Source organism: Rhizophagus irregularis, chromosome 2, assembly GCF_026210795.1.
Source record: "Rhizophagus irregularis chromosome 2, complete sequence".
Classification (NCBI taxonomy): Eukaryota; Fungi; Glomeromycota; class Glomeromycetes; order Glomerales; family Glomeraceae; genus Rhizophagus; species Rhizophagus irregularis.
This window is the reverse complement of record NC_089430.1, coordinates 4,184,514-4,328,692: the sequence shown is the minus strand read 5'-3', so window position 1 is coordinate 4,328,692 and position 144,179 is coordinate 4,184,514. Positions and strand designations below refer to the sequence as shown.

Here is a 144,179-nt window from a genome sequence, read left to right as displayed (position 1 = left end):
AAAAAACCTGATGCTATTTATACTAGTAGAGCATTTACATTCAGTAATTTGTCAAAACCTATTAATTCATCTTTTATTGCTACTACATATCTTAATGAAGAAGATAATGAAGGTATTACATTTTACTATATTATATTTTTTAAATTTTATTAAATAATTAAAACTTATTTAATTTGATAGGTTGTCAAGATTCTCAATTAATTAACTTAGAAGTTCCTAGCACATCAAGGTTAGAAGGTAAATATAATCTATTATATATTCGTGATATTATTTTTATGATGTAAAATTAAAACTAATTCACCAATGTTTTATTTTAAACTTTAAATAACAGATGGTGATAGTATTAACTAAATAATTTTCACTGTAAATTATTTCTAAAGAATCAATATATATATGTATATTTATTTATTTATTTATTTTATAGTTTAAACTACATTTTTATCATATGATTTTACATAAACTACATTTGAATACGTTCAAATTTTAATAAAAAAATGGAATATTAGCGATTATTGGGATAAGCTACATAATTTTTTTTATTTCAGTAGTGAAGGAAAGGACTGTACTTTTGTGATTGATATACTAGCGTTATGTTAAATTATAAAAGTATAATTTTTTTAGAATAACGAAAAAATAGAAAATTATTAAACTTTATAAACTCATTCATAGTTATGATCAGGTATATTAAAATATTATAACAGGTTAATTTTTTTTATTATTAACTTCGTCTTTTGTTTTCGTGAATGATGTTTGATTCATGATCATTTTATTTTAAAAAAATATTATAACTTGACATATTAATTGAATTTTTTTATGTAATTATTATTTATTTTTAAAACTATCTATTAGCTTTGAACAAATGAATAAAATTTACTTTTATCTTTTTATCTTCAAAATAATCAGTGATATGGATAGTTCGGTCAGTTAACATTTATTTTAAAAGCGGTTTTATTTATAACTCAGATCGGTTCTCCCAACATTTCTTTTTTTCGATAGCAATTTTGAACTTAAGAGTTAATTTTGATTTTTATCATTCTTGATCTTAGAATAAATTTAGCACAGAAGAATTCGATACTTTATACTTATTTCTATTATTAATTTTAGATATGATTCAGAAAAAGGAAAGAAGTCTTTGGCAGATTACAAGCATGGCTAAAGCACATATCTTTTATAAATTAAACATAATTATATACACATATTAATAAATTAAACAGAAAAATATTTTAACTAACGTTTCTTTTCTTTTCTTTTAATTTTCTTTTTGTAGGTATCGACTTGTTTGGTATTTATACAAACGCTTTAAACCATAATTTTTTTTTATAGTCGTGATAGTTGTAAATGTTTCTAACTATAATCATGCACGTAATAAAATTTACAACGACTAAAAAAATTATTGTGTGATGCAATTAATATAATATGCAAATTGTTCTTCATACCTGCAATTTAATTTTATATTTTCACATTATATTATTGAATTTATTGAATAAACATCTTTTAATTCGTAGCATATTTGTAAATCATATTTACTAGTGAAGGCCTAATCTTTCAAGATACTGTATCTAAATAATGTTATTTTATATGACAATTGTTAAAATCTTTGTTTTTTCATTAAAGTTTTCATCATCATAAATCATTTTCTATATTCTTTATTTATTTTAACTTAGTAAATGACATTTATTGAATAATTATCTAGTTATGGACTTATGGTAAACGTTTCAATCTCTTCGATCAAATAAGTTCTATTAGTGTGTAAATTATTTTCATAAGCATTGTCGCTATTATTAAGGTGTAAAGTTTGATTGGTCATACATAATGAACCCCATCCAAAATTAAATCCAGCGCGATTAATAATTATAGATTTAGAATAATCTATTACCCGACTTATTTTCATATTTTGTGTGTCTTCTCCATGTTCAAATGAGAAAATAAAGTTATCTGATGAACTATACCATAGATATCCAAATTCAACAAAATAACCATCTCCTATTGAATTAAATCCTATAGAGCTATACCCTCCAAAAATCTTGTTTGAATTTTGAACCTTAATTAAAACTAAACTTGCTACTCGTCCATTACAATAATCTTTAAATGTTTCATTATTAATTCCATCACGACTACCACGATAAATAAGGTCGAACTTATAAACTGGATCATTTATAGTACGTGTATACATGATATCCTTTTTATCAATCCAATTAAATATAATATTTGCAAGATTTGGTTTGATAATGCTTGATTTAATTTTTGTTAGTAAACCTTTTCTAGGTGATAAATTCTTTGGTAAAGTATCTTTATAATAAAATTCTTCAATTTCATCATAAATATCATTAGGAATAATGGCTTTATAAGGTCGAACTTTATCAAAAAAATCTGCTCGCGAAATTTTAACAAATTGAATAAGTGGAATAAATTGATTTAAAGTTTTCTTCAACGCTTGATAATTTTCTTCATTCCACTTTGCCTTATTACTTTCAAGACCGGGGGTTTGTTCAATGCCCCATTTAATTAAATAATCCCAAATGATAATTTCTTCAATAGATAAGTCGTCCCTTTGGAGCAAGCAAAAAAGAATTTCCTTTTTTATTAAAGGAAAAATTTCTGAAGACATAAATGGTAGTGGATCTTTGCAGATAAATTCAAGACAATAATCTCTTAATTTCTTACAATTTTCAAGATTAAATACAGAATGAAGAATGAGATCAACATTTTCATAAATCCAGCTATTTAGTTTTTCGATCAAATAATCTTGAACATATTCGAATAACTCTTCAAGAAGTAATTCATCAGATGCAACTAATAAACCAAGAATGTCTTCACCTGATTGATTAGTCAGATCAAGTTCACCAGTATAAATATATCTAATTAATATTTTAAAATATGTTAATAAATTAAAAATAACATTATATAAAATAAAAAAATTTATGTATCAATCTTTCTTACTTTAAAATCATTTCAAAAACGATTGGAGTAACATTTGGTTTATTAAATATAATCATATTATTTTCTCTTGTTATCCAATTAACGGAAAGTGCAGTTTTGAAATAAGGTGAACGAGCACGTAAAACAATTGAGTGTGCACGAAATTCTTTTGTATTGTTTTCACCAACTTGAATAATAACATTGTAATCATCTGCATCATTTAATATTAAGGAAAAATCCTTTGAAAGATTATGATGAAAAGTTGTTGTCATATTTTTTCCTTTCGGATTTTTTTTTTTTAAAAAAAAAATTAAAACAACGCGTTAATAATTTTCTTGTTCAAAAATTCAATTTATAAGGAATAATCACGAGTTTGATATAATGCTATATTTGTATGTCGATCACTTAAAATTAACCAGTGTTAAAATGACAAATTTACAAGTTAAATCATGTGATCTATATAGTATCATTGCCGAAATTAATCGTAAATCAGCCTGAAATGATTTCACAAAAGAATTTGTAAGCAGCGAAAAATTTATTCTAGAATTAGTTGGTTTCACAGGCTTATTCACGTGATAAACTTAGTAGTACAATGCATCTTACATATGGGAATGCTCATTCACTTCCTTTTCGGTTCTAGGTAATCCCAAGGTAATTAAAATTAAGAGCGTCAAATTAAATATATAAAAATAGAATATGTGAAGACATATTAGTTAAAAAAATTGTGAATGACCATACTAATTTGCCATCATTCTTATTTCGAACGGAGGTGTGCTTATACTAAATTTTTTTTTATAGTTTTTTTTATAGTTTCTTTCAGAGAGTTTAGAAATAAATCCAGTTTGATTTTAAATTGTTAAACAGTTTTCAGAACTGATTCAGACCGCTATTTCTTTATCCTAATTATATACACTTTATAGAAATATAAAATTTAAACATTCTATACTGTAAAGTCATTAAATAATGTGATTTTATTAGTATTTATAATTACTAATCTTAATGGCTTCATTTATCCAAAAATAACAAAATAATTTATCATAAAATAATCCTTTACTAATCTTTTTGTATACGAAAAAAGATTTAAAATAGAAGTAATGAACTAAATTAAAAATAATGAAAAGTATTCTGTATATATCATTAAATTGTGAAAATTTTCACTTTATATATTGATATATTGTGTTAACAATACAGAAAAAAATTAAAATTTTTTTTAGATTTATTTTTTACAATCAATTTTGTTTAATATTAAAATTACATACCATACATCATATGATCATAAATCATGTGCTTTGCATTCTACAATTCTTTATATCATATACGTTGTTACATTGTATAAATTATGTTGTATAAACAAACTACATGCCTCTTAAATAATAATAAAAAAACCTATAATAATAAAACAGGTTCTAAAAGGCTAAAAAATGTTGTTTAACAGGTTTAAAACTAATCAAATATCAATTTTCGACTTTGTAAGGGCTTAGCATATATAATAAGGCTATGCTTAGAAATTCTTTCTGGATATTATAACTTTGATTTTGTGGCTGTAGCAATTTTTTTGGCTTTGACATAAATATGTGGCAAAATTCTGTACATCACTAAATTAAACAATCAAAATTTTATTATAAATAAGTCTGTAATTCATAAATTTCATTGTTAAATTCCCCTTATGTTCTCTCAAAAATATTTACTTAGGAATTTTAAATCATTAAAGAAAACAATATATATAATATCATTAATAAATAATATGATAATTTTAACAGATTGAATGCAAAATTTGGTCAAGCTGTATATTCTAAAAAAAATTTACAATATAATTAATTTTTAAACATCCCTTTGAATTTTATTATATTACAATAAACACTATATAGTTAATTATTGGTTTACAATAATCATCAATACCAATAATATAGTATCACTTCAATACAATATTGAACAATATTATATACTTTCTTTTATATAGCAATAAAATATTTAAAGAATGACTACCAATGCTACTCAATAACCCTTCAAATTTTAGTCATACACAAATTAAAATCTTTAATAAACATTATCAAAGTACTGTTGAGAATATTATACCATCACTTACTTTATGTACAGATTCTTCACTTGGAAATTCTTAAGGCTTTAGAACTTATAGTACAAAATAAATTCAGCAACTGTCCAACAAGGATCAATACATTCATATAAAGTTATTAAATATAAGACCAGCTAACTTACAAATTTATTTATTGAATGACTATAATTAAAATATTGAACAGATATTGTCAAAGCAAACTTTTAGATCATATTGAGCATAGTATTCTTTAAAGTCTACTCCATCTATTGTCTCCAACTTAGTCTAATAGCAGATTAATCAAGTTATTCATAGCTAGTCTAAATGTTCAAATAGCTTGATTATTATATGAGTTTAATTTTTTGGATGTCCAAACATAGATGACTATCACTTTGCTATAAGGACACTGCTTCAACTGTTGGAAAAAAAAAACAGAAATAGGATAATTAAACAATTTAAAAACGAGAATAGTTTACCAAATTCAAATTACAAATTTATGATTACTAAAAAGTATAATGACGTTATAAACTTTTTCTTGAGTTTATCACTTTTTACCAAAGGAATATTCATAAGCATATGAGGATAGTTCCATAATATACTGTAGGTCCAGCTAACAATACCAGATTTATTTTAAAATGTAACAGTTTTCAATTATTCATAAGATTTTTTTGAAAATTCAACCTTTGTTCTAAAAATATTGAAAACTGTTATGATTATAAAATAACCAATTTGTTTTAGTTATGGCTTGTGGATAAAGGAAAATTTTTACATAGGCAGATTTGTTACATAATAAGCAAAAATAAGTTATTTTTTACTTAGTAATAAATGTAGAACATTTAAACCAAATCATGCAGCAGTAAATGGATAACCAGGAGTATATTTTGAAGAGGTAATATTAGCACACTGCATAGTACCATTTATGTTTCTTACAATCAATTTAAGTATTTTTGGCAAATATTACAGTGGGAATTCCCCTTAAAACTCACTTCTTTCTCACTTTTTCCCTTTCCTATTATTACTATTTTCTTTATCATTATGCACTTCTCACCTCAGATGATATCCCTATTGCTTTTATTGATACTTCATCTCAAAAACTCTTACGATCTCAACCTTTTCCATCACGTGATGACTGCATTAAGGATTATTACATTCCTTAGAGACTTTATTTTTATTTTATTTCAGAATGATGCTAATAGTAATACTAATAGTAATGCTAATGGAAATGTTACATTGTTACTGCTTGCAATGGACTAGGTTCCTGCTTAATAAATCATCTTGCTGAATTTGAAATAAGTTATGATGCATTCCACTGCACCATCTGCAATCTTCCACTTTCATTAAGAAATGTCATAATTTCAGAAGAAATCATCTCCCTTTTGAAATGGCTCCTTATTATTTGGTAACTCAAAAGCATTTTTGGACATTTAAACATTTGCATACACTTTGAATCTTGTATAACAAAATAGGGGTACAGTGTGTATCCACATGTATCCTAAAATGAAGTTAAAAAAAATTTAATTTTTTGCATATCTAGGATTGGTTTCTCAAGCACCAAGAGGTCATTACAATATAATTAAACAAAGAAAATAGAAAAAAAATCAACCTGTTTAATTTCATAAATTAAACAAAGAATGGGAAAATTTTTATGAATTAATTTAACTGAAAATAGTTTTCCTTTAGTGATGGAAGTTTATAAAGATGAGTCAAAATTGGGAATGCAAAATTTATTATGGATGATTGAAATTTTAGCAAGATAATGACCCAAAGCACATTTCTTCCTGATGGTTCATTGCGGATTAGTGAAATAATTTATAAATGTAATGACCGTTGGCATGTTCATAATGTAAAGCTTTCATACCTAAGTAACATGAATTTTGAAGTTTGTCACAATTATACTTATAATATTCTTTCTAAAAAATTATCAATAATCTCAACAATCATCTCATCATCAACAATCACCTTTTTCCTCTATATCCATTTTCTCACCATTCTCATCGGGAGCTACCTTTTCGCCATCATCATAATTATTTTTTTATGCTCATTGAATATTTTATAAATAATATATGATTAATTAAATCAAATAAAACACAGCTTGAATCAGAATTCAATTTATAACCTCCAATTCTATTAGCAATAGTCAAGATTACATCTGATATAATTCAAATGCATGATAATATTTTAATAGGATAAATTCAACTCAAAGTCAACAAATAACCTTTAGTAATATTATCTGCTTCAAAGTTAGGGAATAATAGAGGTAGAACTTAATTATAATGCATCTTCATTCATGAATTTTATTTTATTCTGCAATATTTTTTGCCCATAATGATATTGATGATTCTTTATGACCTATTTTAATTATTGTTGGTGCATCTTTAATTGAAAGAATAAATATTGTGACATCCATATATAATATATAGTTGAAATGTGTTCATCTTAACATAAAGTAGTAATTGAAATTATTGGAGATGCATTCAATGAACTTTCATGCTAGTATTTATAGTCCTTGAAAGGATGCTCCAATACAAATTATTGATCTATTCTTGTTGCTAATTTGTTAAAAAGTAGACAGTTTATTTATTTTAGCAATAAGATGTGATAATGAACATAGACACTATATTAGATAAATTATCTTAAAAAATATATTAATTTTGATCCAAATAACAAACATATTAGATGTTTAGCTCATATTATCAATTTAGCAGCTAAAAAAGCACTTGAAAATCTTTATGAATTTAATAATGATTTTTTAATGAAGACAGTATAAAAGTTGGATTTAGTAACCTTGAATTGTTGAATGTAACCAATTCTTTCAGTTACATATCAAAGTTTACACACCTCACAATTGAAATCAATGGCCCATTTTTATGCATTAAAGAATTGTAGAATGACTAAAATCTGTTATTTAGAAAGTGAGAAAATTGTTGCAGGAGTAATAAAAGTGTTTCTTGAATAGGCCACCTAAAGACATGTTATTCATACTGCCAGAGTATTTTCAATTAATTAATTTATTAATTCATTATTTTTTCAAATTATACATATTACATTGCATAATTTCAACTTCATATTTGAAATAATGCAAGTTTTAAGATAAAGCAAAGTTATCAAACTCAATACTTGTATTAAGAAGCTTTACCATTTCATTTATTAAGTGGAAATTAATTTATTTATCAATATTTTATATTTTTTTACAACAAAAAGTTTTAAAATTAATAATTTTCCAAATTTCAATCAAAAGCAGCATCAACACAGCCATATTTTATTTAAATTTAAAAGAAATATGGTAAAGTGAAATACATCTGTATTTATTGTATATATTGAATATATATTAATAGACCAGTTTTATAGAATCAAGTAACAACACAATATTAAAAAATTCTAATCATAATTTATTTGGGATGGCTCTTAAGAGCTGATTCACAAATAATTTCTAAGCTTGAAGTACTCCTCACTAGTTAAAAAAGTCTCAAAACCTGTCTTTTGGGTATAGAAAAAAAGTTGAACGATGATAACAAAAAAAATAATACAATAGATCCAGATTATATAAAGGTAATAAAAGATAAATATTATTTAATGTAAAACTGAAATACTAACCTCGTTTGATTAGGAGCTCGTTAAAAGGGTCGTAAAAATATTATTTGAAAAATCCATATATCCTTCACAAGACGAATACAGATTCAATTCAATGATAACCTATATCTGAAATCTTCTATTAAAATAACATCAATAATATTTATTGGAAATGTTTTCTATTGTATTACATATTTATTATTATATACTATTTTTACCTTAATTTAAAATAATTATATTTCAATAACTACAATTTCTGCATAATGTTTTTTTACTTTATATAAAATAAAACATATAGAATCAACAAATTATATACTGTATTCCATAAAACAGGTTTGCACATTGTGCAAGAAAAATTGTAGATGAATTACTTGCAAATGTATTACCTTTCTTTATTAGAACAGGAGATTCATTTTTGAGAAAAAAGGAATACCAACTTAATACCATTGTTCAAAATTTTAGTCTTCCACAAATATTTTATATATGGAAACATCTACATGAAATACTAAAAAAAATGATAATAATGATCCACTTTCTAGTAATCATTCTTTTTATACTTATCACCATTATACTATAGATTACAATTATTACATGAAATAATTTCATTAATTATATTACTTTACAAAATTATTTTAGATAATCATAATAATTAGTACTACATATTAGTATACTTACTAACTTACATATTTGTTAGAACTAAGAATCTGCAAATCAGAGCAAGGAGCCAGTTCTTGCAAGGATGCCATTATTATAAATTATGTATCCCTTGGATTTGGAAACTTTTTAGTTTGTAAAATTGAGGATTTTCTCTACAATATGATAGATTCAGTTTGTGATTCCTATAGCCATTATCATGTATTATAAGAATGTATTGTATTATATTAACTTCAGAACTGGACTGAATTTTGAACTCCTCAAGGTTAAATTTAGTTTTAATTATTTCCCAAAAATATTTATCCTTATTGTAAATTATTTGTGAAAGATAAAGATTTTTTTTCATTTCATATCTTGTAAGTAGTCTTTGTTTGAAGTGATAACATGTTTTTTTACAATTTTATTATTTTGATCTTTTCAAAAGACCTTTCCATAATATTATTGCAAATCAAATTAGTGAAAATTACAATATGAAAGTAATTCCATACAAATTTGGTCATTTTACATACTTGTTCACCTTATTTCAAAAAGTACTATTTTTTCTAATTGGATTATAAATGATTATACTTAATAAATTGAATGTTACTACAATGTTTTTTGATAATATTAACAAGATTTATGAATTTTGATCTGGTTAGTAGTTTAATTTAATTGTTTTATATTTCAATAATATATCACAATTGTTACATGTATAAAATTTACCATTTTGGAAAAATAAAAGATCTTTTATGGTGAATATGCATCTAATAAAGGTATTTTAAAAATATTGGTTTTAGATATTCAACATTTTTTTTTTTTTTTAAAACAAAGGACAATATTTATTATAAAAGAAAAATATACAAAATTGAACTAATCTAGTTTAAATACAAGATCGAATAAAAACTAATAAAAAAAATGGTAACTTAAGAATATATGTTCAAAAGAACTATCTACCGTCATGCCTGCCCAAATACTTTCACATGCATAAGCACCCTACCGGTATTTATACATCCTTTGGTGACTAGATCAAAAATATTTTTCTAAAAAAAAAAACACACTATAAAACAAAAAGAAAATTATTCTAAAACCTAAAAAAATTTAGTATATCCTAAATTAATTTACGTAAAACATCTAAAATTTCCGCTAAGACCTTTGATCGTAATGTTTTACAGGACTTATCTTTCTTCTGCTTTTTATGCTTCTCAGATTTTGCCTCTTGTAGTTTCTTTTTAGAATTCTTAGAATTCTGCTTACTTTTATCAGTCTGTCGACTTCCTGAAGTTCATTGCCGGTCCTTGTTGGTATTATTACCAAATGACCTTGTTCGTTGCAATGAAGAATTATGTCGATTCCAAGACAGGTGCAATTGCTCCCAATCAAATTGATTATCTAATGCTGTACGCATATCAACCCACTTTTCAAAATAACTAATAAGTTTACGATTCCCCCTTGCAGTCTGTATAATTTTAAAGCTTTTCAAACCCTTAATCACAGAAAGGAATGAATGTAGGCAATGGTCTTTCCATAAGGCTGCTATCATCATCGATTCTGGAATTTTTTGAATCGTAGCTTGGAACTTCTCACGTTGTTTTCTTTCTTTGAGTGTACACCTTGCTGGAAACCATCGAACTGGTATCCCCCTAAATCTGTAGTTCAAACAGGATCATCATTACCTTTGAACTGGGTAAGACGCAAAGAATTTAATTCTATCTTCAAATGAACTGTTTGGTATTTCTTTTGTTGTTTCATTTGTAATGAGATAGTATTCCCCCAAAATGTTAACTTTTGCAGAATTTCTTCTGGCGTCCAGGATACTGGGATATCATAAACCAAAATGTCTCTGACTTGTAATGTACCATCATCACCTGGTTTATGACCTGTAATAACTTGCTGAATTATATTTTTATTTGACTTCTTTTTTTTATTCGAAGATTTTGTCAAATTAGATAAATTATTATCTGGTTGTTGTAATAGCTGCGGCTGAGGCATTGTAACATCCAGATTAGATACTGGTTCTACTGGTGTAACGTCCATATCAAAAAGTTGATCAATATGTGATTGAGATCCAGAGGCATCCGCAATCGACCGATTTATATTAACATCTTGATCATCACCTATTTGATCATCATCATCAACAGTATTTCGCATATAATCATCTGATTCATCATTTGTTAATGGATCAGAATCAGAATCAACAGTTTGGTGTTTTTTCTTTTTATTCTTTTTAGCCTTTCTTTTTTTAGACTTATCCTCATGTTTTCTCACAACATTTATTATTTGCTTTCTTTCAGCATATCTCTGTTGTACCCCATTATATACTGCGTTAAAACCATGAGAAGCAGAATACATAGCAACATGTAAAAAAAATGAGAAACTTTGAGGAGTCATTTGGTAACGAGAGGCTCTATTCTCCCAACTGAGTATGTCTTCATTTGTTAATCCAAAATTTGCTTTTAAAATATTATTTTGAACTTCTGTTGAACGTCCCTTAAAAAACGAAGCACTAAGACTTTCACAATATTGTATATATTGGAAATATGTAGTTTTTAAAAACCTATTTTCATCACCCATAATAAGCATAAGAAACTTATTTTCGGCTATTTGTATTTTTCTTGTATCTTCCATTTTAATAAAAAACTGAGTAAAATAAAATTAAAATTTTACTGCGGAATTGTTATGTTTTTTAATTTTTGAAGGAAGTGTTCAATGTTTTAGATATTCATTATTAATTGCTTGTCTATTACAATAATATTTAATTTAAGCATTAAGCCAAACAAAAAGAGAAAAAGGACGCGTGCACAATATGACCAAAATGGTACGATCACTGAAATGCATTTAGGAATGATCAGCGATAAGGATAAGGATCATCTGGAAAAACATTTTGCCGATAGGTCACATGACATTACTTTTTATGACGTACCTGCATATTGGAGTGATGGAGAGATCTTTACACTATTAAATGATAATGTTGGATTTGTGGAGTATATGAAAACCAAAAGATGTTATAAGTACAAGACCGTTAGAGTAACGTTACGCTTTAGCAATGCTTATGAGAAAATTTATAAAGAGGGTGGCGTGAACGTGTCATTAACAAGGAAGAATCATATTTTTTTTTGAGGATGTTTGATTCAAAGTTGTTGTATGTGCAGATTAAAGATAAATTTCATTGGCAAGCAAGTAAACAACTCGGTGAGGATATTCAACAAGATGATTGTTCAATTATAAAGGATTACGTTAAAATTTACCACGCTTTTTTTGAAAAAGTGATCAGAGTCAATGGAATGAGATTTTTAATTTTATATTTTCATAGAGAATCAGATTTGATGATAGAAATTAACGCGTCAATTGAGATACATGATATTGGATGTGGATTATGGATAAAAAAACTGAATGATTACATTGACAAATCAGGAAATTTGCAAGAACTGGTTAAAAGGAATGATTTTCAGAATACAGCCTCAAGTTCAAGTGGCACTTTGATAGGACAACAACAACTAAGTAGACACGTCAATTCTTTGAAGCCACAAAAACAATGGAGGTAATTTAATGAAATTTGGGAAAAAAAATATGAAAAGGTAAAAAACATAATAAAATAGCAAAAATTACTAAAGAAATTTTTTCAGAATGTATTTAGATTAGGTATTTTAGCTTGGAATTTAGTATAGTATTGGATTTTTACGTGAATAGCATGCTGGTTACGTTAGTCTATACTTTAGATTTTCTTTGCTAAAACCCCTATTTTTTTAATTACACTGTTACCATAATATAACAACATAAATTTTATGCTTTAACAGTGTAGTTTACTAGTTTTGTGATTACTGTATAGTAATTATTATAGTCATAATACATTTACAACATTATAATAATATTGTAAATTACATTATACCATTACTTTTATAAATATTTAATAATTCGTATAAAAATTAAAAATAAAAAAATAAATCTAACATTACTTGTCTAAAGTTTTTATAAGGAGAGGTGTAGTTTTGTTTTCGAAACTAGCTTCAATGTATTTTTTTTGTTTATTTTACTATTAGTCAATGTAATATATTACGATTGCTAATAAAATGATTTAAATACGTTTATAAAAAAAATAAAAAAAAATAATTTAAGCATTAAATAATCTCTCAAATGTATGGTTATCAGCATTTTATTTCATCATATGCTGATCATATATGTAAACTCAAAATAGAAGAAATGTTTTAATCATTTATTTATTAATTATATTTTAATTTATATAAAATATGTACATCAGAGTTTATTTTTATGTGGTCACTAGAGATGGCAATGGTCATGGTTATTAACCGGTCATGACCAGTTATGACTGTGACTGATATCAGTTGGTCAAAAGCTTCTGACCAACCGTTTAACTGACCAGTTTAACCAACTGGTTTGACTGACCATTTGACTGACTGTTTAACCAACTGTTTAACCAACCATTAACTGACCATTTAATCATTTAACACTTTTTTTTACGAACTTAATCAATAAAAAAGTTGTTATACCATTTTCTTTAGTGGATTTAATCAAAAAAAATACTTTAACATTTTTTCTTAATTAAATTCATTAAAAAAATGGTTAAACAGTCAGTTAAACGGACAGTCAAATGGTTGGTTAAATGGTCAGAAAAACGGTCAGCCAAAATAGTCAGTCGGTCAAAGGCCCTTAACCGGTTATGACCAACTGATAACTGACTGTGACCGACCATTGCCATCCCTAGTTGTCACCATTGATTATTGTCATAATCCCAATCATCTATATCCAAACTGCTTTAAAAGTAGTTCCAAATCCCCTTTTGCTAATTATTAAACAATCTTCAAATTCATCATTTTCAATCAACTTTATGATATGGATCGTATTTTTAGTTTTTAATTGTGCTTTTTGAATAAATTCATCAACATCATGATTTCCACTTGTTTAATTTTTGAAATTTTGTTGAAATCTTTTAGAATACATAACTGACAATAATCATAACTAGTATTAAGTTGCTTACATTCATTACATAAACCATTTTCTATATAACATTCTTTTAATTCTTTGTCTGTTGTTAATTTATTGACGAATTGAAGACATACTAAGCTTTAAGAAATCTATCATATTCAATGTATTCTAGAATATTTATCCAAAGAGAGAATTTAGGAATTTGGAATTGTTTTAAAGTAATTGAAATACAAATCTTTTCCGCATACTTATATAGATTGATATCATATTATAAAATAAAATTGATTTCATTAACAATACGTCACGTATCATATATTTTAATTTAACTTATTTGTAATATTTCATAAAAGATAATTTTAGTAGTTTAATAAAATTAATCAATTTATAAACTAAAAATAATTTGTGAAAGAATTATTAATACAAGAAGTACAAGAAGTGAAAAAAGCATTAATAAATATTATTATTTAAATATATTTTAAAATTTTTAATTTAATAATATATTAAATTTAGTTAGTAATATGTAGAATTGGGTAAAAAGTTAACAAACTTTTGACTAATTATGTAAAATTTATACCTTTATATTAAATTGTAAAGGAGGTATTTTCATCTTGGTAAAAAGGAGCAAAATTATTTGTAACCTTACCAGTCAGCGGTCATATCATTTCTTTTATTTATAAATAATTATACAGTCAACTCTCTATAAATGCACCCCCCTTGGGACCAGGTATAAGGGTTAGAGGTCTGTATTGACCACTATTTTACAACCTGGCCCAGCCCGCACTTGGAAATTAACATAAAGTGCCTGGCCTAGTCTGGCCTGGACTTAAAATATTAAAAACCTGGCCCAGACCGGACCTGGACTTTTATTATATCATTTTGTTATAAAACAAAAAAATCGGCCAACTTAATTTTGGCCAGTTTAATTTCAACCGAAATTAAGACGATTTTGGCCAGAATTACGAAAATCTGGGTTCAACAAAAATTCATGTGCCAGCCCGGACCCAGCCCAGGTGAATTTTGAAGAAAGTTTGCCGGCCCAAACCTGGATCTGGGTCTGGGCTGGTTAGGGTTTCTGGGTTCCGGGTTCTTGGTCCCGTTTACAGACCTCTAATAAGAGTGCATTTAAAAAGGATGTGCATTTATAGAATATATATAAATCTGTATGATATTAATCTAAAATTAAGGTAATACAAAAATTTTATAAGTAAACTATAAAATTTTTTTATAAAGGGTACATTTACGGAAAATATATATATAAAAACCGTGCATTTAGCATTAAGGCTCAAGTTGGGACTAGATAAAAGGTGCATTTATAGAGGGTGTGCATTTATAGAGGGTGCATTTATAGAGAGTTAACTGTAATTAAAACAGTTCTAAATAACATATTATGGACCAATAATTGAACAATATATCTTTCAATAACATTTGTAAATAGCTTAAAATCCATCTAAAAGGAATCTTATTCATCATATAACGATAATATGTTGTATAAATTTAGAGAATCCTCCTCAATATTTGAAAATTATTATATGGAATCCATTTAATAATAATAACATTTGGCTCAAGTAATTCCATTTGACAATTTTTTATTAAATTACTAATATCATTATTTTCAGATGTTCAATTTGAAAAATTATATTTAAATAATATTAAACATAATATTAATAAATCATAATATAATGTAGCAATTCTCACAAATTCCTCTTGTTATAATTGGTAAATCAAATTCGATTGGTTGTTGGTAGAATGGGAAGTCAGTAAAATGATGCTGGTTAATTTCATGTCAGTGAAAGAAAATACCATGTCATAGTTAGAATAATACTACAAACAAGAAATAATGTAGGCATTTACTAGTTTTTCTTCTATACAGTATAATATATATCTTCAATCATATGCTTGAAAATAATACATATATTTTAATTAATTTCAAATTTTTCTTTATAATCCAACATTGCTCAAAAATTTATTAAAATTAAATTTTCAAATTTTTCTGTAAAGAAATTAATTCCTTTAACTCGTTTGAAATAATAAAATTGATTGAAAATTATGACGTACTTGTGACAACTGATTAAAAAATCAGAATACAAATTTGGGAATTGGAGATATTGATAATGATTAAAGTTATAAATTTACTTTTTCGCATCTCTAAGGACATTATTGATTGAAGGAATTATGGAAAATGCTACATAATTAAATAGAAGTGAGCGTTTGAATAAAATTCCATTTTTATACAACTCATAAAATTCCAAATATTCTAATAGAAACTTTACGATGATTAACTTAACAAACATGAATGAGTATAACAGTCGGATGTAAGTTGACAAGGACCCAGAAGTATATATATAGGGGTCAGGTGATGAAAAAAATTTTTTACTATGAGCTGTACACATTTTTTCAGGGCCGGAATTATGATAAAGTCAGTCGGTTACTATAATAGGAAATAAAATTCTGACCGGCATTATCAAAAATTATCTAAAAAAGGAAAGATTTTCATGATTTTTTAGTTCAAAATACGCAAACTCAAGCCTGAGCCTTTTATATATTTCTGGGTCCTAGTTGACAAGCCATTTTTTATTATAAAAATAAATAATAGTGTTTAAAAAATGTAATTTTTTGCGAAAATTAAGTATCGATGATCATTGATGCACCTCATGCCGTGTAACCATACTAATTACAAATAAATAACCAGACGCCCCTTTTTTTTCTTTTTTTCTTTTAAAAAAACATGACATTAATTTTTCATTCCAGTCTTTCAAAGGACCTTTCCTTAATATTAAATGACGCTGACGACTATGATGTTATTATTCAAGTTGGTGATAACCAAAACACAAAAGAATTTCGTGCACATTCTGTTATCTTACGTGCTCGTTCTCCCTATTTCAAAGGTGCTCTTTCAGCAAATTGGATTACAAAGAAAAATAATATGATGATGTTTAATAAACCAAACGTTACTCCAATTGTTTTCGAAATGATTTTAAAGTAAGAATAATTCTAATAATTTTATAATTCTTTATTCATTTATTTCGTAATTTCTGTATTTATTTAACAATATATTGTTTTAAGGTATATTTACATTGGTGAAATTAATTTAACTAAACAATCGGGTGAAAATATTCTTGAATTGCTAGTTGCAGCTGATGAGTTACTTTTTGAAGAATTATTCGATCATGTTCAAAATTATTTAATTGAAAAACAAGCCAAATGGGTTCATGAAAATTTTGTATTTGTTCTTAATACTGTACTTAAATTTCCTAGTTGCAAGAAATTGCAAGATTATTGTCTTGATTCTACCTGCGAATATCCACTACAATTTTTTTCTTCAAAAAATTTCCCCTCAATAAATAAGGAAATACTTCTTGGCTTAATTAAAAGAAACGACTTACGAATTGAAGAAGTTATCATTTGGGATTATTTAATCAAATGGGGTATTGAACAAACCCCCGGTCTTGAAAGTAATAGGGCAAAGTGGAATGAGGAAAATTATAAAGCGTTAAAGAAAACCTTAAATCAATTTATCCCTCTCATTCGATTTGTGGAAATTTCTCGTGCAGATTTTTTTGATAAAGTTCGTCCTTACAAAGCTATTATTCCTAAACATATTTTTGAGGAAATTGAAGAATTTTATTATAAAGATACCTTACCAAAAACTACAATTTTACCACCTAGAACTGGTCTTCCAGATAAAAAAGAAAGCTTTAAATCAAATATTATCAAACCAGAACTTGCAAATATAATCGCCAATTGGATGGATAACAAAGATGCTAAGTTTACTCACACCATTAAGAATCCATTATATAAATTCAAACTTATTTATTGTGGTAGCCGTGATGGAATTAACAATAATTCATTTAAAAATAAATGTAATGGTCGAGTACCAAGCTTAGTTTTAATTGAAGATAAAAAATCAAACATGATTTTTGGAGGATATAGTTCTATCGGATTTAGCTCATTAGGAGATCAATATTTATCTGAAAATAACGTACGTTATTACTATTCATCAGATAATTTTATTTTTTCATTTGAAAACAGTGAAGATGTACAAAATATGAAAATAGGACGTGTAATTAATAGTTATAAAGCCATTTTGGAAATGGGAGATAGTGTTGGGTTTAATTTTGGTTGGGGTACTTTTGCTATGATTAATCAAACTTTCCAGGTTAATAAACGGGATAATTATGAAAGTATTTCAAATGAAGAACATATAACTGGTACTATTAAAGAGATAGAAGCATTTGTTGCCACTAGTCACTAGTCTTTCCTTTTAATTATATTACATATGTTAAACAAAATTATAAATAAATAAATTATAAAGTTATCAGTCACAAGTCTAATATTGTAATTATGATAATAATTGAAATATCATATAGATTAGTCGAAAATGTGGCTGTTTCTTAAAATGTGATATATTTGATAGAGATATAATTTGTATAAAATAAGTATGATTTACTCTTTATTGATTTCTTAATAAAATGTGTATACTTTCTAACAAGATTAATTCTCGAATTTTATTAAATTTTGAAGTTTAAATTTATTAAAAATTGTAAAATCACTGGCTAACTTTTTAAATTGCATAACTTTTTAAGAAAAAATTTTGATTGCATTTTTTGTTAAATAATAAATTTTATTTATTGCTGTTTTCAATTTGGTGCAATTATAGTGTAACATCCCTAAAAATAATCAATTTTTAAAAATTTGTGAATACTCGTGATTTTTTCAAATAATCATCTAGAAAAGGGTTGTTTGCCTATGATTACCGGGGAAATCATGAAAAATTCCCAATTATTTGAGTAGTTTACTTATAAAAAACTGTTATTGTTACAACAAAGCTAAAAAAACTTGCGTATAAGTGAACTACTCGAAAAATTGAGATTTTTCTATAATTTCCACTGGTATTCACAGGTTATCAACTATTTTTTAAATGATTTTTTAGAAAAATCATGGGTATTCACAAAATTTTGATAATCATATTTTTATAGGAGTGCTAGCTGTGATCGCACTAAATTAAAAACAGCAATAATTCGAATCAGAAATAGGTTGGCAAAAATCAATTATGCTTTACGGTATCCGGTCCGATGATCTTTCTGAGGGCTATACTAATTTTCGCCCCAGGTTCCCATTGGGTACGATGTGAAATTAGCTCGGATTCTATGTAATGACGGCAGAAGACATAGGTCCGGATGATTACAAATGATTACAAATCAAAAAATTCCAGATGTTAATCAATCAGACCCAGTTCACCAGCCAGAATCAATGGAACTAGGGACGAAAATTAGTATAGCGCTTTTAGAGTATTGGTTAGCACAGTCATGTGAATTTGAATCCCAAATCATCGGATTATCCACACGAATTTTTTTTTTGCTATTCACTTTATAATGAGAGTTATTGAAAAAAATTTTTTTTACTAATTTAAATACTTAATGAGATAATGGTTGTAGTAGATTTTATAATAAGCGATCAAAATCACAGGACTCAGCACAGTTAACTCAGTCCGATGGTAGCAAAGTCCGATAATTCAGTCTGCATCAAATTAACATGACTGTGCTAAAAATTGACATGACTGGACTCAGAAAGATCAATCTATTATTTAAAGTATTGATGTATTTTAGAAAATATCCACAAGATTGTTTACAATTTACCATTAAAATTCAGTTTGTTTTTTTTTTTAAACTTTCTGTTGCATGAATCTTCATTAATTTACAAAAGGTTACACACTATATTTCGTATAAAATTATTTGTTAATATAACTTCAAGAAATAATAGTAATTGTATTATTTAGATTGATATTGGAAATTTCTGAAAGATTTTCTTCATATTAACGTTGATCATGATGCGAAATCATAAATCATTGGTGTCACTACATGCTGTGTAACTTTCCTAATTGCTAAATAAATAACCAACCAAAAAAATATTCATTTAACGCCACTTTATTTTTATTTTTTCTCTTAAAAAAAATGAAATTGGTTTTTCATTCCAATCTTTCAAAGAATCTTTCCTTAATATTAAATGATGCTGACGACTATAATGTTATTATTCAAGTTGGTGAAAACCAAAACACAAAAGAATTTCATGCACATTCTGTTATCTTACGTGCTCGTTCTCCCTATTTCAAAAATGCTCTTTCCGCTAATAGGGCTGCAAAGAAAAACAACATGATCATGTTTAATAAACCAATCGTTACTCCAATTGTTTTTGAAATGATTTTAAAGTAAGAATAATTTATTTTATTATACTATAATTGTTACTAATTTAGTAATAATTTATTATATATTTTTTAAGGTATATTTACACTGGTGAAATCGATTTTGCTAAGCAATCAGGTGAAAATATTCTTGGATTGCTAATTGCAGTTGATGAGTTACTTCTTGAAAAATTATTCGATCATATTCAAGATTATTTAATTGAAAAACATAATAGCTGGATTGGTAAAAATTTTATGCTTGTTCTTAACGCTGTGTTTAAATTTTCTAATTGCAAGAGAAGGGAACTTTGAATCAAACATTATCAAACCAGAACTTGCGAATATAATCGCTAATTGGATCGATAACAAAGATGCTAAGTTTACTCGCACCATTAGTGATCCGTTATATAAATTTAAACTTATTTATCGTGGTAGTCGTGATGGAATTAACAATAAATCATTTAGAGGTAAATGCAATGGTCGAGTAGCGAGTTTAGTTTTAATTGAAGAAAAAAAATCAAACATGATTTTTGGAGGATATAGTTCTATCGGATTTAGCTCATTAGGAGATCAATATTTATCTGAAAATAACGCACGTCATTATTATTCATCAGATAATTTTATTTTTTCATTTGAAAACAGTGAAGATGTACAGAATATGAAAATAGGACGTGTAATAAATAGCAATAAAGCCATTTTGGAAATGGGAGATAGTGTTGGATTTAATTTTGGTTGGGGTTCGTTTTGTATGGATAAGAAAGTTTTCTATATTAACAAACGGAATTATTATGAAAGTATTTCAAATGAAGAACATATAACTGGTACTATTAAAGAGGTAGAAGCATTTGTTGTCACTAATAACTAATCTTGAAATTTAATTTTGGCATATAATAGTAATTAAATATCAAAAATTTTAAAGGTTAAATTAGACATTTTATAATGAGATATTCATAAGAGGAATACTTAACAGTATTAAACATCCCTCAGAAATAAAAAAATCTTTAAGAATAATAGAATTTGGCCATGAAAATCGTTTTAGAAAAAAACTAACAAAGAATCAATAATCATATCATTTATAATATACGCAAATTAATCAAAATGTTTGATTTCAAAAATCATACCATTCATCAATGACTTTATAATATATTAAATTCCTTAAGTTGCAGCGCTTCTTCCCTTGATACTAAGACAATATATAATTAAAATTATATCAATAATTGTATGCATTATATAAAGAAATATAATATATACTTACTATCAAAATCTTTAGGGTAAATTATTGAATTTATTATAGTTTATAAAAAATCGAATTATGCCCAAAAAAAGACTAAGTGATTTTTTGCTTATTACCATCAGAGCAAAATTAGATTAGTTCCGGAGACTCATGTCCTTTTATATTTATGATGATTAAAGAGACATAACTAATTTAAACTTTTTTTAATTATTTTTATCTACAGGTTCGTAATGAATCAAAAAACGTATGATGATTATTTTTTTCACAGTAATACAGGACATTTTCCCGATAACTTTGACCAGCATTACAGCAAAATACAAAATATACGGGACACTTGAGAAATTTGATTGTCTGGTTGTCGGGTTGTCTGGTTGTCGGGTTGTCGGGTTGTCGGGTTGTCGGGTTGTCGGGTTGTCGGGTAGCCGGGTTACTCGGCAGTAGGTAAAGTAATTAATTGTTACATGTTATATACTATTATACTATATTTATTTATATAATACGATTATATAATCTGATATACTCATGTCACGGGTTTATTTATACTTTTCTAATAAATAACCTACTGCCGAGTAACCCGGCTACCTGACAACCCGACAATCGTATTTCGAATTTTGCTGTAAAACTAATGTAGGCCAATGGTGTCGAGCAAACGTCCTGTCGGGAAAATGGATGTCAGGATTTTGTCGACATCGTACTTGTATTAGTATTAACAACTATAAAAACATGGAATAGATCAGGTGTAAATGAATTATATGTCATGATTCAATTCAAAATTATTTAATCAGATTGCTCTAAACATAACAGTTATACAGACCTTTTTTAATTATATAGATGATAACTATTAAGTCATATATAAAAAGTTTCTCACACAATGTATTCAAAAAATACATACATATTAGTCATGAAATATATGTTTCATTTGGATATTTCTGTTTATATATGAATAAAACGTTAATTTATCTTATATTTTTTTTTATTTTATATTCAATTTATTAATTTCTAAATAGATCAAAATTTTATAACCTTTGTAATCTCTCATTAACCTTAATATCAAGTACTACGATTATTTAGTTGAAGATAATCACAATTTTAAATTTAGATTAAACACAGTTTTTACTATCAAATTTATTTCTCAATATTTTTTGATTTAATTACTTTCTATCATATGAAATCGTCATTTTTTTATTGACTAATTTGCAAAAATTTCTCATAAAAATATATTTGTACAAAATTGTATATTAAAAATAATAATAAGATTTCTGAAATAGGATTAATTTTCTGCGGCAAATAGTTTTTTCGTGATTATTGTATGATTTTAATTTAGAAATAGTATTTTTTTTTTTTAGCTGACGATACATGAGTTCCTTTTTTTTTAAAAAAAATAGCAACGCACTTTATTGAATTATCTGGATCCAAAAAGGATCATAATTACATAGAAAGTACCTAGAGCGAAGAAAGATAAACTTTCTACACCCTATAACTAAGTAATCGTATCAAAAATTCTAATTTAAAGTCTAACTAATTGTGTTTGACTAAAATTTAATATTGTTTTTTTCTTAAACTACGCTACTATGCTACACAAAAACTAAAACTAATTACACCAGACGCCATCTAACTCTATATATACAGTACAAAAAAAAAAAAATGAAAAAAAGGCTAATCCCTAAAAACCGCAGAAACGTTATGGGCGGATCCCACTTGAAAAAAAAGGTCTCGACCTAAGCCAGCCCTAATTGACATTCACTAAATCTAAAAAGACACCCTAAACCAAAACTACAGTTTACCGTTTAAAGCAAAGCTAGACTAGTACCCTGAAAAAAACCAAGAAATGTCCCCCAAACCAAAAATTATTTACACGAAAAAACTACACGATAAAATAAAAAAAAATTTCTCTCCAAAATGACGTCAAACCTTAAGTGATAAGATTGCGAAATCACCTGATTATTGTTTGGTTGCGCCATTTACGTCACCTTAATCTGATTGGTGCCGAAGATCATCCAAAATTACCTTTTGTGATTTCGAGCACGTGTAAAATTTTGTACTGCGCCACGGCAACGAAAAAATTCCCATTCATATGAACATGATGCCAATTACAATGCGAATAAATAAACTAATGCTGTGTGACCTTCCTAATGGCTAATGGCTTAATAAATAACCGACAATAATTTATCCGTACGCCATTTTTTCTTATTTTTCCTTTAAAAAAATGAAATTAGTATCTCATTCCAATCTTTCAAAGGACTTTTCCTTAATAATAAATGGTGCTGATGACTACGATGTTATTATCCAAGTTGGTGAAAACCAAAACACAAAAGAATTTCGTGCACATTCTGTTATTTTACGTGCTCGTTCTCCCTATTTTAAAGCTGCGCTTTCAGCCAATTGGATTACAAGGAAAAATAATATGATTATGTTTAATAAACCAAACATTACTCCAATTGTTTTTAAGATGATTTTAAAGTAAGATTTAAGAATGATTTATAATAGTCATTAATTTAGTAATAATTTATTTATAATAATATATTTTTTAAGGTATATTTACACTGGTGAAATTGATTTGGCTAAGCAATCGGGTGAAAACATTCTTGGATTGCTAATTTCAGCTGATGAATTACTTCTTGAAGAATTATTCGATTATGTTCAAGATTATTTAATTGAAAAACAAACCGAATGGATTCATGAAAATTTTGTATTTGTTCTTAATACTGTACTTAAATCTCCTAGTTGCGAGAAATTGCGAGATTATTGTCTTAACTCTATCTGCAAACATCCAACACAATTATTTTCTTCAAATTCTTTCCCCTCAATAAATAGGGAAATACTTCGTTGCTTGCTTAAAAGTGACGACTTACAAATTGAAGAAATTATCATTTGGGATAATTTAGTTAAATGGGGTATTGAACAAACTCCTGGTCTTGAAAGTGATAGAGCAGAGTGGAACAATGAGAATTATAAAGCGTTAAAGAAAACCTTAAATCAATTTATTCCTCTCATTCGATTTGTGGAAATTTTTCGTGCAGATTTTTTTGATAAAGTCCGTCCCTATAAAGCTATTATTCCTAATCATATTTTTGAGGAAATTGAAGAATTTTATTATAAGGACACCATACCAATATTTACAATTTCAACACCTAGAACTGGTCTTTTAAATAGAAAAGGGAACTTTAGATCAAATATTATCAGACCAAAGCTTGCAAATATAATCGTCAATTGGATTGATAAAAAAAATGCTATGTCTACTCGCACTGGAAATGATCCGTCATACAAGTTTAACCTTGCTTATTATGGTAGTCGTGATGGAATTGACAATGATACATTTAAAAATAAATGCAATGGTCAAGTGGCGAGTTTAATTTTAATTAAAGAATATAAATCAACCAAAATTTTTGGTGGTTATAGTTCCATTGGGTTTAATTCATTAGGAAAGAATTATTTTGATGAAAATGGTTACCGATTTTATAATTCATCAGATAATTTTATTTTTTCATTTGAAAACAGTGAAGATATACAAAATATGAAAATAGGTCGTGTAATAAACAAATCTAGAGCCATGATGGAATATTTCTGTAATGGGTTTAATTTTGGTGGTGGTTCATTTCGTATGGTTAATAATATGTTTCTTCTTAATAATTGCAATAGGTATGAAAAGATTTTGAATGATGAATATGTCGGTACTATTAAAGAGGTAGAAGTATTTGTTGTTACTAAAGAATAGTACCGTATTCCTCCGAAAATAAGCAAAATATTTTTGTTATAACATTGCTTATTTTCGGATAGTTCGATTTTTTAAAAATGATAACATGATTCCTGTAATTGCTGATCTTTTAACATGAAGACGATCAATTGTTTAATTTCAGTTGGTTATAGTTAATATTTTTACATTTACCGTAATGTGTATGTTACGATAGTGACATGACTGACACAATGTAATGTAATAAAAAATTTTAAATAATAAATATATGTTCAAATAGTCACAGAAAATATATTTTTATTAATGAATTATATCAAACAATTGCCCAAGTTTTAACGCAAAACTAGTTAATATTCAAGGTTGTTGCTTATTTTCGGGTATAAATTATTTTAGGAGTTGCTTATTTTCGGGGTTGCTTATTTCGGAGAATACGGTATTTCTTTTTAAATTATATTAAGTATGTCAAATAAAATTTTATAATAATAAAGGAATTATGAAGTTATCTATCACAAGTCTGATATTGTAATTATATTCAGCAAAAAAAATAAAAAAACAATAATTGTAATATCATATGGATTCAGTTGTCAAGAAAAACACAGAAATTGTAGTGTTTTTTTTTTTAGAAAATTAGATTATATTATGGTTTTTAAGTTGTAATTTTCTCAAAAATATATTAGTAACAACCCGTTGTTTTCGCACCAAGATCAATGAACCTAAAATGATATAGTAAATAAATTGTGCGCAAAATAATTCTACAATTCTTTAAATGATCGACACTCATGATACGAATCTAATAATCTAATCCATAGTACAAGGTTTACTTAAACCATAAAATTATCAAATAAGATACAAATCCTTTATTATTAAAAATGTAGTTTTTTTGAATAAAATTTAACTCCCAATTGAAAATATACATTAGCCCAAAAATCATCTATATCTATATCTATCTATATTAATATAATAAAAAAATACATGTCGATCTTCTAACGTTTAGATTAGCCTGTATAATCATCTTTGAATTGTGTAATGCATGATTCATCTGCGCCTAACAGTACTACTAATTATATACTAGCAGTTACCCGTTGCTTCGCACTGGGACTAATGAGTATGTTTAAATAGGCCGAGAACAATTTGGTATTATAATGTAATACTAAGTAAATTAAAAATGGTTACAGTTTTTTGATTAGTAGAATGATATAAATTATATTTAGAATGATATAACTATAGTGCATTAGAGTAATTAGTAAATATCTGACATGAATACTTATGAAAAGAGTACATAGTTATAATAAGTATTTGTAATCAATAAATGGGCTAATTAATTTTTTTTAATTTCAGTAATAAAATAGTAATTATTAGCAATTTGTATTAATGCTATAATTTACTGATTAATATTTTAACCATAATAATATAGATCAAATATTTCAGGAGCAGACAGACCACCCATTACACAATTCAAATTATTTATACAAAATAATCTAAATGTTACAGAATTTTTTTAATTATATAGATGAACAGTATTTATGTATTTATGATATTAATTTAACTTACTTTAATATGTGCTATATAATGAAAAAATTAATATATAATATATGATATATCATATGAAACAGAGATCAAAAATATATTTTATATTATTATGTGTGTCTACTAATTTTATTACAGATTACAAATAAAATTGTAAAATCATACGAAATTATAATATTATAAATAATTTTAATTTTATAATAGCTTTTTTAAAATATTTTTTTTTTTTGGTAATTTGATAATAAAGCTACGATAATTTCAAATGATTAACATTCATAGTACGATTTAATGATTTATTATAAAATAAAATGATCGGCATTCATAGTACTAATGATATGGTAATGATCGGTATTCACGATATTGATTTACCGATCCAAAAATTTAAACAGATAATAAATCAATAATACAGATAAATAAACATTATATCATTATACAATTTTATAATTTTTTGTATGACTAATCTAAATATGACCCATTTTTTTTTAAATAATAGATAAAAGGGTTTAAAATTTGAATGCACCTGCACCCACTCACGTGACATGATTTTAAAATTTTATTGGTGATAATCAATCTATTTTTTATTTTTTACTTTGTTTAGGAACGTTTTTTAATTACTCTTTTTTTGTAGGAATACCCTGAAGACGAAATGGACCCCTAAAAATAAAAGGTGTTTTTTTCAATTTTTTTTCCCATTCATTTCGTTCAAGAACAACGTTCCTAACATTCTTTCGTAATTTTTTTTTTATAGGAACACTCCCTGGAGAGACTCTTAAAGACAAAAGGTAAAATTTTTTTTCATTTATATTTGTTAATTTCGTTTAAGAACATTCCTAACATTCTTCAATAATTTTTTTTTATAGGAACACCTCCTGGTGACTCTTGGAGGTGAAAGATAAGTTTCCTTTTTTCGTCTCTTTTAATAATTCCATTTAAGAATGTTTCTAATGTTCAAGGAAAATCCTTTTATATACCGAACCTCTAAGTTTTTTCAGGGAAAGTTCGATATATAAAAGAAAATCACGTGATTAATATCCCAATTTCGGCCAGAATTAAGATGTCTTGGCATCAATTAATTTAGGCAAAAATTAAGTGGTTCTAATTCTGGCCGAAATTAATTAATTTCAGGCGAAATTGGCAAATCATGTGACTGAGTTCGGTATTACCGAACTACTATATGCCGAACTTTTACCCAAACCGTGGGTTCGGTATATCGAGATTTGACTGTACCTAAAGTAATCCCTTTATGAATATCTCAATATAAAATACCAAATTCAATTTTTTTTGAATTTTTTTAAAATTTAATTCCATTAAATTCCGAAAATAAATATTATATATTGAGTCTCTTTAATATTTCAGTATTGTTGCAACAACATGTGAAAAAAAAATCGCGAAACGCCTAAAATTTCATTTTTAAATTAAAGTCTGAATTTATTAAAAATGTGTTATTCGGCAAATTTCTTATTAGATTATAAGAAGTACTAATATTTGCATTGAATAAAAATTTCATTTACGTAGAAGAATTATAAGGTTTAAGATAATGTATGTATTGCTAAAATCTGAAATGATTTTAGATAGAAAAAGAAAATTATTTGATATTTATTATGAATATAGCATATTTTATAACAACAAAACAAATATAAACTTTTAGCTTGAGCCAAACTTTTCAATTTTTCTCTTTCTCCTTTTCTTTTTTGTTTTTTTTCAAAAAAAAAAGAAAAAAAAATTTTTTTTTTATATTACGACTATTGAAAAAAAAATTGAATAAAGTTTTTTATCTTTTCATTCAATCCATAATTCAAATTTTTTTTTAAAAAAAAAGTTTCTTATGCAGAGTATTTTTTTACAAGAAAAATAAGTCAGAGGTTAACCGAATTGTGGAAGAAATATATTTAAAAATACAATATACTATAAATCCTATTGACGCTTCGGATCGAGTTCTTGTTGCAATAATTAAAGCATTAATATCATTAAATAATGACCCATCAAGCCCAAGACAATTGGCGGCATGTATACAAAAATATGGTTTTACGCAGTTAGGGTAAAGTAAATTAAATATTAATTTTTTTTTTTTAATTATTAAATTATATTAATAAAAAATATTTCTTAATTAGTGGTCAAACTCCTTATGCGACAGTATCAGGTCATATATCGACACATTTTTCTCGTGTTCGTAATCAAGTAGTTCCAAATCCAATCATAGTAAAACAACCTCATCCAACAATCGCAAAGAGATCACTATATTATTTCCTTGATCCTGATAATATTTTAAGAGAGTTACTTAAAGAATATTTTTCAATTGATGAAAATTTACAAACTCAGATAACATCATCTTCACCGGTTAAAAGCGAGTCTGATGTTTCAATAATAAATGGGAATCAATATTGTGCTGAAACTCCTCCTTCAACTCCATCTTCGATGAAAGATATCGAAGAGGATGACGATGATGTAATAAATAAACCTATTAGTGATAGCGATAATGCGGAAACGAGGTTTGTTGAATGACATATCCTAAATTTAGGAGGAGATTAATCGACTCTTACATCTTAAAAAGAAAAATAATAATTATATCATTAATATTATCAAACGTTTTAATTTTATTCATATTAATTGCAATGTAAGAAAGGACAATTTTTGTTTTATAAATATTGTAGTGTATTTTTTTTTTTCAAATTAACAATAGCAATTTCAAGCCAACCATCAAAAACATTTTTCTTTCTTCATAGTTTTAAATAGAAGACTGTCTTATACCGTATTTGCCCAAAAATAAGCAATCACCAAACATGGCCCGCATTATAACAAATTTTGGCCCACATTATCAAAACTTGGCCGCAAAACTTGTTGCTTATTTTTGGGCAAATACGGTATATATATCTCGTAAATAGTTAATAGTTAGTAAATAATAAAAATATCGTGAATGATTTTTTTTCTTGAAGGAAAAAAAAAGAGAGAAAAAAAACGAAAATAAAATTAAACAGAAGAAAAATAACATTATTTTCGTTGGTTTATGTTATATTAATGAATTCTTTTTACGAAAAAAAAAGTCTTTTTTCTCTTATTTTGCTTGATTTTCGCACTGAAAGAATTTTCCGATTAAAACTTGTTCAGAGAAAAAAAAAACATGGTACCCTGACTTTTTTTGCGAGATCCGATCATAATTTAAATAACATAAATATGATATCATCTAATAAAAAATTGTTTACATATTGCGAAATATGTCAAACCGTCAAATATTATCATGATCCTTTTTACCTTTTATTCACAAATTCATACACGTGTTTATTTTTAATTCTTTTGGACAAAAAAATTAAATCCTCTTCGTTGATTTCATATTATGGTTTTCCTAATGTAATGCCGTAATATACCTAGTAAATTTATTAATTATGAGGCGTAGTATTATATTTTAAAATTAGTATATAAATTTTTAGTATTTTAAAATTGTATGACGTTATAAATGTAACGTTCGAGACGATTGCCAAGTCAAGTGATTGGGATGTCAGGTGATTTGAACTGTAGATCATTTTAGAAATCTATAATTAGGAAATTTATATTTAAGGAAATGGTATTGAAGATCAAAAACGAAGAAAAATTCAAAATTTCAAAGAATATGAAAGATACTATTTATGAATTCATATAAATAGACATAAATATTGACGTTGTGGAAATTCAGGTTACGAATTTAGGAATTTATTTTGTCAAAAATTTAATTATTATTTAGTATTGTTAAACCAAGCATATTATTGTATTTATTTATATTAATAAAGTATTAATTTATTAAGCCTAAGGTGGCAACGTGATTTATCACGGGCTTAGGTCTTAATGATTTCTCACGTACGTACAAAGATATAAATATAGAATGTATCTAAATTTACTGTGTTTCAATTTAAAAAGTCACAAACTTTCCATATTAAGTTTAGTATATCTAATTTAAGAACGTGCATGACTATCATTTGTGAGGCTGCGACTATGAAAATTTTTTTGAAAAAAAAAAACCTCATATCAATTTTCATTCATGCTCAAGTTTTCGTAATAAATATTTAATAAAAGAAAAAAATAAGATTACTCTATGATATTACCATTCTTTATAAAAATAATATGAAATTTTTTTAATGATGACAATGAAATCAAATGAAAGCCTCAAAATTTCTTGGGAATTCTTTATTTTATTACAATATTTTAACTGACTTAGGAAAAATATGATGAAATTTAATATTTGAAAATCTCATGACAATGTAAAATTGAGATTTATTAAAAATCATACTATTAATCATACTGTTAAAAGAAAAAAAAAAAGAGAGAAATTAAAAATAATCAAGAATCTATTAAAAAATTTTAAAGTATCTATGAATTTTCCCTTTTTTATATAATTTAAAAAAAGAAAATTTTTTTTCAGTAGATTGAAGATCTCGAATAGCATAGTATGAGAAGAAAAATATTTTTATCAAATTTAGTTAGATCATAATAACAATGATATGTCCATTTAAAGGAAGTTTATAATTCAAAACGATGAAGAATATACAACTACAAATAAAATATTTCGAATTTCAAAAATTATATAAATCCTTAGCTTTTTCCTTCGAAAAATCTTCAGTTCGATTCGAAAAAAACTAGAAGTCGAAACAAAAAAAAAATAAAATAAAATAAAAACAAAAATAAAGTTAAAGAAGTCTAAAATTCAATTATGAAGTTCACGACTCTTGCTTGTTTGGCAATCTTGGGGATTTCGACCTTGAATGAAGGTGATTATTATTAACTTGATTATAAAGAAAATAAAATTTTTTCTAAATTTTTTCTAATTCAATTTATAATATATGTATAGTCAATGCTGCTCCTATTGCCGAGATCGGAATAAATAATAAACGCGACACAACACCTTCATATGATTATAAAGACAAAAAGGACAAAAAAGATGATTATTATGGTGGCAAAGATGATGAATACTATGGCGGAAAAGATGATGATTACTATGGCGGCAAAGACGACAAATATGATGATGACAAAAAGAAATCCTACTACAGACGATCTGCCTTAGCCTCCCGGGGTAACAAAGATGATGATTACTACGGCGGCAAAGATGATGATTACTATGGCGGCAAAGATGATGATTACTACGGCGGAAAAGACGATAAATATGATGATGACAAAAAGAAATCATACTACAGACGATCTGCCTTAGCCTCCCCGGGTGACAAAGATGATGATTACTATGGCGGCAAAGATGATGATTACTATGGCGGCAAGGATGATGATTACTACGGCGGCAAAGACGATAAATATGATGATGACAAAAAGAAATCATACTACAGACGATCTGCCTTAGCCTCCCCGGGTGACAAAGATGATGATTACTATGGCGGCAAGGATGATGATTACTATGGCAGCAAAGATGATGATTACTATGGTGGCAAAGACGATAAATATGATGATGACAAAAAGAAATCATACTACAAACGATCTGCCTTAGCTTCCCCGGGTGACAAAGATGACGATTATTATGGTGGCAAAGATGATGATTACTATGGCGGCAAAGACGATGACTACTATGGCGGTAAAGACGATAAATATGATGATGACAAAAAGAAATCCAGCTACAAACGATCTGCCTCCCCAGGCGACAAAGATGATGATTACTATGGTGGCAAAGATGATGATTACTACGGTAGCAAAGACGATGACTACTATGGTGGCAAAGACGATAAATATGATGATGACAAAAAGAAATCCAGCTACAGACGATCTGCCTTAGCCTCCCCGGGCGACAAAGATGACGATTATTATGGTGGCAAAGATGATGATTACTATGGCGGCAAAGACGATGACTACTATGGCGGTAAAGACGATAAATATGATGATGACAAAAAGAAATCCAGCTACAAACGATCTGCCTCCCCAGGCGACAAAGATGATGATTACTATGGTGGCAAAGATGATGATTACTACGGTAGCAAAGACGATGACTACTATGGTGGCAAAGACGATAAATATGATGATGACAAAAAGAAATCCAGCTACAAACGATCTGCCTTAGCCTCCCCGGGCGACAAAGATGACGATTATTATGGTGGCAAAGATGATGATTACTATGGCGGCAAAGACGATGATTATTATGGCGGCAAAGACGATAAATATGATGATGACAAAAAGAAATCCAGCTACAAACGATCTGCCTCCCCAGGCGACAAAGATGATGATTACTATGGCGGCAAAGACGATGATTACTATGGCGGAAAAGATGATAAATATGATGATGACAAAAAGAAATCCTATTATTAAAATGTTTTTTGAATAGGTTTTGCATAATATTAATTTAGTTTCCTTTCCAGAATTTTAATTTTAAATTATTTGTAAAAAAACGATTTTATTTGAAAAAAATGTGAATAGTTTATTTTTTATTTGTAAATTTTTTTAAATTTTTTGAATAGTTTTCCTTCCCCTTCCCACCCCACCAACTCTTATTCGATAATGAATTTACCTAGTTATCAAAAACTTTCAACGTTACATGATTTTTTAATTCTTCATTTGTGAAATAATATTATAATTAATAAAACTAAATATTCCAGGCTAATTTTTAAGATTCTTCTCGTCTATTTTTCGTGTCAAAATTTCTGTGCCATTTTATCATGTACAGTATATGACATTACGATTACCTCGATTATCTCTAAAGAATATTACATACTGAAACGATTAACAAGTGGTCAAATTTTTTTCAATGTACTAGATTTAAATCTATGATCGTAAATATTTATTAATATAGACTTTTGAGCGCCAACCATTCCAAATCAAACGAACATTTGATTCCAAAAATTTCGTAATTTATATAAATTCAAAGAAGATACGTGATTGGGCGGCAAATACAATTATGTGATGTCTCCAAAAGGATTAAAACAATATTATTTCCGATTAAAAATTTTAAATATGTTTTATTTTATCAATTACATCCAATTGAAGACTGTTCGGTTGTAAAAATATGTGCTGCAGCGATAATAAGTTGTGTAATTTACGTGACCGTAATATAATAAGTTAAATTTTTAATCAATAAATTATCTAATTTGAATTATTAAATTTAAAGTAAACTTTAGCGTCTTTAGTTATTAATTTAATATGTTAACAATCACCATCGATTTATATTACTGCGGTGCTGAAATAATTTCTTTTTTATCCTTTTTTTGTATCCTCCTTTTTCTTATTTTAATTTTTTATTATTGTTAAACACCAATAAATACTGGTCAAATCAATATAACGAAATACGTACTAGTACATAATACAAAACTACATTATGACAAAATTTACGTTAACTAAAAGTTGCTTAGAAAACCTACTATCTAGACTAACTTTATTTCTATGTACAGTATGCCGCCGTACGAAAGATCGGCCATCTTCTACTCGTAGAAATAGATCAATTTATAGTATAATAAACGAAGAAATAGTATCTTCTGCTAGACCAACAAGTAATAAAAGAAAACTAGTAGTTTGTAATTGTCCTGATTGTGATGGCAACTTGGTGGATTCTCGCACAAAAGAAGTTCACGATTCCAGAATCACCAAGATCCGGCTGTACCACCCGTCATGCTAGTAAAGCATCTTATTACTAATCAACTAAAACTAGATTTAACCACCTTAAAAACTAAGTACTCCTAATATCCATAGACACAAGTCACGCAACCCACAAAGTAGTCATCAATGCGATCTGCAATAGTGTCGTGAGTTCGGAGTTCGGCTAAATTTCCTCCCGATGATCATACCGCAGAAAATGATTTATATCGGCTAAATTTATGCCGATCCTTTTTTTTTATAACCGTGGAATTCTTTTGAAACAAACTTACTCTTAACAAAATTTATGAGTTTTAACAATGAAAATCAATTAGTATCTAAATTTGATAAATTAAATATTTCTGATAAAGATCTAAATTCATCAAAAATTAATCATGAAAATTGTTATGACCCAGATAATGACAAATTTTGGTGTAAAGAATGTGTTCGTTGCATAATTGAAGGATGGACCAGTGGAAATGATGATATTGATAATTTTATCAAGGATACGATTTATGATGTACGTTATGGGGAACATACTGGTAATTGTAAATATTGTCCAATATTTCTTGAATGGGTTTCCATTTGATTGATTTAAAGATACGAAACAAATAGGTGAAGGTGGATTTGCAAAAGTGTATTCTGTAACTTGGATTGATGGTATGGCAAAATATATTAAACAAGATGATGGAAATTGGATAAAAGAAGAACCTAAATCCATAAAAGTTGCTTTGAAACTACTAAATGAATCACAGAATATGTCAGCTGATTTTTTAAATGAGGTAATTTTTCCGATTGGATTTGATATTTTTAAATGTATCAGTTTTTCTCAACATAATTATTAAAATTTATCTAATTTATTTTAATTTGAATAATAGCTTGAAACACATTGAAAATTAAATTGTTTACAAAGTAATTCTTTAAAGTTTTATGGAATAACTAAAGATCCAGAAACTGAAGAAATTATGATGGTCTTGCAATATGCAAAAAATGGAAATTTGAGAAATGTTCTTTCAAATAATTTTAACAAAATTTTATGGAATGAGAAAATTAATTATTTACGTATGCTAACATTGGACCTTAAAAATTTACATGAATTTGGATATTTTCATAGAAATTTTCATAGTGGAAATATATTAAATAGTGGTGGAGCTTCTTATATATCAGATTTTGGATTATCTGGACCATCAAATAAACAAAATTAGATAAGATATATGGTGTGTTACCGTATATTGCTCCAGAAGTTTTAAATGGAGAACCATATACATTATCTTCTGACATTTATAGTATTGGTGTTATTATGGCTGAATTATCAACTGGAAAACCGCCTTTTTATAAAAGAAATCATGATAATAGCTTAGCATTAAAAATATGTAATGGACTCAAACCAGAATTTGAAAAAGGAGCATTTTCAGAAGACAGTGAAGGTATTAAATTTTTAAAAATAATTAAGATAAATGACTAATTTTACTTAGGGAATTGCTAACCGTCGCCTGGGCTGGGTTTTTTTTAAATATGTCACGTGATGTACAATATATAGTAAATCGGCTGATGGCTGATTTTTTTAACTTTTGATCGGTTAAACTTAAAATTTTATTGCGAAGATATTTTTTAAAAAGTTTTTTGCAAACACATTTATTCAAAATAATCTTATTTAATGAAATTTTATTTTATTTGCAAATATTAAAATTTAAGTCACACATTTACGATTTTAAAAAAAAAATCACCGTATTTATTTTTAATGAAGCAATACAAATAAAAAAAACAATAACAATGATAACAATAAATAAAAAAGATAAGTAAATTATAATGATCAAGGAGAAAGATGCTAATAAAAAAAATGAAACAACAATGGAATAATGGAAAGTAATAGAAAATGAAAAAGGGTAATGAGAAGTAATAGGAAACAAAAAGGAGAAATAGGACATGATGAGAGATGAAAAGGAGTGATGGGAGGTAAAAAGGAGTGATGGAAGACGAAAAGAAGTGATGCGAGAATGAAGAGGAGGGAGAGGAGTGATGGGAGACGAAAAGAAGTGATGAGAAGATGAAGAGGAGTGATGGGAAGATGAAGAGGAATAATGTGAGACGATAAGGAGTGATGAGAGACGAAAAGAAGTGATGGGAGACGAAAAGAAGTGATGGAAGACGAAAAGGAGCGAAAAGAAGTGATAGGAAGATGAAGAGGAGTTGATGGAAGACGAAAAGGAGTGATGAGAGACAAAAGGAAATGATGGGAAGTAAACAGGAGAGAAAAAAAGATAATAGAAAATGAAAAGTTTTAATAGAAAATAATGGGAGACGAAAGGAGAAGTAATACAAGAAATAAAAAAATGATTATGATAGGAGATTGGGTAATGATAGGAAACCAAGTAAAAAATAAAACCATAAAGTAAAAAAAAAATTGAAGTTAGTAAGGAACGAAATATAAGATAGAAACGAAATAAAAAATAAATAAATAAAAAATAAAAAAAACATACCTTTATTAATTGTAGAACCGAAAGAACTAATATATCTAAAAAAAAATGAAATAAAATTATTGAAAACCGAAATATGAAACAGAAACAAAAAGAAACGAAACGTAAAGTGAAAAACAACTGAACCTTAATTGCAGAACCGGAAGGACTAAAGGACCTAAAAATAATGAAATAGTGTAGTAAGAAAGTGCAAGCAGAATGTAAGTTAGAAATAAAAATAAAAGAAAAGAAAAATACCTCGCGATCATGTGGCCAATCTGGCCAATCAAAAATATTAAATCTGTCACGTGATCGAGGACACAGGCGACAATCACCCAGGCGACATCGCGGTTAGCAATTTCCTTTTATTTATTATAATAGGTTGTCATGATTCAAAACTAAAGGGTGAGTGCTTATCTATTTTTATGATGTTAAATAAACTAATAATTTTTTAAATAATAGATGATGATGATGTTGATAACTAATTCAAAATTTTATACCTAAATATTGTTTTTTATTTATTTATGGTAAGAAATGATGATTTTTTTATAAATGTATTATATATGTAATATTATAAATGAAAAATTTATTTTATGACTTCATAATTACTATTTTTATTCCTTACTTTGGTTCTATTGTTCTAGTTATTCTAGTTTCTATTTCTACGAGTCATGTTTAAAATAATAAAATATCTAAGAAATATCTTTTAAGATAATTTTCAGAGAGAATTGACATAACAATAGTTTTATTGCAGACTTATTAAGAACAAAAAAATTAGATTTATTTTATTTTATCAAATATTCTTTGAACGTTCGATTACCAAATGCAACTAAGAATTAAGTACATCTGATGTTTTTGCACAGTAATGATTTTATACAATAAATATATTTCATTATCAAAGAATTATAAATTATATGGTATTTTTCTGTACTGTAACTCATTTATTCAAGAAGTCACGTTTAATATAAGTAAAAACTGAACACGCTTTTTTTTATATTTTCGTTTTTGTTAGTTGCATTATGATGAAAATTTTTTAAAAGACTGGAACGATAATTGAAGACCTTTTTTAGATATAAAAATAAATTGGATTGTATTTTAAATTTCTGTAACATTTAAAAATCCATATGACAAGCTTTTTTTCCTGTATAATGTTAAAAGTTTATTATAGTGGTATTGTTCTCTTTTAATTATAGAAATCGTTAAACCCCCGAAGAAAGAAAAATTTCTAAAATAATAACAAATTAAAGTATCTGTAATACTGCACTGTATAAGTTTATTTCAAAAAGGTTAGTGTAAAAGTGGTATGACTTTAGTACGTAATTTGATGGGTTTACATCATTTATTTTTTTTTCTCTTTTTCTAATGAAATTTGTAAAAACTTATTATTTTGTATCCCATTTTGTTAAAATAAACAGGGATAAAATACATACTTGTTATTCCATGGGTATCAATGAATAACTGAAATATTCACCGATGCCTTGGGGGCCCCCGAAGGGCGAAGGGAGGGGAGCATTGGTGTATATGGAGTAGAGGTCAGCATTGACCACTATTTTACAACCCGGCCCGGCCCGCACTTGGAAATTAACATAAAGTGCCCGGCCCGGACCGGACCCGGACTTTTATTATATTATTTTGTTGTAAAAACAAAAAAAATTGGCCAACTTAATTTTGGCCAGTTTAATTTCGGCCGGAATTAAGACGATTTTGGCCAGAATTACGAAAATCCGGGTTTAACGAAAATTCATGTGCCGGCCCGGACCCGGCCCAGGTGAATTTTGAAGAAAATTTGCCGGCTTAAACCCGGAGCCGGGTCCGGGCCGGGTTAGGGTTTCCGGGTTCCGTGTCCCGTTTGCAGACCTCTAATATGGAGTATTTATTAGATACCGGAATAACAGGTTTAGCTCATTGTGTATGGCGTATACACCGATGGATTTTATACTTTTTTATACTTTTTATATACCGGTGGAATAATTTACAAAAAAATCCATCGGTGTATACATAGTACCGATGGGATAATATATAAGTTTATTTCGTGTGATAGTTAAAATTATTTTTATTCAACATACATTCATTATTTATTAATTTATTCAAGAGTAAAAATTTCCATTCTATAGCTTTTTAATTATGTGAAACATATTTAATTCTTGAGAAATTTTAGTAAAAATAAAGAAGCTTTATACATGTAGTATTGCGAATAATAATTTACGTAAAAATGTATAAAATTATTGTATATTATTAATACATAAAATATTTTATGTTGTCAAGTGAAGGTTTATTATTTTTCTAAATTATTTAAATACTCGCCTTTTCTAATTTTTAATTTATTATAAAAATTAAGTAATACACAGTAGATATTATTTACTTTTTACTATAATACTAGGAAACGGTAACCGTTGATGCATCCAAAGCGTCATAAATCACATGCTCATAAATTTAAACTATAAACTATAAAATGTAAGAAATCAACAACACAACGATCAAAAATTCAGTGTTATTTATGAAATCAATTGTTTTATTTTTTTATTTTTTATTTATTTTTATTTTCAATTAAAAAACATAAAAAACGTGTAAAAATTATAAGAAATTAAAAAATTTATTTGTTATTTTTTGAATGCCCTATAAAAAAAGAAAATTCGGAATTTGTCCTGAAAAGTATGGAAAATGTCCGGAAATTTCCGTGCGTCCGGAAAACATTCGGAAATGGTCATGTTTTGGAACATTTAATTTTAAATCAGGGGACATAAACAAAAAGTGTTATATACGTAAACAAATTTAAGGTACACCTGATCCTAAGACTTTATTGGTCATACACGTGTGCGGACAGACAACACATGCATGGTTTGGAGTAGAATAATGGAAGTGTCCTACGCATACGCTTCGGACAATAAGAATTTTAACTATTTTATTTCAAAATTCGACTTTTTTTATGATATTGTTACATGAGATCAGACTCAGAATTTGTTACTATTTTACGTATTTATAAAGAAAATTCTTTTATAATAATTTTTAGCATCAAAAGATTAAATAATATTTTATTGTTAGTGATAGTGTTATTGGATATTCAAAAAATGATTTGATAAATTTGCAAAAATATTTACTGTAAAATGATATTAAAAATTAGAAAATTTGTATTGTAAAAAAGTATAAAGTATATCATATATCATTTTGAAAATAAAATAAGGATTAAATTTTACTATAGAGAGAGCTTTTAATTAATATAAAAAGAAACTATTATGAGTAAAAACCTAAAGTAATTCTGTTTCCTTGTCATTTATGAAATTGTAATGTACTTGCATTACGCCTTCATATATGTTAATTTAAAGAAAATTATGTACTAAAAGAAAAGGTCGTAAAAAATTTTTGAAGAATTTTAAAAAACGATCTTTTGAATTTATTTTGCACTTGCAAGTTATCGTTGTTTATTTTAGTTAATTTAGAAAATATTAATACATTATTAGCTTATAATATAACATCCTGTATTTATAGATAAAAGCTGTGATTCTTTCTAATACAGAATTAGTTTTAATTATTATTATAGTGATTATATTATACTTTTAGTATATCCATATTTAAATTAGAAACTGAAAGTTATTTATTAGTACGTTGAGATCTAAAAAAAAATACTGCTCTTATTTTAACATCATGTAAAAGTTTTAATTGATGGTAATATGCTAAGCTAATAGGGAATGAAAAGAAATGTGAATATTTTGGTTGGGATGACATTATTGAAAAAATGATGAAATGTTAAATTGTATATCGTGAAGTACTAATTGATAAAATGAAAAAAATGACAATAATTGGAAATTATCAATGTATTTTATTATTGTGATTTTTCGTATTAAAAAATTTTAGGTCATATGACTTGATTGCTCATTTTTAGGCAATTCGTGAAGTCACATGTTGAATTTGCTTATTTATATTAATAAAAACCTTGTGTAGAGCTATTATAAAAATTTTGACTTTTCTTATTACCTATATATATTGCTTGGTGTCCTGGTTGCAGCTAGTAATTTATAATAAAAAATATATATATAAAAATAATGAAAATATAAATTATTTAGTTATCACTATTTCCGTCTATTAATAAAAATTAGTAATAAAACATTAATAATACGTTTTTTATTTTACATCATGAAATTAATATCATAAATATACTAGTGGATTATATTTACCTTTTAACTTTGATGTGTTAGGAATCTCAAGGTCAATTAATTGAGAATCTTGACAACCTATTATAATAAATAAAATTAGTTATTATCTTAATTATTTATAAAAATTAAATAATAATACAAAATGCAGTACCTTTATTATCTTCTTCATTAAGATATGTAGTAGTAATAAAAGATGAATTAATGGGTTTTGACAAATTTTTAAATGTAAATGCTCTACTAGTATAAATGGCATCAGGCTTCTTTTCATATGAGGTTGAAATATTTGGTATTTCTTTATCAGCTTCTTCAAATATAGCTTTAACTTCTTCTCCTTTATATCCATATTTTTCATTATCTTTATGACCATTCAAACAATCTAATATTTTATATAATTCATTGGCTGTTGGCCTTTGATTTGGATTAGCATTCATACATCTATGAGCTAATTTCTTATAAATTTCGGGAGTTCCTTTTCCAAATTCTGGTCTGAGTCCATTACATATTTTTAATGCTAAACTAATGTCATGTTTTCTTTTATGAAAAGGAGGTTTTCCAGATGATAATTCAGTCATAACTACACCAAAACTATAAATGTCAGAAGATAATGTATATGGTTCTCTATTTAAAACTTCTGGAGCAATATATGGCAATACACCATATATTTTATTATCTAAGTTTTGTTCATTTAATTGTCCGGATAATCCAAAATCTGATATATAAGAAGCTCCACTAATATTTAATATATTTCCACTATGAAAATCTCTATGAAAATATCCTAATTCATGTAAATTTTTAAGATCCATTGCTGAAAAGTATAAATATCTAATTTTGGTGACCCATAAAATTTTGTTAAAATCACTTGAAAGAACATTTCTCAAATTTCCATCTTTTGCATATTCCATAACCATCATAAATTCTTCAGTTTCTGGATCTTTAGTTATTCCATAAAATTTTAAAGAATTATTTTGTAAACAATTTAATTTCCAATGTGTTTTAAGCTATTATACAAATTAAAATAAATTAAATTAATCTTAATAATAGTTATTAAAATTATAAATAAGTACATATGATAAAAAAAATACCTCGTTTAAAAAATCAGCTGACATATTCTTTGATCCATTTAGCCTTTTCAAAGCAACTTGCATGGATTTAGGTTTTATTTTTATCCAATTTTCATCATCTTGTTTAGTGTATTTTGCTATACCATCAATCCAAGTTGCAGAATACACTTTTGCAAATCCACCTTCACCTATTTGTTTCATATCTTTAAATTTATCAAATGGAACCCATTCAAGAAATGATGGATAACACTCTCCACCTACATTATAAATCGTATCCTTGATAAAATTATCAATATCATCATTTCCACTAGTCCATCCTTCAATTATGCAACGAGGAACACATTCTTTACACCAAAACTTTTTATCATCTAGGTCATAACAATTTTCATGATCAATTTTTGATGAATTTGGATCTTTGTCGGAAATATTTAATTCATTAAATTCAGATACTACATTATTTTTAATATTAACACTCATTTTTGAATTTTATAAGCATGTTTCAAATTTATGAAAAAGAATTTACGTTCGCAAAAAAAAAAATGGCGTTTTATATTTAACTAAATTTGGATATTCAATAAAGATAAAAAAGGAATTATTTCGTCATTGTAGGATCGACAATTTTAATATAGATCATCACAGCGAATTTTAATAACTAAACGGCCTAAACGCTATAAAGAGTTTGTTTTACATTTTATTATTATTCTATAATTAAAAATTTTATTTTTCTTGTTAATTTTATTGATAAATGAAATATAACCTTTTAAAAGTCTATCAATTAAAAAATTATATTATGCGATAATTTACTCATTGTTTAACTTAGTTAACAAAATTTTGTGAAACATTTTCATTAAACTAGTAAATGGAGTAAACAGTATCCGAACCAGTGAAAACTACTAATACATTTTGGGGAATCATTTTTGCAAATTAATTATCCCTTAAATGGGTTTTGGGCTAATTTACCCAGCTTTTATATTTATAAACATATTGTAGAATTTTTTTTTAAATATAAATTAATGAAAAATGTATATATATATTTATACTTTCTTAAACTCGATGAGAGAAAAAAGGTGAAAGAGAAGCTTTTTCTTTTTTTCAAAAAATATCAACTGATGTAGTACTTTTTTTATTAAAAATAATTGAAAAATAGATTATAGCATAACTAAGGACGAAAAAAGGAATAAGGTAAGAGCTGTGGGTTATAATAAGGGTTAGGGATTAGGATACATTAGTGAAATTTACTAATAATGTTATTTTCCTAAGACCTGGATTTGACTTTGGATCCAGTATGGAAGGGTGTGGGTGGGAATAACGTTAGTAAGATATTTACTTTTTTTTCTTATAGTAGTATCTTTCTAGACGCGAATTTTGACTTTGAACATTAACAGTGCGTGTGGGAATTATGGCTTTGGAACGTTAGTAATACCTTTACTAATATTCCTTTTTTTTCTTGTAGGTATCTTTCTGGATGCAGATTTGACTTTAGACTTGACTATTATACATTAGCAGAATTTGCAGTTAAATTTTGTTATAATGGTCTCAATTTGTAATTTTTATTTATTAAAGTGAAAATCAGAAAAATCTAAAATCTAAGAAATATACTAATGTTTCTTTTTTTAGTTTTGTAGGTTCTAGCTTCTCTAAAGAATACTTTTGATGGTAAGTTGGTTTTTTTGAGAGAAGCTTCTCCATTTACCCACAAAAATGTATTCATACTTCTTTTTATTTTGTTGCAGGTATTAGTTTCTCCAGAAGGTGCTTTCAATGGTAAATTACCTTTTTTGAAAATGGAGTTCATCACTAGTGCTTTAAGAAATGTACTAATGTTTCTTTTATTTTTTGTTGAGCTTTGATTTTTAGGTGATGGTGGGTGGTAATCAGGCCAATAGGAATTTCTGTTTAAAAAAGAGGGGGGGGGGGGGGGGGGGGGGGGGGAAGGGGTTAAAAATAATTTATAAATTTTTTTTAAAATTTTTTTTTACTATTGAATTTTGAAAATATGAGGAAGGAAAAAGTAAAAAAAAGAAATCTAAAAATTAGATTTCCATGGTTGGGGAATATTATATAAAAACATTTTTTTTAATATGTATAGTATGAAACCAAATTTTTGGGGGGAGGAAGAGGGATTTAAAAAAATTGATAAAATTTTGTGTCTATTTAAATTTAAAAATTTTGGGGATTTTGTTAAACAGTACATTTTTATAGGGTTTGGATACGATTCTTGGATAATGGATGAGTTTTGAATTGATTCAAAACTTTTTTTCTATAACTGATGTGACTTAAAAATTTCATGTATTTTTATTGTTTTTATAATTAATATAAATTTGTACTATTAAATAAACTGAATAAAATAATATCAATAATGATATTAATAACAAAACATCTTGATTTTGCAATAAACATTGTATTGTTGTAACGTTGGTATTACATCAAAGGGTCTGATGTTCAATGTATTTTTATGGTGAACATCTAGAGGTTAACATCACTTCCGTAACTTGCTGATGGTTGTATTTTTGATATTGTCGTGATTTTACAGTCCTTTATAAAGATTTTAATTAAGTATAAAATTTAAATCTTTTTAATAAAAAGAATGAATTTTTAAATATTTATGACTATTGTTAAGGTTATATTTTATTTTTATTTTATTGAAATATAACTATGTGAGTGAAAAATGAGTTGTTTATTAATGAAATGGATTTTTTTCGTCTATTTTATTTGAAAAACTAAGTTTTGAGAGCGTAGATTTTAACTTAACATATTATATATATTATTACAACACAATTTTGGGCAATAAAATTATGAAAATCTTTTTGTTAAGGCTTGTTAACGCAAAGTAATCAAATCCGCCGATATGAAGTGTCTCTACGGTATATTTTTCAACATCATCATACAAAGAAGAATTGATTATTTATTTTTAAATCAGAAAATAAAAATTTATTTATTTATTATTTTACATTACAATTTACGTGACTATAGCAAATTGCAGACCAAGTAATTTTTGTTTTTTTATTATCATTTGTAAAAGGCATAAAATCCTTCGCTTCGTATTGGACAATAAACATTATTTAGCTTATTCCAATAATTGTGAATATTCTATTGATTTTATTAAGAATTTGGTCAATATTTCCTTTAAATGTTTCTTATTTAAAACCTACTAGTATCAATTTATTGTGAATGCAGGAATGAATGTAACCAAATACTTGGTTTTGTCCGATTATTAGTTCGGAGTTCTTAAGATTCGTCTCACCCAACAGATCTTCTTTAATCTGCTTGGCAGTTGTTTCTCGTAGTAAATGATCTTTGTTTCGAAAGTAGACCTCAAAAGAATTTTTGCTGAGTCTTCATTCAGTAAGATACGCACGTTACGATGCATGCATGACCTATGGACCAGATGCTCTTCTTCTCCACACCCACAGAGCAGGACGTAGCACAATTCATTGATAAATTCCTAAAGATACTAATCTTCAATCTATCCCTCATTTGATATGGCTTTCCTACTTGTTCTTGTTCTTTGTCTACATTTTCGATGAGTATGTCAAGTTCTATACCTAAAGAATTGTACGAAACCTGTATTGTTGCTGTAGAATTTTTTTAAAGAAAAATTTGTATTAAATTTTGGTATTGCACCATTCGGAACAGGGCTTCACCCATAATCAACGTTAGCGGTGTTAAAAGAATATTGAATCATAGATATGATTAACATTTACCGCGGTATTTGAGTTTAATAAAATATTTCTGTAATCCCTTTTCTGGCATACTAGGTTAAAGACTAAAGGAACGTGAGGAAATAAAATGTGAAACTGAAAAACGCAATTAGTTTTTACAAGCTAGAGACGCAAATAGTATTGTGTAAATCCAAAGCAAACCGTAAGCTTTCATACATAATAATGCACATAATATTTTTGTAGGCGGTATACACGGAGAATTAACAAGTACCAGGTACTCTTCTTTTTTCTTTTCTTTTTTTTTGTGTCTTTGTTCATCACATTATTTATGTTTGGTTGATTAAGTTACTAATACATTAAAAAAAAAATCTTTTTTTATTTAATTTCTTTACAAGAAAAAATTTGCTTTTTCGTTCAGATAGGTGATGCGGTACTGCGGTTAACACCGAATTTTCGTATTTTTTTAATTTCTTTTACTAAAAAAATTTTTTTTGTCTTTTCAGATCCAGTTCAGCGTCACGGTACTATGGTAAGCGCCAAAATTCATTTCTTTTCGATCTGTAAATTATTTTATATAATTTCTTTTACTAATTATTTTTTTTCGTCTTTTTTAGGTCCAGTCGTCCAGAATGGGTTCAGTGAGGCGCTGTGGTACTATGGTAAGCGCTGAATTTTTTTTTTGCATCGTTAATTTCTTTCACTAGAAATTTTTTTTGCCTTTCTAGGTTCAGATAGAGTTTGCGAGCTGTTGCATTACAATGTAAGAATTAAATATTGTATTTTTTTTTCGGTTTGTTATTTTTTTTTTATTTAATTTCTTTTACTAAAAAATTTTTTTATCGTCAAAAAATACAGTGTGGTCTTTATTAAAAATGTTTATATAGAAAAGACGCATAAAGTTAAGTAGTCTGGTTCTATTCAAACTAAAACTATTTAAAATTGGATTGACAAAAAAAAAATCCTTTACTAGTGATTCTTACTGAAAAGAAGATTCTTTTATATAAATTTGACTTTATTTTTAATGGTAGTTGTGATGGATTTGAAATTAATTCATTTAAGAATAAATTTTAAGGTCAAGTAGCTAGTTTAATGATCAATTATCTGACAAAGTCTTTAATGGTTATAGTTGAAAATAATGTTTCAATTGACGTACTTGATTTTCGATGGTATAAATCATCTGGTAACTTTATCATCTCATTTGAAAATAATGAAATTATATTAGTACCAGTTTTAATTTTGGTTAGGATTCATTATATATTGGAAGTTCGAAATTTTATGTATTTAAAATTGTTATGACGATTATGAAACATTTTATTGTAACTACAAATCAAAATATGGGGCGGATTTGATTCACTCGATGATAGACAATTATATGAAGCTTCCATTAAATTATCTCATGCTTTGTAAGTTATTTATAAATTTCATAAATAAATTTTATAAAAATTACAAATTTCAATTATTTTAATATATTTTTTTCAAAATTCTAATGCTATTTATCCAAAGTACTAAAATGATGATATTTTTTTATTTTATCCCATGTTTACTTATGATTTTCATAAATTTTAACATACAGCATGTAGTGAGGCATAGCGAACATGCTCATATCACCTTGCCGATCATTTTCCGATCACATAATTCCGGATTTTAAAAACTTGTTGAAAAGTCACAAATAATTTTAAAATAATGTGGCAAAAAAATAATGGAAATCCAAGCTAAGTACTAAATTGTCATATAATTTTAATTACGTGATTATTAGTATAATTTTTTTATATTGCTATAACACATTTTTCGTATGTGATAATTCAGTCATTTTTGCGGATCATCAGACAAAAATTGATGAATATTCATGGGCGAAACTTGAAACTTTGCACAAATATTCAAATATTCTCTGTCTTATATACAATATATATTAAAAATAAAACAGTGATACAATCCATTAAACATATTTTTTATTAGTAAGGTATTTAACGAATAATTTTGCAAAATGAATAAATAAATATAAAATAAACCAGTGCCACAAAATTAAATAAATACCACGAAATTACATAAATTAATGCCACGAAATTAAGTAAATTGATGCCATGAAACTAAATAAATCGCAAAATTTAATAAATAATACCATAAAACATATGCTAACAATTCATAAAAATTTTAAAACAATAATAAAAGTTAAAAAGTTGCTACTAAGAAAAGTCACTCAATAACAATCCAATTCTAATAAAATTTAATATAAAACAAATTATAACCAAATTTAAGTCTTTTTTGCAAATTTTGAGCATATATTATTATGTAAAAATTTCCAATAATGGCATTTATATTATGTGATATATTTGAATAAATGATCGACAAATGATTGGCAAATGATCGGTAAAATTGTGATAAAATAGGAATGTACGCTATGCTCATGTGATTGTCATTAAATATAAAAAATCATTGATCCTATATAATAAAATAGAATTTCGGTGCTTAAATTTCTTGAGAACTTTTCAACTCGAAGCCCTTGCCGGTTTTAAGAATGCATTAAACTAATTTAAATTATTCATTGAATTTTTTAACGTCCCAATCAAGTTATTAGTTTATTGTCCTACCAAAATTAGCAGGTACCCAGTGCATCATGTGATACACAATTCAAATGAAAGGTCACACGATTTGGCTAGATTTACGTAGAGAAAGAAAATATTTCCTTTTAAGCATCTTCTGTGTATAATAATAAACATACAAAGGCGTTTCGGCGAAACGCCGTTTCATTTGTCCTATAAACATAAATATTTGAATATACGGTTGTCCCGACTATTAACTTTTTATCCTTTATTTGCAAAATGAAAACTCAAAGCGTTAAATTTTATTTTCTAAACGTAAAATTGAACATATCTCTCTGTACAATTTTTATGTTTCATTTTGTTCTTGCTGATAATAACACTATCGAATATAACAAATACTATTGGCTTATTGATGCCTTCATTGCTTGTGATGAATTGTTCCTTGTGTTCTTTTTTCTTAAATCGGATATTAGAAACAATATTTCGACACATTGGTTTTTACATGGAACAACTGTATTTATTGATTGTGTTAAAACGCAACAGATCTAGGCCTAGGTTTGGCTTCAATTTATAGAGGTGTAATGTCCTTTATTTTATGGATGATTTCATCGGTTATAACTAAATATTCAGGAGTAGGGAATGAAATTTCGCACATACAATTGAATATTTTATCAATCACAGCGATTGTTTTGAATCTTTCTAGACAATATGTTGCAGGTCTTGGTGGCATCTATTTCTTTTTAGGTCTCATTAAAGTTATTATCAATTTTTTTTGAATTGATTGATATAATTCCGATTGGTTTTCATTTCCAAATCATATTTACTATTTGTGAAGGGGCTTTACTTTATCGTAATAATTCAGTTTCAACTTTAAATACTATCATATTGGTAGTGTGCGTTTTTCAAAGCTTTTTTTTTATTGCGAATCTTTTCACAAATTTCACATATGAAAAAATCAAATGGAAAATTAATTTCACATTTTCTTGGGTTGGTTCCTTTTTGTTTAGTATTCCCATACTATGTTATATTTTTGATACTATAACGGTTATTATTTGTATGATTGTTATACAACTTATTCCTTTTTTAACAACCTTAATAGTTCTAGGCATTTTAGCACATATATTTTCATGTATGAATTCCGGGCAGAATTTTTTATGGATTTCATATTTTATCATTTCCTTCATTTTTGCTATTTACACTTGTCCTTATTTATTCAAATATATGCTTATTTGGATTAAAATTACAGAATTATACATACCATTTGATTGCATAGAAGTTGGTCTTTTTTCCATCTGCTTCAAGCATTCTTCATATCAGTAGAGGTTGAATAATTTTTTTCTAGTCAGGTAGGAAATCAGGCTTACTCTTTCCGAAACTCCATCTGTCTATGAATAGAATTCCGATAAAAGAAAATATATTAAATAAACTCACGTTTTCTAATATGTTAAACCGATAAGAATTAGACTAGTAAAACAGTAAAACTTGGCAGTTAATTATTCTGTTAACTAACCTGACCTAAAAGATCAATGTCACTGCTTATTATAAAGTTAAAATAATTATGTATAATATGTATAATGTCGTAATGGCTTTGTCTTAAAAATATAATTTATTAAAAAATAGAGAATATTTTTGTAGGCTTTAAAGTAAAGTCAACAATATAATTAAATACAATCAGCTATTGTAGGACCCCGAGCTATATAAATATAGAGGTAAGGTGCAGAAAAAAAAATTACTATTAGCTCTACGCATTTATTCAGGGCCGGAATTATGATAATTCCAGTCAGCGTCTAAAAAAGGAAATAAATTCCGGCCCGGCATTATCTAAAAAAGGAAAAATCTACGCAATCCTTTATCCTACCTATTTATGTATAGCTCGGGGTCCTGCTATTGTAATGAGTATAAAAATAAAAATTTTACTAATTTTATATATTGAAAATGGTTTTATATACTTATATTATTATTTTGATAATTCATATCTAATAATTGGAAAAATTATTTTCGTATAATATAACGAAGTAACTAATGACTATACATTTTTATGCGTTTATCTAAATCTACATATATCTTATGTATTCTATGTATTTACTAAATTACTAATTACTTTATTTCCCCAAAATTTAATATCGTTAATACCTAACCTAAATACCCCCTCTTTGCTATTTTCTACCATATTATGTTATAATAGTTTTGATTTTTTTTTTGTTGTTTTTTATTTCCTAGTTTTCCCCCATCACTATTATCTTCCCTATTCTTTTTCCTTTTTAGCTCTTTGTAATTCCCATTTGTCTTTCTAACTCATTACATCTCTTGCTTGTTCCATATTTGTTGAAGTTTTCTTATGTAAACATCGAATATTTCCTTTAGGTAGTTCCTTTGATTTTCAGTTTACATGTTCGCCACCATTTCTCGTTGATTAAACCTCTTGTTGCTTCTCTGAGTATATTTTCATTTTGCATCACTGGCGATTCTAATGTTGCTGTATCAAACAATCTTCCTTTAAATAGCATTGTATCTTCGTTGTTATTAACGTTATTTTGACTGACACTTCAACACTTTGTCAACGCTATCTTCAAACATTTTATATTCTGTATCATTGCATCATTTTTACTACACATCCATATATGCTGAACAACGCGAACACTTGTTGTCAAGTATACGTCTGTATACCCCATACTTTACGTTTCCATAAGACTACATATGTCGGTAAAATCTTCAAAAAATTTTTAATCTGAAGCACCTCACTCCTGCATCTTCTCCGTTCGTAACGTTCTTGGATGTCGTAACTTCATTGTTAATTAATTCAAATGATGCATTCCAATCTATTGTAACATTACTTCCTATCGAATCTAAAAAACAATCTTTAACATAATCTAATAACATAAGATCAATTTTAGTACTATTATTTCTTTGAACCATGTTCTAAAAGCTCCTTCTATCGGAATATAATTCCACCTCAAATTATATTTGTCATCCAATATGTTATTCACGTTAATCTCTACTTCCATAATTGTTTGTTTATAACTCATTAATTCTCTTTTATCACTGGCACCTTGATTTCATGCATCGTTTTTTGCAAATCCCTTTTGTCATCCTTAACTAACATATTTATATTCTTTAATTCTAAAATTGTATTTATGAAATTAAAATATATATATAATTTGTTATCTAACTCTCTACGTACACTTCCTATTTTACTATATTCATATAACCATTCGATAATTCCTAGATCTATATACTTTTCCAAACCACCTTTTGTAATGAATTTATTATCATAAAATCTATTGCGAGGTATCCATTCTAATACTTTATAATGACCAATTGCTGATAGTTGGGTTTCTTGAATATATTTGTCAATATTATCATTGCCACTAATCAAATTTTTATAATTTTGTTGAAAATGTTTTGGATTACAGATTAATCGATTAATTAATTAAGACTGTTAATCGATTAAAATTATCAACCATAATTCTGGTCAAATTATCTAATGCGGCACAGAGCTGTGAATTTTGGTCACGTGTTCTCCGAACATGGACGAATTTGTATTAATTTTTTAATGATAATAATAATAAATAAGACTTTCCTATAACTAAATGTATGATCAAAAACAATTTGGTGCAATCTGCGGTCAAAAAAAAAAAAAAATTTTTTAATATTTTTAATATTAATCGATTATTAATCGGTTAAGGTTTTTTTGGTCGGTTCCAACCTCTAGTTTTACACCATTTATAATCAGTGGTATTCTTCACAAACCCATAAGTCATTCATAGTTCAATAGATAAACTTAGAAACCTTTATTAAATGATTAATAAAAATGTTGCTACTCAAACAGCAGAAAAGCTGAATGTTACCTTGGAAAGAATTTTTTTTTTCGATTTTACGCGTGTTATGAGGCCGCAGTGGCTTAATTGATTATTTAATATCAAGTTTTTATAGATATAGTTAGTTTTTTTATATTATTGCTCTTGTAGTTAGACATTTATAGATTTATTTTACATTTACTGTTTGATCAAAGTCTATTGGGCACAACAAATTGTTCATTGTACAAGTTGATCAAACGTCCCATTGGAATTTTACGTTAATAATAAATATCCTCAGGATTGGGGAGGGAGAAGGGTAAGTTTTTTTGGAGTTGGTGAGGCAGTAACAAAAATTGTATTGCACCCGTAACCTCAAAACTTTAACGTACAGTACAGTACAGTAATACACAATCGACAAAATCGACAAAAATAATACTCTACGACGCTACGTCAAATTAATTCCCATAAAATTTATTATGTATTTGCATGATATATAATCAAATACATAATTTTCATAATAATCGATAAAAAATTTTTATTGTAAATTATTTGGTGTATCAAAATTCTTTTCTATAACAGTTAAGGTACTAGTATAAATCTCCTTATTACTCTTTATAATAAATAAATTCTACGCACGCTTATTCAATTAGAATCAGTTTAGGCATGAAAAAATTAACATTCTCAGGCAACAAAGTGCGATTGTTTACATCAGAATCTTACTTTACAAACATATCATAAATTGAAAATAACAACTTTTAGTATATAAAAATTTTCAATTTAAAACTTTTAAGCTATTTCTTCGACTTTATCAATTTAAGAAGTTGTCATTTGAAATCGTGCAATTAAATAAGGTGTGTAGTAAACTTTAAAAGTCAAAGCTATCCTCATAAATTTATGAAATTATATACAGATTACATTCTGAAAAATTCTTCGCTCTTTGTAGATTATCATTATTATAAGGATAATTTGCAAGAAACTAATCTATTTGTGACTTTCCTAATAAGGTTAATTTTTCAAGTTTATTTTTTAAATCAAATGCAAATCATAAAGAAAATGATTACTAATAAGATATTAGGACATAAAAGATACAATATCATAATTAAATTTATTCCATTAATTTTACAGATACAATATTGAAATATTATATATAAGAAATCATTTTTTTTAAGTTATTACGATGAATTATATTTACATAGAGAATTTAGAAACAAATTTAAAGTAAAGCGATTAGTATGATTCATATTTGATGCAATGCATCGGTCATAATTCATCAAAGAATTATCGTAAGGATAATACATTAAAATACTAAAATATTATCGCAGCTAGATTATAGTATTCATGATAATACAGTAACAAATTATGTTAATTAGTATGTTAAATAAAATTCTTAATTCGTTCTAGAGTTTCAATAATTAATTTGTTTATTTATAATAATACAAGTTATTGATGGGAAGGTAACATATCAGTCACTCTTACGGGGTGACCGATATTTTTACCCCATCCAATATTAAACCATAATTTATAATTTATTCGTTAATAATAAATTATTGATTGGATATGTTAAAGATTTCAATTTCTTTGATAGTATAAACTGTATCAGTCTTTAAATTATTTTCATAATTATTGCTATGATTATTAGCGTGTAAATTTATATTATTCATAGATAATGAACCCCAACCAAAATTAAATCCACTACGATCAATATCCAATATGGCTTGAGATTTATTTACTACCCGGCTTATTTTCATATGTCGAGTATCTTCGCTGTTTTCAAATGAGAAAATAAAATTATCTGATGAATTGTAAAATCGAAAATCATGATAATCATCACTATTAATAAGAGTAAAATCATTTCCTAATGAACAAAACCCGATAGAACTATATCCACCAAAAACTTTATTTGTATCTTTAACTTTAATTAAAACTAAACTTGCTACTCGACCTTTACATTTTTCTCTGAATGATTTATTACTAATTCCATCACGACTACCACGATAAATAAGTTTAAACCTATACAATTGATCATTTCCAATCCAATTAACTATTAATTTTGCGAGTATTGGTTTGATGATATTTGACTCAATTTTTCCTATTTCAAATGAATAACCAGTTCTAGGTGGTAAAATTGTAGTTTTAGGTAAGGCATCCTTATAATAAAATTCTTCAATTTCTTCATAAATATGATTAGGAATAATAATTCTATAAGGACGGACTTTATCAAAAAAATCTGCACGAGAAATTTCCGTAAAACGAATAAGAGGAATAATTTGATTTAAAGTTTTCTTCAATTCTTCATAATCCTTATTATTCCATTTCGCTCTATCACTATTCTCATGCCCAAGACCAGAAGTTTGTTCAATACCCCATTTAATTAAATAATCCCAAACGATAACTTCTTTAATTTGTAAGTCGTCTCTTTCAAGCAAGTCAAAAAGTATTTCCTTATTTAATGAAGGAAAGATTTTTGAAGAAAAAAATGGTAGAGGATTTTCGCAGATAGATTTAAAACAATAATCTTGTAATTTCTTGCAATTATCAAGTCTAAACACAGCATTAAGAACAAGAACAAAATTTTTATCAACCCATTTGGTTTGTTTTTCGATTAAATAATCTCGAACATGTTTAAATAATTCTTCAAGAAGTAATTCATCAGATGCAACTAGCAAACCAAGAATATTTTCACCTGATTGTTTAGTTAAATCAAGTTCACCAGTATAAATATATCTAATAAAAAATTATTTATATTTAAGAATAAATTAATAAATTTAAATTTCAAAAATTTATAAATAAAAAAAATAAATAAATAATTCTCACTTCAAAATCATATGAAAAACAGTTGGAGTAATATTTGGTTTGTTAAACATAATCATATTATCCTTTTTTGTAATCCAATTAGTAGAAAGAGCAACTTTAAAATAAGGAGAACGAGCACGTAAAATAACAGAATGTGCACGAAATTCCTTTGTATTTTGGTTTTCACCAACTTGAATAATGACATTGTAATCATCTGCATCATCTAATATTAAGGAAAGGTCTTCTGAAAGACGAAAGTGAAAATTTGAAGCCATTTTTTTTTAATAAAAAAAAAGAAAAAAAAAGTGCTATTAATGTCATGTTATGGAAATAACCATGTGATTTACGGCTTAAATATTTGTAACGTTGCACTTTATTTGTTTTTAACGAGATCTGCAATGTTTTTAATTGAATCCGACAATGATCAACCCAAAAACTAATTTTATAGTATGAGGAACCTAACCGATTTATTGTAGCTAATCAATATTCTAAATTGATTATCATTCAAACTCTAAAAATATTAGTGTATAATTAGGATATCAAACTAAAATTGGTAAACTAAATTCTTAATTAGATGAATATTAAAAGTAATATTAGCGAAGATAAAACAAATTAAAATATCATAAAAATCGTAAAATACAGTATATAAGAAATACGAAATAGAGTTTTTTTTTTTTAAAGAAAAAATATTTGGTAATAGTATTAGATCAATTTGAATTATTCGTATTTAGGGACCGTAGATAGTACAACGACTTTGGCGCAAATCATAACAAATTTTGGTAGATAGATATGATATGTAATTTATTATATATACTGTATTATATATTCAATTTATATATTTCTTTTTTAAAATTAAATAAAAAATCAGTACAATATTTACAATAAGTCTAAAAAAATTCAATCATTTATCATAAACAAAACAAGTTTAAAAATTTTATTAAAGGTACTCATAAATTCAATTTAATGTTATTTGATTATTCATACAACAATGCTAAATTTATACACACATTTTGGTATTACCATTTTGAACAATAATGGTGTAGTTAGCCGAAAAACGGAGCCGAATTCCTGATTGCCAATCATCCGGACACGGTTTAATTGCAGAAAATCCCCTGGAATTCCACGACGATCTACGCCTGTGCCGGGTCCGGATCACGATGCGACCGATGCGTCGTTGCGGTTAATATTTTTCGGCTAACTACACCATTATTTTTGAACACGATTTTTTTTTCTTTTACTTTTTTTTTAAAAAAAAGAATCATTTATTACCACATATTAATTAAAAGTGGTCTGATTGTTCTGATTGTGGCGCAAGGGAAAAAACGTGGCAAAATACTCTCATAACGTCTCTTTTACTTCGCCCTCATTAATAAAACAAATGATTGCGGCTCAAAAATCAAAATTTCGTATTCTCACATTACATTATTAATTCAAAGTGGCTCTGCTCTTTAATCGTGGATTTTAATGTGGCGCAATGCAGGAAAACGTGGAAAAAATACCCTTGTACGTCTCCGCTTTTTACTTCACTGTAATAATATGAAACAATGACTTGAAATACGTGTTACTTAGAAAATTTTTCTTGTATAATCACTTAAAGAGGAGAAGAAAATCTCTTAAATAAAAAATTAACAAACAACGAATTAAAGATTTATATAACATACATAAAATCAACTATGAAATTAAAATACTCATTGTTATTGATTTTTGTCTTCATTTTTATTTTAGCGGGTTAGTAATAAATGATCATTTTATGTCAAAGATTTTCACTTTCTTATATTAACTCACTAAATTGGAATTTTTTAATATAATATTGTAATGCAGATGCAGAAGCATTGAATGAGGATAAACGTGACACAGAACCACAACATGGCTTATGGAAAAGGAGAGTCACAAAAGCTCCCTGAATATGTCCGGACTCCGGAATATGTATTTCTTTTGTCTTTTGACCTAAAAAATGACCAAATCTGCTATCCGATTTTTATGTCCGAAATTGTCTGGAAGAATTTTTTAATACAGGATGTCCAATTTTTCAAAGTGGACAATCAATGTTCGGATAATGTTGAAAGATAGACTAAATTTCATACAAATTCTGGACAATATATATAGTTCTGATGTCTGAACTAACACAATATAGCAATAATAGCAATAATAACAACAACAGATAAACTTTAATAATATTATTTTAATGTTTTCTTATATATTTTCCTAATATTTTAATAATAAATTGATTTTATTTTACAATTAATTTTTTTATAAAGAAAAATCAATTCTTTAATTTAAACAATGTTACTGATTAATTCTTAATTCATCAACAATGATTAAGCCTTTTATTGGACAGATAATGATAAAACCACTCTACATTGTAGTGATATACTTATGTAATTTATTACTATTTATGTAAGAGGAACTTAAACGTTAAACAAGATAAAAATAGATTTGATACATTAGATAAACAATAAATTATATATATATACAAGTTAATAAAAAATTTTTCGCTCCGGACTTACAACGGTTTCCGTTTCCTAGTTATATGTTCATGTATTTCATTAAATAACAAATAAATCCTAACATAACAGATAATATTATTTTGATTATTTAAACTTTTCATCTCTTTTTTCAACAAAATAGTTAAAACATAATCCATTACGTAAAAATGAGGCATATTTACTTTGATATCATATGGCAATGCTGAATTATTCACACGATTTTGATATTATCATTTTGAACACGGACTTTTATTTTTATTTTTTTTAAAATAAAAATCTATTTCCACATTATTAATTTTTCGTGGCGCTGTTCGTTCCGATTGTGGCGCAATGTAAAAAAACGTGGCAACAATACTCTCGTAACGTCACTGGCTCAAAATAATTATTGACATCAAAATCTCGCATTCACACATTATTAATTTAAAGTATAAAGTTGCTCTGCTCCTCAATTGAATATTCAACACGGCACAATGTAAAAAAACGTGGCAAAAATACTCTTGTACGCCTCTTTTACTTTGTAATCATATGAAATAAAGTAATCATGAAATAATTTGAAATACATGTTACTATAGAAAATTTTTCTTTGAGAAAGAGAAGAAAATTTCTTAAAAAAAAATAAAATTAAACAAACAACGAATTAAAACTTTTGTAACATACATAAAATCAACCATGAAATTAAAATATTCATTTTTATCATTTTTATTGATTTTTGTCTTTATTATTATTTTAGCGGGTTAGTAATAAATGATCATTTTATGTTAAAGATTTTCACTTTTTTATATTAACTTATTAAATTGGAATATTTAATATAATATTGTAATACAGATGCAGAAGCATTGAATGAGGATAAACGTGACGCAGAACCACAACATGGCATATGGAAAAGGAGAGTCACAAAAGCTCCCTGAATATGTCCGGAATATGTATATATTTTGTCTTTTGACCTAAAAAATGACCAAATCTGCTATCCGATTTTTTATATCCGAAATTGTCTGGAAGAATTTTTTTAATACGGAATGTCTAATTTTTTAAAGTCTGAACTAACACAATATAGCAATAATAATATAATATAGCAAAATAGCAATGATAATAACAACAATATCAACAACATATAAGCTTTAATAATGTTTCTTATATTTTCCTATTAATTTCAATAGTAAATTGATTTTATTTTATAATTAATTTTTTATAAAGAAAAAAATAGTAATTCTTTAAGTAATTTAAATAATCAAAATTTAATTATTATGTTTATACAAATAAATTTAATGAACAAAGGAAAAATTAATGCTAATTTTGCAATACCAATACAATGATTATATAATCCGATTAGTTATGACTTATTACTATACATTACAAAAATAAATTGCAAGATTTTTATCAAATAAGTTTTATTTAGCAATTATAACAAAAATATAATAAAGCAAGTAATAAAAAATTATGTATTTATTACTTGGTAATTTTTGAGATGCTCATATATACTATCAATCAATCCATTTTGATATGCAGTATTTTCTTGATTATATTCTTCATAATTTCCGTTCCGATTCATGGTTTGATAAATTATTCAAAAATAATATTAATTAGCTTATTAATATCGTATACGAAATAAATCAAATATCAGAAAGAAAATAAAAGATTCTGATTCGTTTCCGCATCCGGAATATATATTCCAAATTCCAGTATCCCAGTATTCGTGAAACAAAGCGTCGTACGATTTGAATAATAGTGTAGGCTATACCAATTTTATAATCTAAAATGGAATTTGTACTTTTAAAAGAAATTAAATTCAAATCAATTTTACTGTTTTTACAAGTGTAAAAAACTGAACATATTTTCATATTAAAATAGATAATAAAAAAAATTATTAAAATTATTCTTACTTTAAAATCATTCAAAAATGATTATTAGAATGATATTATTTTCTTTGTAATCCAATTAGCTGAAAGAACACCATTGAAATAGGAAGAACGAGCACGTAAAATAACTGAATGTGCTCAGAGGGTTCATATAGTTATGATTCCTAATAAAAAACATAAAAATTTAATTTATAATGAACAATTATTTTAATCTTAAGAGTCATAAATTTGATTATTTTCGAAAAATTGAAGAATAAAATTAATAAAATTTTAAGATTATTCCAATTTTTTTTAAAAAAATTGATTAATATTGAAGTTAATTACCTCTCATATACTGTATACAGTTTTTTGATTACATTCAATTTTTCAAAGAGTAAAAAATCCATTTCATTAATAATATTATTATTAAATAAAAACATGTGCATTTTACACATACAGTATCTGGTATATTAATAATACATCTACAAAAATTGTTACAGTATCTAAATATCTCATTTTTATTACTCAATCATACACTACTATATTCTTCAGTACGAATAATCATTACATTTCTTATCAATCTAACTTAATTTTCTTGTCTATATCATGGTGTTTTATATAATAAGTATAATTTTGGAATGAATTTTATCAAAACATCATTACAACATATAAATAAACTTAACATTTTCTTTCTCTAACTCAAAATACTTGCAATCCTAAAGAGTATACATATATGTCTAAAGAAGTTTCGATCATTCATCATAAAAAAATTATTTAATATGAAAATTATAAATAGTAAAATTCAAGTTGCAAATTGCAAAGAAGTTGTTTTCATGTACCATCAAAAATTTCACTATCACGTGATATTTGGCCCGCATTACGGCATTATACACTAACGTGTTTTGACTATTATTTAAATTTTATAATTTGCCTAACTAATAATCTTATTCTTCGAAACTTAATTCATTGTGATTTAAATTATCTAAAGTATAAATTTGCAATAACATTGTTTACATAAATTTTTATTGATATACAAAATACGTTTCAATTTCTTCAATAGTATAAATTTTATTTGTATCTAAATTCCTTTCATAATTCCCAATATAATTAGTAAGATATAAACTTTGATTTATCATGCACAATGAACTACGACCAAAATTAAATCCACTAGCATGATGATCCAATATGGCATGAGAATTACTTACTACTCGACTTATTTTCATATTTTGAGTATCTTCACTATCTTCAAATGAGAAAATAAAATTATCTGATGAATTGTAAAATTGAAAACCATGACGAATAAGATCATCATCAAAATCATTTCCTAATGAACAAACTCCAATAGAACTATATCCACCAAAAACTTTATTTGAATCTTTAACTTTAATTAGAACTAAACTTGCTACTCGACCTTTACATTTTTTTCTAAATGACTCATTACTAATTCCATTACGGCTACCACGATAAATAAGTTTAAGCCTATATGATGGATCATTTCTAGTGCGAATATACATAGTATCTTTATTATCAATCCAATTAATTATTATTTTTGCAAGTATTGGTTTGATGATATTTGATTCAATTTTTCCTATTTCAAATGTCGAACAAATTCTAGGTGGCAAAATTGTAGTTTTAGGTGAGGAATCTTTATAATAAAATTCTTCGATTTCTTCATAAATGTGATAAGGAATAATAGTTTTATAAGGACGGACTTTATCAAAAAAATCTGCACGAGAAATTCCTACATACCGAATGAGAGGAATAAATTGATTTAAAGTTTTCTTCAATGCTTTGTGATTATTCTTATTCCACTTAGCTTTATTGTTTCCCAAATCAGGAGTTTGTTCAATACCCCATTCAATTAAACAATCCCAAATAGTAATTTCATCAATCTGCAAGTCATCTCTTTTAAGCAAGTCAAAAAGTATTTTCTTATTTATTGAAGGAAAGATTTTTGAAGAAAAAAATGGGAATGGATTTTCGCAGATAGATTCAAGACAATAACCTTGTAATTTCTTGCAACTATCAAGTCCAAAGACAGTATTAAGAACAAGAACGAAATTTTTATGAACCCATTTGGTTTGTTTTTCAATTAAATAATCTTGAACATGTTTAAATAATTCTTCATCAAGAAGTAATTCATCAGATGCAATTAGCAAATTAAGAATATTTTCACCCGATTGTTCAATTAAATCAAGTTCACCAGTGTACACATACCTAATAAAAATAATTATATATTTAGAATAAGTTAATGTCAAATTTATAAAAAAAACTAAATATTCCTCACTTCAAAATCATATAAAAAACAGTTGGAGTAATATTTGGTTTGCTAAACATAATCATATTATTTTTCTTTGTAATCCAATTGGCTGAAAGTGCAGCTTTAAAATAGGGAGAACGAGCACGTAAAATAACAGAATGTGTATGAAATTCTTTTATATTTTGGTTTTCACCAACTTGAATAATAGCATTGTAATCATCTGCATCATCTAATATTAAGGAAAGGTCTTTTGAGAGATTAAGATGAAAAATTGATGCCATTTTTTAAAAAATTTTTTTTTTTAAAAAAAAGGAAAGAAAAAAAAAGCGATGTATAAGTTATTTTATGGGTTCATTAATATAGGAATAATCATGGTCTCACGTAAAAGGATGAAATAAAAAGTCTAACATTATTAATAAAATAAGTATATTAAAAGGCTTTATTATATATCCGTATATGATCACACTAATGAACAATAATAAATTAAAACTGCTATATTACATTCAAATTATTAATACAATCATTTTTTTAGCGTATAAGTGTTTTTGATCATTTCTAAATTAACCGACTTTTTCGCTCAATTCGTTATTTGCTCTCGATCTTCATGCATATTTTCATGTTTTTGGAAATTTTGGAAATGCGCACGCAATGTGAACTTGAGAAATCAATTTTATAATAAAAAAATGCATAAAAGCTTTATACTTTATGTTTTACGCTTTAATCTAACAGAATTTTTTTTAAAAAATTTTTTTTTTTCTAATAATAACAAATAGATCGATATACATAAGACTTGTGATTTTTTTATTTTATTCATAACGACCCATAAAAAAAACAGTAGCCGGATTTGTTTCCAGGTTACACAATTTTGTATATATATAAAATATATATTGCACATGATCTGGATGATTATTTTCGGTAATTATAAACTTTTTATTGATCGATCATTAATAATTAAATGAAAATAACACTTTAAACAATTCTAATCGGATAAATTCCAAATACCTTTCACTGATAAAATTAGTATACAAGAAAAAAAGAATTTTATCATATCGGAGTTATTCCATTGGTTTCATTGAGTAAAAACTGAAAATGGGATTAGATCTACAATTACAAAAAAAAAGGTTACAAGTAAAATAAATAAAAAAAAATTATAAGAACAAAGCTGTCCAAATATTATTGTAAATATTTTCTCTTGCATATGAAAGTTTTATTGTATGTAATTTTTTTTAATAATTTATTTGTTATATTTTGTTTAGTATTTTATATATTTCAATAAATTACTTAAAATACTTGTAACATAAAAAAATTTTTTTTATTATTATTTTGTAAACAATTAATTCTTCTCTAAAGGAAATTTATTGAAATTTACATTTGTAAATGAAATGAATTGTCTTACACGTTATTATTATTTTTTTTTTATAAAAAAAAAGGGTAAAAAAAAGAAAACAACAGATATAAAAAAAGAGAATAAGGATTAAGATTATAAAGTTATATCATTACAATTTTACATTTTCATAAATTAGAGAAGAGATGCTATATGATTATTGTGTATATACAAATAATTATGATGATTATCATTACTGTTGTTATTATGAAGAATAACCTGATTATTAACATCTGATAGGGAAGGGTTAAAATAATTTTTAGATGTTATGGAGTAATCACGTAGTAGGGGTTACTACAACATCACATCCGGGCTACTAATTGGTTAACTTAATTAAATGAAACTAGTCAACTTTCTTTTTAGGAAAGGTTAAAATCATATTTTACCCGTTTTTTTCAAAATTATTTACTCGATAAATTGTAATTTGCAATATTAGCATAAATTATTAATATTGTAGTATTCAGAAGGCAACAATTTCACTAATTAGTAATAAGATCTTAAAAATTATTATAGTCGAAAATTTTCATTATATATTTACATTTATTTGTAAAGAGCAAAAGATTCATAATAAACTGGGTATTGATTTATTTATCACATTTTGTAAAAAACAATTATTATTCGTAATTTTTTACTACTTTAACTAATTTTTATTTTAAAATAATACAATTATATTATATATCTGAAATTTTAAAATTACCACTCCACTAAATAATTAATCCCGAGTAAATTCATAAAAACTTATCAATGAGCCATAATAACTTAGCAGTTTAATACCATACAACTTAAATTCCTCCACTTCATCTTTCATTGAAGCCAGTTCCTTATAGTTTTCAATATCTTCATCATCTGATGTACTTTCATAGGAATACATAAAAGCCAAATACTTTGCTCTTTTCTTTTTCATAATATATTCTTTTATATAAGATAAAATATCTTGTCCTTTTAAATCATTGAAATTATTGATCAACAATTTCTTAATAAAAGTATCTTGTGAATTTTTCAAGAATACTTCAAAATCACTCATTTTAATGTGAAGAACCAAATCTAAATATTCTAATTTAAAAGGAAGGACTTGTCCTAAATTTTGTAATATAATTGAACTACATTCAATATAATTTTCACAATTCGATACAATGATTGTAAGATAATTAAGACTTTGTTTCATATTTTCAATCAGATCTAATAATAAATAAATAATCTGATCTTTAAATTCACTTAAATAAAATGATTTAATATTTTTACAATATTTTATAATTGATTCATGTAATATTTCACTTTGAACTCCAAATTTACTTCCAAAATTCTCTAAATATCCGCCACATTTTCGTAGTAATAATTGAAATGATGAATCATCAATTTGTGATCTCGAATCTATAATTAAAGATTTTAATTTAAATGGTCTATTTAAATTAATAATTTGTTGAATAAAACTATTATTTAAGGAATAACAATAAATGAGATGAACAGATTCTAAAACTTTTAATTGATCAAATATTTTATCTAAATTGATTATATCTTTAAAATTAACGTGACATAATGTGATAGTATTTAAAGTGTTTGAACAATTATAATCTTTTGTTAATAATAATGATTTATATGAAAGAAAGTTTATATCAAAACTTAAAGAAATATTTTTAAGATTTTGATGTAAGTTAATTAATTGTAATATAAGATTTTTAGCTATCATATATGTATTATCACTAGTAGAATCATTATGAATACGAGTATAAAATGTTAAATTTTTAACATTGTGAATAATAAAATTTGGATTTTGTAAAATTAATTCTAAAAGATTATTAAAGTGAGAATTCCAAGTACTAGAAATGAGCTCAATTTTAAGAGTATGTAAATTTGCTTCATTATCAATAATCAGTTTAAAAAATAATATTTGAATTAATTTTTGAAAATTTTTAACCTCATATAAATTTCTTTTTTCAGGTTTTAAAGTCTTTTTAGCAATTTCAGACCACTTGTAAATAGAATAAAAAATCGTATGTGTATTCAAATACCTTATAAAACTAGGATAATTGAAAAGTGTATTTGAAGGAAATAAATTATCCTCAATTCTATATTCATTTAATTCTGTTTTTAAATCCCCATTTAAATTATCTAAGCAAATTTCAATAAACTTATAATTTCCTGTAGGTTTCGAAAATGGGTTTTCCCATAATAATGGAATTGCTAAACGACACCATAATCTGTTAACTAAAATACATGAATGTAAAGTTGAAAAATCATTCTTAAAATACTTTAAAATATCATATGTTAATTCTGGTAATTCTCCCGAGAATATTTTTGAACAAGACATAGTGAGAGAGTAAAACAAAAAGTATTTGTAAAACTATTGGTGTCAGCCGAATAAATTTAATTAATTTTCAGAACGGTGAGCAATACATAAAAGGGTAACAAGAACAATGTGTAGATCCTTCTTTTTTTGGATAATTCCAGGCGGCATTACGTAATTCTAGCCTTTAAATAGATAGTAAATGAGTGCTGATCTCTTGTTACCTATTTATATATTGCTCGGTGATTCCCGATAATAGTCGTACAATTCGTGTCAATTAATAGTAACAGTCGTAACGAAATTAATTGCTGTTCCATGTGTGATCGATAGAATTTCTATAAGGGCATATATATTGTAGCCAATTGCAATTGTGTAAAAAAAGGTTCTCTTTGTATACTGGTATAAAAATTTTTTACAATCAAATAATTACATATTATTGTATGGGATATACTTGATAATAGGATAAAATGGCGCAGCCATTTTTATCCTATTGTTAAGTATATCCCATACAATAATTATATTATCGTTTAGCTTTTTTAGTTCATATTGAGAGTTAAAAAAGTTTATGTATTAGTTTTTAAAAAAAATTATATGTAAAAGTTTAAATAAAGTTTATTAGTCCTTTAAATTCTCAAGAAATTACACATCAATTGCAACAAATACAGGATCTAATTAAAGGATCTAGTACTCAAAATGTTTTTGTTTTTATAATTATAGTGGTTAATTACATACAGTAATACCGAAATAATAAGATTATTTAATAAAAAAAAACAATAATGGTTTTTCGGTTTGGACGGGGAAAGAATGAAAAAAAACAAAAAAAAAATTTCGGTTTGGAAAAAAAATGAAAAAAAAAAATGAAAAATTTTTAAAAAAAGAAATGAAAAAAGAAATGAAAAAGTGTTTCGAAAGAGAAAAGAAGAAATTTGAAAAAAAAGAAAGAACCGAAAGTAAAAGATCGGTTCAAGAAAAAAAATTAAAGGGAACCGAAAAAATTTAGATTAATGTTTATGTGGTTTATAACTGGCTAGAAAAAGAAAGTTTAAATGAAGATAGATGACTTAACAGAAATTCATCCATATGACAAATTATTCCTTAATTTCATAAAGATCTTGATCCCTTTAAATCTGAAGACTGGGCATCTGTAAGAGAATTAGTTTTAAACAGTGAGCAAGTGAAGAAAAAAATATCAAGCCAAGTCTTGCTAAATATCCTACAATGCTCAAAAGAGCTGGTGCGAGAAGTAAAACGATCAAATAATGAAATGCATGTCAGACTTCATGTCCAATCGAGGTTAACGGTGAAAGAATAAAGGCCAGTCACAATAAGCTCTTCTATTATTATTAACGATGTTGAACACTTGAATACGTTGAACCTAACTCGGTGTGCGTCTTGTTACGCTACTTATACGGTCAGAATATCGATGATGTGCGCCATCAATTTACGATAAGGTATATAATTATAAAAATTATAAAATGATATATTTCTTATTAGCTGTAATTTTTTTTAGGCAGAATATATGGATTATGAATATGACAACCCTCGAGAAGAAGCGCGGATATTTTTGAACGATATAAAGATCTGCTTAAGTTTGCAAATAATTACAGCTTAGATCATCTGAAAGAGTTGATGGAAGTAAGGCTTTCACGATCGGTCACCAGATTGATGTGAGACAAATAAAAAATTTTGCAGAAACTAATAATACCAACCAGCTTAAAAATTATTGCAGTCAATTTATTCTCGAAAGTGGTGGATTATAAAGAAATTTACTAGAGAATTTTTTTATTCAACTTAAGATATTTTTAATCAAATACATAAGCAATTCGTTATATAAACTTGTAAACGTTATATTCAGTTTTAATAGTTTAAGAATTTATGCGCAAGTGTATTGATCTTTTCGTGGTTAGTATAATACACATAATTTCAATCTTTATAATAATTTATCGCCGTAGCTCGCTTCGGTTAAATTTTGTCTGAAAATTATAATAAAGTAGTATTAGTAAAGCTCTATAAAATACAAAATACAATTAATTAAAGCCATATGTTAGTGATAAAGTGCTCATAATTTCATCAAATATAAATTGCTACTAGTAAAAATGTAAAATATGATTGAAAACCCAGAAGCAACATCAATTATATAAATGGTCATTGCGAAAATACAATTAAAGGATAGGATTTTTTTTAGAGCATTGGGCAGAATGTCACGTTCTGGATGACGTTATGAATGTCAAGCTATCACGAGCCTAGTCCCGAAATTACCGTAATCAGGTGATTTGCCGATCAATTGTACGTAAGATTATTAAAAATTTCTCATTTGCTATAGCTACTTTGTCAGAGTATAAAAAATTGTGACATGATCGTCATGTTCAAACAAATGCAAGATTATTAGTAATCCTGCAAAAGAGATGGCTGATTTAACGGGTCAATAGGTCACTTTTTTTTTTGTTTTCTATGTGTAATTAACCATATCGACAACCTTTCTTTAATAAAAAAAAATTATTCAAATCTCTCAAGTTTATCACTTTATGTAAACTATAATTAGCAAATTTTATTAAGAGATGAGAAACATACCTTTTCATTTTAAAGATTTTTAAATTTAAAATATTTATACTTTAATTTATAACCTCTATATTTTTTTTAGAAAATTTGAAGACGATTTTGAATGACATTTTTAGAAAATGTATATTTTTAATTAAATGTATATTTGTTAATTAAGGCGTCGCTACTCGCTAAAACTAACCCTGCTAAAATTAACCTTTTAACAATATGACATATAGTGGGTGACGAGTAATTTTTATTAAAAAAAATTCTCTCTCAAACAAGCAGTAAAAAGATGTGGCACATTTGAAAATTTTAACTTACCTAGTGACCCTAAAGTTCGCTCGCCAACGTGATTATATACCGAATTAAAGATAAAATGGTCCATTACAGATGGAAAAGCTTCTGGTAAAAAGTGAAATTTGCATCACATGATCATCAGTATGCTTCAGTATTAGTATAAATCTTCTTAATATAATTATGCTCCATTTATATTTATTTGATTATATTTCTTTTTTAGTTAGTAATTTTTGAAATTTACATTGACGAATTGTTTATTAGATTATATTGGTCGAATTGGTAGAACAATGTAAAAATTGATGTGAGAAAATTCTTTTGGTATAATAAAAGTAATAAAGTATATATTAGCTCAATAGTCATAATTTTGAATTAAAAAAATCACGAAAAGATTATTTGGTAAAATGTATTATTTATTATTTAAATATTGATAAAAACTATAGGAAAATAATGACATTAAAATTTAGCTAAATTCTTTATTTTTGCATTATAGTATTTATTTTCAAAAATATATACATGTTGTGCCTCAGGTGTATATCTATTATATCAAATATAAATTACAGCATATCTCACCAAACAACAGTAAGTTATTATTATTATAATTAATATGTTAATAAATATAATTTGTTATTTCTAAAAGTGTTTTGTTAACACTACATCAGTCACATCAAATAAGTTACTATTAACTTCCAAGAAAGTAATTATTTCATTATAAATCAAAAATGTATTTTTACAAGCAACATCAAATTGTTATTAGGATTTGGTTTTAAATCCAAAAATTATCATTTTCAATCATTTTTCATAAGAATTTCATGTGAAAACAAAGTTTGATAGCTATTTCTATAAATATCAAATAGGATGACTTGCATTCATATGATTAAATGATTAAATAGTGTCATACACATTATAATTATTATCATCAATTTAAGAAATACAATGAAAAACTATTAAATAACCAAATAAAAAAAAAATTTAAAAAAAATACAATATATAACTACAACTTATAAAACATATTCGCTTCAAATTATTCATTTAGTAATTGCTAAAAAAAATAAAATATACTAAAATAATTACCAGTCTATGTTATAAGCAGTAAAAATACAGGAAAAAAAAGTTAGAGAATTTATTACGAAACATATATAATTAAAATTATTCATTAGTTAACAAATAACAATTTAAATATAGAGAATTAATCTGATGCAGTTAAATAAAAAAGACAATTGATACAACGATGAACACTTAAAGCTAAATAAATTATTTGGATTTATTCCAAGTTACAAAGAATATATATAAAAGAATAAATATTCTGTAAACAATGTTACATATTTCTGCAAAAATTCATAAATTACATAATTGAATTATAAAGGAACAATACTCTCTGAAAACACATATCTGTTCTTAAACTTTATAGTAATAAGCAAAGCATTCACATTACATATTAATCAAAATTAAAACTACAAAGTGAGTTTTCACTCGTTCTCAAAATATTGCAAACCTATTTCATCATTTAACTCAAGAACTTACTTAAAAATAAATATATAATACTTTTTAACATGAAATTTTGATAAATAAGTAATTGTAATCAATTAATTTTTATTTAAATTTAAATTAACATTATCAATTTCAAATAGCAATCAAGATGTTATTAAATATCATTAATATAGAGTTATATCATAAATTTGATTTAGAAATTTCATAAAATAACTGGTATATTGTAAGTTAAAGTTAGATTTAATTCAGCTTAGAATTTTGTTAGTAATATTTTAACCTGGACTCCTTTGCTTACCAAGGAAGTCATCTGGCACTATTATCATCAATTTATAACATTTAAATAATTTATTTATTATAAAGATGTTAGGCCGGCTCTAAGGCTCTAAACAAACAGAGTATCTTAACCTTTCTGCTTTGCAATAACAGATAAAATATATTATAAATAATTACATTTAAGAAGGAATATTTCTTTTCAAAGATATTCTTATTTCAAAGAAATAATTATGATATATGAAAAATAAGAACATTGACTTATTTAAACCTTACTTTCTAATAATACATAATGCAATATGTTAAAGATTTTAGAGCCTGGTGTAGAAGAACTTTACAAAGTTTATTCAGGTTTAACATTGGAATATTTCATAGTTGAATACATTTTTTTACAGTTTGATTATGGTAAAACGGTGGCATTTAAAGATATATTAGATGCCATATATATGATACAAATATACTGTATAACAAGCATAAATAAAAATTCATATGAAAACAATATATTACATAGTTTTAACATAAATTTTATTATCATTAACGTTAAATGAAAATATGTAGATAAAAAATACAAACAAAATTAATAATTGTAAAAAAATTGGATTATGTCGATATTTAAATATTTACATGTTTCTTAATTGAAAATAGCCAATAACAGTACATAATGCTTAATTTTGCATTATAATATTTATAAATTTGACTTTATATATTTTGACACATATCCTTACTACAATAAACTCATAGAAAGAATTATTAACAGTTAAATCTTTACAAAATTCCTTTTATCAAACCAGTTTAAACAAATTATATAGTTCAATTTATTTATTTATTTAAGCTATTCAAAATTATAATTTTCAGATCTATAATACAAGCCATATGCCCATACCACATTATTATTATAGAGGCAATCCTAAAACATATAACTATCAATAACTAAAATTATCCAACATGTTAATATATATAATTTGATGCAAAATTAGGTTGAAACCAATGATAGTTTTATGCTATTCTAATCATAACTTTATTATTTCTCAAAAATATATTACTATGTCAGTTATTTGGAAACTATATATTTATATAAAATTATAAGACAAATGATCTTGCAAGATTTAAAAAAGTGAAATCATTAATAATTGCTAGCAAACTATAGAATTATCTAATTCAAAAAGAAATAAAAGAAATACAAACTCATATAGTTTTAATTAGTTTCAAGCTTTAGCATTAATGCATTATAGTATGTTGTTTAAAAGATAACCAATTTTTATAAAAATATACTTAGATTGCATAATGCTGGTATTTAAGAATGATATAAATGCCACATATAACTAGGGGAAGACTTATAGTATGATTAACGTCGATTGGTTTCAGTCATTTGAAAGAACGGTTCACAGTTCTGATGCTATATATGGAGCTATTTGCAATCTCCCAAGAGAATTGCGCTTTAAACCCAAAAATATGCTCATTTAGGATTAATGCCATGATTAGAGTTTATACTTTATACATTCATTCTCTTATAATTATAATGAACAATAAAACAATTTATATATATTAATTACGACTTTAATCCTCATAACTACAAATTTTATTATTATTCTTTAATTGAATCTTTTATTTTTTTTGAAGAAATGGCGACATTCCTTGAAAAAAATGGAAACTGTATTGAGAGAAAAAATTAATGTGCAAGTCGATCCAAATGACGCTATTACGTGATTACGTGGCTATGATATGTTTATTTATCCTGGAAATTCTAAATTACTTTTAGGATTTGGTGAATAAATGGTATATTTATAATTTATAGCACAAAATAAAGATTACAATAAATGTAAAGTTTAACAAAATATTTAGTTATGCAAAAATATTATGTATGTAAATTTAGTTTTTATTCTTAGATAGTTTTAACTTAACAAAAATTATAACTAACGAAAATGTGTTGTAATTTGTATTTAAGATTTTTGGGTATTATAGTTTTTTAGTTTTTTTTAATTTTTAATTTTTTAGATAGAAATCACTATGGAATGTAGTGCATTATTGTATAGATGTATTTGTCGTCTTACGTCTAAGTAGTTGGGATAATTGTATGGTTGCTCTGATGATATTCGATAAAGAGAAAACAAAAAATCATAATAACAATAAATGTATAACAATAAATGCAAATACTGCAATAAGCATTAATAATATTAAAGAAATATACATAAAATGTAGCATTCCTTCTACAAATAATGCGGGTCAAATTTTTATTTACCTTTTTTAGATACTGGCTGGCATTATCTTAATTCCGGCCCTGAAAAATTGCGTACAACGGACCTAAATAGATCATAACAAAGATAAATAAACAAAAATTATAAAATATTGTTGCCTCAGCTGGCGAGCTACAATATCTACAATATTCTAATAACAATTCCAAAGCTGAAACTAAAAAATAAAAATTAAGCTAACACTAAAATCCTAATTCCTCTCCCAACCTTCGTTCGACCCTTCTATATACATTACTCCTTCATTTCATTTAAGCTATCCTTGGCATAAGTTATACCAAGTTATACGAGGTTAATAACTCACCCGTCGGAACTTCCGTTCATTTTGATTATTTGAGATATTTGTCAATTCTCGCCGATTTCTTTACACACGCCGATTCCGCGTAACACTATTGTTGTAAGTATAATTTCAAAATCTTTCGCAAATATTTTAACTACCATTATAAATTGTAAATAAAAAACTATAGCGGTGATCATTAATTTGGTAACTTACCGCAGCAATTTGAAAAATTTCACGGAAAATCACGTGGCTTTTTTATCACCGGTGTCGCACCTCTCCATGTTTCCATTTTCATGGGCAAATATCCTATTCGTCACATATTATCTGTCACAACTCCTGTAATGTCGGTCATTCTGTAATCTGTTAAATTTTTTGTGGTTATTCTGGGGTACTCCTTGATAATTTATTTTTTTAGTTTTCAACTTGCTAGTTTCTTATTTTATATTAATAAATAAATTATTAATTTTGTTCTTGGACAATTTTGTTCACTTTTTCTCTTTTATTTTTACATGCTCACTCCATTTTTGATTTCTCATGAACAATTCACTCCACTTCATTTTTTAAGGTAAATAGATAAACTGTACTGTACGGTCAGCTAAACTGTACTGTACGAAAATATTTTAGCCAATCATAACTCATTGTATACTTTTCAAATTTTTTTTATTTATCGTACAATAAAATCTGATTGGTGAATTCTCACTTCGTACAGTACAGTTTAGCTAACCGTACAGTACAGTTTATATTTATACTCCATTTTTTATGATTTCGCGTGGACAATTTCTTAATTATTCTAATTCTGGCCGGAATTAATCCAATAATAGCAATTATATGTTTAGGTTTATTTGATAGATCAGTAAAAATGAAGAACAGAGTAGTTTTAAGAAATTATATTTAATACTGGCCGGAATTGAGAGCCTTCAAGTACACGTGAGTATCGTAAGTATAATTTTGACCTTAAGCTAACAGAATTAATTAAGGGGGCATAATCGAGGGTAAAATTTTTATACTTTATAGTAAAATATCCGGATTTTTTAAAGTGAGGTATACCCAAAGGGGTATTTTATGTAGTGTGGATACTATTATTATTATTATTACTATTTTCAAAGGGTATTAAGTATTTTACGTATATGGGAATTGAAAAATCATTAAGCTTTTATATTTATTGGGCGTTATTACTTGGCGACAATTGGCGACCCTATCACGTGATTTAATAAAATTTTTGATTGGCTAATTTTATGAAAAATTTTATTATTTTTTTTTTAAAAAAAAAAACTTAAAATTTAGCCAAAACGACTAACAATTTTATGAAAAAAACATGAATTTTTATTTAAATTTTTTAATACGATATGACTAATGCCATACAAACTTAATTTTATGGTTTTCACAATATAAAAATTTCATCAATAACTCGGCAACCCGGCCTTTAATTTTTTTTCAAAAATTTTATGTGAAATTTTTTTTTCAATTTTTAAAAAATTCTCACCCGGCATAGTAATAATATAAAAAAAATTTTTTTTTAATACTTAACAAAAACTGACCCGGCAGGATATAAAAACTATTTTTACCACTTTGTGTCGCCTAATCTAATTTTATTTGATTAATTGAACTTCTTAAATAAAAAAAAGAATAAAATAAATGAAATAAGGAAAAGAAAAGAAAAAAAAGAAACAAAAGGGGAAGAAATGAAAGAAGAGGAAAAGAAAAAAAATCAAAGAAAAAAAGAAAACAAAAAGGATAAGAAAAAGTGAAAATAAAATATAAAGTAAACAAAATGGAACAGGAAATGAAGTACAAAATGGGATAGTAAATTACAAATGGAATAGAAAGTGAAAAACAAAATGGAGTAAGGAGTGAAGAATAATATGAAACACAAAATGAGAAACAAAATGGAACATGAAGAACGAAATGGAGTAAGAAAAAAAAAGGAATAAAGTGAAATAAAATGAATGGAATAAAGAAACGAAATAAGAATAAAGAATAAAGGAAAGAAATAAGGTTAGTGTGGTGAAATAGGGAGTAAAAAGACAAAAGTCAAAACCAAACCCTAAAAAATATACCTTTATTGTAGCATCAGAAAAATAAAACTTCCTATTTTCTCAGTTCTCAAAATCAAGAAAAAATCAAGAAAATAAAGTAAATGTTTCATTAAAAAATCAACAAAACCACTTTTTTGAATATTACCTAGTATCCAACTACCTGAAACCTAAAAAAAAAATAACATTAGCAAAACGCTTCGTTAAAGAAATCCAAAAAAAATTTCGAATATTACCTTCCAAGCCCAGTATTAAACTACCTGAACCCTAGAAAAAGAATAAGCGAAACATTAGTAAATACTTCATTAAAGAAATCACCAAAAAAATTATTTTTTAATATTACCTTCCAATCCCGATGTCCAACTACCCGAAATCTAAAAAAAAGAAGAAATTAGCAAAACGTTAGTAAACGTTTTGTTAAAGAAACAAAAGAAAAGAAAAAAAAGGAAGAAAACAATAAACATACCTGGTTTCCGAACGTAAGAAGTGAGAACAAAAAAGCCGTTATCCGTTATTTTTTTTAAAAAAATAAGGACAAGTTAAAAAAAAGATTATCTATAAGCAAATGAAGTAGCCAATCAAATTTTGTTTATTCACGTGATTTAAAGGTTATGAAACGATATAAACTGGTTCCCATTACCATGTAATAAAATAAATCGCACCCCAATTTTGTGGGCGCGGTTTTTTGTGTAACAGGGGTGACAAATAAATTTTTGACACTAAAAAAAAACTAAGTCCCTCAGATACTTAATGTTTTTGAACTCGTGGCTGCACGTGATCAGGAGACACTTAAATGTCACTTGTTCCTTATATGGCGAAGATCGACACAAACCGCGCCCACAAAACTTGCGTGCAAATAAATCTTTTGGTGACGACCCTTCCGAAGTACTCGTGCTTTTGACTTGGTTAGTGAATTACGGAACAAACTATAAACTTGAATTATTAATCTTTTTATATAACAAATAAGTCTTAAAATAGGAAATCCAAGAAATCTCGTTGTGATCGGCATGTGAATGATGTGACACGCAGCTATTCTTTACCATTTTTAGAAATAATTTTGATTTTTATATAAAAAGAAGAAAAATAAAAATAAATTTTATTGTCATAATGAAATAATTATTAGTGAACACGCATTTCACTCATTTCACTATTCCCGTTAAATAAATTGTTTTCTATTATTGGGTTTCAAAGAGACAAAAGACAATAGTAAATTCTTGGAACGAGAATATTTATTTATTTTTTCTCCTCAAACAAAAAATTTTAAGTATTTTTTTTTAGGAATAAGAATAAATATTCTTATCTTGTATAACGTCACAACGTTCGTAGTTTAAACAGTTTCATAGGTGCGAATTATAATATGACAAATATGACACCATATTGTTTAAGGATAAAGTGTTTCATATTCACGGAATATCCTGGTCCGATCTTTCCCGAATAATGATAATAATGATATTTTTTAACTCTATTTGGTATAATTAATATTATTTTGTTTAATTATTATCCCTTTTTCTTACTAATTGATTCTTCTCATGGTCGCCAAGATTTTAAGAGATGCAGAATATTCATTTAACAAAGAATCTAAATATAGAATACACTTAATCTTAATATGCAACTTAAATATCAATACCTGTTTATCTTAATAAATTACTGAGCTATATTAATAATCATTTGATTCAGAAAAGTATTAATATAAGGTGGATTTTAACGAAAAGGAACTATCAAATACTGATAAATATCTCTTAAACAAAAAATTCGTCATATCATGAGTGATTCACAATTTAAAACCGTAGCTATAGCCGGAGGCACGGGTACTTTGGGTTATGCTATCGCTGAGGCATTCTTGAATGATGGATCTTATAACGTGAAAATTCTTCGAAGAAAACCAGAAAACGAAAATGAAAAGGCTAAATTGTTAGCTTCCAAGGGTGCAGAAATTGTATATGCGGATTATAGTCAACATGATGATCTTGTCAAGGCTCTTAAAGGAACCGATGTTGTTGTCAGCACTTTAAATTTTGATCCTAAAGGCGCGGGTTTTTATGATTCACAAGCTCCACTGTTAGCCGCTGCTAAAGATGCCTCTGTGAAGAGGTTCATCCCGTCTGAATATGGCGCAAAGTTTAAGTATGTTTATTTTCTTTTTTTTCTGTTTTTTTTTGTACGTTTATGATAAATTCATAACGATTTTTCTTTAACAAAGAACTGGAACTCATGTTCTCATTGACGATAAAATCAAATTTGGAGAAGAAGTAGAAAAAAGTGGACTTGAGTATACATACATCTATGTTGGATTATTTCAAGAATACTTTGGTTGGTTGGGATATGATATTAAAAATAAGAAAGCTACTTTCTATGATGATGGTAGCAAAATATTTCCCACCACTTCTTTGCATGATATTGGAAAATATACCGTAGAGACACTCAAAATACCAGAGGCTCGTAACGGTCATATTAATGTCGCTGGCGCGAACTTGTCGTTAAATGAGTATCTTGAAATATTTGAAAAAGTTACCGGTGAGTACATATTTTATTTAATTTTCATTAGTCATTAGAATGTAAAATTTTTGTAGTATAAACTAATAATGATGGTTTATGAAGGTTCAAAATGGGAAGTAGTTGTTGATAAAGATGTAAAAAATCGATTCAAAAACAAGATCGATCCAGTTCCCTCATTCTTGGAGGATTTCAAGGCTACCATTGTGCAAGAAGGGCAGCTCGGAAAGTTCGATAATGATAAATTTAGTTTCACTCCTAAACCTGTTACCGAAGTCATTGAAGAACTCGTTAAACAAGCATCATAATTTAACGTATCGGTTCTTCAAATAATCAAATAATATTCAAATTTTTATTATAAAATTCGTTGAATGCATTATATTGTAATCTCGGTTCGAAATCTTTTATGTCTTGAAATTTTCTTTTTAATAAATAATGGAGTTATTTGTAATAATTTTAGTGTCCTCGCTTTAAATACTTTTTGATGATCATTTTTTATCATTGTAAAAAATCGTTAATTTTTTCCCACTCAATTATTAATAATTGCTAATCTGATTAAGACGATGGTACATTATGATAACACCTACTGTCTACACGAAAATAATAAAAGTTAAAGCAAAAAAAATTTTTTTAAACTCTCTGATTACTATGAATTTAATATGGGCATATGGTTACGTATAGTTTTGCCGAAAGGACATTTCGCTGAATGTGCATTTCATTGAATAGACATTTCGCCGAATCCTTTTCCTCGAATCGTCCATTTCGTTGAAGGACATTTCGCCGAAATATTAGTGATTAACATATTTTCCTTGATCATTATCAAAGTACAAATTCTCTTCAACTATTTCTTTTTCATTTTATGATGATTATGTTATCTTTTTTTAAACAAACGTAACTTATTATAATGTATTAAATAATTTATTTGTCTTCTCAAAAAAAAAAAAAGATTAAAAATTATCATATTTTCGGCACAATGTTCCGGTGAAATGGCTTCGGTGAAATGGATTTCGGCAAAATGGCCATTCGGCGAAAAGTCCGGTTACCTAGACGTATAGCGATACTAGAGGTAACCATCTAATGATAATTAAATTAGCATATCTGAGGGAAACAAAATCCTCTTCTTTAAAGACCGCCTGGATGAAATATCTTATTATAAAAAGTTTATAAGTTCGTATAATTGGGGAGATATAATCCGGATATGTTAAATAAAAATTTAATGGTCATACGACTTGAATTACAAGAATAAACAGGTTTAATTAAAATCATAAATGGATATCTTATTGAAATAAAAATTGATTATGAAATTAAATTGATCATGATGAGATTAATAATAAAGAATTATTCGGGGACCCGAAAAATATTAAAATAGTTAGGATCCGGCCAAAAAAAAAATTTACTATTGGCTGTTCGCATTTTTTCAGAGCCGGAATTATGAGAGTCAGTCAGAATAAAAGAAGCGGACAACATTATAAAACTTCGTCCAAACCGTAACGGAGCGGACCCTCACTAGAGAAATCCATCTGTTCCAGAACCCGACCAGTACGGAACAGCGGGAAGAAAAGAAAAGAAAAGAATAACAATCAACCACAAGGTTGCCGCCCGTAAACACTGTCATGGGTGGTTTATGATTCACTCTATTCTAAATTGTTTAAAAAGTTTTTAATGATGTAGCTGTATGTCTACTATATTATATGTTGGGTATAAGGACTCCGGTTAATTCTTTTTGCTGGAACCAGTCATCGAGAAGTCATGAGAAAAGAGCCAGTGACTGACGCAATTTCTTATCTTGATGCAAAAGAGAGTGTGAGTTGAGATTTTATTCATCTCGGTGTTACGTTGTTAGGACGTCGTTCTACGACTTTAGTATTATCCGATGTGTCGGAATCAAAAAGCTCGTCTTGCACATACGGCCGCGTAATCTAAATATGTTAGCGAAAATTTAGCAATTTCTTGCTCTAAACGTTCTTGTTGATGGCTTTTCTTCGGCGTTTTGCGAAATTAGACAACTTTTTGTGGTAAGCGTAGGTAAGTCTCGAGTGCGCTTGTAGTGATTTCATACCTTCTAAGTCTTTTTTCACTCGTCCCGATATATCAGGCATTTTCGCGGCGTTCAATCTGTAATGCTTTATCACAGCAGCTTTATATTTAGCCGTGAAATCCGCTCTAAGTATTTCATCTTCTTCATTATTTCGGCTTGGATACGCGCACGTCGTTGATGTACGCGTCGTTGAAAATCTGGGAAATCTTTATTTACTGGTTGTGATAAAGGATTATCGGTACTTGTAGTTATAGCAGCTGTGTCTTCAAGCGAGGAATTGTCTAGTAGTGGCGAGATAGAGTTAGAAGGAGAAATTCCTTGAGTGTTAGTATTTGTAGACGAAGTAGAGGAAGTGTTGCCATTATCTATGGCTGGAAATTGTTGTAAGATATTTTTAATATGAGTTTGACGACGAGGTGTAAAAGATAAAAATGGTATCGAATAAGGATAATAGGACCCCGAGCAATACATATATAGGTAACAAGTAAGGTCAAAATTTTTATAATAGTTCTACGCAAGGTTTTATTAAGATAAATAAGCAAACTCAACGCGTGACTTCACAAATTGCCCAAAAATAAGCAATCTAACCATATGACTTTATAATATCATATTTTACAAAAATTATTTGATCGAATTTTCTTGCATTTATGATTTACAATTTCACTTTTTTCAATAGTAATATAATCTTAGCTAAAATATCCGTATTAGTAATTTTTTTCATCCCCTATTAACTTTTGCATATTAGTATATTACCATCGCTTATATTAGATGTTATATAATGCATTATTAAATAATACCAAATTTACTCAAAAAATAAGCAATTGTAACATATGACTTTTCAAAAATTCTTGAAAATAAGCAAATGAAAAAAATATGACATTAGCAAAAAATATCATTAATTTTACGCAAATCCAACCTCTAACAGTCTAACCGTGGCTAAAATAGCATGTGACTAAGCAAACGATATTGTTGCCTATACATATATTGCTCGGGGTCCTAGGATAATCCTGAGCAGTTGCTGGACGACAATATTTAAGATGATGGATAGGTTTATCTATAAATTGAGTTTTAACAAAAAGGAATCGATATTTTCTTGCGGCAACGAGTTTTTCTGACGGATTTGGTTGAAATATTTTTGTTGTATGCGTCGTGGTATAATTTTTGTGCAGAAAAAAAGCGAGTGCATTTTACTAATCTGGTATTTTGTGTTAAGATTTCGACTCGTGGATTTATAACGAATAGGGTAGTGTTCATAAAGTAATCATTTGTGTGTATTTTTCATTGGTACTTGTTGATTGATCTGCAAGCTCAAAAAAGAAACTTTTTTGATCTATTGATTTTGTAACCTGATCTAGTTGGGCGAGTCACGTGAAATTTTTCAGGGAGACAAGGAAAGATCGAGGAAAAACGTTTGAAAAATGCATAACAATATGTTAAAAATGTAACGACACGAAAGTAAAATAGACTACTTGTCTAAAATAAGAATAGTTACGCAGAAATAAGGGTAAAACTCTTTTTAAAGTGTGGGTAGCGAGAGTTGGGTGGCGAAAAAATTTTTTTTATTTATAGTAAATGAAACTTCACCCGTAAAGGCTGTATAATTTTATTAAAGGTCGAAACCTTTACCATACGTATATAATATATTCGCAGTTGACTTTTAAGCGAGGTACTGTATAGTACTAGAAGTTTCTTATTTCTGCTGCGCCATTTTGTAGTTTTTTTTATTTTTTTGAATTACCAATCAATTTTTTTTTGATTTTTTTCTGTTTATCTTTCAATCTTTCAATTAGTACTTCAATTTTATTTTTTTCATATTTAACGTTTACTTGTTAGCTAACTTTGTTCACGTGTCCATGATTGGAAATAAAAAAAAATTTGACCAAAATTTTGGATTTCCCTTTTTTACTGACCGACCACTTAAGCAAAGTTATGATATTTTTAATTAATTTCCTTCCTTATTTCATTTATTAATATAATAATAATAATATTTTGTAATTTATTTTTTATAGATAATGCAGTCAATTATTTTAAAGGCAAACTTGCTGATTTTATTTAAGATAATTTACAGTATCTTTGAGCGTAACTACTTTTTACAGCTCTTGGTACGAAATCTCGAAAATCATTTGAACGATATAATAACTTGTCGGGATTTTGGATTGTCAAGATTTTGATTGTCGAGATTTTGATTGTCGAGATTTTGGATTGTCGAGATTTTGTTGTCGATCTTGTGTTAGTTGTGCAAGTGGCTGTCGAGATTTTTGATCGGATACCCTTTTTACATTATTAAAGTTATTATATTTTTGAATTTTGAGAAAAATATTTATGTCATTAAATACAATTTATTTGTTGTCCGGAGCGAAGCGAAGGACTATATATGTCTACGCACTATGATGATCTATGGAAATAACGTGTAAATTTTCAATCACGTGAGTTTCTCAGTCCAGGAATTCCAAGGCGTTATGCTGCTAATCAGCAGAAAATTACCGGAATTCCAAGGCGTTATGCTGCTAATTAGTAGAATATCGCTACATCTTTATTTATTATACCTCGCTCCGGACTTACAACGGTTCCCGTTTCCTAGTTTTAACAATAAAATTTCATGTTATTAGGAAAAATGACGTTAAAATAAATGAGCAGTTTGAAATTTTTATAAACATAACCTACTTAATGATGATATCTAATATTAGATCAAGTTAACATAATTCATTTGTAAGTCAAAGGATTTAAATTTCAATTTAATAAATTTATGTTAAATACAAATTAACAAATAAGAAAGCTGATTCTAACTCGGGAAGAAAATCTATAAACAGAAAAATTTAACTTATTTTCGAAAAATTATTTTTTTTTAAAATAAAAAAAAAAGTATAGCTAAAATAAATAAAATGGTTTGTTTCTCATCCAAATATGCAAGTACGTCTGCAGAGTTCTTAAGTACTCAGCCGCCTGGGAAAAAATTATTTATTTAGGTGATTTCTGAATGACTGACATATTTAGTAAAAATTTTTTCCTGGGTTAGCGGCGAATGAATTTTATTTTTTTTTTTAAATATGTAGTTGATTTGAACAAATGAAAATTCGCACGTCTGAAATGTGTCAGGCTAACGTCCGAAATTTGCGCAGTGTGATACAGGTTAAGGAAGATTAAGCAAAGTTGTTCAACATGTTGTATGGAACTACTCAAATAGTAATTTTTTATCATAATAGCTTTTTGTGTAGAATTACAGTGCAATGCATGATTGGTTTTTTTTTCACTTATAGTTGTAGTTTTGGTACTTTTTTTTAGATGGAACAGGACTTGAGGTTAAGTAAATTTCAGATATTAATTTATCAAGCTGACTCCTTCATGAAATAACTAACATTTTTTACTAATTTAAAATAGTGTTTTTTTTATTTGTTTATTAAATTTAATATAAATGTAAAGAATTATTTTTTTTTAAATGTTCTTATTATAGATGTTATGAATTTATGGAGAGATGTTACATGATGATCTGATTGGATGTATCACGCTATCCGAGGCGTGATGGTATAAAAAATTAACTCTCCACAAATAGTTGGAAAAAATATAAATAGATTAAAAAACAGATATAGAATAATAACGTTAAAAGATTGATGAATATTATATTATATATAATAGAAATATACTACAAAATAACTATTAACTATCTTTTGTCACATACATACCTACATGAAATAAAGTAGCCGTAATTCCTATAAGACCTCAACAATTTTAAAAGTTCTTTAACACACTTTTGGCAAAATAATCAAAAGTAAAAAAAGAATATTGTCAGACACTATAATGCGACACATCTATTTTTATACTTTTTTTACGCTTTTTTTTATTATAAATGTTCAGTTTTTACCATTGATTATTTGTTCTACCCTTTTAAATTTGAGGTCTAATAGGACCCAGAAATATATACTGATATAGGGTCAGGTGGCGAAAATTTTTTCTGTTACGGAGACTTTTTATATGAGTATTACGTATAATTGACACCTGATATTGAAAATCCTGCAAAAATATGCATATAAAAATTTTGATAAAAAATAGGCTGGAACTTAACTTATTTAGTACCTTATAATTTATTTTCATAGACTTCTACTCGATACTCGATCATTTCGATACTCAGTACTCGATCAAAGTCCCAATTGATCACACAATCTTGATGATCTAACTTTGGACGAAAAATTCTTGTACGCAAAGGCGACGGCAGGCGACGCATCTGTGTACCCTGCCCTATGAAAAAAAATCATCCAATTTTTGTACGATAATTGTTCAAGTCCGTGTGGAAATTGTACAATTATTGCAGATTTTTGGATAAAAATAGCTATGAAGTTTTTCAAAGCATATTAAAAGTATGCAATTTTTGTACAACTTAAATTTAGAATATAGAAAATGTTCAATTTTTGTGTGATCTTTATACAACTTAAATTTAGGATACAGAAAACATTCAATTTTTGTACAATAAAAATTGTGATTATTGTACAACTTGAAAATAGACTTAAATTTAGGATACAGAAAGCAATTTTTGAGTAATCATACTATACTACTTTCCATTTTACCTGTATGGTTACATTTGACCACTTTTAGGGTCAAATAGACCACTTTTAACCATTACAAATAGATTTTCCTAAGTAAAGTGATTTATGCAGTAAGGTTACACAAATTTCAACTGCATATTTGCTTATAAACGGGCATCTTTCGGACCCATTAGTGAAATTTTTGTATCATCTTGTAACTAAAAAAAAGTCAAAAACTTTTTATTAGGTTACACAATTAGTTCTGACTGGAATTATAATTTGGCCAGAATTATGCGGTAAAAATTAACTCTTAAATTATATATGTTGATCACGTGATCTGATCGTCAAAATAAATATGATGACGCGAAATGTTTTTGTTTGTTTTTTTAACCTTTTAACTTTTCTTCAACTTTCTTTTAAAATATCAGGTAAGAAAAACTTGTGTTCTTTATCTTTTTATTTTCCTAACTTTTTACATTTTAATGTTACTAACTTGCTTTCTTCACTAACTTCATACTTTTTTTTTATTACTAACACTAATAATTTACTTTTTAACACACTAATTTGCTTTCTTCACTAACTTCATACTTTTTTATTACTAACACTAATAATTTACTTTTTAACACTACTAATTTGCTTTCTTCACTAACTTCATACTTTTTTATTTATTTAATACTAATAATTTACTTACACTAATAATTTACTTTCTTCTTTGATACTACTAATTTACTTTCATGTTATTAACATACTTTATTTTATTTTATTTTCTTACAAATTTTTATATTTATGATTATATCAAATTTAGTATGTATTTTATTGATAAAATATTGTGTATATTTTTTATATTTTAAGTCAATAAAAATTCATAATTTCACTTTATAAATTGCCTGTTATTACTGTAAAATTTAACCTATAATTCCTAAAATATGGCCTAAAATTTGGCTCAGAAATCACACAATAATTGTATAAATTCAGGTCAAAAATAGGATAATTATTGAATGAATTACCATGCAATAATTGTGTGATTTATTGCAATTTTTAGCACAATTATTGTATGGTCAAATTTACAGAAATCGTAGTGAATTTAATTGAATGATTTTTCAACAAAAATCACACAGACTTTTTTCATAGGGCTGCCCCTGTATATATATTTCTGGGTCTTGGTCTAATATTTTAAATGTATATTTTTGTATACAGAATTAGAACCATCATATTATTAAATAACGAAAATACACAATTAAATGTAATTTATTGAATTTAAAATAAATCAGGAAAATCATTTTTATTACAGACTCTAATTTTTAGCATCATATATAATATTTGATTTTACAAATATAATTTATTAAAAAATTCATATTTAGGTATAGTTATTTAAATTGCGTGATACTGGTTAAATTTTAGTTGCTTAAATGATGTAGTAGTAATAGATTTTATTATTGGAGGGTAGGTTTGATGGGCAGTTTTAAAAAATAATTTAGTTTACTGATTCTTTGCATATTTATTATATTTTCTGTAACGATCTTTCGTCATAAATAAAAAAAATCAGAAATTGAAATTGAAATTTGAATAGTAATAAATTATAATGATATCAGCAATAATAAATTTATACTGTATATAGGTCAGTTTTATGCATTCTCTTATAATAGATACAGATGATGGATAAATTTATCCTGAAAGTATCAATTTTCTTTTAGGATTTGATTATTTAAGCATAAAATTTGTAACATGTAATCGATTCTATCTGTTTTCTTGAGCAAAGAAAAAAAATTAACGATTTTTACAATGACAATTAAAAAAAATGTTAACAAAAAGTTTATAAAGCGAGGACGTCAATAAAACTGTTATTAATTAAAAAAAAAAAATCCGGTTTGAGACAAAAAAAATTTTTTAGCCATAAAGTTTAATTCAAAAAAATAATAATAATAATAACAGGCTTATGAAAAAAGTGCGCTTCAAATTTATGAAGTTAATTTTAGTATGACAAATAAGAGAGACTTGTATATTTATTCAGTATATTGATTCCGAAACTCATACGATGCATTAACATCATTCAATAAATTAATTACAATAAATTATGACGCTTGTTTTACAAGTTTTTCAATAAACTCGGTAACAGGTTTAGGAGTAAAACTGAATTTATCATTATCTAATTCTAGATTAACCTCCCCTTCTTGTAAAAGGACAGCCTTGTAATAATCCAAGAATTGGGGAACTGGTTCAATCTTGTTTTTGTATCGATGTCTTACATCTTTATCCACAATTACTTCCCATTTTGAACCTTCATAAACCATCATAATTAATTACTATAAAAATTCATAATTTAATAACGATTAAATAAAATATTTACTCACCAGAAGCCTTTTCAAATATTTCAAGGTACTCATTTAATGACAGGAATGAGCCAGCAATATTAATACGAGCGTTACGAGCCTCTGGTATTTTAAGTGTCTCTACGGTATATTTTCCAATATCATTCAAAGAAGTAGTGGGAATTTTTTCGTTAGCATCAACATAGAAAGTAGCTTTCTTATTTTTAATATCGAATCCCAACCAATCAAAGAATTCTTGAAATATTCAGACTTCGATATATGTGTACTCAAGTCCACTTTTTTCTAATTCTTCTCTAAATTTATCTTTATCGTCTATGATAAAATGATCTCCAGATCTTTGTTAAATAAAAAGAAAAATCAACAAAAAAAAAATAAGAAAAAAATCATACTTAAATCTTCCAGTAAATTCAGATGGGATGAACCTCTTCACAGAGGCATCCTTGGCAGCGGCTAACAGTGGAGCTTGAGAATTATAAAAGCTCTCAGTTTTAGGATCAGAATTTACAGCACTGACGATAACATCTGTTCCTTTAATAGCTTTGACAAGATCATCGTTTTGACTATAATCCGCATATATAATTTCTGCACCCTTGGAAGCCAGCAGCTTAGCTTTTTCATTTTCTTTTTCTGGTTTCTTTCGAAGAATCTTCACGTTATAAGATCCATCATTCAAAAATGCCTCGGCAATAACATAACCCAAATCACCGTACCTCCTGCTACTGTATGGTTACAGTTTTAAATGGTGAGTGACTCATGATGTGATGAAATTTTTTTTTAAAAAAAAGAAGTTTAAAATTATCTGATAGTTTCTTTTCGTTAAATCCACCTTATTTATACTTTGTAAATCAAAAATTTATTAATATTTGATTATATATATCCTAAATTGATATTGTTTGTTAAACAAATTACCAAAAACAAAGAGATGATATATGAATATTCGACATTTCTCATTGTCCTGAATATTCATGCAAAGTCTCATCATTCGTCAATCAAAAAAAATCAATTAGTAAGAAAAAGATTTTAATATTAAACATAATTAGATAATAAATACAACTCATTATACCAAATAGAGTTACTGTAATACAGTAAATATCTTTTTTAAATGATTTTTATTAATTTATAAGAAATTCGAATCAGAATATTCCATAAAAATTACATTTTACAAACGATTTGATGTTATACAAGATCATCCATGTACATTCATTTCTATGGTATAATGTTCACAATGTTTATTTTTTTTTTATCCCTACATGAAATTTCATCTTTGAAAACGTTAACTTTCTTATTTATATTATTAAATTAAACAAATTCTGTAAAGATTTGTTAAAAAATCTGAAATTCCTAAATATTTCTTCATATTTTTTAGTTAGTATAAAAATAGATCCTCGATTATGTAAGAAAAATTTCTAATTTTCTAGAATTCTAGAATTGGTTTTCATAAATTTCATTATTATTGTCATTGAAATCAAATAAAGGTATAATTATTTTTCCGGAATGGTGAAATTTACTATAACAAGATTATTTAAACATTCATGGTAAAATAAAAAGAACTATAGCCGTGTGACACAGACGCAGATCACAATTTTATGAAACTAAATCACGAGATTTCTCTTCTCTTTTTTTTTTTTAATTTCCGTTTGTCTCCAACCAAGTCAACGATTAAGAAAGGCGTAACTCCGCGATAGTCCTTCGGAAAGGTCGTCAAAAAAAGGTCAAGGTTGAGAGAACATGAAAAGAAAAAAGATCTCAAAAGCCGAATTATTATGAAATCACGTGATGGTAGCCAATAGAAATACGCACTGCGCTATTCAAGCGATTTAATAATAATAAATATTTACTATAATTTAATGTGAAAATATGTATTTAAAATAATAATACAAATACTTGAAATAATACATACATTTTAAAACTATTATTTTTGTTAAAATTATTTTGTAAATTTGTAATACTATTGGAAAAATATAAATAATTTTTTATTAATCACAGATAATTTGGAATAATTTTGTACACAAAGCGGACAGTTTAATAATTTTATTATTTTGCATTGTATTAAATAAACTTGATTATAATCTAAGAAATTTTAGACTATGGAAACAAAAAAATAGTTCTTATTACTATGAATCGATATTAAAGATAACTAATCACGTAATCTGTTGAAAAATATATAAAAATTTTTACCAGCTCACCAGCATTATCCATAAACGGCAAGAACTACAATATCATTCTACGTCTGTACACCAAACAATTAACACAATCTGTTACCCCTTAAATTTTATAAATTTTATTCCAATTGGTAAGGAACAATAAAAAAAAACAATAGCAAAAAAAAATCCTTTTCTATTGGCATTAATTATTAGTAAAATAATTAATATATTAATAAAGAAAAAATCTATTTAACAATAAGAAAAAGATCGTAAAATCAAAAATAAATGATTTTTTGACTCCGAAAGAAAGATTGAACATAAAAAAAACAATTAAAAAAGAAATTTTAATTTTAGTAACCGAAAATGAAAACTAATTAAAAAAAAAAAATCTATTTCGATTTGAACCGAAAAAAAATAAAAAAAAAATGATTAAAAAAAATTATTTTCAGTATTAAAAAACCAAAAATAAAAAAATAATTAAAAAATTTTTCCAGCTTTTAAAAAGAAACTGACAAAATAAAAATAGAAAGTATAAAATTTCAGAAAATTTTCATTCTATGAATTAAAAAATTTCATTAACCGGAATAAATCATTTTGACTTTATTTTTTTTATTTTATTTTTCAGTTGTAGACAAAAATCATTTTGACCATAATATAAATACGGGCGCATGCATATCATATTACGGCACGGGTTTTCATATTACATAATTCAAATTATTTATATGGAGACTATTCTAAATTTCATATAAATTATGAAAGTAGTTGTAGATAAAGATGTAAGAAATCGATGCCAAAACAAGATTGAACCAGTTCCCTTATTCTATTAAATCATGATAAATTTAGTTTTACTCCTGGACCTGTTAGAACTTGTAAAACAAACGTTGTAATTTATCGTATTATTAAATTTAATCAATTTATTTGTTTCCTCAAAAATAAGGGAATAATGTTGATGCATTATAAAAATTATAAAAGCTCCTCCCATTTTGTCAGTAAATCTGGATCATATTTTGTAGTTCATACTTCGAGTTGTATATTTTAAAGTTTTCCAAGGAATATTTTGGTAAATAAAAAATGGTGATAATATTCTTAGTTATATTACCTACCATAAATTTACGAATTAAAAATAATATAAATTGTTTTCATCCTATTATTTATTTATTAGGAAATTTTAACAGATGATACAATATAAAATTAGAGGGTCTCGTAATAATATAATATAAATATTTTTTTATTTATTACATGTGCGAGTTAAGTACACAGTGAAATTCGATAAACCGGATCTATCGGTTCCACTAAAAATATCCGGTTTATCGGGATATCCGGTTTAGCGAAAAAATTTCGATATATTGAAAATCTATTGTATTGAATTTTTAAAAAATTTTCATGCTAATAAAACTAATATACACTATAATTTGATTTTTTCATCTAGTTTTAAGTTATAGAGGTCATGAAAATGAATATAAAATATTTTAATTGAATATATAAGTAATACTTAACTTCAGCCGGAATTAAGATTTTTATAATTCCGGCCAAATTTAAGATTTACCGAATCACGTTACTTAAATTTTATTGGTTACAAGTCACGTGATCCGGTTCATCGAATCATTTTTACTATAGCTGGTTAAAAAATTGATCCGTTATAGCGAATATCGAGCTTTTACTAGTAAACTCCGGTATATCGAGCCTATTTTAATATACGTGATTTGGTTCCAGCAAAAAAGTCCGGTTTAGGCCTAAATCCGGTTTATCAAATATCCGGTTTATCGAATTTCACTGTGTATATTTTTTAAAAGTATAATAAATGACGAATGTTACCCCATTTACTACTAGTTTAATAACGAAGAAGGTTTCCCAAATTTGTAAACCAAGTTAATAAATAGGAGTATAATCTAATTCGGCTTTAAAAAGTTACATTTCACCTATCAATAAAATTAACAAAATTTTTTTGTAATTTAAAACACTTTTATAATAGTGTGACGATCTATATTTGAATTGTCAATCCTACCATGACAATTTTGGTTAAGATAATTCCTTTTTATCTTCATTGATTCATTGAATATCCGAATTTAGTTAAATATAAAAGTAACGCCAATTTTTTTTTTTTGCAACGTAAAATTCTTTGAAACAAACTTATTTACTTCTAACAGAATTTATATTATAAAAATGAGCTTTAGTAATGAAAATCAATTAGTATCTGAATTTGATATATTAAATATTTCTGATAAAGATTCTAATCCCGTAAAAATTAATCATGAAAATTGTTACGACCCAGATAATTATATATTTTGGTGTGAAGAATGTGTTCCTCGTTGCATAATTGAAGGATGGACCAGTGGAAATGATGATATTGATAATTTTATCAAGGATTCGATTTATAACATAAGGAAAAGCTATGATTATCCAATATTTCTTGAATGGGTTCCATTTGATAGATTTGAAGATATGAAACAAATAGGTGAAGGTGGATTTGCAAAAGTGTATTCTGCGACTTGGATCGATGGTATGGCAAAATACATTAAACAAGATGACGGAAATTGGATAAAAGAAGAACCTGAACCCATACAAGTTGCTTTGAAACGGCTAAATGGATCACAGAATATGTCATCTGATCTTTTAAATGAGGTATTTTTTTTAACATGTACTTATTTTAATTTTAAAAAACATTAAAATTTATTTAATTTATTTTAATTTAAATAATAATAGCTTAAAACGCATTGGAAATTAAATTGCTTACAAGGTAATTCTTTAAAATTTTATGGAATAACCAAAGATCCAGAAACTGAAGAAATTATGATAATTATACAATATGCAAATAATGGAAATTTGAGAAATTTTCTTTCAAGTAATTTTAATAAAATTTTATGGGATGAGAAAATAACTTATTTACAATGTTCAGCACTAGACCTTAAATACTTACATGAATTAGGATATTTTCATAAAGATTTTCATAGTGGAAATATATTAAATATTAGGGGTTATTCTTATATTTCAGATTTTGGATTATCTAGACCATCAAATGAACAGAAATCATCAGATAGTAATAAAATAGTTGGTGTGTTGCCATATATTGCTCCAGAAGTTTTAAATGGAGAACCATATACATTATCTTCTGACATTTATAGCTTTGGTGTAGTTATGACTGAATTATCATCTGGAAAACCTCCTTTTTATAAAAGAAAACATGATGGTGGCTTAGCATTAGAAATATGTAATGGACTCAGACCAGAATTTGGAAAAGGAACTCCTGAAATTTATAAGAAATTAGCTCATAGATGTATGAATGCTAATCCAAATCAAAGACCAATAGCCAATGAATTAGAAGAAATATTAAATTGTTGGGATAATTATAAAGATAATGAAAAATATGGATATAAAGGAGAAGAAGTTAAAGCTGTATTTGAAGAAGCTGATAAAGAAATACCAAATATTTCAACCTCATATGAAAAAAAACCTGATGCTATTTATACTAGTAGAGCATTTACATTCAGTAATTTGTCAAAACCCATTAATTCATCTTTTATTGCTACTACATATCTTAATGAAGAAGATAATGAAGGTACATTTTACTATATTATATTTTTTAAATTTTATAAAATAATTAAGATAATGTTTAATTTTATTTATTATGATAGGTTGTCAAGATTCTCAATTAGTTGACTTAGAGGTTCCTAATACATCAAAATTAGAAGGTAAATATAATCAACTATATATTTATGATATTAATTTTATGATATAAAATAAAATGTACTAATGTTTTATTAATTTTTAATAATAGAAGACAATAGTGATAACTAAATAATTTATATTCACAATTTTTTTTTTTTTAAAAAATTATTTAGTATATTTATTTTATAGCCTAAACTATATTTTATTATATGATGGTTTTACATAAGAAACTTTTAAAGGAATATTACGATTAAATTTTTATTAAAAATTATTAAGAGTATTCACAATTATTGGAATAAGTTACGTAATTTTTTATCGTCCAAAGCAAAATTAAGGTCTTTATAATGATAGTGAAAAACGGAGGTCACTCAGCATGTTAAATTATAAAGTAAAATAATAAAATAAATAAATTTTTATTTTCTGATTTAAAAATAAATAAAAAATAAAATCTTCTTTGCATAATGGAAAATATATTGTAGAAGACACTTAAAATGCTAGAGGCTCATACCGCTCATATTAATGTTATTGCTGGCACGTTCCTATCATTAAAATTGATTGCCTTGAAATATTTGAAAAGGTTTCTGATGAGTACATATTTTATTTTATTGTTATTTAAATTATGAATTTTTATAGTAGCTAACTAGCAGTCGCCCGTTGCTTCGCACTAGGATCAATGGACTTAAGCTATACAATAAATTAATATATAATTTTAGTGATTATATACTAGTATTTATATTTATTCTAAATATTAAAAGATTATAATTCATTAAAACATAACAATATATATTTATTTCAATTATTTCGCAGCAATGATCTCGATCCAAACCTAAGAGATGAAAGGAACAAAAAAAAAAATTATTAAGGGGAAAGCATTAGTAATAGGAAAAAAGAAAGTGCCCCTGCAGCATCAATCTAATCATCGATCCAAACCTAGAATGGAATAAACCACATTTTTTCGGGTTGAAAAAAAACCAAGTGAAAAAAAAATTTCAATTTGAAAAAGAAAACTGAAAAAGGAAAATTAATATTTGAAAAAAAAAATTTAAGTTGAGAAAAAACCAAAAAAAAAAATTTGAAAAAATCGGTTTTGAAAAAAAAAAGAATAAAAAGCCGATAAAATTGATAAAATTTCTAAGAAGTTAAAATTTCATTAAATTAGCCCATCGGAATGTGCACATGACCTCAGCCCTTTTTAAAAAATTGGTTCTTGTTCACTTTGTGATTTTTTTAGGCACTCATTGAGTAATTCATGAGTATATTCTTCACTTTTCCATTCATTTAAGCATAACCAATCCCGTTGGCATTTCCGTTCAGTTTCACATTTTTGATCACGTTGACAACTCCATTTTATTTAACCATTTTATGTTGTATTGTTGTTGACATCTACATAATCTATCCTCACATTGCCACTTGTTTTTATTTGTCAATAGATCTTTACATTTCCAATCACATTTCTTTTTACATTTACACTCTTTGTTTCTACTACGTTGGAACATACACCACAGACCATTTACATTTAGGATCATGTTGACATTTCCATTTATGTCCATTTTACATCGTAGTTCGTGACGGCATTTCCAATGATCGATTATTATCGATCAGATGACGAACGATTTCGTAATCTTTAACGAAAAGTAAATTACATTTCGTAAAAATGAATGAATACACTTTTAATTACTAATATATAAAATATAAAATAAAATTAATACAAACCAAACACAATTCATCAACTCTGTATGTTCTGTAAGGTCTTCGCTTCAGCAAATGGAAACTCGAGATCTGACATTTATTGTGGGATTCCGAACAATTCTTCTAGAAAAAGTCTTTTTCTCTTTCTAGAGCATATTAAAATTTTCTAAAATTATTCGCATTAAAAGATTTTTCGCGCTCACTTGAGAATTCACATGACCAAATGGCACACACTTCGTATTTATTGTACCAGATTAGATATTTTAGGTAAAAGATGATTTTATTAACCTGTAAAGAACAATATTAAAATTCGATTTTTTTTTCACATTTTCTTTTTCTTTTTTTTTTAAAAAAAAATTCTTTTTATTTTTCATTCATAAAGTTTGTAAAATATTCCCGATTGTAGTTTGTAAGATAATGTACTTCAGGAAATCTATTAAACAATAAAGATATCAGACAGTAAAATTGTGATTAAACTTCATTAACATGACATAAATTATACAGTATTTATCGTACATTAAAGATCCGATACATTTTATTACAATTTCGACAGTACATATAAAAATGGTTCGGATTTTTTTCTAGTTACTCTCTAAATGATTCCGGCAAACAAGTTATTGACTTTGAAGTGTCTGAACATAAACATGACCAACTAACAACCACACTGTCATATTCATTTTTTTGGGGATAGGTTTCTATACTTTTTGTAATCTACGAGAAAAAATATTATTATTAAATTTTATTTATATTATGATACGATAAAAAAAATTTTATTCTTGATTAACATTTTGTTCATTTATGAAATTTATAAATATTTTTCCTTTCCCTTAAGAAGATACATTAAATTATCAGGACATTTTTTTGGTTATCATAATTTGCAATCAACAAAAAAAAAAAAAAAAAATCTAATACTGTATGACAAAGTAAATATACTATTATTCGTATTCAGTTGAAAATATTATATTTTTCAAGTGTAAACTGGTCGTAAAGAAAAAAAAAACTACTGATATAAAAAAATTGGCTGAAAAAATTCATAAACTTTATAAACTTTAAAAAAAGGTTAAATTATGGTCTACACAGCAGTGTTTGGAGATGAACTGGTCATTTGACTTATTTTCGTATTTTCGTATGCATATTTATTTGGTATTTTGACATTTTTGTAATAGCAAGATCGAATTTCATTTGACATTTGAAACCTTTTGTAATATTATTTTCTTTTTTTATAAAATTTCTATAAAAATTTTTAAGTTAGTAGCGAAGTGATAATCACAATAACGTAAAATATGAAATTTAAGACGAGATGATCTTTTTGGGTAGATGATAATTTATTAATTTTTTTTTTTTGCAATTTCTTTAAATTTCTAATATATTTCTCTTTTATATTAAAGTTCTTTAATGAGTTGAAAGATGAAGATATAAACGTTAATCACGAGACTAAAAGCTCTGGTTCTATTCTGTTAACGGATGACGCAGTGTTAGTAGAAATTATCTGGGCGGAATTCTTCGATGTAGAATTACATTTAACAATCGAGACTTCCCAAAAACCCTTTTCTTCATGGCACTTTACTGATGTAAAAAGCTTTTTAAACTTGGAGGTGATAGCTGGGAACAATTGCCAACATACGAAGGCTCAACTATGAATTTCTCAGATTATAAGAAAACAATAGACGTTATTGTGGAAAGCCTATTGATGGTTCAAAAAACTTCTCCGAACGTAGCTACTGCTAATGAAGCGTCAAGGAGGGAATACATATCACCTATTCTTCACGGAGTGGCTTATTTTTTTCAAAATTCGATCAAAATATATCCTGAGCATGAATTAGTAGGAAGCTATGGACATGGACCTGTGGATTGGACGATCATGGTTAACAATAAGTATATTTTGATCACAGAAGCCAAAAAAGTGGACGTGGATCACGGGGTAGGGCAAAACATCATACAATTGCAGTCCGCCTTTCAGAAGAATCGAAAAAATAATCACGACTCTCCAAGTGTTTTATATGGTATTGATAATAACGATCGACCAATAGAAGTGTTCAAAAGTTCTTTAACACCAATCATTTTGCCTCTGTCTGAGCCAGGGTTAAATAAAGCTACTTTGACTCCTCGTGTAGAGGAACTTTTTGGACAATTACTATGGATATTTAATGAACAACTTAACTCCAGAGGAACTCTGAAGAGAAGCCACACATGAATAGTATTGAGCGTCTAAGTAGTTATATTTTTACTATAAAAATTGATGAAGTTTTGTTATAAAATATATTATTTCATAATAAAATATTCATTATTTTTAAATAATTTTCTTTTTCTATCTGACAAATCTAAAATCATTTCAGATTTTAGCAATACATACAATGGTTCGTCATTTATTTTTCAAAGTTATTAACCAATAATTTTTTGCAATTTTTTTTTTAGCCTTTAGTGCTAGATTATTATTCTTTATAAATACATAAAATAAATAAAATTTTGAGTCTGGCTGCCTGTAACAACCTTGGAAGATTGATGTAAAAAAAGTCAATGAAAATCAAGTTTTAGAAATGAAATATTTACAAAGTGAAATTCAATAAACTGGATTTATCGGTTCCACTAAAAATATCCGGTTTCTCGTATAGCGAAAAAATTTCCATATATTAAAACTATTATACTGGATTAAAATATTTTTAATTGAATATATAAGTAATATAGTATAATTTCAGCCAGAATTAAGATTTTTATAATTCAGGCCAAAATTAAGATTTACCGCATCACGTTGCTTAAATTATTGGTATATGATCACGTGCTACGATAAAAGAAAATTTGAGATTTTACTAGTAAACTCAAAAGTATTTCAATATACGTGATTTGGTTCCAGCAAAAAAATCCGGTTTAAGCCCGAATCTGGTTTATTGAAGATCGAATTTCACTGTGTATATTGTAATAAAAAGTAACAGTTTAATTTTTATAATAAGAGAAAAATTAGAAAGGTTGAGCATAGAAAAATAAAATTAATATTTTGAACAATTATAAAAACTGAAACTCTTCGCTTGAGAATATTAAATATTTTATGTATTAATATATAGTACATTTTTATGTAACATATTACCAATAAAAATGCGTAATAATACTGTACATATATATATACTAGATAAATTCTTTATATACAAATTCATTAAAATTTCTAAAAAATTAAACATATTTCACACAATTAAAGTTAGCTATAAAATGGGAATTTTTATTCTTTAATTTGAATAAATTATTATTCTCTAATAAATTATGATTTAAATGTAAGAATAAAATAATGATTGTACAGTTATGTTGGATAATAAAAATAATTTATCTATTGAACGTGGAAATCATTGAAATAAATAAAATTCTTTGTTTCCTAACTTGTCTAAATAAAATAGTATATAAATTTTGATAAATTTCATTAAAAATAAATAAATAAATAATAAAGAATAAATGATATAAATTTATCAAATTATGTACTAAAATCATACCCCTTTTATTTCATCTCTATTAATATTATCGTTATAAATTTAAAAATAATTTTTACTGAAATGTAATTTTTAACAGATACTTTAAGTAACAATTATTATTTATTTACTGTACATTCCTTTCTTCAACTTTTTTGTGATTTTTATGCGATTCATAAAAAAAATTGGAGTGATTTCTATAAAGGAATAAATGTCATTATAAACAAACATCTTAATAATATTATGATATATAATAAGATATATTATTTAAATGAAATTATTATTACGCAAAGACTGACTCTTAATTGCATTTGGTGAACTGCTTATTGATATTGAACGTTCATAGAATATTTGATAAAATAAAATAAATCTAATATTATTTTTGTTCTTAACTATTAATAACGATTATTGTGTTAATTTTCTGTGAATACCCAAATTTATTATTTCGAAAGATATAATTTATTGATTTTTTATTATTTAAGTAAAATAACTCATAGAATCAAATAATCAAATTATTGGACAAACTAGAATGAGAATAACAATAAAACCAAAGCAAGAAATAAAATAATTATGAAGTCATAAAGTAAATTTTTCCTTTAATATATAATACATTTATAAAAAAAATCTACATTCCTTACCATAAAAAAACAATATTTAGGTAAAAATTTTGAATTTGATTCGCTTAGTTATCAACATCATTATCTATTATTTAAAAAAACATTAGTTTATTTTAACATCATAAAAACAGATAAACTGAAGGTAATAAGTTACTATACTCACCTTTTAGTTTTAATGAGCTAGAAATCTCTAAGCCAACTAATTGAGAATCCTGACAACCTATTATAATAAATAAAATTATTCATTATCTTAATTATTTTTATAAAATTTGTACAAAATAACATAAAATTTAATACCTTCATTATCTTCTTCATTAAGATATGTGGTAGCAATAAAAGATGAATTAATGGGTTTTGACAAATTTTTAAATGTAAATGTTCTACTAGTATAAATAGCATCAGGTTTTTTTTCATATGAGGTTGAAATATTTGGTATTTCTTTATCAGCTTCTTCAAATACAGCTTTAACTTCTTCTCTTTTATATCCAAATTTTTCATCTTTACCTAAATCCGTCAAATAACTATTCCAACAAATTAATATTTCGCGTAATTCATTGGCTGTTGGTCTTTGATTTGGATTAGCATTCATACATCTATGAGCTAATTTCTTATAAATTTCAGGAGTTCCTTTTCCAAATTCTGGTCTGAGTCCATTACATATTTCTAATGCTAAGCCACCATCATGTTTTCTTTTATAAAAAGGAGGTTTTCCAGATGATAATTCAGCCATAACTACACCAAAGCTATAAATGTCAGAAGATAATGTATATGGTTCTCCATTTAAAACTTCTGGAGCAATATATGGCAACACACCAACTATTTTATTACTATCTGATGATTTCTGTTCATTTGATGGTCTAGATAATCCAAAATCTGAAATATAAGAAGTACCACCAATATTTAATATATTTCCACTATGAAAATCTTTATGAAAATATCCTAATTTATGTAAAATTTTAAGGTCATTTGCTGAAAAGTATAAATATCTAATTTTCTCTTCCCATAAAATTTTGTTAAAATTGCTTGAAAGAACATTTCTCAAATTTCCTTCCTTTGCATATTTCATAATCATCATAATTTCTTCAGTTTCTGGATCTTTAGTTATTCCATAAAATTTTAAAGAATCTGCTTGTAAGCAATTTAATTTCCAATGTGTTTTAAGCTATTATTATTCAAATTAAAATAAATTAAATAAATTTTAATATTTTTTTAAAATTAAAATAAGTACATGTCATGTGAAAATTACCTCATTTGAAAAATCAGCTGACATATTCTGTAATCCATTTAGCATTTTCAAGGCAACTTTCATGGATTCAGGTCCTTTTTTTATCCAATTTCCATCATCTTGTCTGATGTATTTTGCTGTACCATCAATCCAAGTTGCAGAATACACTTTTGCAAATCCACCTTCACCTATTTGTTTCATATCTTCAAATCTATCAAATGGAACCCATTCAAGAAATGATGGATACCATTTACTATCTTTACTATTATAAAATTTACTTGCATTATAAATCGAATCCTTGATAAGATTATCAATATCATCATTTCCACTGCTGGTCCATCCTTCAATTATGCAATGAGGAACACATTCTTTACACCAATATTTTTTATTATCTGGGTCATAACAATTTTCATGATTAATTTTTACAGGATTTGAATCTTTATCAGAAATATTTAATTTATCAAATTCAGATACTAATTGATTTTCATTAATAAAGCTCATTTTTATAATATAAATTCTGTTATAAGTAAGTAAGTTTGTTTCAAATTTGTGAAAAAGAATTCCACGATTATAAAAAAAAAAAAAATTGTGTTACCAAATACGTAATTTAATTTGGATATTCAATGAGAATAAAAAAGGAAATCATTTCAATCAAATTGGCATCGCAGTAATACAAATCGACAGGTGATTGTCATACTAATAAAGACGCTAGAGTATAATTTCAAGTCATAAAATTAACCTATTAATTTATTGATAAAGATAAGAAAGTTCAATTTGTTATAATATTATATTAACTTCAGGAAAAAATTATCTAGAATAACACAACTCGAAATATAAACTACATAATACAAAACTAATTTTGTTAAGCAGCAGCGTAGCATAAAATAGTGGTGTGAACGTCTTTCTGTAAGAAAAGTAGTTTCATTCTTACTATAATAATTGATGAATTTTTATTATAAAATAGACTCTATATTTATAATAAATTTTTAATATTATCAAATAGTAATTTTTATTTTCTATCGTACAAATTTATCATTTCAGATATTAACGGCAATAGTTATAGTACAATATATAAAATTTGTTAAATGTTACTCATATAAAAATATTCCCACTTATAATACAGTAATAAATTTCGAATAACACAACATTTTTAATAAACTTAGATTTTAATTTCTATAAAAACTAAAACAAAAATTCTAATAGATGAAATAGATAAAATTTTAGCTTTCACGATTTTTTTTTTCAAGTTATAAAAGTTATAAGAATATCAAAGATTTTGACATTCGTTTTTTTTTTAAGAACGTTAGTTATCAAAAAATCAAATAAATCATGAACTTATAACATAAATGTAACATTTTTAAATTATTTAAATTATTTAAACTTTAAAGTAAGGCTAAAAACTCATGATTCTATTCGTTTCAATTTTGATTTTTGTTATTCAAATGACATATTAATCAATTCATCAAAATACATATTTTGTAATTTATTTAATATCAATAAACTTTATCATAAGTTATCCACCTTAGAGCTTAAATTTAATTTCGTGATTAATTTGATATTTGGTTCTTTAATATATGTTAAGTATACGGTTAATTAACCAGTTATTATTAAAACAATTTTTTAGAAATTTTTTTGGTAGCAAATTGTACCGATTTTTGATTTTATTCACATATTTATCTGTTGGGAAGATTAATACTTTTAGCATATTAATGAAGGAATTAAAACTTTTAAGTTTGGGAAAGCTATATACTTAGTCTGACCATGATTTTGGTCTTAACCGATTAACCCTTAACCGGTTAACCAGAAAATAAGCTCATCCATAGTTATAAATACTATATCATGTGATTTTTATTATTATTATTATTAATGATTTCGTCTTTCGTTTTTTCGTAATTGATGTTATAGGTTTTTAAAAATCCGGAGCTTAATTTTGAAATAATTAACGTCAAACTTTTTATTTTTTTAATAATTTGGCAAATGAACTTAAGACTTTTGCTAGCTAAAAATTACTGACCACCGGAGAAAACTTTTTCATTTTTAATAGCAGATAACCACCTTGATTTATCGAGGCGATAGGAACTTCCTAACCATATAATCAAATTTTGCTGCGCCACGCACATGGACGAATCAATCGAATCATCGCGACATTGTATGAACTCACCGTCTTGTCCGTCTTGTCCTTTTATAGATTTATAATTTTTAAAATATTTATCTGTATATAAAATGTTTTGCAGAAAACGAATTATAAATCTTTATTCAAAAAAAAAAATCAAGGTTTTGACGGATTTTTTCAAAATTATTTGTTTTTTTTTGTTTAAAAAAAAAAAGGTATTAGAAAATAAGGTAAATAAAGATAATAAAAATAAAAATAAAAATAAAATATAATAAAAATTTTATTGGATAAAATGATACATAAATAATTTAAAAGAAAAATAATATTATAAGGTACAATTAAGTTACAATACTTAGAATTCCGAAAAAGTTCTCGACTTATTATTCTTGAACGTACCATAACGATAATACACATTAATTTAGCAGAAGTAATCGCCAGTTTTATGACAAATCTCACCGTACCGACATTTTTTACATAAATATCGTTTATGATGGCTGATCTCCTCCGCTTCCTTTAGATGTTCGTATTTCAATAGTCTATTTCCAGGCTGCTCGCATTTTTTGCAACTTTGCATGTAAAAATCATTTCGATTCAAATTCTCTACCGAAAATTTATCTATAAACTTATGGAGTTTTATCCAAGTATAAGAACTTGGCCAAGTTCTATAGCAATGATTTCTACACATCCACTCTCCAAACACTCTGTAATGATTATTCCATACTAAATGGCAAACGATCTCGACGGTTGGGGTTTGAGTTTGAATTTCTGTCAATCTTCCTGCTGGTAATGATGTTGATTCTAACGGTGAACAGATATCTACAGCAGGAATTGGAGCTAAACTTGGATTTTTACTTCCTTCACTCTCATCTTCCTGATTAAGATAAATTATAATTAATGAAAATTTGTGGAAACTAAAAAATAATTAAAAATTAATTTAACCTACATATAAAGCATTTTCCTGTGGTGTATACAATTGAAAACTTGAGATCTGACCACTTTTCCCGCATTCCTTACAGTCCTTTCTGAAAAACTCGTACTGTTCACTTGGTGATTTCTTTAGGTGTTTTTTGAGAAGTTCTTGAGTATATTTTTCACTTTTCAATTCATTTAAACATAGCCAATCACGTTTACATTCCCGTTCGGTTTTACATTTTTGAACATGTTGACATTGCCACTTGTTTTTATTTAGCCAATTATCTTTACATTTCGAATCGTGGTATTGTTTACATCTACAAAAATTTTTCTCACAATGTAATTCAATTCCATTTAGCCTTAAATCTTTACATTTCCAATCACGTTTCACCAAACATTTACACTCTTTGTTTCTACATTGGAACATACTCCATGGACCATTACACTTAGGTTCATGTTGGCATTGCCATTTATGTTGAGAATACCATTTGTATCGACAATTAAAACCCGATTTACATTGTAATTCGTGACGACATTTCCATAATCGACAAAGCCAATAACCATAAATTTGATACTTATTATTATCGATCAAATTACGGACGATTTCAGTAATCTATGTTACATTTTCGAAAGAGAGAATAAATACAGTACATTTGATTACTAATATATGAAATATAAAATGAAATAATACAAACCGAGCACAATTCCTCAAATTTGGATGATTTTTTCTTCAACAGATGAAAACTCGAGATTTGACATTTATTGCGACATTTTAAACACTTTTCCCAAAAAAAATCATTTGCTTTTTCCAAATAACTTTTAAAACTTTTCATCCCAACGTTAAAGGTTGTTTCTCGTTCATTCGAATATTCACATGATTGACACGCCCAAATGCCACACACTTTGTATCTACATCTACCATCACGGAATAGAAATTTTAGGTAATAGATGATTAGGTAAACCTACAATTAACAAATATTAAAAATTTTATGTTTTTTACATTTTTAAAAACTCCAAAAAAATTTATTAAATTTGACTTAACATTTTCATTCCCAAAATTTATAAAATATTCCGTCTGTGGTTCATAAAATAATGTACGTAAGGAAATCTATTGAATAATAAAATTATTAATTACCAAAATTGTTAATTAACGTTAGTTGTTACATAACACGAACATGCTTATCGTACATTAAAGATCGGACAAAGTTCGTTACAACTAAGACACAACATTAAAAAATTGTTTGGATTTTTCTCTAGATATTCTCTAAATGATTCCGGAGAATAAGTTTTTGTCTTTTTAATATTTGAGCATTGGCATAACCAGCTGACAACCGCATTATCATATTCGTTTTTCTGGGTTAAATCTTCTATGCTTTCGGTAACCTACGAGGAACAAAAAGTATGATTTAAATATTTTTTTTATATATTAAAATACGGTAAAAAAAAAAAAATTTTTTTTGACCAACATTTTGTTCATTTATGAAATTTATAAAATATTCGTCTTTTTTCGTAAGAAGATTCTATTAAATTATCAAGACGTTTTAAGATTATCATAATTTGCTACTAACAAAAAAAAAATTTTTTATCCAAAACAAATATGATAATAAATTTGAACATACCATTTTATTCTCTTGTAAATATTTTATTTTTTTATATATATATATAAAATGTAAAATGTAAAATGGTTGTGAAGGAAATATAGGAATATAAACCACAAATCTAAAGATAAAAGGTCGCTTAAATACTTTTGCTGAGAAAAAGTATGATCAACAAAGCTTTTAACGCAGTAATTCGGAAATGACTGACTTCTTGACCATCTGACCATTTTATGATATATAGATACATTTGGTATTTACCATTTTTATAATTGGTAAAATCGAATATCGTTTTGAACTGACATTTGAATTCTTTGTAATTTTTTCATGTTTTTTTCATAAATTTTTGGTTAGTAGTTAAAATGATAATCCCAAATGAATAATAACAGAAAGACGATCTTTTATGAGATGAGCAAAGGTTATAATAACGAAAAGATGATCTTTTGTGAGATGGGCAAAGATTATTAATTTTTTTGAAAATTTAATTAAAATTTTCCTATATTTTTCTTTATATTAATGTTTTTGTTAAAAAAAAAAAAGTAACTACTTATGGTAAATGTATTAATTTCAATCGTATAAAATAATAATATAGTGTGATCTAAGAAATTATAATGATTTATTTAAGAAATATTTTCCGTTCATATAATGATTTCATTGCGTAATAGCGTAATACAGAGTCGAATGACGTTCAATTGTCATTTCAAGTAATTCGTAACATCACTGGTTTAATTCGATATTAACGAAAATTATAAATATTTTTTTTGGCAATGATAAACGAGAATTTTTTTTTATAAGGATCTTTATTAGGAAAAGAGATTGTTAAAGTCAATCGGTAGTTGGCCTGTTTAATTTATACTTGGTTAATAAAAATAAATTGACATAAATTACAAATGTAAAATAATTCAAAAGACTTCTAAAATTTCTTCAAATTTTCCTTACGACCTTTTTTTTCAAATCCATAAATTTTACATAATTTATAACAAAAAATTTCTATAAGATTTATTTTCTGCTACGGATATTACGAAAAAGAACTGTGATGGATGTAATTGTGATGCAATATAACAAATCACTAATACCATACAGTAAGCACTTATACTTTTTTGTAATTGCACCTAACACTATTCTTAAACCAGTTAAATTAATTATAAAACACGAAAAGCAGAAACTATTAACAGACAAGATAGATATACATTCTTATGTCGGGTTATCGATATTAATATCAAGTTTTTTTTAATTATTTTATAAATTTTGAATTTGATACATTTAGTTTTCATATAAAACTCAACGCTTTTTTCATTACGTAATATTTTTTTATTTTTATTTTATTTATTTTACTTTAAGAAGTGTGGTTATTCTAGCTAAACTATTTAATAGATACAGAAGCGGCTATACTGGCTATTAAAGAATGAGCTATAATACCTATCCCAAACAACAACGAATCGGGACCCACCTTTCAGAAAAAAAATTCTGCGGAACGGTGCATAATCCCCGCCCGACTTAATATTTTAGGGTTAGCAAAAATTTTACGTTACTCTTAATAAAAGTCATGTGATCTAATATTTGTAATTTAATTGGTTGTACTATACCTTACATATACAATAATACGACTAATATATAAAAACAAAAAAATGAAAAACAATATTTCTTAATAATAAACGAAAAAAAAATTTTTTTTATTTTTCTAATAATAAAATGAAAAAAATATTTCTTAAAACATTTTTATTTTCTTTTCTAAAAAAAAAAATTTTTAATTTTTTTGATAAAAAAAAATGTCCACTAGGCTTGGAGACAAAGTTCCACCGGCAAATTGTATATACTAGTTATTAATTGTATAAAATAATTGATAGAATTTTCAATATTATATTGGCGTATTGTAATTATATTGGTTTAATTAAATTGGTTAAAGTCACAAGTAGACTTACTTGGCTAAGACAGCAACGATATCTTATCCAAAAAATATTCAATGTACGGTCTATTCAATTTTTTTTGTCTCATAAGTTATAGCTCATATTTATACACTACAGCAGTGTTGGCACTTGGCCGATTGGCCAGGATTGGCCATTTGGCCGGCCAAACTGGCCAAAAAAATCTTTGGCCACGGCCAAATGCCAATACAGCCTTAATAAAGTATTAGTATTTTGTTATTTGGCCAAAATTTGCCCGGGGTTGGCCATTGACCGTTTTGCCATTTTGGCCGGCCAAATCGGCCAAAAAAATTCTTGGCCGCGGCCAAATGCCAACACTGCACTACAGCAACACCGAAGTTTCTAGATAAATTAATACCGCAATAACAATAATAATAAATTTGTATAGGACAACATACTATACATTCAAAAATCTTAAGGACATTTAAGTTTTCACACAATAAATAACAATTGGTTTTATTTTCTGGAAATCAAGATTCAAGAAAACTACGCATGGTTTGTTGTTATTATGTGGTGCAGGTGGACTGCTGATTTGTGTTGTTGAACTTATGATTACCGATCATGAATTTATTTATCATAACCTATGCTCGAATATAAATAAAGCTTCCAAAGAATCTTTAGAGTTACTACTTTTTTTTCTAAACAGTACAAATACGAGAAGAGCATAGTAATAAAAATATTTTAATATGTCTAAATTTTTATTCATTAATATTTGCAAACTTAAATATATAATTTGTCTTCTAAAATATTTATATTTAAATACATTTAAGTGAATAGGTACTGGCGATTAGCTACACCATTTTAATAATAAGGCGGATAAAGAGAATGATTGTCTCAAAGAGAACGGGACATAAATATTATAATCTAAATTATTTTGCGCAACATTAACTATTGGAGAGTTGTGACACATAGTGACAACCAAAACCATTTGCCTAGATATCTAACCATTTCTTCCGTTAATTTTAGTTCTATAATAAGATAAAATTAGTAGTTTAGCGGATTAAAAAATTTTATTTCATTTTCAGGAAATTATTAATACGATGTGCGAGAGGTAATTTGCATTCAGGTAAGTCAAATAAAACCTAATCCGACTCGTTGAAGCAGTAATAAGTTTTAATGTTATCGTCCTTATTATCTTTTACCTTTGTTAATTCCTTCTTGCATGACTCGTGTTGTCTCGAAGTGTAATACATTGACGTGTAAAAATTTTGTTTTAAACTATTATCTCTATAAACACTGCATATTTATCTAATAATTCTGGATTCACTAATACGATCAAAAGATCTCGAAGAAACTTGAGGTGCGGAATTTTCATGCAGATTCCCAGTAAAGATCAAATGACAGGAAATTTGTCATTTATACTGCTATATAATTCAGGACAAACTTATGATGCAGGCAAAATTACAAATTTATATTATCACGTAATTGACCGACCGTAATTGGGTCGCACCTTTTAAAAACGGCTGTATATTATGAATTTTCTTACATAGATTATTGTCCAATTATTTATCAATTTCGTGCCATTAAAACTTATTTACAATAAATGAATGTGTTAATACTCTAATTTTAAAATGATTTTTAGTTTATACAAGTTCACGTAAATTTTCTTAAGAAATTTACAAAAGCTTCCGCATATTTTCACAAATTTACCTAAGTTTACATTCCCGTCGCATTGTTACACCTATATTTTTTAGTGACATGATATACGTCCTTAACTTTCGTACTAATAAATAAAATGAATCATAGCTCGTGATTAAAATAAAAAAATTGTTTATTACGCTACGTATCAGTCAAATTTCAAAATGTTATAAAATTGTGTAAAAAGGAGCGTTAGAAATTCCTTCTTTTTGGTAAATGGATTTTATTTGAATATTTAACAATAAATTCGTTGAGTTACCAATAAAATATAAGAATTTAAGGATAATCAAAAAAATTTAATAACTATTGTATCACTAACATTAATGTACAAAAGGGTCGATTAAAGAATTATAAGGAAAGAAAGTAAGAAAAAAAAAGAAAATGCGATTATGAAAGCGTAATATTACACGATTTCTAACAATCACACTTAATTTCGCTTAATTCCTCCCTACTTGATTTGTTAGAACTTTCAAGCAATTCTTCATGATTTTTTAAATAAGCTTTGATATTACCTATGTTGGAGGAATTTCTTCCGATGTCATCTTTATCTTCTTCCGATAATATTTGGTATATTCCACAACCTTCCATATCATCTTCAAAATTTTGGAATAATTTCGTGACTTTTTGTTTGACATTCGTTAGTGTCGATCTAATTAAGCTATGATCATCAGTTTCGTTATTATCATTCGAGTTAAATTTTTCATCTTCTTCAGTTTCGGGATTCAAGCTATTATCATTCGAGTTAAATTTTCCATCTTTTTCAGTTTTGGGATTCTTCGATATAAATTTTTCATAATTCGAATAAATTATTTGCGAGAGATTCGAATTAATTTCATCCTTAAGATTCGAACCAATATTCTTTTCGAGTCTTTTGGTTATTGCTTTTTTGAATTGTGAATTAACATTTTTGTAACCCGATAAAACTTTTTCTTGTTTCACTTCTTTTTCAATATCATCTAGCTCCTTATCAATCATGTGCTCTGAAATGAGCTTTTGTTTGAGTTTTTCAGTGATTTGAAGTATGCATGTTGAAGTAATATTGATATTTTTTCTAACCCACGCTCGGCTCCCTTTTTTATGTTTCTTGCAATTGTCTTCCATCTTGTTTTTTCTTATTTTTTCTATTTCTTTTGAGTCACATTTTCTTTTTTCGTCAACTTGAATCATAGCTACTTCTACGTTGACCAAGTTATCAATACTCATTTTGAACATTCGGTGAAGGTTAATATAATGTGAAAAAAAAGTATGCACATCCTTTCCTACATAATGCCTAACAATTGACACACAAGCAGATATTGGAAGACCTGAAGAAATTTTATACAAGTAGTAATTTTCATCCGAAAGAAGAATTCCAAACACAACTCCAGGCGTCAAACTAAGGACAACAAACCAAATAAAGCGAATAAGAGATAAATATTTTAATGGAAAGTACATATTCTTTTTTTTAAAAGCGTAACCCAAACCAAAATCTATTAAACAAATGAAGATGGAGAACCACACAATATAAAGTCTTATATAATAAGAAATTTTACAACCAATAACATTGGACTTGGTTAAACAAAATGAATTAATATATTCAGGGGACTCAAAAGGTGAAACAATTTTTTTTGATGGATCATCATGGACTTCAACTGAAAGGGGAAGGTAGAAGATATATATAGTTATATAAAAAGGGAATAGCGAAGAATGTCTAACAAACCATCTAAGGAAAGCTCTGAAAAACTTGTATGTTTTATTTTTTTCGTTTTCATAGTTACTTTTAGGCGGCGGTGTGTAATGAAATTGATACAAAAGATAAACTAATATCAACCCCAATATGGTTATAAACAAACCCCAAAATAGATGATCCGTTAAAAAAAATCGTAAAACAGTAGGTAATAAAATTGATAAAAATATAAAAGTGTCATCAAAAAATTCATAGAATTGACCTTTTCCGTTTACAAGAAATATAGTAAGAATAGTTACAGCTTGAACAAAATAATTATCGAACACTTGTTTTCCATAATTTATATCCATTTTTTTTTTTAGAAAGGACAAATTAATTAAAGGGACAAATAATTATAATTTTTTTTATTTTTTTTTTTGGCGAGAATACGAAGAATGCATCTTTTTATATATTCGAATCCGGATATAGTTTGAAAAATTCTTATTATCTGTAGTAGGTAGGTGCAACAAACACGAATGAACAAAATTACTTTTTTAATAACGCTAATGGGAAATCTGACAAATCTGACGAATCTGTGTAATGTTTACAATGTTATTTATCGATCAAGTGAAATAATTGTTGTAGGACAACATTTCAAACTTATCACAAGTTTCTATTCATCCAAAGTTTTATTCTTTTCATTACCATTATCGAAATTGATAATTAGAAATCACATAGTACAAACTACTCATTTTAGAAAATATAAATAGAGAATCTATAAGGCAGCTCAAAGACGATCGTCTACCGTTAATTTAGTAGCCAGAAACCTGTAAAATTAAAATATTTGATTTACACATGTTTTAATGATGCTTTTAAATATATCAAGTATTAAAAGTAATTTACTTATTAAAAAAAAAAGACAGGAATTCTCAGTTAATTAACAAGTATACAAAAAAATGTGAGAATATTTTATCAAGTTGATAATAACGAGAACAAACAAATAATACGCCAAACTTGCGGGATGTTTTTTTTTTATTTTTAAATCGTATACAAATTCTGAAGTTTTATTATTGTAATATTTTCCTATCTTGTATCAAAATTCAAAAAATAAATTTTTTGAAAACAGCAAATTTTGTGATAAATTATGTGACAAGTTTCCTATAATCAAAATTCGTATACTAATTAGTTATACAGTAATTGTTACACTATCGTAAAAAATCATTTGCGGTTAACTGCGAATTCGGTCGTTTCAATAAGGAATATACAGTATGAAAATTTGATTTGTCGATCATCCGTTATCTGGGTCCTGAACCCTGATGCAAGAACACGATTGTTTATCTTATTACGAAGCGCCAATAACGAAGTACAACAAACAAACATTAACCTTACCAATTTTAGAACTTACAAAAATTAAAAAGTTTTTTTTTAATTATATCAGATTTATCATACAAATTTTCAGTTTTCCAATAAATATACGTGTTTTTTTTTAAAAAAAAAAAAAATTGTAAAAAATGATTAATTTGTTTAATTGGACTACTTTCCACTATACTATAAGAGTTAAACACAATAGAACATAATAAGTTAACGGATACATGTCCGATATATTGTAATATAATTTATAATAGTAAATAATTTGTACAATTCAAATAAACACAAAAACTTGTTCCGAAGTTTCAAATTTAAGAATTTTGGAACGTAAAATCTATAATTTTTTTTTTTATAAAATTTACCTAATAAAGAAAATCACTTCTTTAATAGAAATTCATAAAAATCTGATTGATGTACAGTATATCAAGTCATTTAGTCAATTCCTATTCGGATCGACAATGTGCGTCAGATATGATTTAGAGTCTTACCAAAAGCGGTACGTACAATAATTCGATTCCCCGAAATGACTAAATAATTGTAAAAATTCTATTATTCAAAGATTCGAAAACTGTGATACATTTACATTTTACATAGATAAGCAAATGTATTTTTAATTCTATGCATAAAAAAAAGTAACAATAGAATTTTTAAGTGTTATAAAATATTTTTTTCTTCCGTATCAGTAAATAAATCAAATGCCAATTTTAGCACATATGAAATTGAAAAAGTTAACTACACTAAATCGGCAAATAGTAAATGCATGATAATAAAAAAAAAATAAATGAATAATTTTGAAAAATCGATTAAAGTTCCGATTAATAAGGATCTATATTGCAAACAAATAATTATTAATTATATATCAAAGATATAAATACTGTTACGATGTGACGAAATCACGTGATATAACTGTTGATCGATGGTAATTTATCGGGACGATTAATATTAATCAACGTCATATAACGGGAGGATCAATGTTCGAAATGTTTGATATATCAAATATATCAAATATATTAGCTATATTGCACATATTAAATATATCGCACATATTAAACATATCAAACATTTTAAACATTTTTAGCTTAGTGTTTTTACATATAAATAGATGCGTTATTTTTCGATGTATTTAAGATAGGTATCCAGTCAATAAGATATTTACCGATATTAAATAAAAACACTTTTTATTATTTATATCTTTGGTTATCTCGTTGTTAATTATTGTCATATACACCTAACCTATTGATTTTTATTGTTGTGTCTGATCGTATTTGCCATTTGGGAGTGCAATACTTTATTCACATCTGATCGGATTTGAAGTAAATTTGGTCAATTGATATTATTTTGTTTATTAACCTTGCATTAATTATCGTCATATTACTTATACCTATATACCTTCTGCTTACCCTAAATAATCTTTTGTTTATATTAATAAACAATAAAAGAACTGATATTAACAATACTAGTTCATTCTTGGTGGCGCAGCAAAATTTATAGGGCTTAGGATTAGTGTTGTTAGGAATAGGGTTATTAGGAAAGTTAGAGAATTTTACTCATTTTATAAGATCATCATCATTTTCATATATTTTGAATTGGTTTCAAAAAAAAACTCGATAAATTGCGGCAGTCATTTACTAGTATTAAAAATGAAAATCTTTGATAGTTTAGTAATTTGATCTAAGTGCGTTTCATTTGCCAAATTATCAAAAAATTATTCTTTTTAAAAAAAAAGTTTTAATTATTTTTCCGAACTTTTTAAATATTTTTAAAAAATGATTTAAAAAAGTCATACAATATTGTATTACTTATATCTTGTCATGACTATGAAATAATATGAATGCCATGACATTTTTTGTATTATGTGTTAACCGCAGTTTTAAATCAGAAAATAAAAAAAATTTTATTTTTAGTCTAAAGTTTAATGAAGGACTATATACTTCTACGTTTGATGACGCCATGTCGGATGTCCGATCCCAGAAACTGAACCTATGTTTCCCTATGAAAAAAAATCATCCAATTTTTGTATGATATTTGTTCAAGTCCGTGTGGAAATTGTACAATTATTGCAGATTTTTGGATAAAAATAGCTATGAAGTTTTTCAAAGCATATTAAAAGTATGCAATTTTTGTACAACTTAAATTTAGAATATTGAAAATGTTCAATTTTTGTGTGATCTTTATACAACTTAAATTTAGGATACAGAAAACATTCAATTTTTGTACAATAAAAATTGTGATTATTGTACAACTTGAAAATAGACTTAAATTTAGGATACAGAAAGCAATTTTTGAGTAATCCTACTATACTACTTTCCATCTTACCTGTATGGTTACATTTGACCACTTTTAGGGTCAAATAGACCACTTTTAACCATTATAAATAAGTAAAGTGATTTATGCAGTAAGGTTACACAAATTTCAACTGCATATTTGCTTATAAACGGGCATCTTTCGGACCCATTGGTGAAATTTTTGTATCATCTTGTAACTAAAAAAAAGTCAAAAACTTTTTATTAGGTTACACAATTAGTTCTGACTGGAATTATAATTTGGCCAGAATTATGCGGTAAAAATTAACTCTTAAATTATATATGTTGATCACGTGATCTGATCGTCAAAATTAATATGATGACGCGAAATGTTTTTGTTTATGTTTTTTAACCTTTTAACTTTTCTTCAACTTTCTTTTAGGTAAGAAAAACTTGTGTTCTTTATCTTTTTATTTTCCTAACTTTTTACATTTTAATGTTACTAACTTGCTTTCTTCACTAACTTCATACTTTTTTTTTATTACTAACACTAATAATTTACTTTTTAACACACTAATTTGCTTTCTTCACTAACTTCATACTTGTTTATTACTAACACTAATAATTTACTTTTTAACACTACTAATTTGCTTTCTTCACTAACTTCATACTTTTTTATTTATTTAATACTAATAATTTACTTACACTAATAATTTACTTTCTTCTTTGATACTACTAATTTACTTTCATGTTATTAACATACTTTATTTTATTTTATTTTCTTACAAATTTTTATATTTATGATTATATCAAATTTAGTATTTTATTTATGAAATATTGTGTATATTTTTTATATTTTAAGTCAATAAAAATTCATAATTTCACTTTATAAATTGCCTGTTATTACTGTAAAATTTAACCTATAATTCCTAAAATATGGCCTAAAATTTGGCTCAGAAATCACACAATAATTGTATAAATTCAGGTCAAAAATAGGATAATTATTGAATGAATTACCATGCAATAATTGTGTGATTTATTGCAATTTTTAGCACAATTATTGTATGGTCAAATATACAGAAATCGTAGTGAATTTAATTGAATGATTTTTCAACAAAAATCACACAGACTTTTTTCATAGGGTTTCTTATATACCAGATTTTGTAATTTAACCACTACTTTTCAGTGATGTCATTTGGCCATTTTGAAATGAACCCTGAATGACCTTCGAATGACCTAGTCATTCGGGTCATTTGTCATTTGAGTCATTTATTATTAATTCAGGCCAAATTTATGATGCCAGCTATAATTACAAATTCATATTATCACGTGATATAATTTTTATCCTGAAATTACATAGCTAATTTTGGCCAGAATTATGATGGTCATTTGTCATTTAATGCTGACCCTAGCGTCGCCTCCAAAAAATGGCAACCGGATCACTTTGCCGGATTACATATATTATTATGGTATGACAATTAATGGGCGACAATTAGAGTTTTGCATATAAAAAAAATTCATAAGTCCACAGAATAATTATAAAATTGAAGAACAGCTAGGAAGTGACACTACGTGACAACCTAATCCCCTTACCCAAAATCTAAAGAACCGGCTACCATGACCCAAATGACACGTGACCAGTGTTTTGAGTACTTCGGACTTAATAACGTGATAACGATTTCCGTTTTCCTAGTTTATTTTACTTTTACCATCTAATAATCTAGGTACCAAGGTTAGCAATTATAGTTCATGACCACTGTGATGGCTCTAGCTGCTCACATATTTTGATTTCATCAATTCTTGTGTTAAGTCCAAAAATAGAGTATCAAGAGTTTCAGCTTTAGGTAGTTGAAATGGCCCGGAAGATGTTCTGATGGTCTTAATGCAGTCTCAACACAATGACCGGCGAAATACTTTTACACATCGCTGAATATCTACCACACGGTCGTCGTTTCACTGATGTGAGTAATGATTATCCAGGTGGCGACCCAAATTATTTTACTACAGAAAAAGTACTAAAAGAAATGCGATCTGTAGGCATTTACTACTTTTTTTTTTTTGAAAAGATTATTAAACATAAAGATTATGGAACATACTGGAAGATGACCAAAGAATTTCAAAGCATAGTAATTGGAGAGTAACCGGTATTTGATTTCAAGAGCATTCAGAATATAGGGTTGGTAGAAAATTTTTTAATGCTACTTGTTCGACTATCAACACTTTTATCATATCGAGGGAATAATTTTTTTGATTTACTAGTTATTAGTCATTGAATTAAAGATTAAAAAATTTGGATACATTTTTTTTATATATGTAAAATTTTTTTTTTATTTTTATTTTATTATATAGACTCGTGAATGTAAAATTTTTTCATATTTGAAATTTTTTTACGCACATTGGCCAAAAAAATCATGTGATAAAATTTTTTTTATTATAAAAAAAAAATTTCCATTTTTCGAAAAACTGACCCGGATCACGAGAATCTAATTTTTTTTTTTTGCCCGGCCTAACATCAAATATAACAAGTTTACCAGACATATAAAATAAAATTCACGTATTAACTATAATTGCTTTAAATAATGAATTATAAAGTTATTATATTATAATGAAAACTTTAAATATTTTTTCTTCTTTTATTACAGATCTTTTTTAAAATGGTTTAATTTCTTTACAAAATAATTTAAAAAGTATGATTAAAATTTTTTAGTAGTAATAATTATTTGATAACCCTGCAGTGGCACAATGACAGCCAATCAATCAACACCAAATAACTCCATAATTAATATATGGCAAAATTTATAAACTATTTTGTATTTGATTTTAATTTGCTTTCTCTTTAAGCATATATTAATTTATTTTATTCTATTTTTTCTTTAAGGGATTTTTTTTTTGGTTTTAACGTTTAAGTACACAATTTTTAAATTCTCAATTTTCTCTAATATTTTCTTTCTTTTATATTTAGAAGTATTAATCCAACTGATATTAAAATTTAACATATTATCTTAACAATAAAAAAAAATTAAATTTGCGTTTGATCATGACAAAAATGTTATGGTTTCCATAATATAAATTTCCGCAATGTATTATTATTACTACAATGCTATTATTTTCCTGAAAGTCCTACATAGCATATTTTATCGTTGTATAAATGAATAGCACGGATTAAACCGATATCCTCTTGTTGACTTTTACTATTAAATACAAGATATCATAGCATCAAAATTTTCTATTGTAAGTTAAGGAGCATCTGATGATCAGATTTTCGTGATGCACACTAAAGATTGATTCAAAAATCGATTCTTAGACTCATTTGCAAATTATATAAAAAGGAGAGGCCTTGATTAATGAATTCTTTTATCCGCCATTGTGCAAGTAAACAAAATAAAATGAAAAATCAAAACTTGCCTTTGCATCATCAAATACTCAACGATCAAGATCGTTAAACAAGATAGATCAATCAAAGTCAGTAAACATGGAAATGCTTGATCATGTACCTATTTCTTTTACGTTAATCCTGTTTTTCTGTTTAAATGGAATACTGTGAAAATGAAATGTAATGGTAAAAATTAACAGTGATATTGTTACTTTTTTACTACATATTGCTCATAAGAATAACATCACATGCAGTTGCAATATTGAAATTTTCCAATTTTTATCACACATGCCCATAAATTGTTTAAAGTTTAATGTTTCTCTACCATAGATGAAATGTTCATAAAGCATTTGTTGTGCAACTGATGCTTTACTAGCGGATGTATCTTCACTTGATGCATCAGTAAATATATTAAATGTAACATTGATGGATAACATTCGTAAAATTTCATCTCAGATGTTCCTTGCAATACTGTTCTAACAAAGTCGTAAGTTCTTGAAGTAGAGCTGCGACCCGTCAGAATTTCTGTATCCGGATCATACTCAAATCAAAAAATGTGTTACCCGACTCCAAAACGGGTATTACCCGTTTATACCCGTTTATCTTTTTGTTAGATATGACCCGAGTATACCCGGGTATTACCTGGATAAAAACCTGGTTTTTTCTCTATAAATCTATAAATTAAAATAATTATCAAATATATAAAACAAAATAAAAAAATCTTTTACGATAAGCATTGCTAAAACTCACCAGTGGGAAACATTTAATTCTAGCCGAAAATTACAATTTTAGCCAGAATTAATAAAATGGGATAAAAGTTATTTTTTGTGGTAACTTTCTCGTTCAAATATTAAAACTTGTAACCGTACTTATTAGTGACGATCACTAAGTGATTTATAAACATTAATTCTGGCCGGCATTAAAATTCTGGCCTGAGTTAACATCTCAATTCTGGCAAAATTTATGGGACAATTACCCGAGTAATACCCGGGTATACATATGTCAACGATAAAACGGATACAAAATGGGTATTACCCGTTTTTACCCGTTTGCTATTCCATAACCCGGATACAATACCCGGATTGTATCCGGGTAAATGGGTAACGGGTCGCAGCTCTATCTTGAAGGAATCAACGTTCCCTGTGAATATTATGAAGTTGTTTATTGAATCTCCGTTTCTTTGCAAGTTCAATTCTTTGCTTGATTCCATTCTGATCGTCATATTTTGAGTGTTTCATCTCGTCCTTGTAAAGGAAAATTGATACCAAAGGAACTTAAAGTTAGCACGTGACCAGAAACCAAAGGAAACAGGTAAAAAACAAAAACATACTCTGGGTGCTGAAACTTCATTGGAATGTTGCTAATGATATTTTCAGCATTTCTTTAACGGATATTATCCTTTCCTTCCTATCCGTCGTGATTTTCATGTTAAAATTGATAAATTAACCGTTGCAGGATTCAAGGAAGCTCTCTCTGAAAAAAAGTGGAATGGAAAGTTCCATGAATTAATAACATTTCTACCAAAGATGCTATTGAAAATCATGACACGAGGAGAAGGTGAATGATAATCCTATGTTGAGTTTTAATAAATATTATAAAAAAAGCCTAAGGAGGAGTATCTTGATACCCACGACCCCATCCCACCCACTGGTAAGTGTCTCCCAATGTTTTACCTCTCAAAAAAGAAATTTGCGATGAAAAAATTATTGAGTTTGATCTAATATCATTTTTTTTCGCATTAAAGCAGCTTCATGAGGCGGCAATGAGTATTGTTTTAAGTTCTGTATATCCTAAGTCCTAATCCACCACTGTTGACACATATAGATGCGTTTGATAATTGGATAAAACCTTGGAGATGATATTATATTCCTGTAAAAGAGACTATAAAAAAGAGATTATTAAAGTTTCAAAAAAATTTGAGAAAGTTTAAGAGTACATATACTTTATATAACTTCCGTGACTATAGACTCTTGATAGATTCTTACATAAACTTTTGGTAGTTTCTTGTGACGTAATACAGCAAATAATATAGATGATTCGACAAAAATTGGTAAAGCATAGTAAAAAAAGCAAATTTATCAGAGTTTAAACATTACGCGCCGTGTGTTGTACATCCTACTAGAGTTTAGGAGTTATGCATTTGCATGTGGTATTGTGATAGCGTTACACTTAACTACATTGTTAAGTATTAAAAAAGGTGAAATAATGTTACGTTTTTGGTCGTACGAGTGGTCATACCATCACATTATGAATGAAACAAGTGTAAATATACTTATTAAATTTATTTGTATAAACTTAATAACCATATTTTGATTATTAAATACTTAAAGAATTATTTGTTTCTTTATAAAAAATTAATTATAAAATAAAATCAATTCATTATTAAAACTAACAAGAAAATATAATAAACATTACAAAGCTTGTTACTGTTGTTATTATTGTTATTATTTCTATATTATATTATTATTACTATATTGTGTTAGTTCAGAAATATATATATATATTGTCCGAAATTTGTTATATTTCAGTCGATTTGTCTAGTGCTCCTACCGGGTCGGATTCGGTCGGGTTTGGAGAATATATCCGACTCGACCCGGCAAAAATAGAAATGATCCGATTTTAACCCGACCCGAGTATATTTAATTCGAATAACCCGGGTTAGACCCGAAATTTTCATTGGATAATATACTGTATGCTTAGTAATATATCAAAAATATTTTTTCAAATATAATTTTTCAAGGTAATTGATCTACAAGATGATCATATAGGTCACACAACTTTTTGTTATTAAAACTAAAGCTAAGCACGAATTTAAAGATATCTTAAATTCCTTTTTATTTATTGCTTTATATTTGAACTATAAAATCGAAATTATATCACTTGCTTTAACAGAAATTTGACTATACTTTACGTCTGCCAGGACTTTAAACACATGCATGCTATAATTGTATCTGCTTTAAGATTACATCTTTTTGCAGCTATCAAATCGGTTCCACCGGAAACTACTGGAATGCTGGTTGCTTTATTAATCATCAAAATCAACTTATTAGTTAATGTAATGTTAATAATTAAAATAATAATTCATACACATACCCGTAATTGCAAGGTGTCTCTAGCAATTTTCGCTAAGTGAGCACATTCATCTAACAAAATTATATAAACATAATCAATATTAACGCGTAATTGATATGTGATTAGTGATTTTAATGATCATCCGGGTCTAATTCGGGTCAAAACTCGAGTCAAGGAAATGAATGACCCGACCCGATTGGTCGGGTCATGCGGGTCACGGGTTATTAAAATTGTTAGTACCGACCCGATTTAAAATTCACTCGGGTTGAATTATCCGGGTTAGACCCGAATTTTGCGGAGCACTAGATTTGTCAAAAATACTTTCAACGTTATCCCAACATTCACTTTAAAAAATTGGACATTCTGTATTAAAAAATTTCTTTCGGACAATTCCGGGAATATTCAGGGAGCTTTTGTGACTCTCCTTTTCCACAAGTCATATTGTGGTTCTGCGTCACGTTTATTCTCATTCAATGCATCTGAATATTATAATAAAAAATTCCAATTTAATAGTTAATATAAAAAAGAGAAATCTTTTACATAAATAATCATTCATTACTAACCCGCTAAAATAATAATATAGACAAAAATAAATAACAATGAGTATTTTAATTTCACAGTTGATTTTATGATTTTATGTATGCTATATAAAACTTTAATTCGTTGTTAATTTTTTTTTTTTTAAAAAGAAATTTCTTCTCCTCTTTCTCAGTGTTTATATAAGAAAATTTTCTATAGTAACACGTATTTCAAATTATTTCATGATTTTATACAATAAAGGTGAAGTAAAAAAAGGAGGCGTACAAGGGTTTTTTTGCCACGTCTTTCTGCATTGCGCCATATTAAAATCCACGATTGAAGAGCAGAGTCGCTTTAAATTAATAGTGTAATGTGAAAATTTGAGATTTTAATTTTTGAGCCGCAATCATCTGTGTGAGGGCGTAGTAAAAGAGACGTTACGAGAGTATTTTGCCACGTTTTTTCCCATTGCGCCACAATCGGAACGAACAAATCACTTTGAATTAATAATGTGGAGATAAAATTTTTTTTTTAAAAAAAAAAACTAAATAAAAGTAAAAATAAAAAAAATGATTTTTTAAAAAAAAAATTCGTGTTCAAAATGGCAATGCCAAAATCGTGTGTATAATTCAGCATTTTTGTATGATATAAATTAAATAATCAAATAATATTACATTAGATAAAATGAAGTACCTTTAATAAAAATTTTAAACTTGTTTTTTTTTTATGATAAATGATTAAACTTTTTTAGACTTTATTTTTATTCCGATTTACTCCTTAAGATAGGATTATAAATATTGTACTGATTTTTTATTTAATTTTGAAAAAAAAAATACTGTATATAAAATTGGATATATAATAAATTACATATTGTTACCACCGATTTATGACGTTTGGTAGGTAGTAACAGAAAGAAAAAATAAGGATCGGTATGTGAGTGGTAAGGTAATATGACGATATATAACGATTGGTAAGGTAAACGTGTATATATGAATAGTCGATAATGAACGATTATAAACGATAATAAATGATGCGATAAATTAAGGTGGATCAAGTGGTGTGTGTATATAACAATTAATTAGCAAATATGTATAGTAAATTAACGATGTATAACGAAAGTTAATAAATGATAATAAAACGATAATAAACAATGTAATAAAATATGTATCAATAATTCAGAAGCAAATCGACAAGTTTATTCATTAATAAAAAGAATACGATATTACTGCCTCAACCGGCGCTCTGTAATATCCCGATATCTATCTTATAACAATAAAACTATACGATATCAAACTTAACTATCTCTATCTTTCAACACCGGTCCTTTATATAACATTAAATTTTTAGGACGATTCTGTCCTTCGGACATAATCGTCTCCCGGCCAATATCGTTTCCCGGCCAATTGTGGCGATCTGGGCACATTTGTCTATACAGCCACTTATATTCAGCCATTTTACATTGCTAAGCTTCCGCTTTTTATCTAATCTATAAACAACCAAAATCAGCTACAGGTAATCTATCTAAAAATAACTAAAAATAACTAAAAGATAAAAATAACAAATAAAAATAAAAATAAAAAAAATAAAAATAAAAAAAAAATATCCCGTGACAATATCTTCTTATGATTTGCGCCAAAGTCGTTGTACTATCTACGGTCCCTAAATACGAATAATTCAAATTGTCTGTTAATAATCTAACGCTTATTCTATTACTAAATATTTTTTTATTTTTAAAAAAAAACTCGATTTCGTATTTCTTATATACTGTATTTTAATGTTTTTATTATATTTTAATTTTTTTTATCTTCGCTAATATTACTTTAATATCTATCTAAATAAGAATTTAATTTATCAATTTTAGTTTGATATCCTAATTATACACTAATATTTTCAGAGTTTGAATGATATTCAATTTAGAATATTGATTAGCTATAAATCGTTTAAGTTCCTCATACTATATTTAAAAATTAGTTTTTGGGTTGATCGTTGTCGGATTCAATTAGCTTACTGCAAATCTTTTTAAAATATGGTTCAAATGGAGTGCAAGTGTGCAACGTTACAAATAATATTTAAGCCGTCAATCACGTGGTTATTTCCATTAATAATACTTTTTTTTCTTTTTTTTTTAAAAAAAAAATGGCTTCAAATTTTCACGTTCGTCTTTCGGAAGACCTTTCCTTAATATTAGATGATGCAGATGATTACAATGTCATTATTCAAGTTGGTGAAAACAACAATAAGAAAGAATTTCGTGCACATTCAGTTATTTTACGTGCTCGTTCTCCTTATTTCAAAAGTGCTCTTTCTACAAATTGGATTATAAAGAAGGATAATATGATTACATTTAACAAACCAAATATTACTCCAACTGTTTTTCATATGATTTTGAAGTGAGAATTATTTATTTATTTATTTTTTATTTATAAATTTTGAAATTTAAATTTATTTATTCTAAATATAAATAATTTTTTATTAGATATATTTACACTGGTGAACTTGATTTAACTAAACAATCAGGTGAAAATATTCTTGGTTTGCTAGTTGCATCTGATGAATTACTTCTTGAAGAATTATTTAGACATGTTAGAGATTATTTAATAGAAAAACAAACCAAATGGGTTCATGAAAATTTTGTTCTTGTTCTTAATGCAGTGTTTAGACTTGATAATTGCAAGAAATTGCAAGATTATTGTCTTGAATCTATCTGCGAAAATCCTCTACCATTTTTTTCTTCAAAAATCTTTCCTTTAATAAATAAGGAAATACTTTTTGACTTGCTTGAAAGAGACGACTTACAAATTAAAGAAGTTATCGTTTGGGATTATTTAATTAAATGGGGTATTGAACAAACTTCTGGTCTTGGGAATGAGAATAGTGATAGAGCGAAATGGAATAATAAGGATTATGAAGAATTGAAGAAAACCTTAAATCAATTTATTCCTCTCATTCGATTTACGGAAATTTCTCGTGCAGATTTTTTTGATAAAGTCCGTCCTTATAGAATTATTATTCCTAATCATATTTATGAAGAAATTGAAGAATTTTATTATAAAGATGCCTTACCTAAAACTACAATTTTACCACCTAGAACTGGTTATTCATTTGAAATAAGAAAAATTGAGTCAAATATCATCAAACCAATACTTGCAAAATTAATAGTTAATTGGATTGGAAATGATCAATTGTATAGGTTTAAACTCATTTATCGTGGTAGCCGTGATGGAATTAGTAATAAGTCATTCAGAAAAAAATGTAAAGGTCGAGTAGCAAGTTTAGTTTTAATTAAAGTTAAAGAGACAAATAAAGTTTTTGGTGGATATAGTTCTATCGGGTTTTGTTCATTAGGAGATGATTTTATTGTTAAGGAAGGTCATCGATTATACAATTCATCAGATAATTTTATTTTCTCATTTGAAAACAGCGAAGATACTCAACATATGAAAATAAGCCGGGTAGTAAATAAATCTCAAGCCATATTGGATGGTAATGGATTTAATTTTGGTTGGGGTTCATTAGCTATGAACAATGTAAGTTTACATGCTAATAATAATAGCAATAATTATGAAAATAATTTAAAGACTGATACAGTTTATACTATTGAAGAAATTGAAATCTTTAATATATCCAATCAATAATTTTTTATTAACGAATAAATTATAAATTATGGGATAAAAATATCGATCTCTCCGTAAGAGTGACTGATATGTTAATAACTGTATTATTATCCATGTATATAAATAAACACGTTAATTATTGAAACTCTAGAACGAATTAAGAATTTTATTTAACATACTAGTTAACATAATTTGTTACGGTATTATCATGAATACTATAAACATTTAGCTGGAATAATATTTTAGTATTTTAATATATTATTCCTTACGATAATTCTTTGACGAATTATGACCGATGCATTGCATGAATAATACTCTTAAATTTGTTTCTAAATTCTCTATGTAAATATTATTCATTGTATAAAGTTCAATTTTAGAGATGAATAATTATTATTTTATCTGTATATTTTAATTTCACTTATTAATTTATTTATTGCGGATGGCAGAAATCAATAATCAACAAAAATAATCACGTGTTAAAAATATCATGATTATTTCGATTATTTTTATCCTTTATTATCAAATATAATCTCTCCTATATCCTTTTATTATATTACCTTTTTTCCATATATTTAACTTGTCCAATAACGTAAATACTGTATATTCTTTCATTAAAAACGTTAAATCATTTATAAGATTAACATATTTCATTACTATTTTCATTATTATTATCATATTTTATTACTTTTTAAGTAAATTTTTTCATAACATGATATTTGATCTAATAATTCCTTTATTGTAAATTGATAACTTCGATTTTCCTCATTTATTAATTTCTTATGATTTTTCATCGATTCTTAATCCTTTATATATTAAACTTATTATTTCCATAAGTAGTCAAAATTTCTGTAAATATTTTATCTTTTTGTATTACTAATTCACTGTTCTTTTATATAGACAAAACCACTAATATACCACATATCCCTTTTTTTTATTATATTTTTCCAATACTTGTTCAAACTTAGAATTATCAATTAAAATTTATCCATAAAATTTTTTGTATCATTTCCTTTTTACATACCAATTTTGAAACATTGCTCTCCTATAATAAAATTTCTTATTAATTTTTTCTTTGATTTTCTTTAATTTTTTCAATCAATTGTCATTTTTCCATTTTTTATTTTGTTTATTTAATCCATAACCATCTTTGATTTGTTGTTTAAATATTTTTTCTTTTCCAAAAATAATCTTTTTCCGTTTCCTTCCATATATTCTATAATCACCTTTAATTTCATAAAATTTATTATTATGTAATTTATTTGTTACATCATTTATAATATTCTCCCATTCACATTCATAAAATAATTCTTTTATTTTATTTAAACATTCTTGAACTTTCTTTCTATCCCCTTTTATCGCATAATCATACGATAAATCTTCATAATATTCTAATTCATTTTTTTGAAACCAATTAAAATAATTTATTTTAACACATTCAAATCCTTCAAAATCCATGATCGTTTGAAATAAAAATTAATGAGAAGGAAAAGGTTTAAAAGTACCTTTGTAATGAATAAACTTATTATTAGGAAAAGTTATTAGGAAAAGGGTTTAAAAAAAAGGCCAAATTGGGTATTAATTGAATTATATTCAGAGGGATATAATTATTAATATGGGATTTTGAGGAATCTAGAAAATTGGCCAAAATTTTTATTATATAAAGGATTGGAAAAGATAGTGATCAAGTGAAAATGAAATAATACAATATAATTATTATAACTCATTACAAATCATTTCATTGTAAAATGTAAAATAATGAATCTGTAAAGTTAGGCATTATTGGTCATCTTATTATAAATATTAATAATTATGGCTCATTATAAAAAAAAGAATATGATGGATTAGTAATCAAGGTATATAATTATACATCTTATCGATTATGACGTATTCTAAGTTATAAATATGATGGGAATTCTAAATAATACTGTAACATTATAAATCATTTGACTTTGGATAAACAACTACCAGTCCGTTAGCATTACATGAAGCCTTGTATTTATTATTGTCACAAAGCTAATTTACCTATCATAGAAGTTTTATCAGCTTTTTTTTTCAAGAATTTAATATTTTTTTTTTGCATATTGCCCTCCCTTTTGGCTATTTAAAACACTAAAAGGTTCGTTGGTTGCCGATATATTAAAATAGAAAAGCTTAATTCAAACTGTTTAGGTTAAAGCCACCTTAGGTTAAGGGGTCGTAACTGTAGGCGTTGTAGCACGTGATTAGTTTGTGAACAGACTCCACACGTGACTTTAGAGTAGTTTCTATTCCGGAATCTTCTAGTTTCACTGGCATATATTGTAAGTGATATACTGTAACTCGGGATTGTTCTTCACGACTTCACCATTTTAATAAATCGAAATGGAATTTTATAGAACACCTATAACTGCATAAAAGATCTCATACTTTTTTTGTGGACTCAAAATCACATATCCCAGATTATGTCACGCAAAATATCAACGTTACCTCGGATATTTCTAGGTTTGTGCATGAGTATGTGGCAATGTAGGTGATGATATTATAACAAAAAAAGACAAAATAGAATGCTTCCGGGTTATTAATTTCCACTAGGATGAGAATAATGGTATTATTGAATTTCATTTATACATGATTATTATGACAGAATGCTGTAGATACTTTCTTCGAAACAAAAATTCTGCAATTATTTTATTTGATTAGAATAGCAAGGCTGCAAGCACACGTACAAAAAATGTATATGATGTTTCTCTATTAATTTATATATTAAATATGTTGCATATGTTAAACATGTTAAACATATTAAACATTCGTAACATTTGCAACATTCGTAACATGATCGTCGGGCACATGATTATACGATTAACAGTATCGAAATTAATAAGCTAATAGTATAAAAAGTATTAAGCTTAAATAAAAAAAAATATATGTCACGTGTATATAAGTCACGTGTGGGACAGACAACATTGCATGTTTTTGTGTAGAATGTAAAAGTCTCCACTCCGCTTCGGACAAAAACGCAAACTGACCTTTCGATTAACTACTTATTTGGTTTTAAAAATTAAAAAATACAAATTATCCGAGAGATTTTTGTTTTTGACAATCATATCTTGAATTAAAAAATTGGACGCATTTTTTAGTATTTATAGTTACAATTAATCTAACCATAATTCTCAATTTGGACGAAAAACTTCTAAATTTTTTTCTTTTTTCATAAGAACAAAGTTGGCTCAACAAAAATTCAAAGAAATGAAAATGGAAATTACTTATCTAAATTTTTTTTTTTTTGTTTCTCTTTCGTAAGTGATTTTGCCTTGAAAAATTCACATAATAAAAATGAAAATCCTTTAACATTTTTGATTTAATAATTTTCTCGGATTTGTTAAAAAATTCAAAGTTTTATTTATATATATATATATATAATATTTTTTTTTTATATTAGCAAACTGACATTAAAATTTTACATAGTACCTTAACAACTAAGAAAATGAATACGAATATTGGATCCGGCAGAATATGCAAACATTACTTGTATCAAATTCAATCTGTTATATAGTTTTCAACGCAAAAACAATATAACTGATATTCTAAATGAAATTAATCGAAGTAAAAAAAAAGTATTATTATACTAAGAATCCGACCCGATTCGACCCTTTCGGAACACTATGTACAATGTTTACGGAATTTATAACTTACAGAAATTACGGATACAGGGAAAGAAGTCACATGATATAAATAACGATCAGTTACGAGGGACGACTAAATAGCGATGATTGATAACAGTGTCAAGAAGGTGGAGAAGAAAAATAAAAATAGAATATAATTAATTAAAGAATAGTAAAATGGAAGAGAGAAGTTTTTTTTTAATGTTTTTAAAAGAGTATTCTATGTAATATGCCAATAAATAGGGACGTTTGACGAAGAAAGTTTTAATTATAATGAATAATATATTTTATTACGTTATTAAACAAATAAGATTTATTTATATATGAAATATATTTAAAACAAAATATACAATAATATAAAATTTAGCATGATAAATAATTAAGATGAATGATAATACTTGATATGCATTTATAAAAATACATATAATATAAAATAAATAAAAAAAAAGAAGGTTCAGTTGTTTCTTATAATTATACATAGCGGTCAAAAATGGCCATAAATATAATATTATTTACAATTATACAAAACTTATGACATGTTTATGATGTTTATAATGGCAATTCAACCATTATAACATTTCGCAGCTAGTGTAATTTATATAAAAATAAAAATTATGATTAATTAAAATTATCATTACCGGTATTAAAAAAAAATATAATCAATACCTGAATCACTATTAATTAAAATTAAAAGACACTAATTTGTAAAGATTCTAAGATTTAATAGATAAAGTAATCGATATTTAAAAATTAATTAATTTGAATACATAATAATTATTAAAAAATTTCGTTAATTACCTGAAAATTGCGTGCTTATAATTGTCATAATAATCATCGGATATGGAAGATCACCAAAATTTAGTAATCTACTTGTATAAATGGCTTCTGAGTGTGTTTCAAATGATAGTTTTAAATCAGTTGAAGGTATTGGCTGAATAGAATTAACCTTTTCTGCTTCTTTAATCTGTTTCATTAATTCTAAATTATCATCCATCCTCCATATCCATAAAATTGATCTAATTTCTTTTGCTATTGGTCGGTTTAATGGTTCTGCATCTAAACATCTTTTAATTAAATTCACAATTAATTGCGGTACTTTAATATTAAATCTTGGCCTAAACCCTTGACAAATCTTTATTGCTAAATATTTATCATGGCCTATATCATGATACGGAGGTAATCCAGAAATCATCTCATATATAATTATACCAAAACTATAAATATCAGAAGCTTTGGTGTAATTTTTTCCTCTTAAAACTTCTGGAGCAATGTAAGATAAAACGCCATATATACTATTTTTTGCGTTTTCTAATTCATCACAATTTGCAGGCTTACATAATCCCATATCCGTTATACAAGCATCATTTATAAGAAAAACTTAATATATTTCCGGTATGTAAATCTCGATGAATTAACCCTTTCTCATGAATTTTCTCAATCCCAACTGCAATACGCCATAAGTCACGTAACTTATCATCCCAGTTTAATTTATTATAATTCGTATTTAAATGTTTTCTTAAACTTCCATGATCTGCATAATCCAAAATCATCATATAATTTTTTGTCTTAGGATCTTGCGTTACTCCATAAAACCTAACGATAAAGGAATCTACATCCTCAATTTTATGGTGTAGTGTAATCTATTAAAAATCAAATACATTAATTAGTTTGTTAAGAACTTAATCAAATTTTAAATTCATCAAATAAAATAATTTATACCTCTTTAATGAATTCTTGTGTAACATTTTCTGAATTTTTCAAACTCTTTAGAGCTACATTCATTTGTTGACCTTTTCTTTTCCAAATTTGTCCCTTTTTATTCCATTTACTTATATATCCATCAGTCCAATTTGCACTAAATACTATACCAAATCCTCCACTAGCAATATAATTAATATTATAAAATCTATCATATGGAATCCATTCTATTATTTTATGATAATTATTTGCTGATAGCTGAACATCTTGAATAAATTTGTCAATATCATCGTTACCACTTGTCCAATTTTTAAAATTTTGTCGAAAATATTTAGCGTCACATGCTTTACCAAGTATTTTCTTGATTACACTCTTTACATGTTCCGTGTGCACTCATGGTAAACTTAGCTTTATCAGTTATCTGTTAATAAAAGTAAAAAACTTTATTAATAGATAAGAGTAATTTCGCTACATGTGCGCTGAATTTATAAAATTGGGCGTTATTCGGTCGTGTGGGTGCTCAAAGAATAATATCGATCATCTGACTCCATATTTATTTCTAAACGAGGACAGTGCATTAGGTGATTATGATCTAGAACACAATTGGAAAGATCTTCCCACTAATAAAGCGAACAAAAAAACTATTTTAGGGAACTTCATACACCCGTCACGGAAAAATGCACATGTCCTACAGAGTTTAAGAATATTTTGTTTTGTTATCAACATTGATTCAAACATTTTTGGAATATCATTTAAAAAAACAAGAAATATTGGTAAAACATATTTCCAGTATAATTTCACATGAAAAACGTATCTTGTGAGATACGGGATTGTGCATGTTTCACTGTTTCAGTATCTTTCAGTATAAAGAACATATTTATAGAGAGGCTTAACTAGTGCTGGAACTGCAAATTCTTAAAAAATTAAAATAGCATTCAAAATTTATTCACTGCATATAGTATAAATAAAACAATTTAAATTTATATTATTATAACCCGTTAATTTGCTAATCAATTTGTACTTTTTTAATTTAACTGGGCATACTATTATATTATATTTACCAAAAAACTAGAAAATATGAATCACAATTCTTTCAAATGTACAGTTGACCCCTCTATCCCCCCTTAAGGCCCTTATAAGCACATTTACGTTGGCACACCATTTTTCGGTCAAAGTGTTTTATTACCATAAAATTTATGTGAATGATGGATTAATGTAATCAACCTAGCATCGCCTCCAAAAAATGGTAACCGTATTTATTTTGCCGGATTACATGTAATAATAATACTAAGACATATAAATATTCATTTTTTCTTTTTAAAATATCGTTATTTTCTTTGCTTACATATTTATTATTCTTTTTAGGATAACATAAGATGGGATTTCTTGGAACAATAGGTATGTTTTCAGTTTTTAACGCTTTTTCTTTTTTATGTCGATCTTTTTTGTGTGATTCTTGGTTTGTTTTTCTATTTTTATTGTTTTTACGATGGCTTTTCCTAATATTTTCATGATCGGGATTCCTTTTATGTTCTTATTAAAGAATTCAATGATTTCGGTTAAATTCCATATTACAGTATTACGAAATTATTATATATCTTTCAATTTATGACAATGACAAAAATTTATCATTAAATTGACCAATCAAATTTCAAGGTAGTATGTCACGTGAATGAGTGCGTAGATGTCTTTTAAATTTTTAAAACCCATATTTAAATTTTATTTATATAATATTTTTGACAAAAAGAAAATAATTTATAATTCTTTAACAAAAAGGTTTGAAATAGATGATGACATATCAGAAAAATCCAAATTTCTTATTGAAGGTTCAATAAGTGCAGGAAGTAAAATCAAATGAATAATTAAAAATAAGATCCATTTTAAAAATTTTCCAATCATAGTATCCTCATTTTTACTCTTATTATTATTATTATTATTATTAAATATAATTTCCCATAAGATAAATATTATACCATGAGTCATAAAGAAAAAGAAATGTTCACCTGTCCAAATATTAAAATTTGTAATTAAATAATATTCATGTATTAAACCACTAATACCAAAAGAACCTAATACACCCATAATATTTGCAATTTTCTTTGAAAATATTGTAGAAAATAAATTATTAATAGGTAAATAACCTAATTCTTTTAAACTTTCATTAAGTAATAAATGCCAACGAATAGACCAAAATTCACGAGGACTTGATGAAATAAGTGGTGCATTAAATAAATGTTTAGTATTAAATAAGAATGTAATAATCCATTCTTCTAAAGAAGCATACTCAGAAGGAGTAAGGATACCAGATTGAATTAAAATAGATTTGCAAAAGATGAAACGATAGATGATCGCAACAATGAAAGTAATAACATCATAATTTAATGAAAGCCATAAATATATTACTCCTTTGAAATTCAAATATAATCCCATTGAAGAAATTGTAAAAGGAAGAATTCCATTAGTAAAAAATTCTATTAAACGAATTTGATAAGCTTTTTCTGGAATTTCTACTTTATAATTGGTTAAAATTAAAAGTGTAAAAACACCAAGTTCAAGAAATAAGTATTTTGCAATGATAATTATTGAACGATTAATTAATATTTTGTTAATTTGTGAAGTTGTGGGTGATTTAATAATTGAAGGATTTTCTTTTTCATTTGAATTTTTTGATACTGGAGGAATTATATAAGAATCAGGACGCCAATTAAATAATGTTGAAATGAATGATTTAAATTCTTTCTTTTGATCCAAATTTTTTTGATCTAAAAATGTTCTATTAATTTTTAAAAATAATGCCATTTTTAATGATAAAAGCATATTAATAGTTACAAAATTACTTTGAAGTGAAGGAGGATAATCTTTTTTACGATTAATTATTGGAATTGAAATAATCAAAAGTGCTAAAGATAATAATGTGTAAAAACGTTTCCTTGTTTGAATTGGTTCGAATGTAAGTGATATAAATAATAATAATGGGGTAAAAAATACTGAAGAATAAACTGAATTAGGTAATTTTGGTGGAAATTCTTTCCATGTCGATAAAGGTGAATTAATGATGAAATTTAATATATGAGCGATTGTTATTGACAATGGTGTATAGACCAGATTTGATTTTGTAAAAATGTTGGATCGAGAATCTAATGACATTTTAGTGACGTTAATGCTATTTGTCTATGAGATTTTATATGTGAACCTATTTATTTATTTTAATTTTTATTTTTGTTTTTTATATTTCAAAGAGTTTGGAAAAAATCTCTGAATTATATTGTTCTATATATATATATATATATTCTATTCATGTGATCACGTATAACACTAAGTATGTGACAAATAAGATTTTGACTAACCGAAAAAAAAACCAAGTCCCCAGATACATATGGATTACTGAAAACGCGAGGAGTGTGACGGTAGTGACAAATAAAATCTATTTTTAGAAGCGAGCGGTGATGACTGAACGGAGTATCAAAAATGTGATCATTTATAGAACAATAGAACAATAGAAACAATAAAAATCCTACAATATTAAAAAGTTCACTAAAAAAGATTAATAGTTAAAATTAGAATATTATGATTCGTTGTTATATCATTATTTGGCGCTTCGTAGAAATCTATATGTAAAATGAATTTACAAATAAAGTATGATTTGCTTAATAGAATCGATAAATAATGTTCACATATGGTTACTATATAATTTTGGATTTTTCTTTAAAAAATGAAATGTAGATATTAATTTGTTATACGTAAATGTATTGGTACGATGATCGAAATGTAAAATTTCCTTTTATAGTACGTTACATCCAAAATAAGAAATTGATCTAAATTTTTTGAAATTGGAAATTTGAAAATCAAAATTTCAAAATCGAATTTTCCATCCCGTAAGTCCGTAATTTGGATCGCCGCCAATTGTTTCGACAATCACTTCGACAAACATTTCACCAAAGGGTTCATTTCACCAATAAATGTTTCATCTTCACCGAAAGTTCATTTTGTTAGTGCAAAGTTATTTTTAAAGAAAATTAAGGTCATTTTGGTTTAAAAATGGTAAATTATATGCGATGAGACTATGTATGTATTAATAATTATAAATTGGGACAATATTATTGTAAAAAAAAAAAGAAAGAAAAAAGATTTATTCAAAAAGAAATATATTTTTATTTTTTTTTCAAAAAAAAAAATATATATATATATATTTAATTTTATTATAATATTAAAAAAATTACTATATATATCGGTGAAAGGAATGATCCTGTCGGCGAAACGTTTGTCGGTGAAATGGTAATCGGTGTCAGCGAATAGTTATCGGTGAAATGATCAGCAAAATAATGATCATCGGTGAAATGATTATCGGTGAAATGTACTCGGATTACTCGGCTAGTCGAAAAGATATATAGCACGTGACATATATATGATGGCGTAGTATAAAGTATAATAAAGTATAATTGTATATACTATATACTTTATACTATATAATGTAATTATGTTATATTATGTAAATTTTTCTAATAACTGACTAGCCGAGTAACCCGAGTACCCGACAATAAAAATTTTCAAGTATCCACTATATTTTGAATTTTGCTGTAATGGTGAAAATGATTATTGGTGAAATGTTTTAATGGTTATCGGTGAAATTAGTTGAATGCGTCACAATGAATTTAGACGATCAAGTTGTGTCATTGCAATTTCTTTTAAAAATATTTCATTTTTCGCGTAAAAATGCAACAATTTTTTAATTTTTTTTTTTTTTCGTGGCAAATTAAATAATAAAATTTTATTAATAAAATATTGTATCAAATTTACGATTACGAGTTTTTTCTAATTAATTTTAAAATTAAAATCATTAAAAATGACTAAATCTAAGAATCTTTCACTACTTCTTTCACTAGTACTAACGAAATAGGTATATCAAACCGCTAGCGAAGGAAGATTACCCTTTCGCACCAAAAAAAACCTTTAAAATTTTTTATTATAAATAATATAACGACAAAATATCGATATATTTATATTGATGGTCATATGAATAAAATAATTGTTTTTAGAAAAGTTCTCAACTATACACAAACAGCTTTTTTTACGGATTTACCAAACGTTGTTAGGAAAAACCCTTTATTAAATAGAATCTCCAAATATTTGTTTCTAAAATTCACGTTCTTTTACTTATTTATTATAAAAAGACGCATAAAACTTTTTAAAGAACAAAATTAAATGAGTCATGATTCTTTTACTTTTTTCTTTATTTTCTTAAGAAACGACAAAAATTTTCGAAAAAATTACGTGGATTTATAATTTAAATATGAACCAAGTCTCAGTTCTCAAAGTTCCACAAAATGACAAAAATGAAAAAATCAAACATGAAATATAAAAGACGAATTCAATTGTATCGAGAATCACGTGAAATTAAATGTATCAACAATTGCCAAGGATTATCAATATTGTCCATGTTCTTGTAGGCAAAATCATTGTAAAATTGGCTCCATTTATATTTTACTATATTACAAACTGAATTTCTTAATTTATCGACAATCATATTTTACTCATTTTATGACAAAATAACTTAGTAATAAGAATTATTATAAAGAATCCTGAAATTTTAAATTATTAAATTTAAAATGAAAATAATAATTATTTTCAGGGAAAAGAAATTAAATTTAGAAATAATTGTTTTTTAACCAATTTTTATAATTATTTTTTCATTAAAAAAATAAATTATAATTCACGAGAAATGAAAAATTTTTTGTTAATGATCGGTGAGAACAATTCTTTTTTAGATACTCGTAAATATGGAAACCGAAATATAATAACCGAAATATAATAACCGAAATATAAAAAAAAATATTAAAAAAATCATGAGGGTGGCTTAAAAATTATAAATTTTGAATGAGATCATTTTCGTTAAATTTTACCAAATTAAGTATGCATTTTTTTTTGCAATCGGTACTAACTAAATTATACATATATACTGTATATGTAAAGTACCCCCACCAAAAAATCATTTGTAAATTATGAGTTACATATTATTTTCCATATCTTAACTACGGAACATACCCCATATAACCCATATACTAACTTATACTCCATATTACCCCCGTACTTGTTTTCAACTTTTCAATAATAATAATGATCGACTAATAATGATGCATTTTATTTTTAGACTTGTCAAAAATCACCTTCGAGATCATTTGTTTATAATTATAGTTAAATTAAATCTTTTATTAAATAATCTTAATATTAAATAATCTTATTTTAACTTATAAAATTCTAATTTACTATTCATTTCTAATGAAAGAATATCTATATATTAATTCTATATATTACTTAAAATAACTGATTGACATATGTAAAACACATGACTGCATAATGATCGATCAAATAAATTAATAAATTAATTGATCGATCCAATAAAATTTCACTCCCTTAATAATATAATAAAAGTTTCAATTTCTTCGATAACATAAACTAAATCTGTACTTATATTATTTTCATAATTACGACTTATATTATTAACATGTAAATTTTGTTCTATCATACATAATGAACCTTGTCCAAAATTAAATCCTGAATCAAAATGATCTAATATAGCATCCGAATTATTAATTACACGACTTATTTTCATATTTTGATCATCATTTTCATTTTCAAAAGAAAAAATAAAATTACCAATTGCATTATATTTTCTTAACCCATAACCGTATACAATCGAATAATCATTACCTAATGAACTAAACCCAATAGAACTATATCCACCAAAAATTTTATCTGAATCTTGAACTTTAACTAAAACTAAACTTGCTATTCTACCATTACATTTAGATTTAAATGTTTTATTATCAATTCCATCATCACTACCACGATAAATAAGTTCGAATTTATAATGTGGATCTGTGATATTATAAAAATCTTTATTATTAATCCAATTAACAATTATGTTCATAAGTTTAGGATTGATAATCTTTGATTCAAATTTTCCTATTCTAGGTGGTAAAATCATGATTTTTGGTAATATACCATTATGATAAAAGTTTTCAAATTCTTCATAAATATTATTAGGAATAATTTGTTTATAAGGTTGAACTTTATTAAAAAATTCATTCATAGGAATTTCCACAAATCGAATAAGTGGAATAAACTGATTCAAAGTATTTTTTAACGCATCATAATTTTCATTATTCCATTGTGATCTATCATCGTTCAAACCAGGAGTTTGTCTAATACCCCATCTAATTAAACTGTCCCAAATATCAATTTCATTAGTCTGCAAGTTATTTCGTTCGAGTAAACTATAGAGAACATCTTTATCTAATAAGATAAAGTGTTTTGAGGAAATAAAATGTTGTGAATTTTCGCAGAAATAATCAAGACAATAATTTTTCAATATATCATATCTCGCAAATTTATTAAGAACTAAAATCAAATTTTGTTGAACCCGCTGTTTATGTTCTTCGATCATATATATTTGTAAATATTCAACTAATTCATCAAGTAAAAGTTCGTCAGATGCATCTAAAAGTCCGAGAATATCGCTGCATACTAGATTTGTTAAGTCAACTTCACCTGTGTAAATATATCTTTTAAAAAAGAACGAAATTTTGTAAATTAAAGTCAATTCAAATTTTGATTATAATTAAAATTTAATCACTCACTTTAAAATCAATTCAAAAACTATCGGATCAATATTGGGTTTATTAAATAAAATCATGTCATCTTTCTTCGTAATCCATTTATTTGACAAGGCACTTTTAAAATAAGGTGAACGAGCACGCAAAATAACTGAATGCGCTTTAAATTCTTTCATATTTTGATCCTTCCCAACTTTAATGATAACATTATAGTCATCAGAATCATATAGGATCGAGGAAAGATCTTTTGAAAGACTAGAATAAAAAATTGAGGTCATTTTATTTTTTTTTCTCGTTAAAGAAAAAAAAAGTTGCGAAAAAAAAACTTGAAGTATAAATACTTTACCCAGCAAATTGTTTTTTTCATTTATGATCACCGATCACGAGACATTTAAGTAATCTATCACGTTCATAGCTCGGCTATAATTCGAAAATTTTTTATTGCTATTTTTAATTATCTCCTAATATAGCTTCTTTTACCACCCCGACTCATTTGAATAGCATATATATAAAATAATTAAAAAATAAAAGATATTGACGATAAGCATCTAATGCAGTATGAAAATTAATTTTGACACGTTCATTATAAATTTTTTTGTACAATTAGAATTTTTAATTATTATGTTTTCATGTCATATATATATATACATATATATATATTTGAAACAAAGCTTCTAACGTAAAATATCGGATTATTGGAATATATAATATAATAAGAAAACCTTCAATATCCCGAAAATTTTGAAATATGCAAACGTTTTTTTTTTATATTTTTTTTTTGTCTCCGTAAAAAGTATATTACTTAAATGTAAAGGATCTTCTGAATTCTTTTCGTCCGTGATTCTTAGATCATTCCCTTCCGGGCACCGATATTTTCATATGGGTCTGTCAACAAAACAAATCAATAATTTAATTAATTCAATTAATTAACAATAAATAAAATAAACACAAAATAAAAGTCTAAATTCTTTTCAACTTTAATAATAACTTTAATTTATTCCCTGAATTTTAATATTAAATTTTAATTCAATAAGCATATGATTGAAATTTGAAAAAAAAAGTTTATTTAGGAAAAAAAAATGATATGATTTAAAAATTTAACAAATTACATCATTTATTACATCATTATCATTATATATCAATAAAATCTTAATAATACCATCCAATAAGATATTTTCTAGATTCATTTATTTTTTCGTTGGTTTATTAACTACTCACCGTATTTTGTTGGATCAACATTCGAAATATTAATCAAATAGATCGTCCATTATCTAAAGTCGTTCATCAAATTCTTCAATAAAATATTCTAATTGTAAATAATAAATTTAGTTCAAGTCATAGTATCCATATTAAATTATCAAGAAGTTGCTTAATTTTCTATTTTAAATGATAAAGTTGTAGGTTTTAGTAAGGTAACTTAAAAGAAAATTCTTAAAATTTTCATAAATATGACTGGGAAAATAAAATAGCTTTATAAGAACGGTCCTTATCAAAAAAAAAAATTATAATAGACCTTGTCAAAAAAAATTATAACAGACCTTATCAAAAATAAAAAAAATCAAAAGAGGAAAGTTCCACCAATCGAATTAGAGAAATAAATCGACTCATTGTTTCCTTTATGCTTACATACAGTACATGCTTCATACTATTGTTCTATCGCTTTCCCTATTTCCCCAAGGCCTGAAGTTTGTTAACCTCATTTAGTTAAATAATGGACACTTTCAATCTGAATATCACTTTGTTAAAGGGAGTCATGATGAATATCTTTTTATCTAGTGAAGGAATGTTTCCGCAATGGTAATAATTTTGAGTTTAATAATTTGGTAATTTTTTATAACTTGCAAGTTATTAATAAAAGACCGAAATTTTGATGAACTAAACACGTTGTTTGATCAATTAATATTCTTTCTTCAATTTCTTCAAGAAAGCAAGTTCATCAGAAGCGACTAAAATCGCGATATATTCATATATTTTGTTCTTCCAAGTTTTAACTCAATTGCTATCTCCAAAAAAGGGAAATTATAAGTCAATAAAATCGTGAGTTTTTGAACCTATAAAAAGAAAAAATAATATAACTTGTCAAAAATTATTGGTGTTTTTTTTTTCTTATTAATTCATGTATTCGGCCAAGCATTTTAAAATAAGATGATCGAGTAAGTAAAAATAATAAAGTATATTAAATCATCAGCATCATATGAAAAGTCTTTCAAAAGATTATTACATAATTTCTTTATTACTTTTCTAATTTTTATATATTACTTTAAAAAAAACAAAAAAAAGAAATGAAATGAATAAATATAGAATAAAATGTTTTTTTAATTACAACAATAGGCTCATTTAAACGAGTTTAATCAGGAAATAATTATTGAAGATCAATAATTACTGCGCCGTAAAATATAACTATAATTTTAAATTAAGGAAAATATGATAATCGAAATATAAAGTTTTAGTATTTATTACAATCAAAAAGGTATCATACTGTAATATCAATATTTTACGCCAAGATAATGATTTGAAAATCGTGATTATCAAAGATTTAACGATTTAACATATACGGTAATAATATAATGATACGAAAAACACGAATAATATTATTCGAATATACAAAATTTAAATTTCTGTTTTAATCTGTAATTTAATCTTAGTAAAAACTTATGACATACTAATAAGCTGATACGAATAACACGAATAATAACATGTCACTTTAACTTAATTAACTTATAAAATATATAAATTATTAATTTAATTTCCGTTTTAATCTGTAATTTAATCTTAGTAAAAACTTATGACATAAGCTGACGAATAATAACATGTCACTATAACTTAATTAACTTATAAAATATATAAATTATTCGAATATACAAAATTTAATTTCCGTTTTAGTCTGTAATTTAATCTTATGACATACTAATAAGCTGGCACGAATAACACGAATAATAACGTGTTATTATAACTTAATTAATTTATAAAATATATAAATTTTAAATTTAATTTCCGTTTTAATCTGTAATTTAATCTTAGTAAAAGCTTATGACATACTTATTTTTAATCTATTTAATCTATTTTTTAAATGTTTGAAATGTTTCTTTTTAGGAAAAATAATAAATGAAATTATTGCTTAGATACGATAAATGTTTCAATTTCTTCAATATTATAAATTGTGTTTGTATTTAAATTATTTTCATAATTCCCATAATAATTACTTAAATACAAATTTTGATCTGACATACACAATGAACTTCGTCCAAAATTAAATCCCGCCGTATAATCTAATATAGCTTTAGAATGATTTACTACTCGACTTATTTTCATATTTTGAGTATCTTTACTATTTTCGAACGAAAAAATAAAATTATCTGACGCTTCATAAAATTTAAACCCATATTCACCAATAGAATAATTATCTCCAATTGAACTAAGCCCAATTGAACTATACCCCCCAAAAATCTTACCCGATGGTTGAACCCTAATTAAAACCAAACTCGCTACTCTACCACTACATCTATTTCTAAATGAATTACTATTCATACCATCCCTACTACCACGGTAAACAAGTTTAAATTTATAATATGAATCATTTATAGTACGAGATTTTTTATTATTAATCCAATTAACTATAATATTTGCAAGTTTTGGTTTGATAATTTTTGATTCAAATTTTCCTATTCTAGATGGTAAAGTTATTGTTTTTGGTAAGGTATTTTTATAATAAAAGTTTTTAACTTCCTCATAAATATGATTTGGAATAATATCCTTATAAGGTTGAACTTTATCTATAAAATCTGTATTAGAAAGTTCTATAAATCTAATAAGTGGAATAAATTGACATAATGTTTTCTTTAATGATTCATAATTCTCATTATTCCATTTTGTTCTATCACTATTCCCACTTCCCAAACCAGGAGTTTGTTCAATACCCCATTTAACTAAATAATCCCAAACATCGATTTCTTTAATTTGTAGATCATCTCGCTCAAGTAGGCTATAAAGAATATCTTTTTCTAATGAGAGAAAATTTTTTGATGTTATAAATGGTTCCGGTTCTTCACAAATAGTTTCAAGACAATAATTTTGTAATTTTTTGCAACGAATAAATTTAGACACAGTATGAAGAACGTGAACAAAATTTTGTCGTATCCAACTATTTCGTCTTTCAATTAAATAGTTTTGAACATATTCGAATAATTCATCAATAAGTAATTCATCAGATGCAACTAACAATTTAAGAATATCTTCACTCGATTGCTTATTTAAATTAAGCTCACCAGTGTAAATATATCTAAAAAAAAAAAAATAACGATAATTATTAACTTTCTCAATATTTTATAATGAAAAAATATACATAATTTTATTTATATATTCTTACTTTAAAATCATATCAAAAACAATTGGTGTAACATTTGGTTTAAAAAACTTAATCATATCATTTTCTTTCGTAATCCAATAATTTGATAGTGCCCCTTTAAAATAAGTAGAACGAGCACGTAAAATAACTGAATGTGCACGAAATTCTTTCATATTTTGATTTTCACCAACTTGAATAATAACATTATAATCATCAGAATCATATAAAATAAATGAAAGGTCTTTTGAAAGACTGGAATGGAAATTTGAAAACATACTTTTTCTTTTAAAAAAAAAAGGACAAAGTGTAAAAATTTCTTCAATTTTTTTTTTATTTATATACAAAAAAAATCATTAATATGACGTAACCACATAGTATACATGATCATCCATTGATCATGGTATCACAATGTAGTTTATATTGTATGCAGAATGAGGTTATCAATGAAATCTACCGCGTGAGTGAATATCAAAATTAGCTTAACTTCTATTTTGATTCAAACAATCGATTGATTAATTTAATTAATTTAAATAAATTGATTAATAATAAAATTTTGTATCCTTTTTATTGGTTACGGATAAATAGATATCCGTCTGTCCGTCGGATATATCTGACTCCGACCCGAAAATGTGAATCGGTTTTATCTTCGTCAATAATTAACTTCCAATCCATTTTTTTTACGATGACGACTTTGCATATAATTTATAAATTAATTAATTATATTTTTTTAATCAATCTCCTGATCAGAAATTTTCATACAAAACAAAGTTGGAAGTCTTTTTTATTTCCGCTTACCCATAAATGATCAATAAATAGAAATAATCATCATATCCTGTTTGATTAGTAATCGACAATTAAACAATGAATGTTGATAAATGGAAACTTATGTGGTGCAGCAGCATATGCAACAAACAAAATTAACAAATAGGGTCAATAAATCAAAAAAAAAAATTGGTTCCAGAATTTTAAATGAGTTGATTAATAAAAATGAGCGATGCAATTTATGTTACGCATAAATATTATTTACACAATGACGTAATTGCAAAGCCAATCTAAAACGTCATGAAAGATTAATAATAATATGGAAGGTAATTATATTACGATTGTGTTTGACGCAATCCTAAAAAACAACAAAACGAATAAATCAATTTTATATGACTAGAAAAATCCGTATTAAGTCCGAAGTGCCATTTAAAGGTTTTTTGTTGCACAATGTCACGTGTGAAGAAAAAATATGATTCTTGATAGATATTTTTAATTTTATATGACGGACATCCGGACATTGCATACCAACTTGCTTAGAAATAAATATATAGTCCTTCGTTACCTTATTCGATTAATTTATTTAAGTAATCACAAACTTCCAATAAAAAAACACAATAACCGCTACGAAATTCCAACGATCAGAATCCCGTTATAATTCAAACCCGACGTTCACCTCAAAGATTCAAAATTCCGACACTCGTTATCCCGAATTTATTATCCCTTTTTTTACATTATTATTATTTTTTTTAGACATAATTTCACGAATTTGTTGTAAAAAACCTATATCTAAACCAAAAAGTATTATACCAGAAACTTATGAATCGGGTTTACATATTTCCTAAAAATAAAGATTTTTTATTAATACGTCGCAAAAATTAAGAAATAATAAATATTTTTATTAATATGAAAGATTTTAAAATACTTAACAATAATTCATTGAAATTTGTAAAATTATTAAATAATAAAGTATTAATTTTTTAAAATAAAAACGTTAGTGTTTGTGAATATTTAAAAGATTTTATTCTAGTAAGTATATTAGAAAAATGTAATTTTTTTTGGATACAGTATAAATATATAATTTTTATTTTGATTAAAGTCTAATAAATTATTTTTACAATTTTTTTTGTATTCATAATGATATTAGTAAGTATCGGGATAAAGTATCGGGATTTTGAATCGTGGAATTATGATTTGTCAGCATTGTGAGCGTCGTGTTTGTAACTTTGTATTATAACGGGATTCATTATCCCGAAATTTATTATCTCTCTCTTTTTTTTACATTATTATTATTATTTTTAGACATAATTTCACGAATTTGTTGTAAAAACCTATATCTAAACCAAAAAGTATTATACCAGAAACTTATGAATCGGGTTTATTACATATTTCTTACAAATAAAGATTTTTTATTAATAATACGTCGAAAAAATTAAGTAATAATTAAATATTTTTATTAATATGCAAAGATTTTAAAATACTTAACAATAATTCATTGAAATTTGTGAAGTATTATAAAAATTATTAATAATAAAATTATTAATTTTTTAAAATAAAAACGTTAGTGTTTGTGAATATTTAAAAGATTTTATTCTAAGTATATTAGAAAAATGTAATTTTTTTTGGATACAGTATAAATATATAATTTTTATTTTGATTAAAGTCTAATAAATTATTTTTACAATTTTTTTTGTATTCATGAAGAAGATATTAAGTATCGGGATAAAGTGTCGGGATTTTGAATTGTGGAATTATGATTTGTCAGCATTGTGAACGTCGGGTTTGTGTAACTTTGTATTATAACGGGATTCTTCGTAAATGATTCCCATCTCTTTCCATTTAATTCATCTACTATATACAAAAAATCTAAATAAAATATCTATCCTTAGGTAATAAAGTAAATAAAACAAATATAGCACTAATTTGCTGTAGTACACATATTACATATTTGGGATCATCCAGTTAATATTTAATATGAAGGAAAAAAGAATGTTCTGTACGACCAAAAATTAAACAATGATTCGGATATTGGCATACATGGAATTGAATTTTTTTGATAAACTCTTTCTCTTATTATAATACATTCATGATTTTCGTTAGAAATAATCGCTTAATGATCGTCAATTTATTTACACCGGATTACGTTAAAAGTTTCAATTTCCTCAATAGTATAAACTATATCCGTATTTAAATTATTTTCATAGATACCATTCCTATTATTAACATATAAATTTTGATACTTCATACATAATGAACCCTGACCAAAATTAAATCCATTGTCATAATAATCTAATATAGCTTTAGAACTATTTATTACTCTACTTATTTTCATATTATGAGTATCTTTAATATTTTCAAATGAAAAGATAAAATTATTTAATGAATAATACGATGGCCAACCATTATTATTTTTAATTAATAAAAGATTTCCAATTGAATTAAATCCAATAGAACTATATCCACCAAAGATTTTTTCTGAACCTTGAACTTTAATTACAACTAAACTTGCTATTTGACCTTTACACTTATTTTTAAATGAATTATTATTAATCCCATCATCACTACCACGATAAATAAGTTTGAACTCATAATGCGGATCATTTATCGTACGTAAACCTTTTTTATTAATCCAATTGATAATAATATTTGCATGTTTTGATTTGATAATTTTTGATTCAATTTTTCCCACTCTATGGGGTAAATTTATTGTTTCTGGTATTATACCTTTATAATAAAAGTCTTCAACCTCATCATAAATGTGATTAGGAATAATATCTTTATAAGGTCGGACTTTATCAAAAAAATCAATAGGAGAAATTTCCGTAAATCGAATTAAAGGAATAAATTGTCTCAAAGTTTTCTCTAAATTTTTATAATTTTCATTAGTCCATTTGGATACATCATTATTCTCACTTTCAAAACCAGGTGTTTGTTCAATACCCCATTTAATTAAATAATTCCAAGCATCAATTTCCTTAATCTGCAAATCATTACGCTCAAGTATGCTATAAAGAATATCTTTATCCAGTAAAAGAGAATTTTTTGAAGTAATAAATGGTTGTGAGTCTTCGCAGGCGGATTCAAGACAATAATCTTGCAGCTTCTTGTAACTTGCAAACTTATTAAGAATAAAAACTGAATTTTGTTGAACCCAATTTTTTTGTTGCTGAATTAAGTATTCTTGTAAATATTCAACTAATTCTTCAAGAAGCAGTTCATCAGATGCAATTAAAAGCTCAAGAATATCTTCGCATAGCTGTTTTGTCAAGTCGAGTTCACCTGTGTAAATGTACCTTTAAAAAAAAAAAAAATTTTACGAAAATTAGAATTATATTTATAATCAAGATATAATTTTTAAACGGTGTTGCACTACACATTATTTGACCAGCATTATGAGCACTTTGGGAAGCATTAATAAATTAATTCGTTTCTTTCATGGAGCCTATGACTCTTGTATATAATAGGTACACCGTAAAAAAATTTTTCTAAAATTAAATGTATGTAACTTACTTTAATATCGTTTCAAATATTCTTGGAGTAATATTAGGTTTAGTAAACATGATCATATTATTCTTCTTTGTGGCCCATTTATTCGAGAAAGCGCTTTTAAAATAAGGTGAACGAGCACGTAAAATAACTGAATGTGCTTGAAATTCTTTCACATTTTGATTTTTGCCAACTTGAATGATAACATTATAGTCATCGGAATTATTTAATATTAAAGAAAGATCTTTTGAAAGGTTGGAATGAAAAATCGAAGTCATTTTTTTACAAAAAAAAAAAAAAATTTTT

At 26.2% G+C, this 144,179-nt stretch overlaps 31 protein-coding genes across 31 annotated transcripts in view; 12 read left to right on the top strand and 19 right to left on the bottom strand.

Moving 5' to 3' along the window:
• The window catches only part of OCT59_012303 (uncharacterized protein), a 2,182-nt gene extending 1,348 nt beyond the window's left edge, over positions 1 to 834 (top strand). The window contains exons 2-4 of the mRNA XM_025323362.2: positions 1 to 112; positions 181 to 237; positions 332 to 834. The exon at positions 1 to 112 is cut by the window's left edge and continues 741 nt beyond it. Coding sequence (XP_025188567.1) covers positions 1 to 112; positions 181 to 237; positions 332 to 351 — 189 coding nt within the window. The 3' untranslated portion in view covers positions 352 to 834. The remainder of the gene's footprint in view (positions 113 to 180; positions 238 to 331) is intronic.
• An 859-nt stretch (positions 835 to 1,693) lies between these two features.
• On the bottom strand, positions 1,694 to 2,951 carry OCT59_012302 (uncharacterized protein; the record flags this gene model as incomplete). The annotated part of the gene is made up of 3 exons (XM_066134362.1): positions 1,694 to 2,340; positions 2,665 to 2,858; positions 2,941 to 2,951. 3 exons carry the CDS (start codon positions 2,949 to 2,951, stop codon positions 1,694 to 1,696), a joined length of 852 nt encoding a protein of 283 aa, XP_065989633.1.
• A 7,332-nt stretch (positions 2,952 to 10,283) lies between these two features.
• On the bottom strand, positions 10,284 to 11,800 carry OCT59_012301 (uncharacterized protein; the record flags this gene model as incomplete). Its single annotated transcript, XM_066134361.1, has 2 exons — positions 10,284 to 10,450; positions 11,032 to 11,800. 2 exons carry the CDS (start codon positions 11,798 to 11,800, stop codon positions 10,284 to 10,286), a joined length of 936 nt encoding a protein of 311 aa, XP_065989632.1.
• A 494-nt stretch (positions 11,801 to 12,294) lies between these two features.
• On the top strand, positions 12,295 to 12,717 carry OCT59_012300 (uncharacterized protein; the record flags this gene model as incomplete). Its single annotated transcript, XM_066134360.1, has 1 exon — positions 12,295 to 12,717. One exon carries the CDS (start codon positions 12,295 to 12,297, stop codon positions 12,715 to 12,717), a length of 423 nt encoding a protein of 140 aa, XP_065989631.1.
• A 4,367-nt stretch (positions 12,718 to 17,084) lies between these two features.
• Positions 17,085 to 18,368, top strand: OCT59_012299 (uncharacterized protein; the record flags this gene model as incomplete). Its single annotated transcript, XM_025309873.2, has 2 exons — positions 17,085 to 17,095; positions 17,180 to 18,368. The coding sequence occupies 2 exons, from the start codon at positions 17,085 to 17,087 to the stop codon at positions 18,366 to 18,368; spliced, it is 1,200 nt and encodes a 399-aa protein (XP_025188564.2).
• Positions 18,369 to 20,310: 1,942 nt separating this feature from the next.
• Positions 20,311 to 21,159, top strand: OCT59_012298 (uncharacterized protein; the record flags this gene model as incomplete). The annotated part of the gene is made up of 3 exons (XM_025312887.2): positions 20,311 to 20,321; positions 20,393 to 20,538; positions 20,627 to 21,159. The coding sequence occupies 3 exons, from the start codon at positions 20,311 to 20,313 to the stop codon at positions 21,157 to 21,159; spliced, it is 690 nt and encodes a 229-aa protein (XP_025188563.2).
• A 2,818-nt stretch (positions 21,160 to 23,977) lies between these two features.
• OCT59_012297 (uncharacterized protein) lies at positions 23,978 to 25,243 on the top strand (the record flags this gene model as incomplete). The annotated part of the gene is made up of 2 exons (XM_025329930.2): positions 23,978 to 23,988; positions 24,061 to 25,243. 2 exons carry the CDS (start codon positions 23,978 to 23,980, stop codon positions 25,241 to 25,243), a joined length of 1,194 nt encoding a protein of 397 aa, XP_025188562.2.
• A 2,940-nt stretch (positions 25,244 to 28,183) lies between these two features.
• Positions 28,184 to 29,248, top strand: OCT59_012296 (uncharacterized protein; the record flags this gene model as incomplete). The annotated part of the gene is made up of 3 exons (XM_066134359.1): positions 28,184 to 28,221; positions 28,578 to 28,784; positions 28,858 to 29,248. 3 exons carry the CDS (start codon positions 28,184 to 28,186, stop codon positions 29,246 to 29,248), a joined length of 636 nt encoding a protein of 211 aa, XP_065989630.1.
• Positions 29,249 to 30,739: 1,491 nt separating this feature from the next.
• On the top strand, positions 30,740 to 33,016 carry OCT59_012295 (uncharacterized protein; the record flags this gene model as incomplete). The annotated part of the gene is made up of 2 exons (XM_066134358.1): positions 30,740 to 31,482; positions 31,563 to 33,016. Exons 1-2 carry the CDS (start codon positions 31,425 to 31,427, stop codon positions 33,014 to 33,016), a joined length of 1,512 nt encoding a protein of 503 aa, XP_065989629.1. The 5' UTR covers positions 30,740 to 31,424.
• A 1,564-nt stretch (positions 33,017 to 34,580) lies between these two features.
• OCT59_012294 (uncharacterized protein) lies at positions 34,581 to 35,166 on the top strand (the record flags this gene model as incomplete). Its single annotated transcript, XM_066134357.1, has 3 exons — positions 34,581 to 34,815; positions 34,889 to 35,055; positions 35,152 to 35,166. 3 exons carry the CDS (start codon positions 34,581 to 34,583, stop codon positions 35,164 to 35,166), a joined length of 417 nt encoding a protein of 138 aa, XP_065989628.1.
• Positions 35,167 to 40,786: 5,620 nt separating this feature from the next.
• On the bottom strand, positions 40,787 to 42,418 carry OCT59_012293 (uncharacterized protein; the record flags this gene model as incomplete). The annotated part of the gene is made up of 4 exons (XM_066134356.1): positions 40,787 to 40,806; positions 40,902 to 40,958; positions 41,032 to 41,878; positions 41,963 to 42,418. The coding sequence occupies 4 exons, from the start codon at positions 42,416 to 42,418 to the stop codon at positions 40,787 to 40,789; spliced, it is 1,380 nt and encodes a 459-aa protein (XP_065989627.1).
• An 8,085-nt stretch (positions 42,419 to 50,503) lies between these two features.
• OCT59_012292 (uncharacterized protein) lies at positions 50,504 to 51,059 on the bottom strand (the record flags this gene model as incomplete). The annotated part of the gene is made up of 2 exons (XM_025323984.1): positions 50,504 to 50,681; positions 50,881 to 51,059. 2 exons carry the CDS (start codon positions 51,057 to 51,059, stop codon positions 50,504 to 50,506), a joined length of 357 nt encoding a protein of 118 aa, XP_025188558.1.
• Positions 51,060 to 53,333: 2,274 nt separating this feature from the next.
• On the bottom strand, positions 53,334 to 55,015 carry OCT59_012291 (uncharacterized protein). The gene is made up of 2 exons (XM_025323983.2): positions 54,755 to 55,015; positions 53,334 to 54,664 (listed from the first exon to the last, which is right to left on the bottom strand). The coding sequence occupies exons 1-2, from the start codon at positions 55,006 to 55,008 to the stop codon at positions 53,485 to 53,487; spliced, it is 1,434 nt and encodes a 477-aa protein (XP_025188557.2). The 5' UTR covers positions 55,009 to 55,015; the 3' UTR covers positions 53,334 to 53,484.
• Positions 55,016 to 60,076: 5,061 nt separating this feature from the next.
• Positions 60,077 to 60,568, bottom strand: OCT59_012290 (uncharacterized protein; the record flags this gene model as incomplete). Its single annotated transcript, XM_025323982.2, has 1 exon — positions 60,077 to 60,568. The coding sequence occupies one exon, from the start codon at positions 60,566 to 60,568 to the stop codon at positions 60,077 to 60,079; it is 492 nt and encodes a 163-aa protein (XP_025188556.2).
• A 2,760-nt stretch (positions 60,569 to 63,328) lies between these two features.
• Positions 63,329 to 65,006, bottom strand: OCT59_012289 (uncharacterized protein; the record flags this gene model as incomplete). The annotated part of the gene is made up of 1 exon (XM_066134354.1): positions 63,329 to 65,006. The coding sequence occupies one exon, from the start codon at positions 65,004 to 65,006 to the stop codon at positions 63,411 to 63,413; it is 1,596 nt and encodes a 531-aa protein (XP_065989626.1). The 3' UTR covers positions 63,329 to 63,410.
• Positions 65,007 to 73,704: 8,698 nt separating this feature from the next.
• OCT59_012288 (uncharacterized protein) lies at positions 73,705 to 75,149 on the bottom strand (the record flags this gene model as incomplete). Its single annotated transcript, XM_066134353.1, has 3 exons — positions 73,705 to 73,716; positions 74,484 to 74,514; positions 74,941 to 75,149. The coding sequence occupies 3 exons, from the start codon at positions 75,147 to 75,149 to the stop codon at positions 73,705 to 73,707; spliced, it is 252 nt and encodes an 83-aa protein (XP_065989625.1).
• Positions 75,150 to 75,815: 666 nt separating this feature from the next.
• On the top strand, positions 75,816 to 77,265 carry OCT59_012287 (uncharacterized protein). Its single transcript, XM_025312884.2, has 3 exons — positions 75,816 to 76,264; positions 76,341 to 76,654; positions 76,739 to 77,265. The coding sequence occupies exons 1-3, from the start codon at positions 75,903 to 75,905 to the stop codon at positions 76,939 to 76,941; spliced, it is 879 nt and encodes a 292-aa protein (XP_025188554.1). The 5' UTR covers positions 75,816 to 75,902; the 3' UTR covers positions 76,942 to 77,265.
• Positions 77,266 to 78,517: 1,252 nt separating this feature from the next.
• OCT59_012286 (uncharacterized protein) lies at positions 78,518 to 79,142 on the bottom strand (the record flags this gene model as incomplete). Its single annotated transcript, XM_066134352.1, has 3 exons — positions 78,518 to 78,552; positions 78,693 to 78,770; positions 78,842 to 79,142. The coding sequence occupies 3 exons, from the start codon at positions 79,140 to 79,142 to the stop codon at positions 78,518 to 78,520; spliced, it is 414 nt and encodes a 137-aa protein (XP_065989624.1).
• Positions 79,143 to 85,260: 6,118 nt separating this feature from the next.
• OCT59_012285 (uncharacterized protein) lies at positions 85,261 to 86,462 on the bottom strand (the record flags this gene model as incomplete). Its single annotated transcript, XM_066134351.1, has 5 exons — positions 85,261 to 85,466; positions 85,540 to 85,714; positions 85,769 to 85,853; positions 85,941 to 86,237; positions 86,428 to 86,462. 5 exons carry the CDS (start codon positions 86,460 to 86,462, stop codon positions 85,261 to 85,263), a joined length of 798 nt encoding a protein of 265 aa, XP_065989623.1.
• A 3,306-nt stretch (positions 86,463 to 89,768) lies between these two features.
• Positions 89,769 to 91,755, top strand: OCT59_012284 (uncharacterized protein). Its single transcript, XM_025331380.2, has 4 exons — positions 89,769 to 90,284; positions 90,366 to 91,218; positions 91,295 to 91,351; positions 91,438 to 91,755. The coding sequence occupies exons 1-4, from the start codon at positions 89,826 to 89,828 to the stop codon at positions 91,455 to 91,457; spliced, it is 1,389 nt and encodes a 462-aa protein (XP_025188550.1). The 5' UTR covers positions 89,769 to 89,825; the 3' UTR covers positions 91,458 to 91,755.
• A 2,898-nt stretch (positions 91,756 to 94,653) lies between these two features.
• OCT59_012283 (uncharacterized protein) lies at positions 94,654 to 95,211 on the top strand (the record flags this gene model as incomplete). Its single annotated transcript, XM_025309871.1, has 1 exon — positions 94,654 to 95,211. One exon carries the CDS (start codon positions 94,654 to 94,656, stop codon positions 95,209 to 95,211), a length of 558 nt encoding a protein of 185 aa, XP_025188549.1.
• A 1,940-nt stretch (positions 95,212 to 97,151) lies between these two features.
• Positions 97,152 to 98,812, bottom strand: OCT59_012282 (uncharacterized protein; the record flags this gene model as incomplete). Its single annotated transcript, XM_025309870.1, has 4 exons — positions 97,152 to 97,171; positions 97,250 to 97,306; positions 97,384 to 98,248; positions 98,333 to 98,812. 4 exons carry the CDS (start codon positions 98,810 to 98,812, stop codon positions 97,152 to 97,154), a joined length of 1,422 nt encoding a protein of 473 aa, XP_025188548.1.
• A 2,030-nt stretch (positions 98,813 to 100,842) lies between these two features.
• Positions 100,843 to 102,958, bottom strand: OCT59_012281 (uncharacterized protein; the record flags this gene model as incomplete). Its single annotated transcript, XM_066134350.1, has 6 exons — positions 100,843 to 101,295; positions 101,368 to 101,949; positions 102,032 to 102,298; positions 102,379 to 102,444; positions 102,525 to 102,719; positions 102,956 to 102,958. The coding sequence occupies 6 exons, from the start codon at positions 102,956 to 102,958 to the stop codon at positions 100,843 to 100,845; spliced, it is 1,566 nt and encodes a 521-aa protein (XP_065989622.1).
• A 3,950-nt stretch (positions 102,959 to 106,908) lies between these two features.
• OCT59_012280 (uncharacterized protein) lies at positions 106,909 to 108,510 on the bottom strand (the record flags this gene model as incomplete). Its single annotated transcript, XM_025323980.2, has 1 exon — positions 106,909 to 108,510. The coding sequence occupies one exon, from the start codon at positions 108,508 to 108,510 to the stop codon at positions 106,909 to 106,911; it is 1,602 nt and encodes a 533-aa protein (XP_025188546.2).
• A 12,335-nt stretch (positions 108,511 to 120,845) lies between these two features.
• OCT59_012279 (uncharacterized protein) lies at positions 120,846 to 122,404 on the top strand. Its single transcript, XM_025323978.2, has 2 exons — positions 120,846 to 121,104; positions 121,191 to 122,404. Exons 1-2 carry the CDS (start codon positions 120,851 to 120,853, stop codon positions 122,347 to 122,349), a joined length of 1,413 nt encoding a protein of 470 aa, XP_025188544.2. The 5' UTR covers positions 120,846 to 120,850; the 3' UTR covers positions 122,350 to 122,404.
• A 1,019-nt stretch (positions 122,405 to 123,423) lies between these two features.
• OCT59_012278 (uncharacterized protein) lies at positions 123,424 to 123,783 on the bottom strand (the record flags this gene model as incomplete). Its single annotated transcript, XM_066134349.1, has 1 exon — positions 123,424 to 123,783. The coding sequence occupies one exon, from the start codon at positions 123,781 to 123,783 to the stop codon at positions 123,424 to 123,426; it is 360 nt and encodes a 119-aa protein (XP_065989621.1).
• A 2,735-nt stretch (positions 123,784 to 126,518) lies between these two features.
• Positions 126,519 to 126,963, bottom strand: OCT59_012277 (uncharacterized protein; the record flags this gene model as incomplete). The annotated part of the gene is made up of 3 exons (XM_066134348.1): positions 126,519 to 126,554; positions 126,636 to 126,643; positions 126,768 to 126,963. 3 exons carry the CDS (start codon positions 126,961 to 126,963, stop codon positions 126,519 to 126,521), a joined length of 240 nt encoding a protein of 79 aa, XP_065989620.1.
• A 2,459-nt stretch (positions 126,964 to 129,422) lies between these two features.
• Positions 129,423 to 130,814, bottom strand: OCT59_012276 (uncharacterized protein; the record flags this gene model as incomplete). The annotated part of the gene is made up of 1 exon (XM_025329929.2): positions 129,423 to 130,814. The coding sequence occupies one exon, from the start codon at positions 130,812 to 130,814 to the stop codon at positions 129,423 to 129,425; it is 1,392 nt and encodes a 463-aa protein (XP_025188543.2).
• Positions 130,815 to 134,070: 3,256 nt separating this feature from the next.
• OCT59_012275 (uncharacterized protein) lies at positions 134,071 to 135,360 on the bottom strand (the record flags this gene model as incomplete). The annotated part of the gene is made up of 2 exons (XM_025309868.2): positions 134,071 to 135,229; positions 135,305 to 135,360. The coding sequence occupies 2 exons, from the start codon at positions 135,358 to 135,360 to the stop codon at positions 134,071 to 134,073; spliced, it is 1,215 nt and encodes a 404-aa protein (XP_025188542.2).
• A 3,031-nt stretch (positions 135,361 to 138,391) lies between these two features.
• Positions 138,392 to 139,657, bottom strand: OCT59_012274 (uncharacterized protein; the record flags this gene model as incomplete). The annotated part of the gene is made up of 2 exons (XM_025329928.2): positions 138,392 to 139,559; positions 139,647 to 139,657. The coding sequence occupies 2 exons, from the start codon at positions 139,655 to 139,657 to the stop codon at positions 138,392 to 138,394; spliced, it is 1,179 nt and encodes a 392-aa protein (XP_025188541.2).
• Positions 139,658 to 142,512: 2,855 nt separating this feature from the next.
• OCT59_012273 (uncharacterized protein) lies at positions 142,513 to 143,947 on the bottom strand (the record flags this gene model as incomplete). Its single annotated transcript, XM_066134347.1, has 3 exons — positions 142,513 to 143,177; positions 143,301 to 143,680; positions 143,898 to 143,947. 3 exons carry the CDS (start codon positions 143,945 to 143,947, stop codon positions 142,513 to 142,515), a joined length of 1,095 nt encoding a protein of 364 aa, XP_065989619.1.
• Positions 143,948 to 144,179: the final 232 nt, after the last annotated feature.

Excerpts from the sequence above, each read along its gene's own strand:
- OCT59_012291 (XM_025323983.2), bottom strand. The coding sequence starts at position 55,008 with ATGGCTTCAAATTTTCACTTTCGTCTTTCAGAAGACCTTTCCTTAATA. Across the intron at positions 54,665-54,754 it reads GTTTTTCATATGATTTTGAA|ATATATTTATACTGGTGAAC; the intron begins GTGAGAATTATT and ends ATTTTTTATTAG.
- OCT59_012287 (XM_025312884.2), top strand. The coding sequence starts at position 75,903 with ATGAGTGATTCACAATTTAAAACCGTAGCTATAGCCGGAGGCACGGGT. Across the intron at positions 76,265-76,340 it reads GAATATGGCGCAAAGTTTAA|AACTGGAACTCATGTTCTCA; the intron begins GTATGTTTATTT and ends TCTTTAACAAAG. Across the intron at positions 76,655-76,738 it reads AATATTTGAAAAAGTTACCG|GTTCAAAATGGGAAGTAGTT; the intron begins GTGAGTACATAT and ends TGGTTTATGAAG.
- OCT59_012284 (XM_025331380.2), top strand. The coding sequence starts at position 89,826 with ATGAGCTTTAGTAATGAAAATCAATTAGTATCTGAATTTGATATATTA. Across the intron at positions 90,285-90,365 it reads CATCTGATCTTTTAAATGAG|CTTAAAACGCATTGGAAATT; the intron begins GTATTTTTTTTA and ends AAATAATAATAG. Across the intron at positions 91,219-91,294 it reads TAATGAAGAAGATAATGAAG|GTTGTCAAGATTCTCAATTA; the intron begins GTACATTTTACT and ends TTATTATGATAG.
- OCT59_012279 (XM_025323978.2), top strand. The coding sequence starts at position 120,851 with ATGGCTTCAAATTTTCACGTTCGTCTTTCGGAAGACCTTTCCTTAATA. Across the intron at positions 121,105-121,190 it reads GTTTTTCATATGATTTTGAA|ATATATTTACACTGGTGAAC; the intron begins GTGAGAATTATT and ends ATTTTTTATTAG.